Source organism: Pleurodeles waltl, chromosome 9 (genome assembly GCF_031143425.1).
Source record: "Pleurodeles waltl isolate 20211129_DDA chromosome 9, aPleWal1.hap1.20221129, whole genome shotgun sequence".
In the NCBI taxonomy this organism is placed as follows: Eukaryota; Metazoa; Chordata; class Amphibia; order Caudata; family Salamandridae; genus Pleurodeles; species Pleurodeles waltl.
The window spans coordinates 932,201,027-932,345,205 of NC_090448.1; positions in this window are offsets into that span (position 1 = coordinate 932,201,027).

Below are 144,179 nucleotides of genomic sequence, written 5' to 3' on the forward strand. Positions count from 1 at the left end.
GCTTGGCTTGCTTGACTTGTAGAGAAGTTTGGAATTCTAGTTGCATCCATTTCACTCCTGTGAAAAGAGGCTGGTAAGTGCCTCACAGAATGACGTGCCAATGTTGAATTTTCACCTGAGTGATATGGAGACACGTGATATTACCTTGGCTGATTTAGCTCACAGGACTGGCAATTTTCGAAAGGAAACTCAGGCTTTAGTGCAGAGAGTGGACACCCAACAAGGTGTAACAAACACCAATCCTAGCGTCCAAGGCCTAAAACAAAGAGGGAAAACCACAGAGGACACTTTTGTGCAGTTTGTTGCAGCTGGATCCAGTCAGAGTGCTGGAATTTACGTAATTCATGCCAATACACCAACCACCATTCCCCTTGCTTTACCCGAACGCTTTTCTGGGGACTCTACTAAATTTGCAAGATTCATTAATCAGTGTCAATTCCGTTTTATGTGCCAACCTGCTTGTTTGCCTAATGAGCAATCAAAGGTGACCTTTGTACTGTCATATTTAGGAGGCTGCGATTTGGTCTATACCTTTAGTAGAAAGAGATAATCCATTGTTATATAATTATGTCGCCTCTAAAGCAGAGCTAAAAAGGTTGTTTGACCGCCATACTTTTATTCAATCAGTGGATACCGAGTTACTTAACCTACCACACGGAAATAAGGATCCATTAACTTATATTGCCATGTTTTATAGATTAGTTGCAGCATCAGGCTGGGCTGAAAGCAAAAGGAGTTCCTTCTTTTATAAAGGACTTCAAGATGATATGAAAGATCTTTTGGCCAAACTGGTTGATCCGCCAGAGAACTATAATGAGTTAGGAGACTTAGGGCCTCATTACAACCTCTGCGGTCTTTCAAAAAGACCGCCGAGGCTGCGGGAGCCAGAATACCGCCATTGCCGGCGGTATTCCTGGCTCCCTATTATGACTTTTCCGCTGGGCCAGCGGACGGTAACAGTGTTACCGTCCGCTGGCCCAGCGGAAAAGTCACATCAACATTGCAGCCGGCTCGTAATAGAGCTGGCGGCAATGCTGATGTGCAGCGGGTGCAGTAGCACCCGTCGCGCATTTCACTGCCCGAAATTCGGGCAGTGAAATGCACGACGGGGGTATGCCTGGGGGCCCCTGCACTGCCCATGCCAAGTGCATGGGCAGTGCAGGGGCCCCCAGGGTCACCCCAAGTCCCCTTACCGCCAGCCTTTCCATGGCGGTGTTTACCGCCACAGACAGGCTGGCGGTCAGGGACCCATAATCCCCAGGGCAGCGGTGCTTGCACCGCTGCCCTGGTATGTTGGAGGGGCCGGCGGTATGGCCGTGGTTATTGCGCCACGGTCATAATAGCTGGCGGAACACCGCCAGCTTACCGCCGGCCGCCAGGGTCGTAATGACCCCCTTAGTAGTGAAACTAGATCATCATTTGGCAGAACATCACCAAGATAAAGGACGATCTGAGCTTAAGGGCCAGCATTAAGAAAAGTGGTGCTACATAACGTATAGCACCACTTTTCTTGAAGCCCCTTGCGCCCGCCTATCTCCCCCATGTGTGCATCATATTTTAAATACAGCGCACCGTGGCGCAGGGTAGGGGGCAATAGCGGCAGAATATCTGACGCTGTTGATAAAGTGTTCAGGGTTTAGCGCCAAAGTGTTGGTGCTAACCCTGAACAGTACATTGGGGTCCATTGTAAACAGTGGCATGCCCCCTTTTAACGCCTTTTAGATTTCTTTGTGCCATTTCGTCGACCTCCCTGAATGCCCCACTTGCATACATTATGCCTAGTACAGGTATAATGTGGCGGATACATTGCACCTCTTTGTAAATCTAGCACAGCGGTTTTGGCCCGTTAGGCCACATTAGTGTTAAAAAATGATGCTAATGTGGAGCAAGGAGGCTCTAGGGGCTCCTAAATATGCCCCTAAGTGTTAGAAGTTGAATCTCTATTGCTCTATTTGGCAGAGGTATGCACCCTGTTAAAGCAGTAACCACAATCCTAGTCAGAGTAAGTCACAACACAACCTAAATTATCATGTGCTCGCCCTTCTGTAGCTTGGCACAGAGTAGGCAGGCTTCACTTCGAAGCAGTGTATAAAGTATTTGTGCAATAAGTCATACAGTAACACAGTGAAAAAAACACAAAAAGGACATTACACCAGTTTAAGAAAATGCATTATATTTATCTGCACTAGTCAAGCTCCCACTTTTTAAAAGGTTCAAATGAGTCTGTATCTTTAAGAATCAGTGGTTATATCCTTTTAAAACAATGTATCTGAGATGCCTCCAAAATAACGAACAGAGGGGCCATAGAGGAGGGGATGCATCAAAAAGTAAAGTGATGCAGCAATCTTTCTGGTGCGGCAAAGGTGATGTGCCATTTCTTTACATGCTGCAAGGCGATGAGTTTCCAGTAGCACAGCCTTGGATCTTCACTGTGATGCAGGGATATTTTGACGCTCAGGGATGATGCATGAAAAACCTAGAACACGTTGAGCAGAGGCAACAGGTACTGCATTGATCCGGCAGGCAATGCAGTGATTTTCAGCTGCAAATTAGCCGCTGCGTTGATCCGGCACGCTTTGCACCAAATTTTGCAGGCGTTGCATCGATTTTACAATGTGATGGATTTTCTTCTCTTTGGTGAAGACTTTGATAGCCCTGATACCTCAGAACAGGAGGCAAGCTCAATCCAAGCCCTTGGAGAGCACTTGAGGAGGAAGGCAGAGTCCTTCCAGCAGAGTCAGGGGTCAACAGGCAGAAGGGCAACAAGCAGGCTAGCAGTCCTTCCAGCAAAGCAGTCCAGATGAGTCCTTTGGGCAGCCAGGAAGCCCTGCTGACAGACTCCAGTTGTAGGTCCAAAAGTGTCTGATTTGGTGGGGGACACAGTCCCAGTATATATACCTAAAAGTGCTTTTAAAGTGGAGGAAACTTCAAAGAGTGGTTTTGAAGTGCACAAGTTTCCCTTTAATCCCAGCACCATCTGCCAGGAGCCCTGTGTGTGTTTGAGCGGGGGTCGTTATCAGTCCTATGTATGAGGGGAGGCCACTGGCATTTCAAGTGTAAGAGAGAGTCCCTCTACCCTTGCTGCCCAGTGAAACCCATCTGTATGCAGATGAACACAGGTACAGCTGAGTGTCTTGTGTTTATGGATGCCTGGGAGTAATGCACAAGGGGAGCTGCCAACCAGCACAGACCAGAAGTGGATTGGAGACAGGCTGTAAGGCACAGATAGCAGTAAATACTAAGCAAAGCCTACTTTCTAAAAGAGGCATTTCTGAAATAGTAATGTAGAATCCAACTTCACCTGTAAGTAGGATTTCTCACTATCATTCCAATCTTATCAAATATGACGTGTCTATATTCCTCTCAGATCAGAAATTACCACTTAAAAGCATGTAAGGGAATTTCTAATGCTGGTCTATGAGAAGAGCAGGTTCACATTCATGAAATACGACGTTGGGAGTTTTTCACTACCAGGACATGTAAAACTTACAAGTATATGTCCTGCCTTTTACTTACATACAACCCTGCCATAAGGGATACCTACGGCCTACCTTAGTGGTGACTTATATGTACGAAAAGGTGAATTTAAGGCGTTTAAGTAGTTTCAAATGCCAAGTCGAAGTGGCAAGGAAACTGTACACACAGGGCTATCAATTGAAGACATGGTGAAGGGGCTACTTGTGTGGGTGGCACAATCAGTGCTGCAGGCCCACGAGTAGCATTCAATTTATAGGCCCCAGTGATGCTCCAAAGTACTGCATCATGTGTTCACGACACAGCTCTGCTGGTGGAAGCTCTTTCAGACCTCCTTGATGTGACTGGACAGCCACTGCGCAGAAAAAGTAGCAATAGCAAAATGCCACATGATATAGGCAAAGTTATGTTATCGAAAATCCCCCCCACAATAGTGGAGAATATTGAGTCGATGGCAGAAGGTATTAAATCAAATATAGAGGACAAGGTGTGAACGAAACCAGAACCAACAGCCTTAAAGAAATTTGCAATTCCAGTAGTACTGGACGCATTAAATATTCATCCTACGAGCTCACCAAAGTTGTCTCGGAAAGTTAGTACTTAAAAGGGACTGTATCTCTGCTGATGACCTCTCAAGTGCAGATGTGAGCGCCACATGTTTTTGAAACAATAAAGCCTTGAGTCTGCTCAACTTGTCAAAATTCACATTTGAAGTACCAATATGGGGCCAAATCTCAGCTACTTCCCTCTGTCGTGTAGGAGGAAAAAGAATGTTCCTGCAGCATGTAACAATCTTAGAGACCATAACCACGTAAACTTTTCCTGCTTGCATCCCACAGTTTTCACTATTAAGGAGGACATAGCTGCCATTCGATAGCACCTGGAATGCTAGTCTAATCAAGGGGAATGGAACTCCATTCATATAACAAGGCAGGTTCGCTGCCGAAGCGTTACACGCCCCACGGAAGGACAGCTGTTTACAAACCATCGAATGGCTGACAGAAGTCTTGCATTCACCACCGCTAAGAAAGACCTCTTTCATGCCACTGAGACATTTGTACGAGAAGGGTAGCTCTCACAACTCACGGATGTAACTATCTCCTATCCTTTCATATTTGCCCACTGGAATGTGTTTTAAGCAGGATGTGAACTGAAGTGTTGAAATAGGCAGATTAATGACCAGTAACCACTCAGCATATGGTATTTCAGTCACAGGAAAAGACAACTTTTCTAATTTCTCAATATTTAACATGACATAAGTCACTTCTTTCTTAGCCATTAGTTGTTGTTGTCGCATTAAATTAAATTTGGAAAATATGTCCCTTGCGCTAACGTGTTGCTAGGGAATGTGACCTGCCTTCAGTGTTTGTAGTATCCAACATAACTGCATAATGGACCTTAGCTGGTTTTGTTTGTGGTGTAAGGAGGACATGTCACTTAGTATTATGTCTATTGCAGAAGAAACAATATCATTTAAGGTGTATATCTGGTCGGACAGGGTATTAATCCTATTATCTACAACAGCTAATGCCTTCTGTAAATTTTCCTGATCAATTTGCCTTAACCGGGCAGCAGCTTCTTGTTGAGAAAGCTTCTCAATTTCATTATAGACTACATATAAGAAGCACTTTCTGCATTGTTTATTGCCCTAACAGGAAATCCTGTAAGTCAGTGTTGTTAGACAGGAGACCGAGGTGTTCTCTAACAGCATCTAGTGAGGAACTCTTCGACCACTGCTAGCATTGTTTCCCTACACTGTATGTTGTTACTATACCCGCATGTTCAGATAACACATGGCGAGGGTCTGGCCTACTTGTTCTAAAACCCAGTGGAGTTTATAAATTGTTTATGACACCCATTGGTATCTATTGGCCACAATAACCATCCACCAGGGTGTGAAAGTGAAACATTAAAATGTGCCAGTTTTGACCCATTTATCGAGCTGATCTTCAGTTGCATTTATATATTTTTGCCACTTGTAAAATTTTGCAAGGGCAGGGATACTGGGTGCATTCAATTCCTTAATCTTTGCTAAGCCTAAACAGCTTATCTGTTGTACAGTTTAATTTAAAAATATCAATTGAATAGGTATCAGCAATGCTCTGAATAAAGCTTCCTTTCCCCTTATTTGCCAACTTTTTGCTGCCCACACACTTTTTAAGTCAATCGACTTCAAGCAATATTCATAGCCTTCTATGGACTACCGGGAAACAAAAGAATCCGAATAAATGAATTTTGTATCTGTCAATAATACATGTACATGTTCCATCAATGGCAATTTGCAATAATATGACTCAGCATTTTTAACATTGTGCCCAGAAAGTATGGTGTACTTGCTCTGTGAATGAAATGGTATCCATAATAATTATAGCAAAATACGTCACCATAATTCTCTTTGATTTGGTAAACATCCTCACTTTCAAATACTGTAAAATACTGCAATTCAGTCATCATAGAATCAACTGTTTTCACATCCCAGTCATCAGAACAACTCTAGGTATTATTACATTGTTCATAGAAAGTTTAAACACATATGGTATTTGAATGACCTCCATCGGGCCGTATGTATAAAATGTGACTTTATCTCAAACAATCCCATCAGGAATTGGTATACCGGAAATGTTCACCAAAGACAAGTCTCTGCAGACCTTGTGAGAAGAAAAATTGAGTTTTAGGACCTCATCCACCAGTTCAACTGTTGATCTTTCAGGAAGGTAATGACCATGTATTAATAGAAAGAATGTAATGACAAAGCCAATCCAAAGGAGGAAAGCTAATATAATCAAGCAAAGCCACAGATAGTTCCATGGGAAAATAAAGTAATTTGTTTTAAGCCAGTTTATCAACTTACATGTTTTTGGCAGTTCAGATGTAGAAGACGCAAGTGTGTCCGAGAAGGTGTCATTCATGTCAGCAAAGTATCCAGAAGCAGTTCGTGCAAAAGCTGGATCCGTTTTTGAAGGAGGATAACTGGTAGGGGTCTCCCGCAGTGGTTCACAGTAAAAGATGCCTTCTGTCTGTGTAGAAGTTGTGTCAAATCTATCAGCAATGTCTGTGTTGTTTGTTGTAATAGATGTTAGTGGAAATAATGCAAGATCATTTTCCACCCTCCCCAAGCTCGGTGAGGTGTCAGCTTTGCTGCTCAAAACTTGTAGAGGGACATCTCGGCCAGTAGTGAGAGGGATTCGTGAACTACTGGCTGCTCCTCTTGATCTGCTGTGCAGGATCGGCCACATGGTGTAACTTGACATTGTCGATTGAGACAAAGGGGGTCATTCTGACCCTGGCGGCCGGTGGCCGCCAGGGCCACCGACCACGGGAGCACCGCCAACAAGCTGGCGGTGCTCCCGAGGGCATTCTGACCGCGGCGGTTCAGCCGCGGTCAGAAAGGGTAAACCGGCGGTCTCCCGCCGGTTTACCACTGCCCTTCAGAATCCTCCATGGCTGCGGAGCGCGCTCCGCAGCCATGGGGATTCTGACACCCCCTACCGCCATCCTGTTCCTGGCGGGTCTCCCGCCAGGAACAGGATGGCGGTAGGGGGTGCCGCGGGGCCCCTGGGGGCCCCTGCAGTGCCCATGCCCATGGCATGGGCACTGCAGGGGCCCCCGTAAGAGGGCCCCGCAAAGTATTTCAGTGTCTGCTAAGCAGACACTGAAATACGCGACGGGTGCAACTGCACCCGTCGCACCCCTGCAACTACGCCGGCTCAATTCTGAGCCGGCGTCCTCGTTGCAGGGGCATTTCCTCTGGGCCGGCGGGCGCTCTTTTGGAGAGCGCCCGCCGGCCCAGAGGAAATGTCTGAATGGCCGCCGCGGTCTTTTGACCGTGGTGCGGTCATTCAGTGGCGGTACCTTGGCGGACGGCCTCTGCCGTCCGCCAAGGTCAAAATGACCCCCAAAGTGTTTTTCGTTTGCGCCAGGCAACCCTTCAGGTGTGGCTTTCACGGCAGCCCATATGTCACCATCCGGTTTCATCCTAGAATGAGTTACTGCAGCAACAGAAGCCGTAGCTACTGCTGATTTGGCTGTTTCATCTGCCAGTGTAGTTCCAGCAACATGTATTCCAATGTTCTGGTGTCCAAGTGTATGTACAACATGGGCGTTTGATAGTGTTTCCTTAAGATCCGCTAATTTCCCCCACAGAAGTCTGTGTTTGATGGTGTTACCTTTAGAATCTCAGAACCCATTCTGGCACCAGAAATGCAGATATTCATTGAAGGACTGGACACAATAGTACGAATCACAAACAATCAGTGTTAGCTGTGTGGATCTGTATGTTCCAGTGCCATCACCAGAGCCTTTAGCTCTGGTAGTTGTGCAGTGCAATCCCCTAGGGATTGAGTAAAAGTATGTTGTGGATAAACATTTTACCCTCCACATAGCCGCTTACGACTGCGCAAGAAGTGGCGTATTGATGCTTTGGGCCTATTAAAGGTTGTGCTGAGCCATCAGTGTACATGGCTCTTTGATATTGATCAATTGGCAAAGTATTTGCAGGAATTGGGTATTCTAGTTCATATTGCAAAAATTCTTGAGTTTGTAACTTTGGGTCAAAAATGTAGTCAACATCAGTGGCTGTGAAAGACGTTGCCCATTGAATCCAACGTGGATGTAATGCTTTAGCGTTTGGAACTCTGGCTTTGGTAACAGCCTCAAGAGCTGGAATTGGAAATACGACAAATTATGCGTTTCCCCTGGGCCAGTGGCCTCTCTTTAATGACAGCCATCTGAAAAGCAGTGAGAATTTTCTCAGTGGGAGCAAAGCGTTGTTCTGCTGCCAAATACAAATGTAATTTGTATGGAATTGGGACTGTCTCACCCTCATTGAAAGTTACATAGGTGAAACCAAAGGCACCAGCAATTATTCTGAGGCGCAGATGTTTTTATTGTCCCTTGTGTGTAAGTGTTGTGCTCCAAGCATATCTTGTTGTAATGCTCTGAGAATGCATGTGTGTTCAACTGTCCAGAATTTACTGGAAAAGTCAGGACGTATTAAATCATAGAAAGGTTTTATACGTGATGCGTAATCTGGAATGTAAATTCTGCCAAAATTTAGGAAACCCAATAGTGATTGGAGTTTTTTAATGGTATTTGGAGGTTGTAACTGTGCGCTTTCTTCCAAGAATTGTGGTGCAAGGCTCTTTCCTTCACTTGATAGCTCATAAACAGGGTCTCTTGAAGATTCCGGTGAACTATTGTGACCTCTGCCACGCTGGCTAGCAGCGCTAGTGCCCATTTCTTGTTCTTCAATAAAGCCTTCTTCTTGAGTGGCATGAAAAATCACAAATGCTGCATCTTTCTTCTTTTTGAATTTGGATTTTTGTTGGGGAAGTTTCTCTTCTTTTTTAACAGAAACTTCTGTAGAGAGTTGTGATTCCTGTCTCAGTTTCATGTACTCAGTTCTTCGTTCTGACCGCCCACCTCTCTCACTGCATTTGTCCGGTGAGTCCTGAAAAGAACAAGATTGGCGTGTATCAGAATATTGATATCTGTCAGACCTTTTTATATTATCTCTATTTCTGAGATTATATCTATTCTGCGGGGTATCCGTATGTGGAGATTCTCCCTTTTCCTTTTTGGGTGTTTGATGTTTTTATAACAGCATTTCTTAGAACCCGCAGGAGCTTGCTTGGTCAGAATCTTTCTTAGATTTACCCTGAAGCTGTGGTTTTGTGGGTTTGGTCCCCAGACTATTTCAACCAATACTAGAGTAGGTCTCCACGATAATCTTTGGCAGGTCATGTTCTTGATCCTGTGGAGGAATGTCCCGGAGCTGCATGCACACAGCTAGTGCAACTGCTTCCCCTTCAAGGTTACTTGATATAATTGAAGATACTGTGGCAAAATTGCCCATAAATTGTATCCCCAAGTCCAGGGCCGGGGCAGCCCCGTATTCATCTTGAATTTGTTTTAATACTTCCGGTAGATTGGCAAATGTCGGTGTACCGTGTGCAGTAATTTAGAGCGTGTCAAATACCGTGCCCCAAGTTTTGCAGTTATCTACTGTGAGAACCATCCCAAATTTGTTTTAACACTTCCGGTAGATTGGCAAATGTCGGTGTACCGTGTGCAGTAGTTTAGAGCGTGGCAAATACCGTGCCCCAAGTTTTGCAGTTATCTACTGTGAGAACCATCCCAAATGGCAAGCACCTAGTTAATATTCTATGCTTAACCTGAGGTCGCATATGGGGAAATACTGCTTCCAGTGCATTTATTTTTTGAGCCAACCAAAACAGAATCTCTTCTCATTTGGCAGGGTCTTTACCCATAATCGAATGTACAGTCACAGGATTGATGCCTGGAGTTACTGCATGTGGTTATGCCTGGGCAGCACGTGCTGGGTTTGTATTTAATGTTTGCATTAAAAACTGTACTAATCGTCTGTATATTGCCGTAAACTCAGCATGTAACCAATGGACTTCAGCTACTGTCAAGGTTGCTGTAGCAGGGTGCGGCCAATAAAGGCCAGGTAGGGCCATCATTACTGAGAGGACCTAACCTAACGTGTAGAACTATATGGGGTAGGGCACCATCAAGCCAATTATTATGTTCTTGATAAGTTAGAGGTATTTCTAGATATGCATATGCTCTGTATTGTGCAGGTGTGTTTGCAGGTGTATAGTGATGAAATGTATTTGTGTTCCCATCAGCTGCTGGGAATGTGACCCAAGAATAGAAAATGTCTGTTCTATAGGCCGGATGAGCCTCAACCACATATGTAACTGGAACCCCTGACCACAGGTGCAGTCACCATCCTCAGAAGGATTGCCTCTGAGTAGCGTGTGACATGGTCCTCCAAGACCAGGATGAACCTGGTGCCTAGGGGTGTCTTGGAGTCCAATGGACCATTGGTGTAGATGCCCACCCTTTCAAGGGGGGTGCCAACGATGGGAAGTGGAATCAGGTGAGCTTTCCTACTGGCCTGGCAGGTGGGACAGGACCTGAAGAATGTATTTGAGACTGTCTTCATTCGGGGCTAATAGAAGTAGGCAGTAAGCCTGGCAAAAGGCTTGTCTTGCCCTAAATGTTCTTCCAGGGAGATGTCATGAGCTGGACCCAGTAGAAAGGCCTGGTGACACTGGGGGACCACAAGCGCACGTGCTGTCCCAGAACCCCGAGCCTTATGCTCACTATATAGGAGATTATTCTCCCACTGTATTAGGTGATCCCCAGAATCATGAGCTCCTGCATAAGCTGAGGCCTGAACCATCAAGAGTGGAGCACTCATTCCGCACTTTGTAGAATTCCTCACCCTCAGCTTGCCAGCCAGCAAGCTCATGTAGGTCACCTAGGGCGGCAATGTCCTCCCCAGTTGGCTCAGGGGCCTCCTCCTCAGGGACACTGTCAACCTCCACCATGGGAACTTCAGGGACCCGTTTTCCAAACCCCTTGCCCCTCTTCTTGGAAACTGGCTGAGCCATGATTCCAGGCTCCAGAAACCCTTGACTCCACTCCAGGGCAGCTATGGATCATGTGGTCATACAGACGCACTCAATCATCTCCAAGTGAGACCTGAACTCTGCCTCTCTCCAGGTCATTGCCTAACAGACAATCTACAGGCATAGCAGGGCTCACAGCTACTTTCAGAGTACCAGAGATCCCCTACTCAAAGGGAAACAGAGCCAATACTTGGACACAGAGACAATGCTTGGAAGTATTGGCAGGCAAGTGGGCTTTTCACACTAAGGTGGTCATTACAACATTGCCGGTAAAAGGCGCTTACCGCCGTGCAGAAGACCCCCAACACACCGCCGCGGCCGCGGAATTCCGCCACAGCTATTATGACCCACATCTCGGAATCCGACAAAATTCAGACACCCACACACGTCCGCCACACCAAAGGTCAGTGATAAACTGCCGAAAACAAAACCTCCACCGTCACGCCAACAGAAATATGCCCACACTATCACGACACACGAATCCACGCGACGGTCTTTCAACCGCGGTATTCCATTGGCGGTACACACCGCCGCGCTCAAAATACACACACACATACAAAACACCGCCACATTGGACAATTCGAAAGACACACACCTGATACATATACATACACCACTCCCACACACCCATTACAGTATAAAACACACACCCACATCACCCACAAACCACTACTACCAACATTTTTCCAAAAGAAGGCCAGAGAGAGACACCACCATCCACAAACTAGCAGCCACAGGCACTCAACACCATCACCCACACAACTTCCACGCACAAAACACCACACACCACTACAAATCACCACACTTATCACCACACACACCACCCCACACATCACCTACACCACCCCATGGCATGGCAAATACACCCCAGGTTCTCCGAGGAGGAGCTCAGGGTCATGGTGGAGGAAATCATCCAGGTAGAGCCACAGCTATTTGGAGCACAGGTGCAGCACACCTCCATAGCTAGGAAGATGGAGCTATGGCAAAGAAGTCGACAGGGTCAACGCAGTGGGACAGCACCCAAGAAATCGGGACGACATCAGGAAGAGGTGGAACGACCTACGGGGGAAGGTGCGTTCCGTGGTCTCCAGACACCACCTGGCGGTACAGCGGACTGGCGGTGGACCCCCACCTCCTCACCCACAACTCACAACATGGGAGGAGCAGGTCTTGGCGATTCTGCATCCGGAGGGCCTCGCAGGAGTCGGTGGAGGAATGGACTCTGATAAGTCAAACCTTTAACTATCATAACGCCCACCCTACCTGCATGCTTTCACAGACCCCCACACTCGTCCCCTCCCCTATCACTCCAACTCCTCACAAATGTACTAATAACACAAACCACACATCCCAACACCAAGCCCTGCATGACACAACAAAGCATGGACACCCATTACTAAAGCATGCCCACTGCACATACCCCTAATACCCCCCTCAACCATCATCACACAAGCCCACACACAGGAATGCTACCACTGGGGTACACGGTCACCCACCCATTGCACACCATGACACACACAGATGCAATAATCATGCTTTTACACCCCTGCAGGACCACTACCCAGCGTCACCAGACATGAGGGTCCAGACATCTCCACCCCACCCACAGAAGAGGCCCAGAGTGATGACAGCACCTCTGTCCAACTGGATCCAGATGACCAGCCCGGACCATCGTGGGCCTCGGGACAGTCGGTTCCCCTCACACAGGCACAGGCCACCACAGACCTTCCACCCTCTGGTAACACCAGCACAGCACCCACCAAGCGGGCCCATACTTCCGTCCCCAGGACACGTCAATCAGCTGTGTGTCCACCACTACAGGGAACCCAGGATAACCCACCACCCCAACAACAACAGGGACCTGGGGGCAGTGGCAGTGGGCACACGGTCCAGGGGACGGAGGCACAGGAACACAGGGGAACTGGGAGGGCTGCCGTGTGACAGGGGGCGGACAGGCCAAGGGAACCCACTCTCCATGAGGCCCTCTCCTCCATCATGGGAGCATACCACCACTCCCAGGAGACGATGGCAACGGTCCTGGCCAAGTTTCAGGAGACCCAGAGCATGCAGGAGGAACAGTATTTGGGGTTCAGGGAGGAACTCAGAACCGTCAGCTCCGCCCTGGGCACCATCGTAGTGGTGCTGAAGGAAATACTTAAAACAAGGAGGGACACAGTGGCACTCCAAGGGGCCCCTGACACTAGTATGGACGATGAACTGCCCACCACCTCCGCCGGCGCTAGTGGACAGGAGGCACCGCCACAGGACCACCACACCAGCACCCTACCCCCTGCAGACGGAGAACCACCCCGCAAGCGGTCCCTGAGATCCAGGAACAAGACAGATCATGATGCCAAGACCCCCGCCAAGAAATGAGACCACCCTGATTGTCAACCCACTGTCCCACTTTGTAACCCTGTCCATATTGGAACTGCCCCAGCTCCACTTCCTATGCCCATATGGGCAATGCACCTGTGAGACTAATAGACTGGACTCTGCCATGAACATTCCCCCACCATCACCCCTCAACATTTTACAAACCCCTCCAATATTGAGCACTTCAATAAACACCCTTGAAGCACAAAACAATCTGGAGTCAGTCTGTGATTTCGATAATGTGTATTAGCAATGACAGTGACAAATTGCTTTTTCAAATGTAATGGCAACATACCTATGTCACACATCTCAAGCCCATGAGGAATCTAAGCAGATGACACACGTTGGAAACCACACCTGTGAAACCGTAAGGGAAATGTACTACTCAGTGACCATATAGTGGTTGAAATCGACAGACAGGATAGAGGTAGAAGTGTTAAAGTACTTGTAGTAGGCAGGAATGTTTTCTCACCTGTGTGTCACTGGAAATATTTCTGGATAACTGAGTCCCTGTTGTCAATGTCTTCTTCCTCTGCTTCCTCCTCATCACTGTCCACAGGCTCCACAGCTGCCACAACACCGCCATCTGGACCATCCTCCTGCAGAAAGGTCACCTGTCATCGCAAGGCCAAGTTGTGAAGCATACAGCAGGCCACGATGATCTGGCACACCTTCTTTGGTGAGTAGAATAGGGAACCACCTGTCATATGGAGGCACCTGAATCTGGCCTTCAGGAGGCCGAAGGTGCGTTCGATCACCCTCCTAGTCCGCCCATGGGCCTCATTGTAGCGTTCCTCTGCCCTGGTCCTGGGATTCCTCACTGGGGTCAGTAGCCATGACAGGTTGGGGTAACCAGAGTCCCCTAATAGCCACACCCGGTGCCTCTGGAGTTGACCCATCACATATGGGATGCTGCTATTCCGCAGGATGTAGGCGTCATGCACAGAGCCAGGGAACATGGCATTTACCTGGGAGATGTACTGGTCTGCCAAACATACCATCTGTACATTCATGGAATGATAACTCTTCCGGTTCCTGTACACCAGTTCACTCCTGTGGGGGGGGGGACCAGAGCTACATGTGTCCCATCAATGGCACCTATGATATGTCCCATGGCATAGATGTCACCTTTCACTGTAGGCAAGTCCTCCACCTGAGGGAAAATGATATAGCTCCGCATGTGTTTCAGAAAGGCAGACAACACTCTGGACAACACGTTGGAAAACATAGGCTGGGACATCCATGATGCCATGGCCACTGTTGTTTGAAATGACCCACTTGCCAGGAAATGGAGTACTGATAGCACCTGCACTTGAGGGGGGATTCCTGTGGGATGGCGGATTGCTGACATCAGGTCAGGCTCCAACTGGGTACACAGTTCCTGGATTGTGGCATGGTCAAACCTGTAGGTGATGATCAAACTTCTTTCCTCCATTGTCGACAGGTCGGTACACCGGAGGATTCCGCCATCTCTTCACATGTCCCAGCGGACGGTGCCTAGGAAGGACAACAGCGACCACAGAGTCAAACTACTCAGAGGTATGTACCCACAGTCTACACAGAACACCATTCATACACAAAATGTGGCCTGTATTTGTGTTGTGATACAAGGCCTAGGTATGTGTAACGCAGTTGGTAATTAGGCCATGTGGGCCCCTGAAATGGCGGCTGCCTGACCTCTAAACTGGGACAATGGGATGTGAGGTAACTGCGCTGGCGTTGTACACCGTTGCGGTAGGCGGTCGAAGACCACGGCGCAATGCTGCATTGGTTAACATTGGACCCTATGGGTCCCAGGAGCCAATGACGATGTACGCCGGCGGTGATGGTACGCACCGCCGCGGACGTGACCGCCATTTTCGAACTGTTTAATCACTCGATACCTGATCTTCGACAGGAGAGGACCTACACTGCAAGTGCTGCTGTGACCTCGGTCTGGAAGAGACAATGGCTCATGCGTCTGGGGAAAGGGCCCCTCCCTTCACTGCAGAGGAGTTGGAGAAGCTCGTCGATGGGGTCCTCCCCCAGTACACGCTACTCTACGGTCCTCCAGACCAACAGGTAAGTACACAGGGAGCATGTTGTACGCCTGTGTGGAGAGGGCTGGTTGTAAGAATGAAGGGGGCACAGTTCTGCGTGCATGAAGGACTGTGAATGCATGTGCCACATGGCAAGGGCAGGGATGTGGGCCACTCACTTAGACGGTGCAGTTGGTAATGACTTCTCTTCTTCCCCTGTACATCTCATGTAGGTCAGCGCCCACCAGAAGAAGGATATTTGGCGTGCCATCGCCAAGGACGTCCGGACCCTGGGGGTCCACCACAGACGGAGCACCCACTACCGGAAAAGATGGGAGGACATTCGCCGCTGGAGCAAGAAGATGGCGGAGGCTCAGCTGGGGATGGCCTCCCAACGTGGGAGGGGTGCCCGTCGAAGCATGACCCCCCTGATGTTCCAGATCCTGGCGTGGCCTACCCTGAGTTGGATGGGCGCTTGAGGGCATCACAGCAGACACAAGGGGGTGAGTACAACATCATTCAGTGGACTTTGCGCGCAGTGAAGGTGTCTGGGTGGGGGAGGAGGGCTGTGGGTTTCCCTAGGCCAGGGCGAGTTCCGTAGGCTAGGCCCCTCCGTAATGCAGGCCATGTCGCACCCCACCCCACCTCTGTAGAGTGCCAAGTACAGGTATTAATGCCCCTGTGTCATCTATGTGTGCAGATGTCGTCCATAGCCATGTAGTCCATATCCCAGGAATTGCATCTGTAGAGCCCAACAGCGCGACGTAGTGCAGGGGGCTGCCTTGTCTGTATTGTCCGCCAACGGTAGCGGTAAGCCATGCACTCAACCTGTCTTTCTTCTGTCGCCCCCCCCCCTTTTTGTGGTCTCCCTGTTCTTGTGTGCATTAACATCATCAGGCGGAGGTACAGTGGCAACGGAGCACGAGGGAGCTGCATCCCACATGGCCATGGAGGGCCACACCACGGACTCAGAATACACCAGTGGGACGGAGGGCGAGGGGAGCACCACAGTGGTCACAGGATCTGCAACCAGCGACACAGACTCGTCCTCCGATGGGAGCTCCCTTGTGGTGGCGGCAAAATCTGTGCCCCCCACTTCTACAGGTACAGCCGCCACCCTACCAGCACCGCCCTCCCAGCAGCCCCTCAGCCTTCACCCTGTGCCCGCTCACCCAGGAGGGTGGGCATCACCTTCACCCCAGGCACCTCAGCCCCTGCCCCTGTCACCTCTGCTGCCCTCAGGTCCCTCACTGTTGGGCAGTCTACCATTTTGAATGCCATCCAGGGTGTAGAAAGGGAATTGCAACACACAAATGCATTCCTGGAGGGCATTCATTCTGGTCAGGCTGCCCTTCATTGAACCCTGCAAACTCTGACCTCAGCACTGATGGCAGCCATTGTCCCTGTCTCTAGCCTCCCCCTCCAACTTCCTCCACCCAGACCCAATCCCCTGTACCCCAGCCTATCCCAAGCACACCATCAAACCAGCCTGCACACACCTCACCACACAAGGGAAGCTCAGGAAAACATAAGCACCACACATCCCGCAGGCACTCAGGGAAGCATCACACACATACAGACACACCAACATCCACTGCCTCCACTGTGTCCCCCTCCTCCTTGTCTCCCTCCTCCTTCCCAGTCTCGTCTATACTCACACCTGCATGCACTGCCACTACAGCCACTACGTCCCGCACCAGCACACCCACCACCACGTCCCGCTCACGTGCAGTCACCACCCCCACTACCTTTCACACGTCCCCTGTGTCCTCTCCCAGTGTGTCTGTGACGCCCCCTCCCAAGATACACAAACGCAGGCACACACCCACCCAACAGCTATCCACCTCACGACAGCCTCCAGCCCAGGCACCTGCACCCAAATCCACAAAAGTTACACCTCCTACAACCACCACCTCTTCCTCCACTCCCAAACCCCCTCCAGCTACCCGTCCCAGTGTGTCCCAAAAACTTTTCCTGTCCAGCCTTAACCTATTTCTCCCCACCCCCCCTCCAACTCATAGGTCCCGTACTAGCACCTCAGCCAAAAAATCTCCGGGACCAGTGGTGCCTGTTGTTACAGGTATGTGGAGTGCACCGGCCACCAGGCCAGCCAGTGTGGCACGGAGCCACAGCACAGCCAGTCCCCCCCCTGTGAAGCACCAGAAGTTGGACAGTGCCCGGCGGGAGAGGGGGAAGACTCCAGCCAGCAAAGCCTCTCACAGGGGTCCTGGGGGGAGTGTCGACTCAGCTGTGACTCCTCCCAAGGTGGGGAAGGGGCAGAGGAAAGTCTGGGAGGAGCAGCACGGCGGAGAAGACCGCCATCATCCCCGCTGCCCAGGAGGCCACCGCCAGCCCCATCGTCACTGGCCAGGAGGCCACCACCATAGTCACTGCCCAGGAGGCCCCCGCCAGCCCAGTCGTCACTGCCCAGGAGGTCACCGCCAGCCCCATCGTCACTGGCCAGGAGGCCACCGCCATAGTCACTGCCCAGGAGGCCCCCGCCAGCCCCAGAGTCACTGGCCAGGAGGCCGTAGCCAGCCCCATCGTCACTGGCCGGGAGGCCACCGCCAGAGTCACTGCCCAGGAGGCCACCGCCAGAGTCACTGGCCAGGAGGCCACCGCCAGAGTCACTGCACAGGAGGCCACCGCCAGCCCCATCGTCACTGGCCAGAAAGCCACCGCCAGAGTCACTGACCAGGAGGCCATCGCCAGAGTCACTGACCAGGAGGCCACCGCCAGAGTCACTGTCCAGGAGGCCACCGCCAGCCACAGCCCAGCTGTCCAGGAGGGCCCCGCAAGCCACAGCCCAGCTGACCCATGAAGGACCGCCAGCCACAGCCCTGCTGGGCAATGAAGGACTGCCTTGCCAAGGACCGCTGAACAGGGCAAAGACCGCCATGGAATGCACCGCTGAACAGGTCTGACACTGGCAACTCAAGCACCGCTGAACAGGCCAAGGGCCTCTGAACAGGCCAAAGACCGCCATGGAATGCACCGCTAGCCCATTTGCGGCAGTGGCAGTGACGCAACTGGGACCGTCACGGGGTGTGTGCTGCACTCTGGGCACCAGTCCCCCTCCAGAACCAGTGGAGAACAGCATCCACTCCGTCTGTCCTTGGCAGGATGAAGCACTCTGGGCACCAGTCCTCCTCCAGAACCAGTGGAGAACAGCATCCACTCCGTCTGTCCTTGGCAGGATGAAGCACTCTGGGCACCAGTCCCCCTCCAGAACCAGTGGAGACTGTCATCCACTTGAGAGACTGTGGCTTTGCACTCCCCAGGATGGAACAGTGGGCAACCCACCCAGTGTAGAGACTTAAGAGACTGTGGCTTTGCACTCCCCAGGTTTGAACAGTGGGCAAACCACCCACTGTAGAGACTTGAGAGACTGTGGCTTTGCACTCCCCAGGATTGAACAGTGGGCAAACCACCCATTGTAGAGACTTGAGAGACTGTGGCTTTGCACTCCCCAGGATTGAACAGTGGGCAAACCACCCACTGTAGAGACTTGAGAGACTGTGGCTTTGCACTCCCCAGGATTGAACAGTGGGCAAACCACCCACTGTTATCGACTTGAGAGACTGTGGCTTTGCACTCCCCAGGATATGGCAGTGGGCAACCCACCCACTGTAGTGACTTGAGAGACTGTGGCTTTGCACTCCCCAGGATACATCAATGGACATGGAGCCCCCTCGTGGATCTGGCGTGGTGCACTCATCCGGCTGAGGTGCCCCCCTTCCCTTCCCCCTGAGGTGCCTGTAGTATTTCGATCTGATGCCCCTGCAGTTTTCTCTCCGTTTTGATCGTGTATTGAGTGTGGGCCTCGCCCATGCATTTTGAGCCCAGTGGTCCACGGACTATGAATGGTGCAATACCTGCACTCCTAATTGTGGTGTATATTTTGTTTACTGTGTATATATATATATATGCATATATTTGCTTCCTGTATTTTGATATATTACAATGGTTCAACTCATTTCCTTTTGTCTTTGCATTCTTCCGGGGGGGGGTTGGGGGTGTTACTGTAATGTATAGATATGCATTGGTGTGTGTGTTGTAGTGGGTGAGGGTCGGGGTGGGGGTTGGGATGTTGGTTGTGTGTGTCCCTGTGTTTTTGCCTCCCCTATTTCGTAGGTGCAGTACTCACGGTGGTCTTCACCGCCGGCGTTGATGCTCCTCGTAGATGAGCAGGAAGACTAGCGCTGGCAGGATATGGAGTTCCGGCTCCATGGTGCCCTCCTTCCTCGTGGAGTTTGTAGAGGTGAGCGTTTTGCCTTTGAAATGGCTGTTTCCGCCGTGTTTTTATCCGCGGTGAATCCGCCCCGGAAAAGGTGGCGGATTGGTAGGTTGTGATACTGTGGGCTGTATATTGTCTCCCTCCTGTCTGTTGGCGGTGACCACCGCGCTGTTTGTTTGTACTGCCATGGCAGTCGGAGTGTTAAAGTGGCTGTCTTTGTTGGTGGTTTCCGCCACAGCCGTAATTGCAAATTTTTTACCGCCGGCCTGTTGGCGGTCTTACCGCCGCTTTAACACCATCCGCCAGGGTTGTAATGACCCCCTATATCTTCATTCCCCAGGATTACGTCTGTCTCTTCCCCAAAACTATCTGTAACTAGCTACTGCCCAAGGGATACACTAGCTAGCCCAGGTATTTGCTCACCAGTGGGGGGCCGGGCTCTCTTCAGACATTTGGAGTCACCCTTAGAGTGCCCATACTTGGATCACTGTGCACATGGGGTACACACCTCCCTGTCTTGTGATCAAAGAATCCTTTCTTCTTAGTATCAGACTAGGACTGGTCAGCACTACTTTCTTGGGAGAACTTCTTATTTTTAAGTTTTCTCCACCGTCCTTCTTCTGTTGGGAACCCTGACCTCCTTTGTGGGTGTGTCCCCCAGATACCTTTTTGGACACTCTGGTGCTAGCCCAGAGGTCCGCCTCCTCAGCAAGCTTCCTGGGGTCAGTTAGCTTATTGTCAACTAGGGGCTAGTGCAACTCTGCAAAACAAATAATGAGCATGTGCTCTCTCAGGATTAAATTGTACAACCCAACATAATCACTGACTTTGCTGCCTCGCACCCAGCCATTCAGCACCTTACTGGAATAATCAATTAAATCTACCCAGGATTGGTTGGGTAACTTATTATTGTCCCTGAATTTTTGGTAATACTTCTCAGGGGTCAGTCTAAATTTGGCAGTCAAAATGGCTTTCATGTGCTTGTACTTGGTCTGGTCCCAAACCTCTAGTGTTAGAAGTGTGTCCCTCCGAAGTCTTGGCATGCTCTTCCACAGGCCTGCCCACAGTGCACTTCAGGAAACCCAAGTACCTCAGTGCAACTTCATAAGCAGAAAACCACTTATAAGTGTTATCTCCCACAACATAGCTGGGCACCAGGTCCTACACCAATTTAGGTAAATAGATAACATGCATCTGAATAATATAAGACCAATTTAGAGACCATGGGCACATATAGTGCACTTTACTAGGGACTTAAAGGTAAATTAAATATGCTGATTGGGTATGAGCCACTGCTACCATGTTTAGGGGAGAGAGCACAAGAACTTTATCACTGGTCAGCAGTGGTAGGGTCTGCAGAGTCCTAAAACCAGCAAAAATTAGATCAGAAAAGTGAAGGGAGGAAGGCAGGCAGATGGTTGTGGTAGGAACACCCTAAGGCTGTCAGGTCTAACAATAAGTCAATAGTATACAAGGAAAAAAGTTCAGATCCTGAAAAATCTGATGATTCTGAGCCCATGCAGATAGGGAGTCTGAGAGGGCTATTAAGTGATGAAGAATTACAAAGGTGTAGGACACAGAAACTCTGTTTGTACTGTGATAATAAAGGACATTTTTTACGAGATTGCTCTGTAAAACCTAAGAAAAAAAGGGGAACCGGGAAACTAGGTCATCCGAAACCTAGGGAGGCAAGCATTTCAGGTTTACCAAATGATTTAGCCTCCAAAACCCTAGCTCAAACATCTTGCACACAAGAATATAGTCACCATTTTGATGACAGCACAATTGTTTTGAGATGGAGGCTCTGTTTGTTTTCAATTGTTGACAGTCTCAGGGGATACTGGAAATTTTATGGATCAGTCTTTAGCTTTGTTGTATGGTATTCTATTGGAAAACAAGGATCAGATTGATGAGGTCAAATCGACTGATGGTAGCACCCAGAAATCGGGGCCTATTACAAATTCCACTATCACAATGTGGCTTAATATACAGGTGAACCACAAGGATACAATTAAGTTTTATCTGAATCAATTCTCAAATTTTCAGGCTAATTTGGGAATACCATGGCGGGAAACTCATAATCCAGACATAGATTGAAAAGGACGTATTATCAACTTTTATTCTACATTTTGCAAAGAGCATGGTTTAATCATGTCCCGTAGTCTAGACCATAATATCGGGTGAAGCGAGTTCCCAGATTCCTCCTTACTATCAAGATCTAGCAGAGGTCTTCAATAAAAAATAGAAACCACCCTTCTGCCATCATCACCCTTATGATTGCCAGATTGATTTAGTTCCTGGGTCTGCTTTCCTTGTAGTAGAATTTAAGCATTAACTGAGAAAGAAACATCCATCCTAGGGAATATCTTGGTGAAATACTTCGTATAGGGCTCAACAGGCCATCTCGTTTACCAGCCTCATCTCCCTTTTTCTACATATCAAAAAACAAAATCGGTAAATTGTGCCCCTGTATAGACTACAGATCTCTCAATGATGTAACTGTCTAGAACTGATATCCCTTATCTCTTGTATCCAGCTTACTAGATCAAGTAAAAGATGCTCAAATATTTACAAAACTAGATTTATAGGATGTCTATCATCTGGTGTGAGTGAGGGAGGGAGGTGAGTGGACTGCAGCATTCCACACTAAGTTTAGCTTGTATGAATATCTAGTAATGCCATTTGGACTATGTAATGCTGCTGCACCATTTCAATGTTTAATTAATGAAGATTTGCAAGAGTTCTTGGATGTGTTTATGGTGGTTTATCTTGTTGACATTGTGATATACTCCCCCTATATGATAGAACATAAGGAACCAGATAACAATCTATTTGTGAAATTAGAGAAATGTGAGTTTATGTTCCCAGGGTGTCATTTTTGGGCTATATATTGTCTTTCCGAGGGGTTAGTATTGACCCACAAAAGGTTACTGCCATCCTACAATAGAGGTCTCCTAATTCAGTGAAAAAAGTACAAAGTTATCTAGGAATCACCAACTTTTATTGGTGATTTTTAAATCACTTTTCTACCATAGTAGCCCCCATAACACAGTTACTGAAGAAAGGTGTGGTTTTTCATTAGACCACAGCAGCAGAACAAGCTTTTCAGCAGTTAAAATAAGCCTTTGTTACAGCTACAATTCAGCAACATCCTGATACTTCACAACCCTTTATAGTGGAGACAGATGCATCTAAGGTAGCTATAGGTGAGGTCTTGTCACAAAGGGCTTCAGCCCGTACCTTATTTTTCACATAAGCTTAGCCCAACTAAAGAAAACTATTCTGTGGGTGTCACTGTGATTACCAATCATAGAAACTTTACATTTCTAAAATCTGCTAAGGCCTTATCCATGAGACAGTTGCAATGGACCCAGTTATTTACTGGATATGATTATGTAATTCAATTCCAATTGGGTCGACAACATGGGAAGGCTGATGCATTATCCCGCCTTGGAAATGAGATGAGAGACCATGAAACAGAGTGTCCCTCTATAATACCCCCAGAGAATATCTTAGGGGCGATGATGTCTGAGGACTTCTTTTGGACTGAGGTAGCTGCAGCACACCAAACCAAAGAAGCAGAAGAGATCATACTTAGTCATGATAGCAAACAAATAAATTACATATATTACATACAAGATGGAATATTTGTTCCCATAACTGATTTCAGCAACAAGCACTACAATGGTGTCATACTCGTATAGTGAAAAGAGGACCTTAGAATTAGATCGATTACATTTTTGGTGGCCTACACCAGTATCAGACACAAAACAATCTGTACAAAGATGTACTGTGTGCACTCAAAACAAAGACATACACCGAGAATGCGCAGGTCTATTGCATCCACTACCTACTCCATCATGTCCATTGTTAGGTCTCTAGTTGGAAGAGGTATACACCCTTGTCCAAGTAAAAATCGCAGTTTGCGGCATGCAAAACGCGCATCGCGATGCTCATTCCCATTTTGCGAGTTGGTACCGACTCGCAAAATGGGAATGCGACTCGCAAATAGGAAGGGGTGACCCCTTCCTATTTGCGACTCGCACAGTGATGCTAAATTGCTTTGTGACCGCGAACGCGGTCGCAAAGCAATTCGCAGGTACCACCAGTGTCACACTGGTGGTAACCCATTCGCAAAAGGGAAGGGATCCCCATGGGACCCCTTCCCTTTGTGAATGTTGCCATAAATATTTTTTCAGAGCAGGCAGTGGTCCAATGGACCACTGTCTACTCTGAAAAAATGAAACCAAATGGTTTCGTTATTTTTTTGTATTGCAACTCGTTTTCCTTTGAGGAAAACGGGCTGCAACACAAAAAAAAAATCTGCTTTATTTAAAAAGCAATCACAGACATGGAGGTCTGCTGTCTCCAGCAGGCCACCATCCCTGTGAGTGCAGGGAATCGCAATGGGGTCACAAAATGCGACCCACCTCATTAATATTAATGAGGTGTGTCTTTGCGACCACATTGCGATTCGCAGACGGTGTCTGAGACACAGTTCTGCATCCAAATTTGCGATTCGGAAATTCAGAATTTGCTACATCTGGCCCATAATTCTAGTCAGGGTATATCACAACACAATCCAAATTATACTGTGTTCACCCTCTGTGCTCACCCTCTGTTAGCTTGGCACAGGGCAGGTAAGGTTGAACTTAGAAGGCAATGTGTAAAGTGTTTGTGCAATAACTCATATAGTAAGACAGTGAAAACACCACAGAAAGTACTCCATACTAGTTTAGGAAAATAGATAATATTTATCTGAATAAAATGAAACCACAACGACAAAAATCCAACATGCACAAGTCGAGATATCACTTTTTAAAGGTTTGAATGAGTCTTAACCCTTATAAATCAGTGGCTGTATCCTTTTAACACACAGTATCTGGGTTGCATCAAAAATAATGATACACAGGATCGAAGAGGAGGAGAGGCATTGAAAAATAAGGTGTTGTGTTGGATTTTCTCCCGCAGCACAGGCGATGCGTCAATTCTTTCTATGCTGCAAGGGGATGCGTCGTTTTCCAGGAGCGCAGTCTTGGTTCCTCACTGCGATGCAGGGATATAATGATGGCCAGGGACAACACACTTTAAATTGCATATAATGGCTGCAATGGCAGGCCAGAGACAGGGACAAAGGGCTGCTTAAGTGTGTGAATGCTGCAGGCCCACTAGTAGCATGTAATTGCCAGGCCCTGGATGTGTGCAGTACCTCTTTCCTAGAGGCTTACAACTAAATTAAATGTGCCAATTAGGTGGAAGCCAATGTTATCATGTTTTAGAAAGAGAGCAGAAGTACTTTACCACTGGTTAGTAGTAATAAAGTGTGCAGAGTACTATGGGCAACAAAAATAAAGTTAACAAAAACAGGAGACCTGAAGGCAAAATGGTGGGGGAAAACCACATCAAGGATGTCAGGTCCAAAGTGGCTTCACAGCAGCTGAAAGCAGAGAGAACTAAAGATTCTCATGGGAGTTCTCATGGCTAAAGTGGAAGAATCTGGAAACACGATCAGCATTAGCTTCGTCAGTACCAGGGTGATGCTGCACCATAAAGTCTATTCCTTGTAGGGAGATGGACCACTTCAACAGTTTGAGATTCTCACTGATCATCTACAATAGCCATTTAAGAGGAATGTGGTTTGATTGAGCCCAGAAGTAAGCCTCAAACGGGTATGGTCTCACTTTCTCAGGGCCCAGACCACTGTAAATGAGTCCCTCTCTATTGCACTCTATTTATGTTTGCTGGGAAGTAACATCCTGCTAATGAAGGCTCCTGGTTGATCTAGGCCCTCTTTGTTTAGCTGTAAGAGCACTGCCCTTATGCCAGCTCTGAAACATCTGTCTGTATTAAGAACTCCTGGGAAAAGTCAGGGGCCTTGTGCTGGGGAGCTTGTACATGGCATTCTTCAGTGTGTCAAAAGAATTCTGGCATGTCTCTGTCCATATCACCTATTTGGGCTGCTTCCTAGAAGTCAGCTCTGTCAAGGGAGCAACAATAATTTCAAGGGAGCAACAATAATGCCACACCCCTTGATAAATCTCCTGTAGTAACCTGGGAGGTCCAGGAAGGCCCTCACCTCTGTCATCTGGCTCTCAGGAGGTTACTAAGCCAGAATTATTTTAATTTGAACCTCTTGGGGCTGCAACATACTCTCTCCAACTTGGTGACCCAAGTAAACCAGATAACCCTGCCCTGACACTTACCTTAATAGTCAGGCCCACCTATCTGCTGATTGCAGAGCCTATATAACACTTCCTGAAGTGGCAAAGGAAGTCCTTCCAGCTGGATATGAAGACCGCAATGTTGCTAGGACCTGATGGACCAACCTCTGGGAGGAGGTAGGTGCATTCTTTAACCTGAAGGGGATCACGCAAAACTGGAAGCGGCCATATGGGGTAAAGAACACAGACGTATCTTTGCCCCTCTTGGTTTAAGGTATTTTGCCAGTACGCAGACGTCAGATCAAGGGGCATATTTATACTCCGTTTGCGCCGGAATTGCGTTGTTTTTTTTGACGCAATTTTGACGCAAAACTAACTCCATATTTATACTTGGGCGTTAGACGCGTCTAGCGCCAAAGTCCATGGAGTTAGCGTCATTTTTTAGCGTGGACACCTACTTTGCGTTAATTATATGCAAGGTAGGCGTTCCCATCTAAAAAATCGACTCCGAGGCATGTGCGTCGGATTTATACTCCCGGGCTAAAATCACGCCCGGGAGTGGGCGGGTCAAAAAAAATGACGTACGGCCGCTTTTGCGCCGTTTTTTAGCGCCTGCAAAAGGCAGGCGTTAAGGGACCTGTGGGCTCTGAAGGAGCCCAGAGGTGCCCCCCCATGCCCCCAGGGACACCCCCTGTCACCCTTGGCCACCCCAGGAGGACACCCAAGGCTGGAGGGACCCATCCCAGGGACATTAAGGTAAGTTCAGGTAAGTGTTTTTTTTATTTTTTATTGTGGCATAGGGGGGCCTGATTTGTGCCCCCCTACATGCCACTATGCCCAATGACCATGCCCAGGGGACATAAGTCCCCTGGTTATGGCCATTGGGCAAGGCGGCATGACTCCTGTCTTTGCTAAGACAGGAGTCATTTCTATGGGGGTTGGGAGTGAAAAAAAAATGGCGCAAATCGGGTTGAGGCGAAAAAATTGCCTCAACCTGACTTGCCCCATTTCTTCACGCCCAAGCTCCATTTTCCCCTACGCCGGCGCTGCCTGGTGTACGTCGTTTTTTTTAACGCACACCAGACGGCGCCGGCGGCTAACGTCATTCAATAAATACGGCGCCCGCATGGCGCTTCAGAATGGCGTTAGCCGGCGCTAATTTTTTTGACACAAAACTGCGTTAGCGCAGTTTTGCGTCAAAAAGTATAAATATGGGCCCAAATGTGCTGAGGCACTTGGCAGCCACCCACCAATCAATGAGCTCATCAACTCAGGGATGGGGTAAGCATCAGTCTTAGTGACTGAATTGAGCCTCCGGTAATCCACAGAGGATTATAGTTTGTGGGTGGCACATTGAGGGGCAGCCTTAGGGGCCAGCAGTACTGGGCTGGAACAAGGGCTGCTTAAGGGCTCAATTACCCGTAGTTCCACCATTTTGGAGACAACCTCCTTTATGCTGATTCTAGTAGATCTTATTCTCCAAAGGCATTCTGTCCCCAGTATCAACATCATGGGAACACCGTGTAGTAAGCCCTAGGGTTGGAAGAAGAGGGAGGCAAACTGCTCCAGCAGTTGCAGATAGTCCCTCTATTGCTCTAGGGCCAGGATAGGGAAGAGGCTGATACTCTCCAATGACCATTTCTGTTTGCTGGAAGAAGAAGGGAGGTTGAGGAGTAGTTCACTTTCCTCTTCCATGCCATCATCTGTTCGCAGGAGCATGGTAATCTCAGACTTCTCAAAGTGGGACTTGGGGCGATTGATATAAAGGACCCGCAAGGGGTCCCAGGAAGGCCTTAAAGTCCACCAGGTAGGTGACCGCACTGGGACTCCTTTGCCTCATAAGGCCCATACCATCAGTCGTGTAGGGCACAGTGCTCCACTAGCTCCATCACCTACACCTTTTAGTCAGGCTGAAACTCAACAAGAGTGGCCTTTTGGCCATGCCAGACCTTCATAACCTCCTGGCTGGCTTCCAGATTCTCTTTCACCAGAAGTGCTTCATCTATGTGCAAAGGGGCAGCATATAACTGACCACATCCTGAGAAGCTTTCTTGGAAGCTTGCTTCTACCTGTCCTTTATCAGGCTGAAACACCTTTTGACAGGGTGACCATGCAGAAGTTCAAAGAGGCTGAATGCAACACCCTTCTGCTGCATCTCCCTGTAAGCAAACACAGGCATGGTAAGAGTATGGTCCACTTCTGCCTCAAGGGCTCTAATAGGCCCATTATCATGACTTTCAAGGTCTTGTTGAATCTTTTCAAAATTCCATTGGTTTGCAGATGATAAGGTGTGGGGACTTCTATGTTACCCCACACTTGCCCCACCTGTACATCATGTACACAGACATGACATTGGTATTTTGTTATTCTGTTATGATGAGAGGCAGTGTGGAGGGTATACACTAAGGATATATGATATGTTGGATTTTTCTCTTTGCATCTAGAGAGGGTGGCTTAATAGGATGGGACAGGGTGGGATACTTTTACTATGCATACAATGAACTATCAGCAGAAACTGTTGTTGCACTTTGTTCCTAATTGTTATTGTTGATTGACTGTGACCAATAAAGACATTTAAAAAAAAAGACATGACGTTGATACCCCAGTCAGATACTGTTACCTTGGGGAACCCGACTCAAGTAAATATCCCCATCAGTGCCCTGGCCACTGCTTGTACAGTCACTGTACTCAAAGGTATGACTTCTAGGTCCTGGGTGGCATTGCCTACCAAGACCAGGACAAATCTGATATTTAAGGCTGTTTTATTGTCCAGAAGCCAAACAGTGTAAATATCCACCCTTTCAAAAGGGTGCTAGTGATTGGAATGAGAACCAGGGGAGCCTTGTGCTTTCTCCTGACTTCCCACTAGCCTGGCAGGTGGGACATGACCTGCAGAATAAATCTGAGATCACCTTCATCCAGGGTCAATAAAAGTGGGTGACAAGTCTGCCAAAGGTCGTCTCTTTCCTTAGGTGACCTGCCAGGGTAACATTGTGGGCCAGCTCCAACAGGAAGGTCCTGTAGCACTGGGGATCACCAACACATGGGTTGCCCAGGCTCAGAAAACTTAGGCTTGCAGTACAGGAGAACATTCTCTCAGTAAATCAGGTGATCACCAAAGCTTTCATCAACTGCCTGCCTGTGCCTTGGCCTGCCGCCAAAGGCCCTTACAGAGTGGGGCACTCCTTCTGCACTCTGCAGAACTCCTCCCTGGGGGTCCTCCTTCCTTCTGCCAACTGTCCAATTCAAGTAGTTTTTCCAGGGCGGCAATGTCTTCCCCAGTAAGTTCTGGGGCATTGCCCTCAGGCTCAGCCTCCTCCAGGACTGTGGGAGCAGGTTTCCTACACCCCTTGCACTTCCTCTTTTTGGCAGGTACCAGGTCAGTTCTTCCAGTCTCCAGCTCCTCATCACTTCCTTCTCAGGCAGCCATGGACTGTGTGATCAGGCACACCCACTCTCATGGTTGTCATTCTCTATAACTTGGTAGACAATATTATGGATTGCTTGATATGAGGACACCAGATGACACCTGATGATGGTCTTACTGGCTCCTGTGTCTCTCAGAGCTACCACTCACTGACCATTGATGGTGATCCGCTGCCTGTACTTTTTAGCACTGCTAGGCATGTGGGCCTCTGAAACCATCTCTTACCGTCACCCAAGGACTCTAAGGTAACATCTGTTCCTCCCCATACTAACTGGGGCGATCTCCTGCCCAAACATTATGCCAGCCAGCCCAAGTGTCTGCTCACAAGTGGGCCCTTGTGTGACACTTGGTATCCCCTTTGAAGTGCCTGGCTTTATGGCACTCATAGCACTTGAGGATCAACTTCCCCAAGGAAGTATGATCCGGGGATCCATTCATCTTTTGCTCAGGTGAAGATTGAGAATACTGTTCTGTGAGACTGTGTTAGGGACTTTTAGAGAAATCTTTGTTTTAATTTTATCCCTCCTTATTCTGGATGGGACCCTGTCCATCCTTTTGGTGACTCCCCTCACCAGATACTTTCTTGGGCACTCTGGTGCTGACCCAAAAATCTGCCTCCTTTGCAAGCTCCCTGAGGTCAGTAAACTTGCTGCGAACCAGGATATGGCGTAGCTCCACAAAACACATACTGAGGCTGTGCTCTTTCAAAACAAGATTGTCCAACCCAATAAACCATTCACTTTGCTGCCCCACAGATTTATACTTTTTGATGCAAAACTGCGCTAACGCAGTTTTGCGCCAAAATATTTAATTTGGGCTAATGCTATTTCTCATCACCACCCGTGTGTCAAATTTATACTTTGATGCATGGTGGCGCTAAGAACAGGTTAGAGTAATTTTTTTTACGCTAACCATTGAGCCATGTCATGAAGCAAAATGACGTTAACACAGGAAAAATGACTCTAATCCGGTTTGCGACACGGAAAATGTCACAAATATCACAGATATGTGCCATTTTTCACCGCAATAGCGTGAAAAAGCAACGCAAACGCAGCAAACAGTGCTAAGGAACCCCAAAATGGATCCCAGAAGCCAAGAGAGACCCCAGGAAGACCTCAATCTACCAGGAACCAGCCAGGAGGACACAGACAAGACCCAGGGAAGAGACAAGAAGAAGAGGAAGTTTCATTTCAGCTCAGAGGAGCATGAAATACTGGTCAGAGAGGTGACGGAGCACCAGCATCAACTCTTCATCACCTCTAAATTGCCAATTGGGAGGAGAGAGGCTATTTGGCAACAAATTGTGGACAAGATTAATAGTGTAGCAGGGGTCAGGAAAACTGTCACTGAGTGTAAGAAACACTGGCATGACTGCAAGTGCAGGACAAAGGAGAAAAAGGCAAGGAACAGGAAGGCAGCACCGCAGACCGGAGATGGGAGTCCAGCACCGCAGGAGGCCCTGGACGAGATGGAGGAGATGGTTGCAGCCGTCATCCCGGAGGAGATAGTCACAGGAATTGCAGGACAGCGCAGACTTCCAGGAAACAACACGTATGCAGGGCAATTTGCATGGGGGAAGAAATGCCTCAATGTCAAGTGCAAGAAGGGGGAGGTACATATCTACTACACAATGCATGTCAGCCATGGAAACCAGGCAGTGGAAAGGGCAAAATGACACGGCACGGGTGCATGGGGGATGCAGGGGCATCCATGGGCACAGCACAACACAACACCAACAACCTTTGCATGGGGGTTCACCGCCATGCCAAGGCTGCTGGTAATGCAAAAGCAGACCAAGAGGGTAGGGTAGAACATAAAATTGGGCTGCTGTCACAGGACAGCTGGTATTGTTAGAATGTAAACTAGAGGACAATGCCCAGTGTCAAGCCATTGTCTCAAATGGCATTTACCATTGACAACACTTGCCACAACTACCTGTGCTGTGTGTGCTGGTCGATTAGGAAATGGTAGTTAGGTCCCCATGGAACAAACACACTCAAAATGAGGGTTCAGTATGACTACGTGATCAATCTTCTTCAATTCCTATCCAAGTGCAACGCCTGTCAAATGCTCATGTCCATAGACCAATAAATATCAGGCACTGTCAATTACATTATGAAGTACACAGCAGTAATCTCATACCCATGCTGCCAATTCCAGGGTCTACCCCGTGGCTGTGTCACAATAGCTGCAACGCACCCATGCAACATCTCAATTGTCATAGTGCTAAGACAACAGCATTGAGGGGGAGGACATGTGTGTAGCTAATGAAACACACCCGCATAGTCATAAGAGGAAATGGAACTCTGTCAGGCCCATCAGTGCAATGCAATGTAGCACACATATGCAAACATCAACATGAGAAACTACCAATGCTGACACCTGCATCATGTCATGCCAATGCAATACATGGTATGGTGTTAGGTCTCATCACGGTCTAGGTGTGTGTGAAAAATGATAGACTGGGTCAGGGCCATATTGTTATGTGTAGTACATGTGGCATCAGAACACCAACAAGCATTGTAAGGCCTCACATGCTAATGGTAGCAGAGGGAGGGTTGATTAGGACAAGAAAGTGGTAAGCCACAATTTGGACAGAACCTACACCTAGAGGATGCCAAAACTGCCCACACTACATGTGACATGCAGGTGGGGCATAGGCCTGAGAGAATGCAAATATTAATGACAGGAACAATGAACGGGAACCCAGATTACAATGTTCGTCCAATGGGAAGTCAGTGACGTTACATTACAACTGCCACAACAAAGACACACTAATTGTACAATATCTCATTGCAGAGGAAGATGGCTCTCCTGTGGATCTTCTCGTCCTGGACTACCCTGATGAAAATGGATGACGAGCTGACAACCATCAGCCAGGAAACTCTCCAAGATGTCCTGGGAACCCTCCAGACACCACCTCCAGTCGCAAGGAGGAGCACACATGTAGCAGCCATCCCAGAGGATCCACCCGCCACTTAAATAGTACGACCTGCCAGCTCCAACACAGCTGAGGACTCTGATGACACTGGAACAACCTTTGAGAGGACAGTTGTGGGAGTTCAGTGGCAGCTGGCCAAAGATGCGAATGGGGATGCAAACTATGGCAGCCAGCCTTGAGGGGATGCGCATGTGGATGATGACATCCACAGAACAGTCAGCAGCCATGCAATTCCAACAATCACTACTGCAAGGACTCCAACAGTGCATGAGGGACCTCACCTATGCAGTGAGGGAGTTGCCACAACACCTGGCCTCCCAAACTTTTCGCTGCATGCATGACAACAATCAGGACTCCCTCAGGGCAGACACGGCTGCCTACCACAAGGATGTTGCTGCCACACTCAATAACCAGCAGCTCCTCCTTGCTGAAGTTATGCCCTTAATAGTTCCACAGTTGACAGCTACCGGTAATTCGGAGTCCACTTCTCCAAACACTGAAGTGTGTGTTGCCCCCTCAAACCCACCACATCAAGGGCTGAGGAGACAACACACACATCAGAGGATGAAAACGTGGAAAAGATCATCTTTACCCGTAGAATTACCCGGTAAGACCACCCCATGCCACATGGGCACTGTTTTTCCTTTTCTCCTGTGCGTGACAACATGCCAGTCTTGCTACAGTTGTTGACATGCACTCTTCCCCGACACACTGTTAACCTCACCACTATGGACTGCAATTGTTTCTCATTACCCAATTGCCAATTTGTGTTCCTCTGCACTGAATGACACTCCATCGCAGCATGTCCAATGACATGTCCCTCAACATTGCACTTGTGTTGCATCACAATATAATACCTCACACTAATGTACTCACAAACCTGGAAGATGTAAATATTTCATTACAGCACTTTAAAATAAACAGCACCTACACAACCACTTTGTCTCTGTGTAATGTGGGACATCTACTTTTCTGGAGATTTGTGATGCATGTAACATGTCATTGGTCACAGAATGTCAATATAAGAGCGTATAAATAATGTGGGCTGATATCTATGCACAAGGGTCTGGATTTAAAATTCATCTGTGCTGCTTGTGGCTCATTTCTGAAGTAAAAGCACCACTAACTCACAAAATATAATTGCAATTTGTAAGTTTGTGCTGCTGCTGCGTTAAAAAATGAGTCAAATGCTGTGTAAAAATTGTATATGACAGGGCCAAGGTATCTACAAGAGTAAACTCAATGCTGACCACATCCCCTACAAGACAATCATTGTGTGTGTCACATTTGACTCAAAACATAAATGCCACAGCATACAGCAGGAATGTCTGTGTAAGAGTGTTTGGCCAATAACGTCACCTGGGAGTACAATTTAAACCCATATGCATGGATTTTGTATACTTAACCTCATAAGAAATTGACGCCACTTCTGGGTTCACATGAACATCAGGCTGCATGCAGATATCCCACAGTGCCCAGGATTTCAACACAGGACCCAAACAATGACAGCTTAAAAATCACACCTACCTGTCTAATACATGGGAACCATAGTCACCTTCAGTGGTGGGTACAATGGATGGCAGATGCATAGAGAAGTAGCTTTGTTGTAGCTGCCAATGTGACAGCTCAGTTGGAAGTGGGAATAAACATGTCAAAAGTGGGATGTGCATGCAGGACGGAATACACAGGCCAACACAAATTTGCCACTGTACACTCATGCAAAGGCCCAGATCCCCAAGCATATGACACATGCCTTAAAGGAGTACCTAAAACGTTATTAACTATGTCTAAAATAAAACTTAAAACTATGTCACACACCTATACTAACCTAACCTATCCTAACTATACATTACCCACAACTGGCCTTAACTACCCTATTCTAAACGTACTTACCACATGTAACTAAACACTCTAAACATTAACCCCCACTCCCCTTTTATGACTAGACACATGTAGGACAACATATACTAACTTAAACAGATACGAACCAATACTAAACAAATATATATATTTTAAAAATATTTTTTTTAGTTTTTTTATGATAGAATACACAAAAGCTCCAACATCAACCCCCACCCACCCACCAACTAACATGTGATAATATAACCCTGCACCCCAACCTACCTATCCTATCTAAACTAATAGCCTACTCTAATCTATCACTAAACCCACTAATAAACAGGACAAGGAAAGAGGAGGGAGGGAATGGAATTAGGGGTGAGGCAATGCAGGACTCAGAGGTTTGTTCTCCTCAGAGTTTTCTGAATTGATTTGAGCCTCCAGCTATTCCGATCAACATCCCGCTGGAGACTGTCCATTTTTTTCAGGACCTTCCGCACGTCCCTCTGTAGCTGCCTGATTGGGGCCATACCCAAAGCAGCTGCTGTGGTGGTCTGTGTCCCTGATGTTATAGCAACTGCCAGTGCCATGGTGGGGGTTGTTGGAAATGATGGGTCAGCAGGTGGTGTGGCTGTGGCCCCTGAGGTGAAGGGTGCAGCAGGTGTGGCTGATATACTGGTGCCCATTGTCCCATTGCCTGCAGTCGTGGTGGTGGCGCCACCTGTTGTGGCCAATGCCAGGCCCCCTTGGCTAAAAGCACCACCATGCTCCAGTGGCTCTCTCCTGATGATAGCGTCTTGCCATCATTCGAAACCCAGACTCCACATCCAGGATATGCCTGCATCGCACTGCCCACCTCTGGAACTCTCTTATCCCTGCGGCATTCATGTTGGCAGCTGTAATAAAGAGACAGGCAAACATTAGTGTCATCATTGTGTGATGCATGCACAGATGATAATCTAACACTCTCACTCAAATAGCACATGCAGTCCAAATCACAGTGCAGATGATAGATTGTCCATGAGGAATTACATGGCAAAGCGGCCTACCCATCAAGGATTTAACAGCACAGCAAAGCACACAACAAGGTGTGTACCAAATTAAGTGATCTGTGCATTTATGTAGTGCAATGTGTCACAATGAAAATGCAGCAAGTACTCAACATGTGCCAGGCCGACTAATCCCTATCAGCTGGATCAACATCACAGCATACACGACCTGTGATTTGTATATGTAATTGGCAGGATGGTATGCAGTTGCTAATCATAAGGGATCAGTGTTGTTTGGGACGCATGCATGCTTGAATTTGATGTCTGTCATCTACACTGTAACCATCACACCTACCTACATATATTTTCTCCCCCTACCCCTGTGCCTCAGGGGGGATGGGCATGCAATACATCATCACAACCGTCAAGCACAATCACAAAGCCTTGTCCAGCTGTACATGGATTTAGTGAGTGGAACATATGTAAGGAGGCCTGACAACTAGGAGTGAGGTATCCATTGGTCAATCACATCTACATTCATGTTTTCATTTGTGGACAACCATCAGCATCAGATCTCACTGACCCATTTCCTAAATCGCCCACATTGATGCAAGCACACATCTGGCCTTGACCTGCATGCACGCCTATAACATACCACTTAAGTGCCACGTAAATGGAGTACAACATTTGGGGCTAGATGCTGGAGGACAGTCACCCATAATGTCCTACATGTACATTACAATACAGGGATACACAATTTTGTGTGGAAAACCGATGCATCACTGTCTTGTGGAAAGTAGGGTATGACTTGCTGTCAATATTCTGACACTGGACCACCTCCAAATCAAATGTGGGCCTACATGTGGGTTCTAATCATCTTGTTCAACTGCTGCTGCCTATTGTGCAGCACAAGACTCCCAAGATATGACTCTCTTCCAGTGAATGTCTAACCGTCGCATGGAACACTATATCAACCTCCAATCAAGTCATATATCAGATCACGTGCCAGCGCATAATATCTTGCAATGAGTCTAACACACAAGAGTCAATTAAACAACAGCTGCAATCAGAACACAGGACAGACATTTTCACACTTCCTGCATACGTCTGGGTCCTCAAATCGAGCCACTTCCCCGATAGTATAGGGGGACGGTCCACCTGTAAGACATGGAAAGGAGATATATGCTCAATGTCTGATCACTGTACAAATGTGGGAGCAACATATCACAGTGTGTGACGTTTTATATGAGTGAGCTGCAGATCAGGCATGTAGAAACTTGTATTTGGGTGACAATTGCAATGGCACTTCCCTGGTGCACTGGAATACAAGTGACTCAAGTCTTGTGGCTTGTGCATCAAGGGACAATGAGTAACTGTGTGATGGACATGTGGATACATTTTTAGTCAGTAATTTTCATGCTTTCAGTGGTCCATAACAGATGTGACACAGTTGTATGTAGGTAACAAATGCCCCATTGGCAGTATCCCCTTAGCCGTAAATGCCCCATATGACAACATGATGGCAGGGATCGTATGTGTGTAATGATAACAATGTAGCGCTAAACATGGATTGTCCACTTTGCTGTCCCAAAACTGCAAAATATGGTTTGCTGACAGTGTCTTAGCTGATCATCATTGACAGAATGCATGGGCACAGGTGTAGTCATTGCACCTGAATTGTGTCACTCGGTGCCATATGTATCTATATCAGGTATTGTGATTCACACATTGCGAGACTTAGCAACTAGCAATTAGCAAGTTGGATAATCAGAAGTAAAACACTCAAAATGACACTGTTTGCAATTAAAAAATGGGGTAGCAGATGACCTACTTCTTAAATAATGATGAGGTAGGTCTCATTTTGCAAACCCCTTGGGAATGGAGGCACTCACAGGGATGTTGGCCTGCTGAGCTCAGCAGACCACCATGTCTGTGACTGCTTTCATATTGGGATGTAAATATTTGTTGAAATGCAGCAATATTTAAGCAGGGGTTAACAGAAAGTATTTTAACAACCTTTTTCATTACAGAAAGAGATTTTTAGAATCAGTCAGTGGTCCGTGGCACAACTTCATGCTCAGATGTTTTTTTGGACCACGCATTCACAAAGAGGTAGGGATCCCATGGGGACCCCTCCCCTTTTGAAAATGGGTTAGCACCAAGTTGAAACGGATGGTAACTCTAATAGCTTAGTGCCGGCATTTGTGTCCAAGAATAAAACAATTAGCTGCCTGCGACTCAATGATATGATTGGAACACCTAATCCTAAATGCCACTAGAAAACCCTGTTTTGGTTTGTGCATTTGAATGAATATTTGTCCTGACGTAAACACAAAAATTTATTAAACTTAACCGTTGGTGAAAGTTCTAAATAGCTTGGTGCATATGGCCCTGAATAATAGTCGGACATAGCTCAACGAAACTCTGGACTGCATTGTTACCATGTATTAACATGTGTAATATATCTCATTACTGGTACACTAACAGTTTGTTCAACTTGCATTCTACATGGCCACAGACATTGCATGCAGCACGTCACAACATCTGCTACTGTCACTCAGGAGCATTCTACTGGACACATTTGTCAATGTGATACTCACTAACAGGGCCACAGATCACCACACCCAGGTGGTCCAGCAGGTCCTGTTCTCGGGCCACCAGGTCAGCCCAGCAATGCTTCAGCTGGTGCTCATTCCGGGAGGTGTTGAATACTCTTTTAAGGTGGAAGAGCACCTTCGCTCAACGCTGCCGTCTTGCCTCCGTGTGATACCCCTGTCTCACACAGCCCCCTGCCTCCAGCATCATTGGAAGGAAGTGCCACTCCAGCCACACAAATGCCCCAAGCTCCTCCTCACCCATGCACCCCAGCCTCACCTTCTCGACATGGTACAGTATAGTATTTTGACAATAAAATGAAAATAAAGGACAAGAAAGTAGAAAAAAGGAAACTTACAAACCCTAATGACAGACCCCAACTAATCTAACCACAAACAGATACCCAACAGTGCAAATACAATTCAAACAGGAATAAAGGACACAAAAACACTTACGCAGGTACAAAATACAATAAGGATACACCAAAAAGACAAAAGCTACACCACACAAGAGACAATATACACAATCCACAAGAGAGCAAGACAAACACACAGCCACACAGTCAAGAAAAATCACAGACTGCAAAGTGAAAGTGAAAGTACACCCACTGTACCATGTCTGTAAACAGGATTTCCTATTACATCACTTCCTGTCTCCATTGCGCCCCGTTTCCCATCTTGCATGTAATTTTTTTGATGTATATGTAGTTTGCGTGAATATTTTTGACGCATAAGCTACATGTGCATCAAAAAGCAGCGCATTACCGGGAAACTACTATTTTTATGGATATCCGCGTGGGGTGCGCTGGTGGAATTAACGCTGGGACCCATTGATGTTTAGTGTGCATTTGCGTGTATTTACGATGCATTTGCATCAACATTTCTGACTCAAACTGTGTTCGCGTGATCTTTCATTATTTAACATGCATGCAGCCTATATCTAGATGAAAATAGTATGGTACGGCCTGCAGTGTGTGTTCTAGTGTTTGGCCACATGTGGTAGACCATGCAACCACGCTTTTTTTTACTGATGCAGAAGCAGCAGAAAGTTAGGAAGTGTAAATGGAATTTGTAAGTTTGCGCAGATTTTGCATCAATAAATGATGGCAAGGCTGTGCTACAAAAATATAAATCATGGCCTGTATGTTTTGTGTGTGAATTGACTGTTACAACTATTTGTGTGCTTGTGATGGAACGGCATGCAATACATTTGGCGTGATGTTTATGTATGAATGGGTTACAAATGGGTATCAACATCAGATGGCAAGGTACAACAGTCATGATATGTGTCTGTAATAAGTGTCGATTCATTTGCTGTGTGTAGTTGTTTGACTTTCGGGACAATACATTTCCCACGACAAACAATACACATGGAAGATCGAGGATGGCTGATGAGGGCTATGTTGGATATGTTGCTCCTCACATGTGATTAATTGTTGCCTACCACTTCATGGTGACTTGTGTGTAAACTACCCATAAGTCTGACATTTGAACTTGTATGGTAGTTACAGTGTTTGCGACACAGAGCCTCAATTCCAATCATAAAATCGTCATGTACATGTCAGTTTGACAAATGTAACTTACCTATGTTCCTCCTGTGGCTGTGGTGGACCAGCAGCCCAGGCTGCATGTGTTCACATATTTTCAGCGGTGCACTGCACAACAGTGTCCAGTTTAAGTGTGTGGGCATGTGTACCCTGTGTCAGTATTGGGCTCCATGGTGTTACGGTTTCGTGCAGGTCTAGTCAGGAGTCTGCTGAGGCAACCCCTGAGTTCACAAAGTATCTTTCAAAGTAGATATGTCCTGAAGCCGAAGATAAGCTAAAGGCATACAAGAGGATAGGGCAGCTATGGTACAGCAGATAATACAGAAGAGTGAAGACAGAGAACCCTTAGTGTGGACAAATATGTAACGAATCAGTAATGGACAAACACGCAGGGCTCATCATTACGTTTGTACACAGGGTAGAGCTCAGAACTTCCCAAAGCAACAGGGAGAGTCAGTGCCGCTGTGCAGACTAATCTCACAGCTAGCCACCACACAAGCCCCATAGAAAGGTGGCAGAAGAAGTGAGTCTCTGTCTGGACCCTTGAGGCACAAACATGGATTGTCCTTACATACATGGAACTAGCCCTTGTTTGTCGTGCTGGAGGCATAGTAACAAAATCCAGGAATACAGCCATAGCACACTGTCATGGTTTGACACTAATGAATACATGCAAAACAAGACGAAGGATGGCGTCTGGATTAGCCTCATGGAATCCATGTGCCAGGTCAAATACAAAATTAAACAATTCTAAAGACTACATGCAACGCTAGACAAAGGATGAGGGCTGGATTTGCCTCCTGGAAACCAGGTGCCAACCCAAGTACAAAGGAAAACACTTCTACACAGTTGAGGACTGATAGTACACTTACCAGACACATTTCCACAAGTGGAAATGCAGGGTAAGCGAACCAAATGCTGGCACAGGGAACAGGCTCTGGTTGATGCAAAGACTGGAACAGGTCTGGCTAACAGGAAGCAGGCTCTATCAGGAACCAACATGAAAATGGCCGAAAAACAGGGAACAGAGTCTGACTGGAACAAGCAGGAACAACACTGTGGAAACAGAGAGCAGTTTCAGGGATAATCACGACTGTAACACAATCCAACAAGGGCTCTGGTACACAAATGAATTGTATGCATGATGAGGAGCTTCAGGGAATGGTAGCTTCTAAGCAGTTCCAGGCAGCAACAAGGCCAGGGCAGAGTCAAATGGCTGGCCTGAACGAGAGAGCTCACAGGTGTGTGCAGCCTCAGTCTCTCACAAGTCCTGGAGCAGAGAATCCAGTTTAAGGGGACAACCGGACCTTTCCCATGGAAAGCTATGGACAGAAGATTACAGGTCTTACCAACTAGCAGGCAGTGCATTATTGGACCTGAAGTCCATGCAGGCTAATGTAGTTGTACTGTGGCATGCCACATAGAAAAGGGTAGCAAACAGGCGTCAGAATGGGAGTCTGGGTGAGTGTTGATGGTGATTGCCAGGGTACAGATAATCCATTAACAGCGCCCCCAAGAGAAGGGAGGGCAGAGACTTAATACATCGCTGTTGCAGGACGTATTACCAGGGATTGAACTGCGTGGTGCATGTCTTGTGGCCATTGCTTGTCATACCTTGGACACTCGTGCTATCCATTTTCAGGATTGATGCACCTCTTGTCACACAAGCTCCTTGCAGAGACAGCAAATGTCAAATTTACTAATTTCAGGGGTCTGTTCATATATTCCTGTTACCAATGATATTTCACATCCACTGCATCATGTATGATGCACTTATTTATCTTATGATTGAAGATGTCATAGTTGTGTGTCATGTGCCACAGTAGACCATGTTGGCAACACGGATGTTTGTCATAACTGTGGTCCTATGATTTTGCCCTTCCTATGTGAAATAGAAAAGATGTTTTTTTTACAAACTGTGTGTGATGTTTGCTGTACAATCATACGCATCAAATGTGATGTGGCATCAGAAGTAGTCAGATTTGTCTTTGTGACATGCTCCCTGAGGTAAAACTCAGATTTCTAAAGTACATGTGATGCATAAGTAAGTACCCAGAATAGGATTGAGTGATAAAGTGAGGTGTTTAATTCCATATCGTAACAATGTTTTTATAGTGACTATTGTTGAAAAAGGTTTTGAACTATCTGCTGTCTGTGACGCATTGCTGCAGCTGAGTTTGGATGTTCCCCCTCATTTTCCCTGGCACCATCCACCTCCTCCTCCTTCTCAGGGAGTTCTTGTTCAGGTTCATATAGGGGGATGTTCCTCCTAACACAAATGTTGTGCAGGATGGCACAAGTCAATATGATCTTGCAGACCATTTCTGGGGAATATAGGAGGCTGCCTCCGGTGATGTCCAGGCACCTGAATCTGGACTTCAGGATGCCAAAGGTCCGTTCAACAATAGTGCATGTCCTCCGATGTGCCTCATTATAGGCACGCTCTGCTGCTGTGCTTGGGTTGGGGAATGGGATCATGATCGATGAGTGGATACTGTAACCCTGATCAGCTGAAAAAGAAAATAGGACTAAGTATTTTGTTGTTTCTTGCATCAGGAATGTCATGTAGCTTGGCAGTTGATATCTTGTTTCGTCTGTGACTCATATGTGTTTGTGGCATTGTGTGGGATCCTGGGCTTTTGTGAGGTTCTTTCTGCATTGGGTTGTTTGACTTGCAACTTGTGTTTGTGTCATTGACTTGATATGTATGGTCTAGTTTCCAAATTGCAGTTCAGTGTATATCTCCCATGCGTTGTATAGTGAGCTACATGTTTTAGTGTGAATTCACTGGAGGGGACATGATACTTCCACACACACAATAGATTCCAATGTGGTGGTAACAAGGTTGCACTACATGGCCTGGACATCCCATCCACTTGGACATATGTAATTGCAGTTGAAAACCAGAGGTGAGGCCCTTTGATTGGGCTTGGTGGCAATGCCCAACACATCTCCCGAAGTTGGCAGCACAAAGGTGTTCAGTATTGACAATACACAATTGTTCCATGTGTGACTTTTTCTATGTAGACCCTTGTGGTTCCCTCTGCCAGTGGCTCCTGTGCAATCGTGCACCTACACTTCCGAACTTGCTCCAGGTAAGCTGGCTAACTGGCTTGTGGAGGTGGATTTATCTGTGCAGGAAGGGGCATCTCCCTGTACATTTGTTATTTAGATGGAGAACTGGCTCTTTCAGTATGTGCAGCAGTGTGCAGTTTGCATTAGTGTCACATCAATATGTGTTCATAGCACAGTCCACTTCCTTATTGCTAGCTGGCAACGTCACCCAGGAGTGATGTGTGATGTTGGTACTGCCTCAGTATTTCCATGTCACCTACATGTGAGTCAACATCATCATGCTATGTGTCTCATGGTGTTTGACCTGCAGTAACACACATTGCACATCCCTTCCACAGTACATATTGCTTGGGAGGGTGTGGGATTGACTATATGGCCTTATGTAATATTAAATGGTTCATCTTCCAAGTTGTACTTCCAGTGCAAGCCATGTCATTGTCACTGTGTGGTTTGAAACTGGTCCCTTGTAGCTCTAGAGTGGCATCTATTGTTATTGGCAGCCATCATTTGTCCATAGGTGTGTATCCCATTGTGTCAGGGTTTCAAACATAACTACCTGTGTCAAACCTCAGTGTCTTCCTGGCCACGTGTCAATGTAGTAGTGTATGTATTGTGTGTCCTTCAGGGTTGCTGGGCCGTGTGTATATTACTAGGTTTATGGGCTTACCAACAAGAAGACCATTGCCATATCGTTGATCCTGGAAGTGCTGATTGATGGTGCTGTGGCGAAAGATGAAGGAATCATGTACACTCCCAGGATACTTTGCCAAAATGTTGGTGAACAATCCCTTGTGATCAACAACGGCCTGCACATTTATGGAGTGTGTGTTCTTTCTGTTTCTGTATAGATGCTCGGTTGCAGCAGGTGGTAAAATCTGGACATGGGTGCAGTCAATAGCACCAAGCACATGCGGGAAGCCATGTATTTGGTAAAATCCCTGTTTGGTCTCCTGCTGCTTCTATTGTGTGTTGGGGAAGCTGATGTGGCGAGGTGTGAGGGAGATGATGGCATCAAGGATCTTGGGAAGGAAGGCGGAGAATGAGGACTGTGATACCCCAGCAACCAGGGCACCCGTAGTTTGGAATGGGCCACTTGCCAACATGTGCAGGACAGCTAGCAGCTTCGTCTCTGGTGGAATATTGTGTGGTGTCTGCAGGCTGGCTGTTATCTGTGGCTCAATTTGGCGCAGCAGCTGCTGGATGGCTTGCCAGTGGAGTCTGTACCTCCGGATAATATCCTGTTTCCTGAAGCCCTGGAGGGTTGTCCTGTTCCTGAAGAGCCTCTCCTGCCTTCTGCGTTGCCATTGGGGTCCACGTTGGTGTGGTGGTAGCAGCTGCTGTTGGTCCTGTGCTCTGCGTCGTCTGGCATGCTGCATGAGTAGCACCTCCATGTCGTCCTTCTTGAGCAAAGATGTTGCTTGTGTGTGTTTTCCTTAAGTAGTGGTGTGTTTGCCCCATTTTAACGCCTGTCCTGACCCAGGTGTTCAAGTTTAATGCAAATCAGGCTTTGTGTCATTTTTAGGGTCCGCTTCCCAGCCGTGCATCATTTTTGCTTGGATGGATAAATATGCTGCACGGGTGTTTGAGTAATTGTTTAGACAGGAACGCTTACCCTGCATCTCTTTGACGCAAGGCGGTTTCACGCAGATATTTTGACGCTAGGCGGTTCCAGCATCAAAATATAAATATGATGTTAGGTTTGTGCCGGGTTTGCGTGAAAAATAGGACACTAATCCAGAGCAAACAGGGTATAAATATGGGCCCCAGTACCTTACTGGATAATCAAGGAAATCCACCAAGACTGGGTTTGTAGTTTCTGACTGTCATAAACCTAATGCAGTACTTCTAAGGGGTGAGCCCAAACTTGGCGAGAAGGATGGTTTTCACAGGGCATACTTTATCTGGGGCCAGATGTATGACCATTTTGTTTGGCAACTCGCAATTTGCATTTTAGTGCAAATCACAAATTGTGTGTCACAAATCAAAGTGTACAACAGTGTCAACCACACTGTTTGCGATTTGCAAATAGGTCGCAAGGGACCTGCCTCATTAATATTCATGAGGAAGGTTTCAATTTGCAACCCATTTGGGAATGGCTGCACTCACAGGAATGATGGCCTGCTGAGGTCAGCAGACTACCATGCCTATAACTGCTTTTTAATTAAAGCATTTTTTTTTTAATGCAGTGCATTTTCCTTGAACAATTGGACATTCATAGAGTGAAAGCTTTTATGATTTCTGAACACCTGTTCATTTACTCTTGGGGGTATGAGGGCTATGTGGGTACCATCAGTGGCACCTATCACATGGGGGATATTTGCAAAATCATAGAATCCAGATTTGATGGAGGTAAGATCAGCCCTTTGGGGAAACTAGACATAACTTTGCAGATGTTGAACAAAGGAATTGAGAAAATTAGACAGGGTGTTGCTGAACATTGACTGAGATACTCCGGCTGCCATGCGCACTGTAACTTGGAATGCGCCTGTGGCCAGAAAATGTAGCACAGATAGTACCTGCACAGTTGTAGGTATGGCATGGGGTGGAGTTCCATCCCTCTCAGGAGTCAAGTGGCAAGGGCAGATCAAAATGGTGGTATTTTTCTGCAGCGGTGTGCACCGTCACCGCCGGAGGTGATCATGATTAGCCCTGCTTCCCCATAGACACCAATAATATCCAATCAACAGGTGCATGGCAGTGATCACAGGCGTTCTGCAATGACGACTAACGCCAGCGGAGTGAAGTCACTTCCTAAACTACACTACCTGTAGGGCAGGAGGCTGCCATTTTGCATGCACACGCCTTCGTAGTCTGTCTGGGGTCCTAATCCATCGCTCCATTCCCTCTACGATTTTTCGAGTACTTGTATGATCAGTGATCATCCTCATAGAATCAAAGTGGGAAGTGTGCAGACACTGTGATGCAATGACACATACACATCTCACCAGACATTACCCTGACAGGATTACCATGTTCTCTGAATCTGTGTGAGGGACAATAGTGCTGCATGTTCAAGGTGAATGGTGGAACAATGTCATTGAAGTGTTTGTCGCAACTCAATGTGTCTCTCTTCCACCCCAATAGGTAGAGACCCATGTGGCGAGGGAAGGCCCCATCTGTTCACAGACCCCTTGTTAATCTGGCCACCATGGAGGAACTTCACATCATCATCACTTACCACCTGAATCAATCCACAATCCTGGAACTCTGTACAGCATTGGAGCCTGTTCTGATGCCAGGAATCCCCATGCCATACCTACAACTGTGCAGGTACTATATGTGCTACATTTTCTGGCCACAGGCGCATTCCAAGTTACAGTGCGCATGGCAGCCGGAGTATCTCAGTCAATGTTCAGCAACACCCTGTCTAATTTTCTCAATTCCTTTGTGCAACATCTGCAAAGTTATGTCTAGTTTCCCCAAAGGGCTGATCTTACCTCCATCAAATCTGGATTCTATGATTTTGCAAATATCCCCCATGTGATAGGTGCTACCAAAATGATGGTGAGTGGATGGGCCGCTGGCTGTTTCTCCTATGCTTCTTTATTTGGCGGTCTGCACAGCCGGCCTGTTGGCGGTGGTAGGTACCGCCACCGCCGGCGGTGCAGTCTTTCCCGCCTGGTTCATAATGACCGCCTAAATCTCCTATATCTATTGTGAGCAGGATGTCCCTCCTCAACTGTTTGGGACAAGAAAATGCTAACAGTGGCATTTTCAGAATTGTGACTTAAAATCCAACTTCACCACTAAAGAGGGTTTTAAATTACAATTCTTTAGAGACTAAATTCAACAAACCTACCTGCTCCAATTGAAAGATATCACTTATTGAATGTAATAAGGTAACCCAATGTTATCCTATGAGAGAGGCAGTCTAGTAGCGAGAAACAAATGTAAGAGTTTTTCACTACCAGGACATGGAAAAGTCAAAAGTACATGTCTAACTTTTTAAATACACTATACTCTGCCCTATGGGCTTTTTAGGGCATACCCTGTGGGTGACTTATATGCATTATAAAGGAAGGCTTAAAGTGAGACTTACGTGGTTGACACAAAGAGTGCATGTCTAACTTTTTAAATACACTATACTCTGCCCTATGGGCTTTTTAGGGCATACCCTTTGGATGACTTATATGCATTTTAAAGGAAGGCTTAGAGTGTGACTTACGTGGTTGACACAAAGAGTGCTGCGGGCCTACTCATTTAATTTACTGGTGCTAGATACATGTTGTAGCACCACTTTACTAGGGACTTACAAATAAATTAAATGTACCAATTGAGTGGAAGCCAGAGTTGCTATATTTTAGAGAGAGAGCATAAGCACTTTAGCACTGGTAAAGTGCAGTGGTTAGTAGCGATAAAGTGTGCAGAGTGCTAAGGCCAGCAAAAACGAAGTCTGCAAAAACAGGAGGATTGAAGCAAAAGGTTGGGGGAAAACCACACCAAGGATGCGAGGTCCAACAACTGCCCACTGGCAAAAAGACTTTCAGTGGCTGTGCTATATGTGCTTCACAATTAGGAGGTGAAGAATTCGAGCGCTCTGCAGGGTGCCCTTTAAGAACCGTGATATAAAGTGAGGAAGCCATGGTACAACCCTGAAAGAAATTGATGCTGGTGTACTGAAATGCAGTAACATAATGTGTTTTGGATTACAGTTTTAGCTATGCATTGTTTGATGGTAAATCAGAGAAAACTATTTAGTATGAGCTGCTTTGAGCTTAACACTGTGATGTTTCCACCGGGTATGTAGCCTCAAATATTCTGTTTTTGTCGAGTTGCAAGGTGCCACAGTCCACAGTACGCGCTATATTAATTTGTTATGCTGTCCGATTAATACATGCTGATTGCGAATGTGGTGTGCACATCATAACGCTCATCTACAAACTTGTCAGCCTTGACTTTCTACACTAAAATTAACATCCAATCCAAGACTGTACTCGTGACTATTTTACAGGTTTATAGTGTGAGTTATATATACTGCACATGTCCACGTTTACAAATGTCAGCCACAACCTTACACCAACCAAGTAGTTGACTTACAAATTTAACTGCAATTAAATTACAATTTTTCTTAAGCTTCTGGACTGAGAGCAATAAAGGTCAGATCTGGCAAGACTATACTCATCAGAAGGCGTATAATTTGCAAGATAACTTATAGCACATTTGACCATTGAATCCCCAAAAACATTCCGAACATGTACTCTTTGGCAACAGGATGGTCTGCCAAAACAATATGGATCTCAAGCATGCATAGCCATCTTTCCAATTTCTTCTATATTTCTTTCTCATTCTCTTTTTAAACTCCTCTCTCTCTCTCTCTCTCTCTCTCTCTCTCTCTCTCTCTCTCTCTCTCTCTCTCTCTCTCTCTCTCTGTCGTTCTCTCATCCCTGGGTGTCTCATCTCTCTTTCTCTAACTCTCCTCTCTCTCTCCCCCTCACCTACAGTCACTCTCTCTGTCTCGCTTTTTGTTTCTTTTTATCACACACAGAAATCCAGTGGGTCTGAATTAGGGTGATATTATCAATCTTCTGTTATCTAATGTAAAGCGCAAGCACATTCAGCAGAATCTCCAGTTTCTGAATAAGGCACACAATAAAGGGCTCATTACAAGCACTGCAGTTGTGCCATCTATCAGAAGCTAAAGGGGTTTAGGAACCTAAAGGGTTATTTGAACTAACCTGTAATTCAGAATTTAGGACAGAAGGATCCTCTCATTTTCTACTTATTCGATCTCATATCAGAGCCATAAATAGAAGCATACCGTAGGAAAAGGGGCAGTGTGTATAAATTAGCTTTCATTTTCAATTTGAAGGACGCTGGTTTTAAGTTATTAAGGTCATTTGCCTCAGCTTTGAAGCATACATATATCAACTACAATATATTACCCAAAAGCGGAAAAAATATAAGATACACTTTCTTTCTCAGTAATCTGGAAACCCAGGATCCACTTAACAGTTACTGCATTGGCAAAAAATTCTAAGTTTCAGTGGTCTATAACGGGACAGATATACATATTAAAGTCCAGATTTAAAAGGGCCTATCTCTAAATATCGCCACATTAGCGACATTTTTTTACGCTGATGTGATATTATGGCAAAAACACTACACCATATTTACAAAGTGGTGCAATGCATGCAATGCGCCATTTTGTAATCCCCTGCACCACACTATGCCTGCACCAGGCATAATGTATGCAAGGGGGGTTTTCCCCCGTTACGGGGGGCGAAAAAATGGCACAATGAAATATAAAAGATTTATTTGTGCCATTTTAGCAGCATTTTTAACGCCTGCACACCGCTGTTTTCAATGGGCCTCAATGCGTCAACATTTTTGGCACTCATCCTGCAAAGCGCCAAACTAGTGTAAAAAATGTTGACACCAGTTCTCTAACTACCTCCATGGTGCATCGTATATTAAATGCGGCGCACAAAAGGTGGCGGTAGGGGGATGCTAAGGGGCGTAAGAAAAGTGGTGCTGCTTTGGATGCAGTGTCACTTTTCTTAAATCAGGCCCTAAGTGTTATCAGATAGAGGGATGACCCCTGAGGAGCTCCACACACAAGCAGTTGCCTCACAGTAACAGAGTCTGAAAAAATAATTTGGACATCTATTACAAAGTAATAAAAGCTGCTACCCGTACAAAAAGCCTAACATTTATGAAAAATTCTTCATCTGAAGACACAAATTAGAACTAGAAATTAAATAGGACCATAGATGCACAGCTACCCGAGATGGTGATTATTAGAACTAGAACTTGAATAGGACCAGAGATGCACAGCTCTCCGAGACTGTGATATTTATTTACATGCTTGTTGCAAATAGCCATTAAAGCCATCTCAGATAATATCAACCTACAAAAGTATTCCATCCACTAGATCATCTACCACTACATGTCAAAGTGACTATATAGTTATAATAATCCCTGTACAAAGGTATGTCTCCGATTTCTTTATAATCAGCGACTTCTGACACACCCAAGTCACCGATTTTTTAAAAAAGACGTCAGAACGCTACTATCATACCTTATTACAGTGGAGTCCTGATGACACAATGCCTGCTGCCAAAGCCAGCAGTTGAAGTGAAAAGCAGGTCTGGTCATGGAAATAATTGAAGCAGCTGTTTAAAACAACAAAAACAGAGCATTGCTTTGCTTTCTTCTGCTCTATTTTTGAAGCTGACAGTAACAAGCAGACAAAACATGTTTATTTTTCCACTTCTTAGACAGAGAAAAGTTAGAAACATTCTGCATGCTTCAACACATTTTGAGCTACTGCAGCTTTTATTTATTTTTTAAAAACTGTTTATAAGATCTATTTGCAACAAATATCTAACAGATTTTTTATGTATTTAGTTTAGCACTAGAGGTTTTATTTGTATTCTTCATGTTTGCAAACATGCTTGCTCTTTAACCTGAAAGAGCTGCAAACCAAGGTTTTATGTGGTTTATGGGAAAGATGAACGTGCAACCATGTATTACATACAATAAAATACCCCCTGGTGCACATGATAAGGATATTTCAAGTCACCTCAGAGTTCAAAAAGCTTATAAAGGAAATTGGCCTTTGGCCTCATTCCTCTATATGGTTATAGAACTCCTTGCAGTGACTTGCAATATCCTTATAATGTATAGCAAGGGGTACTTTATCCTTTACATTATTCTAACCTACCCTTTATGCATCTGACTTACTTTTCAATGCAGTGTTTGAGTGATGCAGGAGATACCATCTTTTGTTTTTAATGTTATTTCATTGAGCAATAAAATCAGATGCTATACAATGAATCAGCAGTTTGATTAACAGTCTAGGAATAAAGATTATAGATTTGAATGTTAAAAAACACTGTATGCCACAGACATGAGCATGGTACAAAAACATTAAGTATATCCAGACTACAAAGATTATAAAAAAGTAATTGTACCACATTCAGTGTAGATTAGAGCTTTAAATATGTATTCAGCGGGACATTGTCAATATTGTTTCAGTTCACTGGCAAGGACTCCAGCTTGTCCTGTAAATATCTGCAAAGTGAAACCCCTGTATCTTGATGTTTGGCCAATCTAACGTTGGTCTAAACCATCGAGTGTCCCTGGTAAAATGAAGTAGCTCATCCAGGGAAATAAACACTAAGAATGAAAAAAAAATATTAGAGCTACTGTTAAATAACATGCCAAGGGTATATATAGAAAACCACAAAAAAGTCCATGTAATATATATTAAAACGTATGTCAAGCACTCATTATCTCACAACCCCCAACTGAAAATGTGCAAAATAACATTCAGTTAATTAAACAATATACCATTAAATCAATCTTATATTTCATCAATATGTTTATTATACTTTATAACAAATAACATGAATAAATCAAATACAATAATATACAAACAATTACTGAAGACAGTACAATACAATACAAACCAATATAGAACCCCACAAGAAACTATGAACAACCAAGACACTTATACTACATTCATACTAAAATATAACCAAACTCAACCATATAACCCTATAAACCTATACAAAAAAATGAATTCTAATATGAAATTAATGCTTGAGTCAAATATATATATACACATAGAAATATGTTACAATAAATTCAATAATCTTTTGTGATAAAGAACACAATATAATAAAAAAATATTAATAGAGTCATACAACAGGATTTCAGAACCCATAGCCCACGCGCGTTTCGGTATCCCTCTCATTAGGAGGCCACCTTCATCAGGGCGGTTCCAATCCAATAGTTCAAGTAGGAGGAAAAAACACCACAGAAGGGACTGGTGTACTGAACTACATCCCAATTCTTTTGGGTACAACCATATATATAGAGGATATCTCATCTATAAAAGAAACACAACAATAAAAAATACAAAACGTAAATAAATATAAATAAAACGTCCTTAGAACTCGAGAGACTGCTCATCCTGGGGTCCTTAATATACCTCAATGATCTAATGATAAATCTAACATTGGTGTAATCGTCGCACCATGCTGCATCTAGAAACCGTGCCTTGGTCATTGGTGTTTGCCGTTTAAACCGAGCCCTGGCAAGCAATCATTTAGCTAATAATACCAGACTAGTGGTCAGAAGCGCAAGTATTTGGGAACACATGATTCATATTCCAAAAGAACCACTAGCAGGGTGGCCTGAAAAAAGTACTTTAGAATCTTTGAGTTTATCTCTAGGGCACTGTGCCAACATCTGTGCCGGTGGACAACACCAGGCTAAGTGTATGAAGTCAGCATATGTGACTTTACATTTGCAGAATTTATGATCTGACTGATATCTACTGTATGTAGGAAAGCTGGAGTGTAATGCAGTCTATACGGAAATTTGAAATGTAGCAATTTATGTCTGTAATTGATAGATATTGTGACTCTTTGGGAGCAGCAGCAAGTTCATCTTTCTTCAGTCCATCTGACTCCTACATCCCTCTCCCATTGCCATATATTTGGTAATGTTACTTCTATCCATGTTTCACTTGACCTAGCATATAGTCTACCAAGCCATCCTCTACCCTCTGGTAATGACTTAGTTTGGCAACATTTGTAGTTACAGTGGCTATGCTGGGTAACCAGGATTAATTGATTTGATGGGCTTTTGAAGCTTAAAATATATAAAGACTTCAAGTGGGCTGGCAGATTTGTCCCCGTAAATTGATCTAATGTCACAAACTTCTCACCCTGATACATATGCACCACATGTCATCCTATACCCATGTAGTACCTCTGTCACTGTGCTCTTAGTAGTTAGTGGACATGCAGGATTGTATATATGTGGGGCTTTAGGTGAGTATAGCCATATAACCTCTGCAAATTATACAATGCTCCATTGGCTGATGCATCTGAATCTATTGAACCTTTACGGTATGGTCTATGTGTAGCCAGTACTGTACATAAGGAACCCTCTTCTACTAATTAGATTCAGCAACAGCATCAGGGATAAATAGTTTTGAAACTTACTGATATATTGCATAGTCAGGTAGGGATGTTAAGTAATATTGCTCCATATCAAGTAAAATAATCCACCTTTCTCACAGATTAAAGTCATAAATTGTGAGATCCCATTTTAACTAGCATATTAAAGTCTGCTTTTAATCACATGAATATATAAAACAAAAGTAAGTATAATAATGTGGGTAATACCACAATCTGTATCACAGTGATTGTGTCAGCTATAGATACGGGTAGGCATATGCAGAAATAGGTCTTGGGCGGATCCTAGGGATGACTGCACTGCCAAAGATTTATATGCTCTCCCAACTGCAAACATCCCTGTGAAGTTATCCACTCAAAACACCTTTGTAAGCTGTTTCTACACAATTATCTCAGGCTTGCCCAGCCAAGTAATGGAGCCAAGCCAATTAATGAGGGCTATTACATTTAGAAAGAGCCCCTCAATTCTTATTCTTGCCACATATAATTTCATAACTTTTACAGATGAAGAATGTTTAAATGGAAGTGGTACCTCTTTCCTCATTGTCTTGGTGGACTGTTAATCTATCTTTCCTTCATGTAGAATGAGCAAGTTAATTTAGTAAAACTTTTTCCATCTATTGGAGTGCAGGCTGGTCTGCAGCTTGAGCAACAAAGCACATTGTCATCCCACTGCCTCAGGCGCATGCCACTCTGATGCATGGTCTCCACACTACCCCCATTTTGTAATTTATTTATTTTTGCACAGTGTTTCGCTTTCCAACGTTTAGCTTTCTTGGCTTATTGTTTCGCTTGCCCATTGCAACACAGTAAAAAAATTTGTTCTTGGTTAAGAGGGGTGGAAGCCTCATTGAGACAACAACCTCAGTCCTTCTCAGGGTGAACCACAGAAGTCACTGAATTAGTCTATGCTTAACCCTTTGGGAGCTCAGCACAAAGCAGTCAGGCTTAACTTAGAGTCAACGTGTGAAGTATTTATGCAACACACAAACACTAAGAAAGTAAAAATGCTACACAAGAAACACAAGAAAAATTACAATCCAATGTAGAAATATATAGTACATGTTAATAAATAACATGATACCAGAATGACACAAATCTCATCAATATAACCAGAGATAATCAATTTTGAATTTTTAAATGAAAATAGTGCCTAAAAGTATAAATGCCACGGTCATCTGGTTGCATTAGAGCAGGGGAAAGTCACAAGTTCAAGGCAGCAGCAATGGAGTGCAAGTCATGTACAGGGATCAGGTTAAAGCTGAAAATGTGCCTTCTCAAGTCCAGCGCAAAGAGTTCTGTTTGCATTGGAGGAAGCTGAGGGGAGGTGGCTGAGCGTCACTGATGGTCATTGCTGTAGAGCGAAGAGCTGGTCAGGCACTGGCGACGTTCATTGCTGTAGAGTTAAAAGCCAGTTTACATCGCAGAGGGTCATTGCTTAGACTGCGCATTAGCAGTCCTAGCAGGCTGTCGTTGCTGTAATATGAAGTACTGGTCTTGTGACAATCATCTGCACAAAGAGTAGATTCAACTGGAGTTTCGCATTGGCAGGTGTCACTAGAGCTAGATTCTTGGTGCAAACGGCTTGTTTGCAGTCGCGAGGAGCCGAAACTTCAGAATTTTCACCTTACTTCAGAAGTACTGTACTTTTATGCCAACCAAGGGACAAGACCTGGGCCCATCCTCTTGGTGATCAGGACTCACTCCAACAGAGACCAGCAGCAGGACTCAGCCAGTTCCAGTTGCAACAGGTCAGCTGGACAGGTGCTGGGAGGCCTCTGAAGCACGTTGCGCCCCTGTGGCTCACACAGGAAGTCAGGCAGGTGACCTTGGAGTCACTCTGGTTAGCCTGGGATGAAGGCAAGGAGGTCCAATCTTCCTTCTCAGACTGCAAGGCAGCAGGGCAGTTCTCTGGCAGTATGGCAGCCCTTGGTCTATAACTTCCACAGGTCCAGAAGTGTACTGAGGAGTGGCTCTGAAGGTCCAATATTTTTACCTCATGCCAGCCTTTGTGTGGGTGGAAAGCTTGTCCTAACCCCATCTGGTTCTGGAAAGTTCTTCCTCTTCCTCTGTTCAGGCTCCAAGCTGTCGGAGTGACAAAAGGCAGGGGAGGCCTGGTGTCACGGGTCCCTTGTGAATGCAGGAGGCAAAGCCCATTGATGTGAAAACTGGGCTGGGCACAGACCCTCTCCAGCCATCTTCCCAGGATTGACCATCCTGTCCACACTTAAGCACCCTTAGTGTTACTATCTAAAATCAATCTACAAGCCCAACAGAAAAGCCATTCATAGTTATGTGACCCAGAACACTGGCAGAAGACACAGATGATGGGGACAAGAAAACACCAAGTTTCTAAAAGTTAAACTTCCAGAATTGCAACATAAAATCTGACTTTACCATTAAAGAGGGTTTAAATTACTATGAATGTGAGTGCAAACAGCATATCTCTATCTGCTCCCAATCCAAAGTTAGCTCTTATTAAATGTAATAAAGGTACCCAGTGTTAGTCAATGGGAGAGATAGGCCTTCCAGCGGTGACAAAACAACTTTGTGAATCTTTCACTGAATGAACATGCACAACGTAACATACACAAGGTCGTACTTGTTCTACTTTTTAAATACAATGCACCCCGACCTATGAGTCTTTAAGGCCTACCCTAGGGGTGACTTATGAGTATTAAAAAGGCCATTTGAGACCTAACAAAAGGGTTATTTTGCCTAGTCGAAATGTCAGTTTAAAACTGCACTCACAGGCAGCAGCAGCAGGCCTTGCCAAACAAACACTAGCTACATTGTGTAATCTGTTGAAATGATCCAGGTGTAAGGTAGGTCTCTCTGCAGGCACGTAATCTAGTAATGGCACTGTAGACACTGTAGGCAAGCAGGCACGTCTCCTCTGCCACACAGGTTGATGGGTTCAGTACAGGTCCAGCAAGGAATCTCTAATGGGATAACTCACCTGTTTCTTTGCCATTAGAATCTGTCATAGGTAGCTGAGTAATACCTACCACCTGACTGATCACATATCCAAAATATCAGTCTCCTTATACAGCCTTCTCTCTAATTTCAATGAATCAGGTTGTTTGGTCATAAAACCAAAATACTTGCACTGTTAGGTGGAGTCATTGGTCAGGGCCCTGCAGAAGAAGGCAGCATCTAGACTATGGACCAGAAGAGCCTTGTACCATTCACCAGTGGTTCTGCATCAATGCCATCCTACCAGTTGCCTAGGCAGTCACATCTCAGCCCAGAATTCTCATGCATAAAATGACTTTTACACCCTACTGGGCAATGGGTCTCCCCCCCCCACCCAATAGATAAAGGAGCCCCCCGTACACTAACAGCCTGCAAAGAAGCAGTCTTCACCCCAAGCTCTGATGAGGACTGATGGCTGCCTAAGCAACATGCCTGCATCGTCACTGCCAGTTTTGGGAGGTCAGATACTGACAAGCCACATCTCAGCTGGTGAGCCTGACTATGGTTTGTAGCAGCCAGGGACTGTCCTCCCTTCTTCCAATGACAACCACAGACTTCGTGGTCACTTCCAATCAGTCTGGGTCATATTTAAACTCATGGCAACTATTAATGATAGGTAGCAAGCTACCGGATACTTTGACGCCCTTATTTTGTGACCAAACTGAAATGATTCTGACAACACTACCATGCAATATTTGTGCCATACAATATCAGGCATGTTGTTTGAAGTTGGGTCTCTCATTGGCAGAGGTATGCATACTGTCCATGTAGGGACCACAATCCTAGTCAGGTTAAGTCACAGCACAATCTAAATTCTCCTGTGCTCACCCTCTGGAGGCTTGGCACAGAGTAGGTAGGCTTAACTTAGAAGGCAATGTGCAAAGTATTTCTACAAATAACTCATACAGTAACACAGTGAAAACACCACAAAAAGTACTCCACACCGGTTTAGAAAAATAGATGATATTTATCTGAATAAAACAAGTCCATAGAGACAATATTTCAATATACATGCGTCACAATATCACTTTTTAGAGGTGTAAGGAAGTCATAATCTATAAGAATCAATGGATGTATCTCTTTAGCACAATGTACCCGGGATGTGTCAAAGACGAAGTTGGCCACAGGGGAGCTGAGGCACCGGAAAAGCAATGTGTACGTCAAATCTTTCCTCGTAGGTGAGACGATGCATTGGTTCCTTACTGGCAGGAAAGGTGATGAGTTGACTCTTTCCTTACAGGAAAGGTGATGAGTCAATTTCCAGGCACGCAGCCTTGGTTCCTTACTGCGGTGCGGGGTGGATGATAAAGTGGCGCTCAGGGCCGATGCATGGAAAGTCTAGACGCGCTATTATGATGGAGCGGTTGTGAAACAGGCATTGTGTCGATTTTGCAGGTGCTGCATCGAGTTTTGAGCCGCAAGACAGACGCTGCGCCAACTCTGCAAGTGTGGCATCCATTTTTCAGCTGCAAGACTGGTGTTTTGTTGATTTTTGTGGCACGGCGCGTTGAGGCATGGATTTCCTCTTTTAGGTAATGTCTTTGATGTCCCTGAGACTTCTTAACAGGAGGCAAACTGACAAGCCCTTAGAGATCCATTTTGGTGGGAAGGCAAAGTCCTTCCAGGAGGAAAAGGGAGCAGCAGACAGCAGGGCAACAAGCAGGAGAGCAGTCCTTCCAGAAAAACATTCCAGTTGAGTCCTTTGGGCAGCACTGCAATCCTTCTGACAAAGTCCAGTTGTAGGTCCAGAAGTGTCTGATTTTAGGGGGTCACAGACCCAGTATATATACCAAATGTGCCTTTGAAGTAGAGGAAACTTCAAAGAGTGGTTTTAAAGTGCACCAGTTCCCCTTTCAACCCAGTCTTGTTTGACAGATCTGTGGGGGATTATCAATCTTTTGTGTGAGATCAACCCACTACCCTTTGAAGTGTAAGTGAGAGCCTCTCCACCATTCCTGCCCAGGAAGACCCATCTGTATGCAGATGAATGCAGATGCAGCTGAGTGCCCTGTGTTTATGACTTTCTGGGGGGAATACACAAGGAGAGCTGTCAACCAGCACAGACCTGGCGTGGATTGGAGACAGGCTGTAAGAAACTGAGAGCAGTAAGTGCAGAGAAATGCCTACTTTAAAAGTATTACAAATAAACAGGGTAACCCAATATTCCCAACAGAACTGGGTAATCTAAACTGTAACGCACACAATGTTCATGGAGAAATCCTTGCATACAAATATTTCTGCAATATTAAATAATGTTAATGTTGTAATTAACTATAGATCAAATTCCATAAATGAATAAATCTTCAAACAGTGTGTAATTCATTTCTGGAAAAATGAAGATTTTTATATATTCACTAATAATATATTCATCAATATAGCAAAGCAACAAAGAGAATGTTTAGTGTTTTTATACAAATGCACTGGTGACCCCTCGAGTCCACAATCCCTTTACATCCAAGGGACAGAAGGAGAGCACCAACTCTCCTGACTCTTCAACCACAAAAGGTTTGAGTCCTATATGAAGTCTTTCAAACAATCAGAAATCATTGATAATGGACTCCTACAGCTCATGAGAAGAATTGCATCATGAAGATTATAAGTCGACGTTTCGGTCTCCCAAGGCTCAAACCGTCCATGAAACCATCCTCAGGATAATGAGTCAAAGTGGATTAAATCACAATAATTGTTGCTCTACAACATAATAAATAACCCACATTAATAAAACTCTAAAGAAACACTAAAAGGCAACAGAAAACCAAGCTACTCTGTATATGGAAGTGAATCTCCGACTTACAATGCACCCCAAAAAACAGCCTACATAAACCTCAGTGTGAAACGTGCATTTGTCAAATCGTCATAACATGTAACACCAAATTTACACCAAAAAGTCTATATATATATATATATATATATATATATATACACACATACATAAAAATAAAATAAAATCACCCACCAGTGCTCCTCAAACAGTTACAAAAGTTAAATACCCCCAAGCAAAGGCAACCAACTAATACCCAAAACCAATTTAAAAAATAAAGCAACACAGCATATTAATACTTGCTTCAACATCAACTTCCTAGAACATCACTGCTTAATCCTTTTTCTTCCTGCACATCCAACTAAACAAAAAATATACCAAGTCCATCTAACATGTGATCTACAGTAGCAGGACTCCCACAGGACCATGTTTACCGCTAGTCATTTACCCCAGTATAAAGAAAAGACAATGTTTTCTACAGGAAGACAAAATAAACGCCAATCCATTAACCAGATTTCCACAAATACACTAAACTTCAAGTCGCTATAGAACATAACTCCATTAGACACAAATAGACTTACTTCACCACAGATACGTAAACTCCCATGAGCTCGAATCAATCATAAAGCTCAGGCGCGCAAACAAACAGTCCCTTTTAAATAATAGCCTCTTAAAAATCACATGACCTATCCACACAACTGCGTGGGCCATCTTGGAACAGAATATCTTTCATCAAATCTATTGAATTCTGGATCAGTCCTAACATTCCATGAAAAATAGGCAACAATATGATGCATTCAAACATCAAAGTGAATCCAGATCCTATTAAACACAGGTTTACAGTCATAACTACCCAACGCTTGGAAGGCCTCACCCCTTACAAATCAGATGCTACAAAATTGTGGTGGCCATCTTGGAACTGAGTATCTTTCATCAGATCTAATCAGGATAGACCACTAATAAATTCCTAATCGGTCCAAAGCATGCCATACAATAGATGGCCAACAAAGTGATACACAACTCAAACCTGCATTAAGCCAAATGACTCTCAAACATCAAAGTAAATGTGGCATTTCTAAAATACTAATGTTAAATCCAACTTCACCAAATAAACAGGATTTCTCACTACCATTCCAGCCATACCAAACATGACAATCCCACTCCTTTCGGATCAGAAATTGTTACTTAAAAGTTTATAAGGACATTTCCAATGCTGGCCTACGAGAGGAACAGGCTTCACAATAGTGAAAAACGACATTGGGAGTTTTTCACTACCAGGACATGTAAAACTTACAAGTACATGTCCTGCCTTTTACTTACACAGCACCCCGCCCTATGGGCTACTTTGGGCCTACCTTAGGGATGAGTTATATGTTATAGAAGGGGGTTTTAAGGCTTGGCAAGACGTTTTTAATGCCAAGTCAGAATGGCAGTGAAACTGCACACAGAGGCCTTGCAATAGCAGCGCAAAAAACATGGTTAAGGGACTACTTATGTGGGTGGCATAATCAGTGCTGCAGGCCCATTATTGCAAAAAGAACAAGTGATGGACGGAATGCTGAATAATGTCAAACATTCACCCCCAGGACAGATATCTGATAGTTGCCTAACTCCATCTTTTTTTGCTAACCATGCAATTCCTGTTTGTACCCAGCCATATAAAGATCAGCCTTGACCCTGTCCCCCATGGGAACAGTCCAGCCCAACCTGCCAGGCCAGGTCCTTCCTGGACTGGAAACAAGCTTCCTGGGATCAGTTTTGGGGCATCACCCCTCCTCAGCCAGGCTAGATTGACTCCAGTAGCATGGGGAGCACGGGACACACGTCTGGGCATAGCTGTCCCTCTTAGGGCAACAAGTGATGGACACAGTGGCGGTTTCTGTACGAGGGCGTCGGGGTTCCGCCCTCGTAACCGTAACAAAAAAAAGAAAAGTGAAAGAAACTCCCCTAACTCCCTCCCTAAAACAAATGCACACACCTCTTTCTTGCTTGGGGCTGGGGCCTGGCTCGGGGCTACTGTGTCACGTGACATGAGACTGGCAGCATCAGACCAGGCCCTCCCCTGACTGAGTCTATGTTTGCCGGGCTGACAAGCTCACAGCCGGAGGCCTGTGAGGTCATCAGCTCGGCAAAGACATAGCTCAGAGGACCAGTCTCCACCCCCTAATGACGTGTGAATAAAGTTAGCCCCGGGCGCTTCAGGTTGAAGCCCTGTAGCGCTAGTGGCTTCACGTCAGTCAGGATAGTGGAGGATGGTCACCCCACCCTTTCCCAATTCGTCACAGAGGGTGGGTCTAGCCCTGTGACAAGTTGGGAAATGGTGGGCGGGGCTGCAGGCAGCAAGCTCAAAATCGTGTCTGCGTAGTTTGCTAACAGCGCACAAACACAAGGTGTTTGCTTCCCACGCTGCGGATGGTAGTCGGTCTCGGTCAGACAGTAGACTCCACTGAAATCTAATGTAGAAGGTAATACCAGCTTACTCATTTTTCTGTCCCGATAAAAAACGTTGCTTTAGAGCAAAACCAGTTTGAATTATTCATTGTTATGCGAGTAGTAAAAATGGAACAAAATGTACATTTTTCATTTTTGCAAAAACTCGTGTGAATTGTTTTACGTGAAATCTAAGATGTCGTGCCCGGCATTTCCAGATGGACATCAGTGCAATTCTTGGTGTATCGGGGACAAAATGACAGGCAGGAATAATTCCCACCTATTGACAGCCGAATACACATTTAAGTATGTGCCCTCTGATGTGTACATTTATTCTCAGTCAATAAAAAAAATACTAAAACTGGTGCATAATTCGAAAAGTTACTATTATCGCAAGCTTTGGTCAGGAGGAGGTTCTATGCAGCCTGACAGTAATAAGAGACATTTTCTGTCTCAATAATGCAAAATATTCTTCATTTGGCAGGACAGTGTTTATGCTTGATTTATTTCGAAAATACACAGGAAAAAAGCATTTGGGGAAGGAAACCTGCTTTGATTTAAGACTTTTCCTGCAGCTACAAACCTTGCTGAATCAGATCAATTGTAGTTTGTGTAAAAAAACACGACCTTTTAAGATTTGTACCGTGATCTTCTAGAAGTGCCCACCGCAGAGATCTGGCGGGGGCTCTGGGAAGAAACTGCTGCCAGGTCCAGAAGCAGGTCAACAGTGCCTGCCCGTCAGCCGAGTGCTGCTTATTGATTGCTTAGTAAAATCAAAAATATATTTCAAAACTTCCTGGGTTTTTATACGTAATTGTAAAATAAAATAGAGGCGCACGCAACAAACTGAAAAGAGGCCACGTCACACTACAACAGAGGATTACTGATTCGGTCACCCGGTGTTGACGTAGAAACTGACCTCAGGGGAAGGTCTTGCGCTTTCACTGTCCACCCCCAGGTTAGGATCCTTGACAGACATTCACTGACCCTGCACGTAGCACACACCACAAATGGACAAAACACCTTGCACAAGAATTAAAGGTGCAAGTTTAACCAAGGGCGGACGCTTCCCAGGTTATCGACCTCAGACGGATTAAATGCAAAGTCGGCCACTGCAGCATTTTAACTTGTCCGTGCGCTTCCATGCAGGAGTCCAGGCGCAGGTCTGTGCCCCAATATAAAGCACTTCCTTTCTGTTGATAGACATTGTTAAAGCCGTGTATACACAGATATTACTAGACAGCAAGGGATACCTTCATAGGTGTGAAGAAAGACCGGTGCACCTGCGGACAGGTATGTTGACTAAATGATTGGTTTCATGTGAAGGGTGCAGAATGACTCAATGATTAAACGTCGTAATGGGGCAGATTGACCTACACTGAGAGAAAATGTGAAAACAAGATGAGATCCTGAGAAATAGATTATTAGATAGACTGAAAGAAGATGGCTACTGCGTCCGAATGATGTGGGATCGAGAGACAGACAGACAGGAAAACATACGGATAGATAGATAGATAGATAGATAGATAGATAGATAGATAGATAGATAGATAGATAGATAGATAGATAGATAGATAGATAGATAGATAGAGAATTGCAATAAAAGACAGATAGATAGATAGATAGATAACTTGACAGATAGCTAAATAGATAGATAGATATATTTGCAATAATAGATAGACAGATAGATAAATAGATAGTTTGATTACGTAATCAAAGTTTGATTACGTGTGTACTGCCCATCCCCCTCGACGCCAAGCCCTGCCCCACTACTCACAAACCTCACCAGCCGCCACTGGATGGACAGACTGTTGAACAATGTCAAACAGTCACCCCCAGTACAGAGATCTGGGCCTAAATCCATTGTTTTTCTGCAACCCATGCAAAAAAACAATGGGCCGGCGGGCGACCGCCAAAAGAGCGCCCGCCGGCCCAGCGGGAAAGGCCCTGCAACAAGGAAGCCGGCTCCGAACGGAGCCGGCGGAGTTGCAGGGGTGCGACGGGTGCAGTTGCACCCGTCGCAATTTTCACTGTCTGCTAAGCAGACAGTGAAAATCTTTATGGGGCCCTGTTAGGGGGCCCCTGCACTGCCCATGCCAGTGGCATGGGCAGTGCAGGGGCCCCCAGGGGCCCCACGACACCCGTTCCCGCCTTCCTGTTCCTGGCGGTAAAATCCGCCAGAAACAGGATGGTGGGAAGGGGGTCGGAAGCAGCGACGCCATGGAGATTCAGCCCATGCAGGCGAAATCCGTCGGGAAACCGCCGGATCCCCTTTTCTGACCGCGGCTTTACCGCCGTGGTCAGAATGGGCTGGGAAGCACCGCCAGCCTGTTGCCGGTGCTTCCATGGTCCCCGGCCCTGGCGGTCTTGGACCGCCAGGGTCGGAATGACCCCCTAGGTCTCCTAAAAATCTGAAATATGTATTTTCTTCTTTTCCGTCATACCCAGGCCCAGACTAGAAACCAAAAAAAAGCCCTGTCAAAATTGTTAAGGCCTGCCACGCACTGCAGGAGGCCGCAATTATAGTGGAGCCACAAGTTTAAGTCGATTATGCCAACCTTTACCTGGAGTCGTACAACCAATAGAGAGCAGGTGTGATGAGTAGCCGAGTGCGAACATGTAACTGGGATTCGTGCGGTAAAAATAATTTGCATGGTCTTATTTCCTGAGACCATAAAATTCACCCATTTTCACATTCAAAATATTACCAGTTTCAGGCACAAGGGAGTTGAAGTGCTTTTTATACAATCGTCCGATAATTTGGATAAATTAACATTTAACTCTCAGAGATCCAACATCACATTTCCTTCACTAGAGAACTCATGTTAGCTGGACTGTCAACAGTCAATAGTGGTCTTATCACTGGTGCTGCTGAATCTGTAGAATGGGTGGACCAGTTATATGCTGCTCTGCATTGGGGACTCGTTGCTTGCCCCCACACCCCCTGTATAGAACAATCCATTTTTTTTTGCTACCAGAGTTTCAAGTGCCATCATTGCCTTGCCCTGCACTCAAGTAGTCGAGTGGGTAAAAAAGACCCATGGATGTTCTTCAGCACCAGCCATGGTCGTGAAGGTTTACTTTGCTTATTCCTCCCTGATGTGGCATACCGTGTTGACGATGGTAAAGGCATTCTGTCGTGGTGGAGCAAAATCTATTGTAAGGGCACCTTTTATGGTCACGATACTTCGAACACAGTTATGCTTGAGAATATCCTGCATGGGTTGTATGTGTGTGCAGATTGTTGGCGGCTCAGAACCCTCCTTTGTACTGGCGTGTTCTAAGGTAAGCACTAAACATTCACTGTTGGAGCTCATTCCATATCCCCAACTTATTATAATGTAAATGCATTGGTAAGCCCGATGACGTAATATCAGTATGTACATATAAATGAACAGTGAAGCTTACATAAATCGGTATCCCAAGAACACCTATCAAGCAACTGCAGAAATGTAATTCCTGTGTACGCTAGTACAAAGTGAAACAAACAAAAATACAAGAGACTGTGTGTGTATCTACAATGGTTATGCAAAATCTATTTCTGTACTTAAAAATACTGATTTATTTTACGCCAAAATGTACCCATCTGTGTTGCATCAATAATCTTCTGTACTTTATATGTCAATAATCTATTCTATTCCCTTGATCATGTTAATCTTGCTAATGACAAATTAGCATTCTCCATGTACACTTCCTAGATTTACAAATTAACACCCCTGCTTTCAAGGGACTGAAAATCATCCACGCTTGCTAATGCCTCCATGGATCGCCTGACACATAGCAGATTTTTATATTCCCTTTTAAAGCATTCGTCTCACAAGAAATTATTTATAAATCTGGCTATCACTCGCAGTTATCCTCTTACTGCTTGAGGGGCAAAAAGAATGAGATCAAATTGGGAGGATTATTAACATTTTAAGAACTTTATTTGCTTCCAATAACCCTTTAGAGACCAAAAAGCAGAAAAGACAAACTAGAAACCTATTTCATAGTACATTCTAAAAGAAAGATTGAAATGCAAGGATGTAAAAGTGAACTATACCACAACAATTCCTGTCATGTAAATGTACCTTTATTACATTCTCCTTAAGTTTTAGATTATTACTTATTCTCACTTATCTTCAATATAGAGAGCACTTCTAATGCTTGGGTAGAGTTGAATTGCAGTAAAATCCATCTTCAATTGGTGAGGGGAAAAGGGCCAAAGCAGCCTGTTTCACCCGCAAGCGTAGCCTTGTCATGTGGGTGGTTACTGATCCAAAAGGAAATGACTGTCAGCCAATAAGGAATTAAAATGTCTTCAACCCATGGACCTTCCTCCATTGACCTTTAGGAATGATCTGATAGTTCCTCTAGAAGCACCTTCTACAGAAATACTATGGTATACAAAATGTGTGTAATTCGCTTTCGTGTAATTACACAAAATTTCCAGAAAATTATGTGAACTTACGTGTAATAATGTGAAAAGCAAATCTGACATTTATAGCCAAATGTTAGCTCAAAATGTGCCCTCACGTCCATTTTGAATGCAAGGACACATTTATTGCTAAAAATAGCGTCTAAAACACAAGTACTGTGAACCACATCTGCTCACATTCTGTTTGTTTGCATTGTATGTCTGCTTCTGTGCTATAATTTTGCATTGGCCACAGCGGAAATGATGTGGCGTAATGGAGTAATGTCACAAATATTGTTTAACAAGCATAATGCAAAATTCACAAAATTACATGAATTACGCTGGTGTAATTGAAATTTCACCAAGGTCTAAAAATACTTTAATAAGAATGTGTTTATTTTGGATGGTTTTGTCCTTGATACATCTAATTCATAATGCTGACTCAACATTGACGTGGGGAGAAATTTGACAGGGCCAGATGTGTAGAGGGGTAGAGCCATACAAATAGAGCACCACCCTCCCACCTCAGCCATGCCATTACCTCAGGTTATTCCTACTGGCAGATGCAGCCTACAAATGTAGGTGGACTTTCTGGGATGAGAATTAGCAGGCCAGGTATGTGATCTGAGACATAGGCCCTCATTACATCATCAGCAGTAAAACCCGCCTACCGCCGTGGTGAGGGCCGCCAAAAGACTGTCGCCGCAGCTACCAGCTGTCCACCATAATATGACTACAGCTGGATTTCCACCACAAGAATGGCGGAAATCAGGCTGTGGCCATACTGACAGATGGCGGTAAGGTGGCACTGCTACCACCAGCAGCGCCACGCCATTGGACCGCCGGCAGCCGCATTATGACAAATAATACGGCCTGGCGGTGTTCTGCTGGCAGGTGCTGCAGACGATAGCAGCACCCTGTCCTGTCTCCTGCTGGAAGACCCCCTTGATCCAGGTAAGTCGGGTCTCCGACAGGGGAGGGGGGTGGGGGATGTTGTGTGTGCCTGTGGAGGTGTGTGAATGTATGTGTGTGCATGAATGCTGGTGTGTGTGGATTGTTGAATGTGTGTGTGCATGTACAGAAGTGCGAGTGCGTGTATGTTGTTACATGTGAATGCATTTCTGCGTGTATGTTTGGAAGTGTGTGAGGATGTGTGTGTGTGATTGGATGAATGCATGCCTGTATGTATATGTGAATGAGTGTGTGTATGCATGTGTGTGGAGGGGGTGTGGATGTAGGCGGGGTGGGGGGCTTGGAGAGGTAGGAGCGTGGGGGATAGCTGGAGAGGTAGGGGGGTGGAGGGACCCCTATCAGTGACAGCGAAGGAATTCCCTGTCACTGGTATGACCTACCGCCATGGTTTTCATGGCGTTACGAACACCATGAAAACTATGGCGGTAGGCAGATGTCACAATGGTGGCCGCCGTGGCGGTCGGAGTGGTACATTGGCGGTTTGGCTTCAGCCAACCCGCCAATGTCATAATATGGCGGTAAGCACCGCCAGCCTGTGGTCGGTGCCACCGGCACATTATCTCCTACCGCCAGGGTCGTAATGAACTCCATAGTCTATAGTGCAGAAAATGGATTTGAAGTTAGGTCTCTTTTCAAAGCCAAAGATTTACATCCATATATTTTCTTATCATTAGAAAATGTGTCTTCATGACAAAATTACATAGTTAAGAACACATACAGTACAGCCTCAGACATCATTAACTTCCCTATGAGTTAAAATTGAATCATCCCCTTAAAATGCATATTTGTAATCCATTTACCTTAGTGTCAATATATATTTTCAATACATTGGTCCCGATTCACAAACATTTGGCTGTGACATAGTATTCTTGGCTTACTCTTGAAATTCAGCAGTAAGCTAGGATCAAGTTGGGAGTGGTCCTGGCTTACTCCTGGAATCCAATAGTAAGCTAGGACTACTACAAAATATGTCAAATCTGTGCACATCAAAATCTTTGTGATTGAGGCAAACTGTGCTCCAGATTTTGGGCTCAACCAATTAAAAAAGAGCATAAGACCAGCCACCAACATGCCCAATCTATGATTATTTTGTTGTGTCATAAGATGAATTATCCACCAACCAATGGTTTGCACTCTAAAATCAAAGTGTACAGAAAATCTAATTGTAACAAAGTCATAAAAACATTAAACATCTATAAAGTAGCAAAGGAAAAGGTCTTGGAGACTAAAACTGATGTGTTTTAAAATAAGTAGCAGCAGAAATAGTACTGTTTAACACTATTGCATTGAAAATTAAAGTGTGCACTAAAAGGTGGCCACAGGTTCCTGACTGAAGAGGAGGGGCACAAAAACAGCACAGAAAGAGAGAAGCTGCAGGCAGAGACAGTGGGTCAAGATGTTTGGGTAGAAACTAGGCAAAGTGTACAGACAGGGCAGAGAATCAGCAGATAAGTGAGCAATGCAAAGAAGTGCCACAGGGCATTCACTCCATGAAAGGGATGGAACAGGTATGGGCAGGATATGGGGCATAGTCCGAAGAGAAGTGCAGAGGTTGGTGTATAGAGGGTATGCAAAGGATTTCCTTCATAAAAATGGTAAAGTGTGAAGGTGAGGGTCTTTGGGGATTACCAATATAAAGGGTGTGAAGTGCAGATCTGAGGGTTATGAAGGCTGAAATGTGTAAAAGACTAGGAAGATTTAACATATTTCGTTTTTTTACACTTTTTATTGACTTTTTTCCACCAAGAATAACAAAAATAACAAGGTAATACCTGTTTTACTGTTTGGAGGACAGAATACAGGTAATCATGGTTGCAGAGAGTCGTACCCCCACCATCCTGACAGACTACTACCCACCAGATTTAGATATGGCCTCTAGCACAGTGGTCATGTCTATTAATTAAAGGGAACCACCATCATGGCAAATTTAGTGTTTATCATTCACTAAGCTTTTAACTGTTTTTTTTTATTTTCAGAGGCAACCTCCCAAACCAAAAATTTGTATTTGAAAAACATAAAAGCAAATGACCCACACACCCTCTATGTTTTCTCCTAGGTGTGGGTGTCATTGTAGTTTTTTTATCTAATCCTCTATGCAAGGTTGTTCCTAGAACTGAGAAACAGGAAAAAAGACATAACATCATCCACCCTAAGTAGGGCAGGTGGTGTGATGTCCTTCATCTGACGGCCCATACTTTGTTATCCCATCAAAGGAAGTATTTGATCAATACAGCCAAAGGGTGCTCCATCATCACAAAACTTGAGGTTTGTCCTCCTCTAAATAGGGTGGGTGAACCAAGAGTTTTGTGGACAGGATACACAAAGTCAAGTATGTGATGGGGTACTCTGTCCAGAACTTTAAATCTGGACCTTAATTACCTCACTTTTTTGTGCATGACTTCCTGGTTGGGAGTCTTTTCCCCATACAATTATCCAAACTATTGAAACCTTGTAAATACTATTAGATTTATGTCATACTCTTCAAATTATGTTTGGGAAGACCTTTGCTGACAGCTTCTAAACGTATTCTTTTAAAAAAGGAAACTACCTCTCAAACATAGCACAACCTACAATATTTTATAAGTAGAGAAAAGGCTGCAGAGCATATAATCCCTGTTATAAAAGCAGTAGGAATTGAATATGATCAGGGGTATGCTATATCTGACCATTTTTGTTCCAGTCAGCTGTAGTGGTATGCTATACTCTCAGGCAACACAACAGTACAATGAAGAGGTCAAAAACACTGAAATATGATAAAGCAAGGCACTCATGGATGACAGAATGGAGGTTTTATATACACATGAGGGCATTCTGATATAAATATTGAGTAAAAAATGTCAAGGTTCACTAAAGCTTGTGTCAACAATATTACGGGAACAGAATATAGAAGATAAGAATATCTTTATTTTAGATATTTAATATAGTTTTTAAATATACTCATACATAGTACTTTATAGATCAATCAAATTTCATTTAGTTTGATAAACATTACTTATTTTATTATTGTAATTTTTGGTGTTATAATAATATGTCTGTTTAATTTGTTTTAGTATCTTTTATACGTTTTTATATGATTTAATTTACATTTTTTTATTCAGAGAAGAACAAATGACAAAGAGCAAGTCATCCTAAAGAAAAAACATCCTGTCAGCATCCCCGCCATTGGGCCCATGTATTTCATATTAGCAATACAGCACAACTAAACGTTACACCTGTAGCCACTTCTATTCTGCATAGTGCCAATTCAAATTCATACCATAATCACAGATGATACAATTCTTCCATGATTAGAGAAACATATACACATTAATAATCTAGTGTGACAACAATCCACTTACAGGACATCAGAATTATTATCTCCACCTGTAGTTGATTTTTAAACAAGGCCCTTATCTCTCTGATGCCAGCCAGTCCCGAAGTCCAAGTCTATGTTCTATCCAGTTTGACATTTGCAACCAGGTCCAGGTCCCCTGTTTACTAGGTCCCTTTCCTTTGCAATTGTAGAGAGTTTTTTTCCAGATTGTACATACTTAATATGCAAGTAAACCATTGTTGTATTGTTGAGTGCTCCACATTCTGCCACATCAATGCTCTGAGCAGGCTTGCTACCGCCATGAATAAAAAGATAAAGTATGTCTTCCCCACATCACCTGACAGTCGATGACTGGGGCCAAATAACATCAGTGATGGAGTGATATCAACCTTCTGTTCAAGTGCTTCCTGCAGAAAATCTTGAAACTTTTTTTTAGGCCTGTAGTTTACGACATTCACAAAACATGTGGGCCATGTCTGTGCGAGCCTCCCTGCAGAGGGGACATTTATCATCTGCTCTTTTGTCCTAGCTGAGCAACTTAGTAGGCCTGTAATAGAGTTTGAATATAGTTTTATAATGTTGGCTTCTCAAGCTTGCAGTATGCAGAACCTTCATAACAACTTTCATTGAAGCATAGTGTAGAAGGCTAGCCCTTTATGTAGTGTGCAAAACTAGACACTCTGAGCAGGGGGTCCGGGCAACCACATGTTGGTTTCCAGAGGTAAAAATTAGACCACATAATGCTCCAATTTTTAAGGTATCTGGTCAAGCAGTTAAGCTAATGCAGGAGATGTGCTAAGCAGTTGTTGTACTCACAAATCCAATAGTGCACCACACACACTCAATGAATAACTTGAGACCAGAATGAATAAAAATACTTCAGACTTTTATATAAATTTTAAGACCAAGATCTTTAAAGTATGTTAAGTACTTTTTGAGATATGACTTTTCAAAATGTTAATAAAATTAGTCTTTCTGTGCATAATTACGCACCCTAGGAATCAAAAGGAAGTCACTTTTAAAAATGCATTTAAAATCGTACAGTTGGGTTACCAGTCTCTTCTTTTGCAGTATGGTTGAAGCAGTCGGTGGGCATACTGTGCCAGCTGGAGAGCCTCGGGCGGCTCCTGGTTCCGGCGGGAGTAGAGCTGGAAAATCTCTTGGCACAGGCACATGGCAACTTGGAGGGGGCACCTGGAAAAGGAGCTGGTTTGCAGATTTAAAGATGGTGCCTTGGGGTTCCTTTGGGCAGCCGAGGGTGCAAGGGAATAGGGACCCAGGGCACACAGCAGATTCCGCGAAGCAGTGCTCAGGGTGGCCGGATGCATGCACGTTTGAGATCTTGGATGCTGTGTGCAATTAAACCCTTTGGAGCAGGAGGTAAGTCTTCTTCCAGGGGCCTTGCAGGATGACGAGGGTGCTCTGGTGGGAGGTCCAGGGTGTCACTGAAGTCCCTTGACTGGGGCTTCCCCCTGGTCCAGTTGCAGCTCTGAGTGAGCTGTTTTTGGTGGTGTCCGACGTGCACTGACCAGTACCTGAGGTATTGGCACAAATCGGCCATGGGAGGGCACTGTGCCACCAACTTGGCACACTTGTAGGTCTTGTCCGGCCTGTCATTGGTGTGTTGCCGGGTCCAGCTGCGAGATATCATCCAGTCGGTGACGTGACCCTCACTGGTTTGCTGGTTCCTTGTAGGTTTCTTTGGTTTCTTGAGTGGTGCCTCTACTCAGGAGGGAAATCTTGGTCTATTTGCAAAGGCTGGAGATCCTCAGGGTCTTTTGAGGTTGGTCCAGTGGTCAGCTCCTCAGCAGCAGCGATTGTCGGGATTCTGATGCACCAAGCAGGGGTTTTGGAGCCTCTTCTGGTGCAGCAGATCCTCTGTTCTTGTCCTGTTGGGTTCTTTGGTCCTGTCTTCTTTTCTTCCTGATGAATCTAGTTTCTTGGTCTAGGGGAGCCCACTATATACTGAATTTAGTGGGCATTTTCGGGGGAACCTGGTAGAGTCCAATGGGACACTTACCCTTGGGTGGCTACACCCACTACAGTGACCACTTCCTGTGGGAAAGGTCACTACCCTAAACCTCATTGGCTATTTTCCTGCCATCCAACATGGAGGAAAATTAAATAGAGGGTCCATTTCGTTGCACGCCCCTTGGGGTGGTGCATGTTCAGTGAGACCCCTCGTCCTACCCTTTGTGTGGTTTCCCGCCTTTGCTCCCACCAAAATTTGGGGTTGACAAAGGAGGAAGCCGTCTGCTGCTAGCAGCAGGCCTGTGGGTTCAAGTTTCAAGAGCGGTAGCCCTTTGAAGCGCACTGCCAGGAGAGTGCACATTCCTGAGGGAGGGGGTGTTAGCTCCTCCACCCAGGAAGGGCATTGTTTTACAAACCAGAGAGCCAGGGCACTCCCCAATGTTTGTATATTGGCTGTCTGGAAGTGGCATGCAGGATGGAACCAGTCAGCAACTTTGCCAGTTAGTTTAGGTTTTGCAGGAGGCACCCTGGGTACATTTAGGGTCAAATTCAATTCTGGTACCAATTTGGATTTAACATTCTGAGTTGTTTGATACCAAGCATCCCAGGGTGCAGAATGGTGACATGTAGCTGGGGAACTCGTGTTTGACCAATGTCCAGTACATGTACTTAAAATGGATGCTCTGTTCACTCACTATGTCCCAGGTTTGGCAAGGACACAGTGGGGGCATGTTTCTCATAAACCTATGGCCTCACATATAGTAAGGTGCACCCTGCCTTAGGGCTGGAAGGCCTGCTAGAGGGGTGATTTACTCATAACATGTGCAGTGTATGGTGGACAGGGCACACAGGGAGTGTACCATGTCAAGTTTGTCTTTTTAGGTTTGACCCAGTACACTCAGCCTGCAATGGCAGTGCTGGGTGCATCTGCATGGAGGGCCCTAGAGGGTGGCACGATCAGTGCTGCTGCCTTCAGGGGCCTACTCTTAATATGCCATGCCCTTGGTACTGGGGTATCCATTTACTAGGTACTTAGGGCCAGATGTACGAAAGGATTTTACCCATTCTGTGTCTACGGGAAAAATCTTCGTACATATGGCCCTTACAGCGATATTTAAGAGTGTATCCAATTGTGCCAAGCATTACAACAGATTTAGAGAAAGAGCTCTGGTCTAGGGAACCTGGTTAGCAAGGGCCCTGGGCACTACAACTTCTAGGACACATCAACATTAGGCAAAAAGTGGGGGGCTAACCATGCAAAAAGAGGCCTTCTCCCACACCTAGATATCTACACTCTGTGTGCCCAGTCTTTCCCCCACCTATCCTCCTGAATTGCTATGTCGTCCCCTGTCAGATCAATCAACATTTTATAAATCTGTCCAATCCTGTCTTCCCGCTGCATGAATAATTCCAGGACGGGGATTTCTCCAACAGATAATTGCTCACTCCAAAGATTTACTATAAAATCCATGTTCTGTAGCTATTTAAAAAAGGTTCTCCCTTCCAAGCCGAAGTCCTGCTGTAGGTCACTAAATGCAAAGATTTGTTCAATAGCTCCCCCAACGTGGCCACCCCAGATTGCTCCCATAACTGACAAACCTGATCATGGTAAACTGATGAAAAAATAGGAGATCGCCGAAGCGGACTGTAGCTATTATACCTAGTATCTCCTATTTTACTTCTTATCTGTTACCGGATCCTAAAGCTGCCCGACCGTTTTGAGCCTCACCTTCTTTCAATAACTGTGTTCAGTACGCCTTTGGTAGCACCCCTTTGTATCCTCCCCCCCGGAGAAAGCTCATCAATAGTTGAAAGTTCTGACCTCAAATGGCTGGTGTCCCCTTTAGCCCTAATGAGGATCCCATGTGTTGCAGGAGTGCTGCCCAATAATACAACTTACAGTTGGGGACTGCCCAGCCCTCTCTTTATTTAGGAAGAGCTAGATATCTAACCGCTCACCATATACTCTCTGATTTATTTTTAATGTAATTACAAATTGTTAATTTCGCTGTGAGCTGTTGGGTTTGTAGGGGATGAGCACTGTGATAAGGAGTCATTTTCTAAAATGTAAATAATTTTATTAATTGAAAAAAATACTTTCATATGATTTATTTTTTTAAATGATAATTATGTAAATTGGTAATTGATTAATTGTTTTAATTATGAGTTGAAGTTAATTAATTGCTAGTTGTTTAATAGTGTATTTCATTATTAATTTATGATGATTAATTTTATGTTTATTAATTGGTTTGATACTATTTTTGGTTTTTACTAATTCATTTAGCAGTAATTTTGTTTCATTTTTCTAATATTATTTATTTGTTTATTAATTTTAATCGTTTGCCTGTGTTCATTTTAAGGGGAGTATAGAGCAAAGGCTTTTAATTTAAAATGATTGTAATATTTTTTAACAAATGTATTTTGCTAAACATAACATTTTTATTGTTTAAACGTAATCTTGTTTGTTTTATATTTAATAAATACATTATTCTCTTAAATATGTTTTTAAATGCTTTAAGAAAATAGGAGTGGGAGTCTAACACTTTCCCTACTTTTGCAAACGTTGGACTGGGAATAGTTAATCTGGCTCAGTTAAAGTCAAGCACTTTCTCTACTTTTGCTTACTTTGCCGTGGGAATAGTTAACTGAATACTCCTAAATCCAACACTTTCTTGTGTGTGAGTAAGTTTTACCTCATCAAGTCTAATTTCCTATTTGATGTTTAATGTTGTTTTAATATACTTTAGGGCATAGGCTAAGGCTGCAATAAGGAGGCCTTTCTCTCTCGCAGTATTTACAAAGTGGTGCAATGCTTGCATTGCACCACTTTGTTAACCCTTGTGGCACATTATGCCTGCGCCAGACATAATGTATGCAAGGGGGATGTTCCGAAGTAGAGAGGACTGAAAAAATGGCACAATGAAATTTACAACATTTCACCGCACCATTTTTTCAGTTATTGACAGACTTTAAAATGACACACCCATTTTAATCAATGAACCTCCCTATACTTTGCTGCACTAGCGTCAACATTTTTAACATTAGCGCAGCAAAGCACCACACTAGCGTCAAAACTTTTAACACTGTTTTCCTAACGACAGCCATTGTGCACCATATTGTAAATATGGCATGATCATAGTGTCATTATGTGGGCCAGAGATGACGCAAAAAAAGTGTCGCATCGAGACTGATGCGCCGCTTTCTTGCAAATATGCGACTTTATATTTTAAAATCAAAAAGTGTTTTAATATAAATGCATTTTCATTACTTTTTCATTTATATATATTTTTGTTAATTTATTTTATATTATTATTTTTTGTACATTTTTTATTTTTTAATAGCTAGTGCTTTTAGTATAATTTGTATCAATAATTTTCCCAATTATGTTTACGTAATATTTTTAATATGTTTTGTGGAATTATTGTAAAATATATATTCTTTACTTATGGTTGTGCATTATATCTTTTTTTATATATTTTTCCACTCTAGGTATTTTTAACCATAATAGTATTTTTAAAGTTAATATATATTTTAAAATTAATATAATCTATAATAGTTAAAATTTGATATTTATCTATTTTTGACATATTGTAGTCTTTTAAAAATGTTAGGCCATAGTTTTGACTCAACATCAAAGTATATAATATCAGTACTTGTGTTCTTGACATGTTTGTGGCGATATTTTTGTCACTGATATCTTTGTAAACTATATTTTGCCAGACAACCACACCAGAGGGTTTTTCAATTATTTTATATGAGTATGGCTTGAAGACATTCAAAGTTTTCTTCCTCAGATTATCAATTTCCATTCGACCACAAATCTGAATCATTTTCCTAATCTACATTGAAATAACTGTGTTATAGTAGATATCATTGCAGAGTGTAGTTACTTTATTTTAAAAAGCAAGAGGCAGATTTAACATCCCCTCGCGCCACTGGAGTGTCACTTTTAGTGATGATCCGGTGGGCTAACCACGGCTCCATATCGGCAAAGGAGGTGTAACACCACTTTTTGTGGCATTCCGCCTCCTTGTAAATATGGGCCCCTCCAATGCAGTTTTCTGCGTCAGAAGGGCATGCAATGGGTGTTGCAGTGGGCGTTCCACTGCAACACCCATTGCTTTTGATGCTGCTTCAGATTTACAAGTTGGCGTAAACCTAAGGCAGGAGCAAAAGCTAATGCCACCTCAGGGCTGGTGTTAGCATGGCAAAAAGAGGAGGAATGCTGTTATCCTCCTCGTTTTTTGCTTTTCTATGTGTGCTGCATGCGGCAGCACACATAGAAGAAGCAAAATGCCATGGATGTTTGTGTTCCTTCCTGCATATATATAATCTTTCTAAAATGACGCTTTGGTACTTCTATGTGTGCTGCATTTTGTTTGTGCGCTCAACGCAGACACCCTTGCACTATGGTGTAAATATGGCACATCCCTGTATTTCAAAAGTGGTGCAAACATTTCAAAAGTGACTCAGGGTCTGTCTCAAATCAATTGCCATTTCGTCTCACTTGTTCTTCCATTGACCCTGAAAACTGTTATTCTCATTGGCTAAGATGAGAGTTGCATTTTATTGACCATTTTAAAACAGCTCTTAGCAAACTGAATTGCTTGTGACTCCCAAGTAAGATGTCCTAAAAATATTAAGGAAAACTGACTTTAAAATACGCTGGACATATTTTGATGCTGAATTACAGGTATTTATTTTGTACCTGGAGAAGGAGAGTAATGAACAAGTCTTAAGCTCGCTTTAGATGGCTGACACTGCAGCTTCCCATCATTTTCACACATTTGTGATTACTGCTGGTGACTATTTTATATCTGCTTTAAATTACAAATTGTATTCTTACCACTTACACATGATGCTGTATCCTCTAGCATACAAGACACTTTTCCCCGGCGCTGGGTCCATGTGAGTAATTATCTGGCAACACGTGTGGCATGAGACTGTATTGTGATCGCCTTGTCCTAAAAGTTTTTGCTTTGGTTGTTTTCTCTATTTTTAGGCACTAATAACGCCTCAGACAGTTTGATCAGGTGCCTTTCTGTGCATCCTCTATGTACTTTTGTAATTCTCAGGCAATTGACTACTTTCTTTACCAATACTGAGTGTCTTGTTATTTTCTCCCTGTGGGTGTCACACTTTTTGCACTGTGTGTTTTTTCACAGAGATTGCTGTGTTCACCAGATTGTAGGCAGTACCCAAAGTCGCCAAAGCTTGATCTCATGACTGACTCATCTGGGGCATTAAAATGTCTGTCTTTCTTTCTATATGGAAAGCTATGGTGGAAAGAAAGGGATTTTCATTGTTCTGATTACCTCCCCAGCTGAGGCACAGAGTTTGAAACGTAGACTACCTGGTTAATGTTTGTGGAACACATGAAGAAAAACATGTCACAACTATGACTCACTTGCTCTCATGTTTACAGGTGTTATATTTCCCATTGACACTATTGCTGCACAATAGTATGTACTATTTTCACTATGTCGCCTATAGGAGCACTATCCTCACAAGTATAAATGATTTGTAATAAACTTTATTTTTCCTTTTTTGCACCCGATGTATGTCTTACACATTAATTGTTTGGACTCTGGTATAGATGGAACCTTCACATATGATATCTTTACCCACACTGCAACTTTTACTGCTCTTCTAAATTAGTTCTAAACAGTTATTTATTATTTGCTTTACATAATTATGAATTACATGAATAAGCAGACATTGCACCTAATAATCTTCGCAGACATGATATGCGGTGACACGCAACTGCTCACACACATTAACCTAAATAAAAAATGTCCCTATGCATTATGTGAATGCATGTATGAATCAGCATCCCTTGCTCTTACAGTGCTGCAAACACCACGACCAACCAAAACATGAAGCGAAAACAGTGATTCACAGTGAATGACAAAATAATACAGACATTCTACTTTTATGACGTTTACGACTACAATTAGCGTGCATTCAACTGCCCACTTAGGCAATAGGATAAAAAAGAAAAAGTTGTTCTACAGAGGAGAATTAATCCTATTAGTGGGATGCAAATACTGCAAGCAGAGTTAAGTTTGACCTAGACTCGCTTCACTGGTGCAAAGTAACAATGTCTTGAGATAAAGCTGTTTAAGACAAAAGCCAGTACCTGGCATTTTCACTGAGATTAGGTATTTCATGGAATTTTAGAATAATTTCAGCGCCACCGACTGGGATGCTGGAGAGTACATTAAGGGATTTTTCCCTACCCAGGGAAATAAGACTTTTCGTGGAGCAGAAATATCTCGCTCCACAAGCCGGCATTAAAAAATTAATTTGAAATGGAAAAGTTCTGAGAACGTACAGTAGAATAAATAAACCCTCCGCGGGGCAGGGCTAAGCCTCTGGCCATTTCTGTTGCATGACTATTCAATTTATTCAAACTGTTCCATATACAAGTACTTGCCATAGCAACCAGTGCAACATCTGTGTAGTGATGAATTCAGTATGCTCATGCGACAAACAGATCACCTTGATAAACAAGCATGTTGACAAATATGTAAAGAAGTCCGAGGTTCAGAACACTTTGCATTTGCCACGGGTAAATACATTTATGGAGCCCCAAAACTAATTTCACGTGACAGTTAGATATGGAGAGCTGGACTCCGAACAGATGGGGCATAGCAAACAGTGCACCCTTTTGATAGAAGGCGGCCGTGCTTGCGCCAAAATTAAAATGCTTGACCCGGCGGTAGCCTCATCGGAAACTGAAAAATATCTCCTATTTTGATGAGAGATTGGACAGCACAAATTTGCATGCAGTGGCCTTCAGGTTCCGGTTGAAATGTTTCTCCTTTTACCTGAAGTATTGCAAGGTTATCGCGAAATCATTTATACAGATGGAAAGTATGTTCTTTCCATTTGGTTGGAGGTTTTCATCCCCCATCAAATTCAATAAAGTTTGCATTTTCTATTTCGTCAGGTAACGCAATTTTCTAGTGTTTGCGGACAGAGCCATGTTCAGAGTTTCAAAAAATAAAATTCTCTTTATACCATAAAATAAATAATTCTTGCAGCAACTGGAGATGCCAGATTCTCCCTATTACCCATGAATATGTCTCTGTTATTCTATAGATAAACCACAAAAGGAGATGACGATTAAGTCATATGCTATAAACATTCATTCTTTGGCCTCTCATAGACGTCTTGAAGAAGGGCTTTGATAAAAACAAAGTCTAGCCATTTCTGCGCCTTCTGCTATACAAATCCTTATGCGGTGTTTGTGGGAAATGTTTTTGAGCACTCTTGTACATAAACTCGGGTGGCTCAGTTGTCAGTAACTGGCATGATGGCTCTGTGAGTTAACACCCACTTCTGAAATCTGTTGTGATCTGAAAGTCACCAGCTCGACAAACGGCAATCCAGTTCAGGCATCTATTGTTATGATGTCAATAAACTCAGTCCCGTTGAGCAGAATACACATAGCCCATGGTATATATAGGGCACAGTAATGGCAGAATCGCAGTACAAAGCGCTACAAAGAAAACAAATAATCACAGCTGCCTTGCGGTGTCCTGTGATATGATTTGACTCACTCAAACACCGCAGACCACCAGTTTTGATTAAAATAGCAACAATGAAGCTGCGAAAGGTCATTTTGCTCTTTTTCTCTTTCTTTATTCCTACTAGAAGCCTTTTGAGGGAAGCAGTAGCACAGTAATGGGGAGAACATGTTGTCAACATCTGACAATTTGAGGCAATCTGAATACCTCTTCTTAATGTCGTTTAGTCCTTTCACACAGTAATGCTGCTACTGTCTGTACCTTACAATCAGAGTAGTTGACATTTCACACTAGAGAACTGTAAGGTAGACTGAGAGTTGCACACTTCACATCGGAGTAGTTCACCACTCAAGAGTTTGTTGGGAGATGTTTCCCCCCTAGATCACCTAGTAGAAAATAATTAGTGCCAGGTTTTTTTACCACTTGTGTTTTTTGCCGAAACGTTCCTCAGCATTTAATAGGTGTCTCGTGCTTTACTTGAAGAATCACTTTTTGGGAGCACAATCAATAGAACATCATGGGTGCTGTTAAACTATTCATAACCAACCTTGCAAACTGGCGCTAATAAGACACCACATTTACATTCATTACAGGGCTCACAGACACTCGTGACCGTGTCATAGCACTAGAAAGAGTGTTCGGAGCAAACATGAAATACAGTGCATAGAAACGTAAATACCTTTATATTCTGTTCTAATATTTTGGAAATTTTAACCAATTGGTGAAAGGTATTGTATTGTTCTTCGTCGCGATTCCTTCTAGTGTTTGTTGGCATTCTTTTGTCAGCCTCAAGAGGCCACATTAAGCAGGGCCATGGAGCCCCAGGATCTGATGCAAGTGGTTTATAGTTGTTTCCCATCCTTTAATGGAGGTAAGACAAACTTTAGATTGATGGTTCTCCAAGGGGACTCCACAGCTCAGGAATTACAGGGTGGATCATCCACAAACAGCTGGTCGCTGTAATGATTTTCCGGTCCAGTGAACCTCATATGCCTTAGGTGGCCTACTAAAATACCTGACACAAAAATGGCTACACTAGAATAGGTATCTCTGGTTCAAATGGGCTAATTTCAAAGACAGTTTTTTTTGCATTTGGTTCCTGGTGTCATCTACTGATCATGAAACGTGTTCTGTTGGGGACATCTGGTCTCCAGACTTGATATTGTTGTTCCTTGACGTTTCTGCACAGCTCAGGACACTGCTGCATTTCACTTCGTTAGCAGCATTGAGATGTGTTTGTTTGGACTGACCATCTCTCCAGCCCTTGGTAGTCTCCCTGCCTGGACCTTTCTACAGCAGCACCGACAATTCTCAAGACAGATCACTTACCCTGTCTGAACTCCCCGAACACCCAAGGCATTCAACTGCATAAAGGGTGCGCATGTGTCTAGCAGAAGCCTGTAGTACCCATTTCTAGTGCACTACAGCCAGAATCAGTCAATAGATGGCCAAAGGGATCTATTCCCTCATGGTTCCCAGCACAGTTTCCTGTACTAGCCCCATGAAGAAGTTGGAGAGGTAGGGTTGTTAGCTCTCTGGAGGCAGAGTCCAACACAATTCCTAGTATACAAGTGCAGATTGGCCTCATTACTCTGGACAGGGGTTTCCCTGATAAGGGAATGAAAGGCAAAGTGGAAAGTTCTACAAGTGGAAGTCCCTAACCAATCCAGATATGCCACATCACCCCTCCAAGTACTCATCAATTGACATCCTATTTCATGCCATTCAAAAGTTATGATTTAGGTATACTTATCCAAAGTATAAAAATAGTTTAAACACTCCAAGTTTTAACACTTAATTCAAAAGGAAAAAAATGTGTTTTGCTTCTCAATTAAATTGAGAATTGAATTTGAATCCATAACAATTTTCTAAGGTCCCCCGGTCATAGTTCTACTTGTGCGCAGATGCCAGACTTAGACTTGTTTGTTCAGCCTCCACCTGTGAGCATGAACATGTATATACAAACTCATATGTAACCTGTGTAGATCCTCTTAACCTAGCTGCACTGACACATACCTTATTTTAAAAGGGCCACTCCAACAGTTACTGTTCCAAACCGTTTTAAAAAGAAGCTTACAGTGTGTGAGTCTCTAAAAGGGGGGCTCACTCACACCAGAGGTCCAAAAAACAGATATCCAAAAGCAAAATAAACTGGGGATTATCACTTGTTAAAATGTGTTTCTCCACACACTGTAACTTAAATCATTATGACATGTTGATGTCATGTGAAAAATTCTACAATAGTTTTTAGGTGGAGCCTCAACAGCTCTTGTGCTGTCTCTTGATCAGTTGTATACAGTTTGTGGGCTAACAGCCAATTAGTTGGCTTATTATTGGACACTCTTGGTTACTATGCTTGTCCCTTAAAAAGCCTTGCCTGCAAATGGTTAATGTTCCTTCTTCATCCCTACTTATATCCTTTGTTTCCTCCCACTGGGCACCACCTAACTTCGCTACCATTTTAATTTTGTCTTGATCCATTCGTTTTCAGGGACTTTTTAAAAATCTTTCTGGTTGCACTTGTTGTTGGCTACTATTCCTTGTTTTTGAGATCGCATTGTTTTTTGTTTTAATGCAACATAGACCCCTGCTGTGCCCTTCTCTGATACACACCTGCAGAGGTACTTAGGCCCATATTTATACTTTTTTAGCGCCGCGTTTGCGCCGCTTTTTTGATGCAAAAACGGTGCAAACTTACAAAATACACTTGTATTTTGCAAGTTTGCGCCGCTTTTGTGTCAAAAAATGACGCAAATGCGGCGCTAAAAAAGTATAAATATGGGCCTTAATATCCCCGTGGGGCTCCCCTCCACCCTGTGTCGATTCCCTCGTCCCCTGACCCTGTTTTTCCCATTTTCATAATAAATGCTTGTTCTTGGCTGCACCTTTATATTGAAGCTGTGCTGATCGGGGATGATTCTTTGGTGAGTGCTTGCTGCGCCCTCCTCCCCCGCATGCCTGCAGGTATACTTAATCTTTCCATGACAAACCCAGAATGTGAGGGCAACAGTTAGCCACTGCCCCATCCAGTAGGGATTAACTTGTGTTGTGTTTGTTCTAAATGTGCTCAGCTGACGGCATTTTCATTTTCTCCCCACACACGGTATTTACATTTTGCATTGCGTTTGGCATGTCTCAGAGTATGAGTTCAGCTGACTGCATGTTTCCCCCCCCCACACATGGTACATACATTTTTGTGATTGTTGCTGTCCCCTTCTCCTCCCTCAGGCCCTCATGACCCATGCCACACAGCTGCCAGTTTAACGTTAAAGTAAGACCTTCAGCCGCTTTAGAATTATTTCAACATATTTTTAATCATATTTTTTTCGGAATGTTTTTATTCTGTATATTTAATCATAGCGAGTTGAAAGTCTTCTTGTGCTTCTCTTGGTACTAGTTTTGTGATTTGCAAGGGCTATGAGGGTCCAACGAAAGTAAAACCCAAGGGGCTTTTGTCTCTATTTTGCACAAACCAATATTTCTGCAGCAATGTGTTTGGTCTCGCCTGATGTTACCTTTGGCTGTCTAGGATGTAACTTAGCCAAGTTTCTACTTACAGTTTATGGTGAATATTTACATGAACGCGTCTATTGTTGGGAGTGTTTACTGAACTCCGGGCGATCTACAGACACGCAGGGCTCTGGTTCCTGACATACTCAGAACGTTGTCTTAATTAAGTACTTCACTCCTTTAAAACTTTATGATGCAAAGGTTTGAAATGTGTAAAAGCACATTTACGTCAATGTGCTAAATTACACAATGATTCTACACTCACAAGTAGATGTGTGACGTTCTGTAGCTAAAGCCTGTTCCTATCAATTCATTCTAATTTGGAACTGGCGTCCATCGTTTATGTCTACATACAGGTGTCTCTTTCCGAACACTCACAAGTGGACCTGGTGAATGGGTTTGGCTGACTTTGAACAGGGATTTCAGTCTACAGCAAAGGGCACGGTTTGGCTCTTGTGGCGGCTTGATTTTATTCCGAGGGGGAGAGAGGATTTGCAACCCTGTTTTCTGTTATTCGTCAGCTGTTCCTTGCTGTTCATTGGAATCTCCTCTGGATCTTGTCTCCTACAATCCATGGGGTGCATCACAGCTGTGGCTGACCTGGTAATGCCCGAGACTGCTTCAATGTTTGTTCAAACGTGTGTATTTGTGAATACATTTGGTTGTGTATTTCTGTCAAACTCACACTACGCCTACCCCCACACGTGGACTGCAGCTGCTACTTGCAATCACTTGTTCCTTATTTTCTAGTGTAGCACTCCATCAGAGTGCATACTTTGCAGACCGTTTCCTTCTATCCCATCGGCTCTCTCACTCAGCTCGTATTTTTTCTTAGTATAGCGATGCAAAATTGCCCCAAGGGCATTGTAGCACTTACCAAATTATGTTACACCAGGTCAGTTTAATTTATTTATACATTTAAAAAATACAGCTTTGTTCTATCTCAGGTGAAATGTGACAACCACAACTAATTATTAAAGTCGCCCTATTGCAATTTTTCTCCAATTTCATTTGCCAAACCCACATTTCCTGTAAGTCATCTGCTCAACACACCCATCCGCCCACCCCCATGCCACATTCACATTTTTTTTTTATATAGTGCATAATCAGTTCCGTGACATTGGAGCAATTTGCATAAGTACCGGATTACATTATACAAGGTCACTTTCATACAGGGTCTGAGGCGAAATGTAATAAGGAAATGTAATCTTTTAAAGATATCCATGGTTGTATGTATTTGATTGGACCTGTTGGTTTATCGGAGGTGCCTGGTGAGAAAAGATTTTCTAGATGAGCTGTTTTCGCATCATGCAAAGCAGACCACTCTGCTCCAAAGTGCTTGGGAAACAAGAGTGAAAGATTGCTCTTCCTGGTAACTTAGCATGAGTAGTCATTCTAGGAAACAACATTCAAAGATATGTCACTGACGTACCATATATTTCCATTACACAACTTCACACTGCATAATTCCATGCCACACAATTCCACAACAAACAATCCAACACATCTCTCCCCTGCACTTCCAGCTCTCCCCACACACTCACTGCCCCTCTCATCTCTCCATCACACTGTCACCACCCCCTCTCATCTCGCAATCCAACTGGTCCCTTTCATCCCTCCCTATCTCCTTTCTATACTGCCTGCTCACACATACTAAGTACAGTTTCTTTCCTGTTCCTTTTCAAGGTTTCGTTCTTCAAACCCACGCTCGTCTCTTCTTCTTTGGGTGTCTTCTTCATACACAGGTCCTCCCTCTTCATGCGTCTGTGGCCGGCTCTCCCCTTCTTTTTCTCTTTCTCACACACTCTTTCTGCTCCTCTGTCTCAAATACATTCACCACTTCCTACACAAACTACCTATCCCTCTCTATCTTCCTTTCTGTCTATTCTGTGCAGCTCTCACCCTTATATAGTCACCATTCCACATAATTCCAATACACAAATATACACTACACCACACAATACTACAATTAACAATTCCTATACAATCCACATAATTCCACTCCACCCCACATATATCCACTACACTCCAAACCAAAACACATAGGTAAAAGACATTGTCATTTACAATGCCAACAGCTCTAACTCTCACAAATACGGGACCTATTGCATTGCAAATGGTTGTTTAGTAAGTTGTCTCTTGCAATCACAGCCTGTGCTGGAATATGTCTCCAGCCGTGATACTGACAGCAGTGCCCCAGACTTCTTACTCTACCAAGACCTTTTCAGATTTCATGCTTCATGGATCTCTAATTAATAGGAGCCTTCTTTATATTATATCTTGGAGGTAAGCATACTCCATTATTGAAAGGTTGCCCAGATGAAGAAACCTTAATTATTTTAACTAATGGTAGAAGGTGACACACTATTGGAAAGATAAGCTATACAAATACTGACAATATACTAGATATCTACACGTCACCAATGTCTACCCATCACACACTGTAGTATAGTGAACACACTATGGTGGTGCACCACTTATCAAAGTTGTAAAAATACAGAAATGTCCAGTCTTTTGTATGTAGTAAGGATGTGATGAGTCTTTTCTTTATTTTCTTCCACTTGTTCTCAACAACAGAAAGAATTTGTGGTAACAACAGCCAACAGCCAATGCGTTTCGTCCTTCCACATAGGACTATTTCAGGGCTAATTCAGCGCTGCGTGGACACCCGTGAGATTCGGCCACCGTATGGATATTATTGATTCTGAAGCCCTTACAAGATATGTCACGACAGATTTCAAGGTTATGAGGACTTAGATAAATAAGCAACCGGTCAGAAAACGAATTAGCCCTGAGGAAGTCCTATGTGGAAGGACGAAACGCGTTGGCTGTTGTTACCACAAATTCTTTGTGTTGTTGAGAACAAGTGGAAGAAAATAAAGAAAAGACTCATCACATCCTTACCACATACAAAAGACTGGACATTTCTGTATTTTTACAACTTTGATAAGTGGTGCACCACCATAGTGTGTTCTGTATGTTTTTTCTCCTTTTCCCGAAAAAGGCTTACACCTTAGCAGAAGGTGTTGTGGTGGAAGTGCACACTGGTAACAATTTAATATACACTTTTTGCCTACTTGGGAATACACAAGGATAGGTGCGTCCTGTGTGTCCTGTATGAGCCTGCTGCGCTTGCTTGTTTGGAGACACTGTAGTATAGTGTCTATGTAAGTGCAATTTCTATTATGAATATTTTTAACAGCAATGTATGCACATGCCTCTATTTGGAGAAAGGTGGGTAGGTTTTCAGCAATGCCTATTTTACTTTTCGGTATTTTCTTCCATTTGGCTTTTAGTAAGTTGACGGTACACGAAAAGAGAAATAGCCTTAGTGTTCTTATCTGCCCAGTCAGACGCCTACTGTCCCTACTGTGAGCTTGTGACTATACTTGAATTAAGATGCACACACCTTACAGCAGACAAAATCTTTTGGTACAGTATATCTCACCATTTCAGGGATATTACCCTCTCCGGGTCTGAAGATTAAGCAAGGGATGCAAAGTAATGCAACAACAAAGGTTGCTGAAAGAAATGCTTTAACAACGGGACATTCCTATGTAAGGAAGATGCTCGGATAGCACCATGCAGAAAAGAGGTAGAACCAGCAAGTAGTAGCTTCATCTGTTTCAGAAATTGGCATGGGGTTCCGCACCGCAGGCCCTCTCGCCCACCAGCCCGTACTGGCCAATCTTAACACAACAGCTCTGCTCAGCAGCTGTTACCTTATGAAGTGGAGAAAAACAACTTATCTTCATACATATATATGGTGCGTCTCACTCTATCGGAAAATGTCTCTGCGCTAAGTATTCAGAATAAACCAGCACAAACTGGAAACAAAAAATGTTTGCTGCCCACGTATGTTTATTTGCGGCATCCACAAATGGACCAAATTCTGTTTAAATTTCAGCCTGAAAATCAATAGAGTGCACATAAAATGAATCAGTACGCACGACTCCACCCTAATGCGAAACTAATGTGCTTCGAAGCCTTTGAACGTCCCACAAGATAAAGGGTATAAACTGAACCCCTACCTGTAAGTCCTAAGTTTACTCGAAACCACTTAGCTCTTCTGTGTCTATAAACAGGGCATGGATCTCTGAAGTAACTGATCTCTTCTGCGTCTAATTGGAGCCATTATATTCCTGCTATACACCTATGTTACCTCCCTCAAATTTTCGGTGACGTGTTTGTAGCTCACGTATTTTTTTCTGCACTCATCTTTCATTATTTTTCTCTAGATTTCAAAATGTATGAATTTTATCATCCGTGCCATATATTTAACTTTATTTTTTCTGGATCATTTGAGTTTCCGTTTCCTCTCTCTCTGCCCGACCTGTGCACTGATTCCGTGCGATGTTTTTTTCATAGCTCCTAACCAAACGTCCATGTTGTCCTTTGGCTCAGATATGGCCCTCATCACCCCCTCAGTGATGGATTGTGGGAGAAGGTATCGTGAGGGGGCCGAGTCGCTCTGTCGCTGCACCTGACGAAGAATTGCGCACATTTCACGGAAGGCAGTGCACAAGAAAACATTTGGGCACCTGCACTTCTCTTACCTCAGATCCGTTAACTGAGTGAAGGTGGTATCTGCTTCAGTGAGTTCTGCTAGTGACATACCTGAAAATGAGACGCCGGTTCTAAATCATTTACATCAAACAGTGTGATTTTCGGGTTTCAGGCTCCTAAAAGGAGCTCTTTACTGTAGTGGTATTTACCAGATAAAATGTTCACAGCAAAAGATGTATCTCTTGATATTTAAATGATAGATAATATTATCAGCTAATTCAATTTTTCTTATCATATTGACCTCACCCAGAAGAATTAAGCCATCTAATATCAAACATATCATAATCGGAGATTGCATATGCACACAAGACCAAGCGGGTGACCAAGTGGTGCTTGAGATTTGCGTCATTTGCTTTCATATCATTACGCACAATTTTAGGAAATTTACATAAACTGACTCTGAATTACATTTAACGCAAATCCATCATTTAGCGATTTGTTTTTTTGTGCAAAATGCGTCCTCACCATAAATTCTGACACAAGTATGCATTTTGTGACAAAAATAGCATAAAAAACGCAATTTTCACCAAAAACAACCGTTTGCAAACTGGTTGTTCTTTTGTTTTTCAAGTTCTTGCACTGTAATTTTGCCACAACCACACAGTAATTATGTTAATTAATGTTAATTATTGCGTAATTTGGGGGAATTTGCATAACAAGCATAATGCAAAATTATATGAAATACGTCAGATTAATTTACATTTCAAATAGGCCTACTCTGTAGTTTGCTAGCTTGAGAGCTGGCGGGTAGCATGCTTGTGCTTAAGGAAGGCCACTGACCAATGTGTCCTGTGCACAATAGAGCCAGAGGCACCAGAAAGTTTGATTACATGAATAAACTGTCCAAGCGCCACCAAGGCATTTCCTGGTGGAATTCACATGACACCCAACTGACAGCATTGTCCAACCGACTGCCTTCACGAAGAAATAAAAATCGGATTTACTTAGGGAATTCGTCACACCCTAAATCAACCTTCCTAGGAACGAAAGCCCACTGATTATGAGGGATCAGAACCTTACATTGAACAATTCAGGGAAAAATTGTCTTGTGCCTTAAGCGATCTGACCACACCCAAATACCTCAATCATGGATCTCTGAGACAAGAGAGACTCTAGCATTCTCTAGGAAAGGTGTTCCTATCAGAGGGACAACAGATGGCTGGTTCGGCGTGGCAGTCTGAAAGGCAATATATAACAAGCACTCAAATGAAACATCTATTTATATAATTTGCTTCAATAAGTTATTTTGGATTCTTATGAACCTAATATTATATTTCACTCATGTCTTCTTGTGTCAACTTGTGCCAAGTGTACAGTTGCGTACTGTCAAAAAGGGCACTGTTCTGAGCTTCACAAAAAGCAGGTCTTCAGACTAGTTATGATCCTGAAACAAGAGGGTGTCTACAATTCTCCTGACTGAACTTCCTTTTCCATGTACCAAACTTAGACTATCAAGAGACGCGTGAACCTGCTTTGCATGACACCTTCTGCAAGCGCACAGTTTTAATTATTCAATCAGTTCATCACAGAGGATCCACTCCATTTTCAAAAGCAAACACACGTCCGTTGGCTGCCTTTTTTGTTTCAGCAGTAGACCAACCAAGCAAATAAAAATGCATGGAACGTAAAGGCAATGGCTGGTTATACAAATACATTTCAAACTTTTTAAAGTTGTATGTTGTTTATTCTGTTCTTGATGGCAAATACATTTTGTTAGTCCAACTTGTCGAAAAAAGAGTTTGCATTTCAGTCCACAGTTAGGGCAAGATGCACTAAACCATTTTACAGACACAAACTCTGCAGTTAGCAAAATCACTGGTGTTAGAAATTGGGTTGTTGGTAGACTGGGGTATGGGCCCTGGTCAACCAGCAACCACAATGCGAGTCAGGCTAAGGTACAAGCAAACCCTAAACTGACCTTTGCTCACCCTCTAATAGCTCTGCACAGAGCAGTCAGGCTGAACTTAGAGGCAGTGTCTAAAGTATTTGTGCAATACTTCAAACAGTAAAACAGTGAAAGCAGCATGAAAAGAGATTCCACACCAAGTAAAAAAAATAGATCAAAATGTAATAAATAAAACAAGACTAATCAACAAAATCCAATCAGAAGAACCAGAGTTGTTGGATTTCAAAGTTTAAAGAAAAAATAACACCAAGAAGCACAAAGTGCTATTGGGTATATCTGGTCATGCCGGACCAGGACAAAATCACAAGTTCAGGCAACAGCAATGGGGCATTGGGTGGCTATAGGACCCAATTAGGCCTGCTGAACAAAGTACCTTAAATCCTGGTTGCGGAGCATTGCATGGATCCCCGTCGAAGATTTGTTGCACAGCCAAGGCGATGCGTCAGTTCTGAGATCCAGCGAGGCTGCCATGCGAGGTCCTGTTGCAATGACATCAAGTATCCTGTCAACAAGGCTTGCAATGTGATGGCCGGTGTCAAGAATGCTATGCATGCTATGCGCCTTTGAGGTGATGCATGGTCTAGACGAGTGATGAAGCTGCAATGCGGAGTGTTGGGATCGTTCTTGAGGATGCCGTCAACGGGAGATGCGAGCAGCTTGTGCTGGGACAGGCATCACACAGTGACTGTTCTGAAGGTGGTGCACCACCCCCAAGATCGAGGATATGAGTCTTTTGCGACAGGTCCAATCCACACAGTAGCGATGATGAGTTGGTTTTACTCAGGGATGTACCACTCAGCCAAGGATGTGCAGTGGTCCTGCTCAGGGATGCATCTCTCAGCAGAAAGGATGCATCAGTTCCACTGGTAAGCACCTTAAGCCCACCTCTCTGGGTCCAGGACTGGGGTCGCGCGACTTGGCAGGGTAGACTCATAGATGGCAGAATCAAGGTGCAGAAGCAGGGTGGTCGGAAGTTTTTTATGTCCCTGATACTTCAGATCAAGAGGCCAGCCAACTAGCACTTGGAGTCACTCTGGGTTCTGGGTTCAAGTGATGGCGGTCCAGACTTCCTCACCCAGGCAGAGGGCAGCAGGCAGCAGGTCAGCACAGCACAGCAAAGCAGGAGCCCAGCAGAGTGCCAACCAGCAGAGTGCCAGTCCTTCAGTAGTATAGCATTCCTTATTCCTGGCAGAATATCCACACATCCAGAAGTGTACTGAAGTGGTAGTGTTTGAGGTACAGTTCTTCTACCCAGTGGTGCCTTTGAAGTGTGGGAGACTTCAAAGACATGCCTTATAAGTGCACAGATGTCCTGCCCTCTCTACCCTGGCTGCAGACTAGCTACAGGGAGTACGCTGCCCTTTGTGTGAGGACAGGACACAGCCTATTCAGGTGTAAGAGAGGCTGGGTCCAGCTCCTCCCTCCCATCCTGCGCAGGATGGCCCAACAAGTCACACATACGATCCCATTGTGTGTGGCTGTTTAGGGAGAATACACAAAGTCCAGCTGCTAACTACACCAAGTCATGTGAACAGACACAGGCTTCAAGCACTAAATCGTTAAATGGCTAAGGCAAGAAAATGTCAACTTTCTAAGTGGCATTTTCAGACTTACAATTTAATACCCAACTTCACTGAAAGTTAGGATTTTAAATTGTGATTCCTGAGACACCAAACTTGAAGAAATACTTTTTCCCCTTTGGAAATTATGCTTAAAAATTGTAATAAGGCGACTGCAATGTTATCCTAAGGGACAGAAAGGCTCAAGACTTTTTCAATACCAGGGCATGTAAAACTTAAAAGTACATGTCATGTTTCTTTTAAATACGTTGCACCCTGGCCTTTGGTCTGTCCGGGGCTTACCCTAAGGGTGACTTTTGTGTATGTAAAAAGGAGGATTTAGGCCTGGCAAAGGGTTATTTTGCCAGGTTTGAAATGGCAGTTCAAAACTGCTCTCACAGGCTCTGCAATAGGAGGCCTGAGACATAGATAAAGGGCTACTTAAGTGGGTGGCACAATCAATGCTGGAAGCCCACAAGTAGCATTTAATTTACAGGCCCTGGGTACATGTAGTACCACTCTACTAGGGACCTATAAGTACATAAATATGCTAATTGGGTATAAGCCAATACTACTATGTTTCGCTCTGTGCAGTCGAGGGTTGGCTGAGGTGCGTGACCTGTGGCCACGCCCTGTGGCTAACTCCTTTCAAGCAGCCAGCTCCTTGCAGGGGAGAGGGTCATTTGGCCCCCACCCTAAGCTACAATTGGCCCCAGGGACCCCATCCCCTGAGGCATAGATTAACTAACTTAACAACATGAAAGATGGCACATAGCTCCCTCTCGAGTTCAAATGATCCCAGGGAGGCCATCACCCGAGCTAAAAAAAAATAATAGGAGAGGGGGCATGTGGCCCTCCACCCGAACCTTAATAGTCCCCAAGTCCCATTCCCAGGGCCAAACATATTTATACTAGGGAAGGGGTGCACATGCCCCATCCCCAACCCCAAATGGGCCCTGGCGACCCATCCCCAGTGCCATAAATTAACACACATGTAAGTGGCACATGGCTCCCTCCGCAAGCTTCAAGAGTCCCCGTGGACCATTTCCCACTCCACAAACATTAAGAGGCCCCAGGGGCCACACCCCTGAAGCCAAGCACTAATAATAAGTAAGGGACGTGTGGGGTTTCCCTTCCTGACCCCTATTAGGCCCCTGGTACTCCATCCCCCTGGGCCAAATTCCATTGTTATGGGAAAAGGGGCTCGTGGCCCCTCTACGAGCCTCCTTGGAACCACAAGGTCAAACATATTAAATTTTGTTAATTCAACTCAAGACAGGGCAATAATCCCAGAGTCTTGTAACAGCTGTCTGCAACACTTTTCTTCATGCCACTGGCAGCCAATCTGAGAACTCACTCCTGAGGGAGTAAGTGAGCCAAAGAGAATTGTCTCTATTTTTAAAAAATTGGCTTTGATGGATTGTTACAGGAGTCCTTCGAACCGAACCATCTAGATTTACAAACATTTTTGGAGCTTAATATGTCAGAAAGTACTGAACAGATTTCCATCAAATCACAAAAAAATATGCTTTCTGGACCAATATCTAGCCTCCTGCTAACTTTGGTGTGATTCAGTTTTTGCAGTAGTACTTAAAAAAAATAGACTATGGAAAATGCATGGGGATTTTGCATTTTTATACCCCTCTTTCTTCTCAGCCCCTGTTTGACAGATGACCCTAAACATTCCATTTACAGACAAGACAAAAAAGTGCCTTTTTAAAAAAACGTTTATGAAGATTTTTTGTTTAAAACTTTCATGAAGATTCGTCAAATGGTGCCAAAGTTACAAGCGTTTGGTATAACAGATCCCTGTCCATCATAACAGAGAATTGTCTGTCGTCTGAATTTCAGTCCTCCGTGGGATGCCACCCATTCCATCGCTGATGGGCCCCACTCCATGAACATTAGTATGATGGACATTATCACCGTATTTAGAGATGGCCTGGGTGAATTTTTAATTGTGCCACAGTAATAGGAGTAAATTTGATAATGTTGCATTACTCTTTTGGTGCGAAATGACAGAAAATTATACAATTAGGCCTGTTTGCATAAATATCAGTAATTTGGCACAAAAATCCTAACACAAGACCATAGGAACTACAAATTTAGTGAGCATAAGCAGCAGTTTGTTGCTGCTGTTTGTGTTCTGGGGCACTTAGCGCTATTTTATTAGAAGAAAATACATCCTCTCATCTATTTTGGATGTGAGAGTGCATTTTGTGCAAAGTCAATAGCGCTAAATATTGGGTTACTCTCCTCGAGTAATACCACATAATCTCACTTAAAGTTGCAGTAATTTTGCTATATTGCACTACAGCAAAATGTGTAAGCTTATAGGTAGTAAGAAGGTACCCTAACAATAGAGTATAGGGCTTCCAAAGGCAGATGAGTCCCTCAATGTTGACAGGTGCATCTGTCAACACAGACCTGCTCAAAACATACTCACAAACAACACTTGCAGCTCAGTACAAAATACACTCCTCTAATCATACAAACCATATATCACTCCCAATACAAACCACCACCAGCAGACATACAGTATGTCTTCAATGTTTTCCATTGTCTGGAAGAAGACAAACCAGGTTCCCTGAAAGTGAGTTTACTGTGATGGTGGATGAGATAAATAGGATTTTTTGGAACACTGGTCGAGACAACAACCGTGAGCCAAAGAAGGTAAATGTGGGCCAGAGCTTTGGATAAGGTGAGCTCTATCTTCAACACTAGACACTATTAGAAGACATCCGCAAATTGTGAACAACCTGCGAGGGAGAGTCAATTTTCTCCTTTACAGGACATACCAAGAGACCATGACAACTGGCGGTGGGTCTACCAGGCTCTCAGTCTTATACCCTGGGAACATGTTGTTCATACTAAGCACAGAAGGCAACATGGCAATCCCAGTCAGAGGCAAGATTGTAAGTGCAAACACTAGCTCTGTCACAATAGCTATTCCACCCTCACTGCACTCTGCCAACCCTAATGTCTAACACAAACCTATACACTAATCACATCCTATACACACAAGTAAGCTGCCAGTTGTCTCTCACAACCCACTACATTCTCTATGTCTTTGTAATCTAAAATATACTCACTCTGGCACAACAGTGTCCTTAACCAACTCAGATAGGAAACACATCAAACAGGCATGGTTTCATATTTGGACAACAAATCACCCCCTCACCCCCATGTGTATCCTCATCTATCAAGCTACTCATAAAAATGAAAGCTGTACAAACTCTAGCAAGACTCACATGACACATAATATCTCTCTGATCTGATGCAATATAAAAGAAATAATATGTAGTAGTAGATGTTGCATTAGATGAATCCATATCACCAGGACAAAAATGTTTAATACTGTTTTTTATCACATATCGCTCCACTCTGGGAGTATATTTGTTTCTTTATTTCTGAGTGTGCCCACAAACACATCTCTAATGACACCTAAAGACCAAGGAATGGAAAGGCAGAGACATAGGTGGTCATTACAACCCTGGCGGTCGGTGTTAAAGCGGCGGTAAAACCGCCAACAGACCGGCGGTAAAAAAAATGGAATTACGACCGTCGCGGAAACCGCCAACATAGACAGCTACTTTAACACTCCGACCGCCACAGCGGTACAAACAAACACTGCGGCGGTAACCGCCAACAGCCAGGCGGAAGACAATGTACCGCCCACAGAATTACAAGCCACCAATCCGCCACCTTTTCTGGGGCCGATTCACCGCGAACAAGAACACAGCGGAAACAGGACTTCGAAGGGAAAACGCTCACCTCTACACACCCACGAGGAACCAGGACGCCATGGAACCGGAACTTCAGATACTCCCAGCCTTTATCTTCCTGCTCCTCTACCAGGAGCACGAACGCCGGCGGCGAAGACCACGGTGAGTACTGCACCTACGACACAGGGGAGGGGGGAAGGAAAAAACAGTGACACTCATGCGCAACACGCAACACCCCCACCCCCACCCTCACCCACGACAACACACACACCAATACATATTGATACATCACAGTTACACCCTCCACCCCCCCTGGAAGAATGCAAGGACAAAAGGTAATGAGTCGAATGATTGTAATATATTAAAATACAGTAATCAAAAATATTGACATATATACACATTTACACTATGAACAATTATATACACCAAGAACACAAGTCCAAGGGATTCCACTCTCATAGTCCGTGGACCACTGGGCCCAAAAGGCATGGGAGAGGCCCACACTCAATACCCGAACAAGAAGGAGAGAACACTGCAGGGGCATCAGATAGAAATAAAACAGGCACCTCAGGGGGAAGGGAAGGAGGCACCTCAGCCGGATGAGTGCACGACACCAGCTCCACGAGGGGGCTCCATGCCCATTGATGTATCCTGGGGAGTGCAAAGCCACAGTCTCTCAAGTTTCTCCTGTGGGTGGGTTGCCCACTGTTCAATCCTGGGGAGTGCAAAGCCACAGTCTCTCAAGTCTCTCCAGTGGGTGGGATGCCCACTGTTCAATCCTGGGGAGTGCAAAGCCACAGTCTCTCAAGTCGATAACAGTGGGTGGGTTGCCCACTGTTCAATCCTAGGGAGTGCAAAGCCACAGTCCCTCAAGTGGATGACAATCTCCACGTGTTCTGGAGGGGGCTTGGTGCCCAGAGTGCTTCATCCTGCCAAGGACTGAGCTAGTGGATGCTTTTCTCCACTGGTTCTGGAGGGGGCTTGGTGCCCAGAGTGCTTCATCCTGCCAAGGACAGAGGTAGGGGATGTAACTCTCCACTGGTTCTGGAGGGGGCTTGGTGCCCAGAGAGCTTCATCCTGCCCGTGGCGGCCTCAGTAGCGTAGGAATCATTGGCGCTCACTGTCCTGCGGTGGTGCTGGCGGTCTTGTCCTGGGCAGCGGGGCTGCTGCTGGCGGTCCTGTCTTGGGCAGCGGGGCTGCTGGCGGTCTTGTCCACCGTGCTGATCTTCCCAGACTTGCCGGTTTTAATGTGCCCCTTCCCCAGCTTGGATGGTGTTGCAGCTGTCTCCACACTCCCAACTGTACCCCTTGGAGCGTCTTTGGTGGCTGATTTCTTTCCTCTCTCCTGCCGGGCACTGGGCAACTTTTTATGCTTGACAGGTGGGGGACTGTCCGTACTCTGGCTCCTTGCCACACTGGCTGCCCTGCTGCCTGGTGCACTCCATAATCCGGTGACTACTGACACCACTGGTCCCGCCGATGTTGTGGCTGAGGTGCTGGGTTGGGACCTGGAGAGTCGGGCCCTAGGAGACTGAAGGGGTGGGGGAGGTGAGGGTAAGAGGTCAAGGTTGGCCAGGAAAAGTTTCTTCGGAACACTGGGACGGGTAGCTGGAGGGGGTTTGGGAGTGGAGGAAGAGGTAGTAGTTGTAGGAGGTGTACGTTTGCTGACTTTGGCTGAAGGTCAATGGGCTGGAGGCTGTCGTGAGATGGATGGCTGTTGGGTGGGTGTGTGGCTGCGTTTGTGTACCGTGGGAGGTGGCCTCACAGACACACTGGGAGAGGACACAGGGGACGTGTGAATGGTAGTGGGGGTGGTGACTGCACGTGAGCGGGGTGTGGTGGTGGGTGTGCTGGTGATGGACGTAGTGGCTGAGGATGTAGTGCATGCAGGTGTGAGTGGAGATGAGACAGGGAGGGCGGAGGGAGACGAGGAGGAGGGGGACACAGTGGAGGCAGTGGATGTTGGTGTGTCTGCATGGGTCTGATGCTTGCTTGAGTGCCTGTGGGATGTGTGGTGCTTATGTTTGTCTGAGCTTCCCTTGTGTGTTGAGGTGCGTGCATGCTGGTTTGATGGTGTGCTTGGAGTAGGCTGAAGTACAGGGGTGTGGGTTTGGGTGGAGGAAGTTGGAGGGGGACAATGACTTCAATCAGTGCTGAGGCCAGAGTCTGAAATGCTCGCTGAAGGGCTGCCTGACCAGAGTGAATGCCCTCCAGGTATGCATTGGTTTGTTGCAACTGCCTCTCTACACCCTGGATGGCATTCAAAATGGTAGACTGCCCAACAGTGAGGGACCTGAGGAGGTCAATGGCCTCCTCACTGAGGGCAGCAGGGGTGACTGGGGCAGGGCCTGAGGTGCCTGGGGCGAAGGTGATGCCCAACCTCCTGGGTGAGCGGGCACGGGGCAAAAGCTGAGGGGCTGTTGGGAGGGCGGTGCTGGTAGGGGGGTGGCGGCTGTACCTGTAGATGCGGGGGCACAGATAGGCCCGCCACCGCAAGGGAGCTCCCATCAGAGGAGGAGTCCGTATCGCTGGTGTCAGCTCCTGTCCCCGCCGTGGAACTCCCCTCGCCCTCCATCCCACTGGTGAATTCAGCCTCCGTAGTTTCGCCCGCCAGGGCCATGTGGGATGCAGCTCCCTCCTGCTCCAGTGCCACTGCTCCTCTGCCTGATGATGCTAATGCACACAAGAACAGGGAAACCATAAAAAGGGGGGGGGAAGACAGAAGAAAGACATGTTGAGTGCATGCAATACCGCTACCAGTGGCGGACACGACGGACACAGAAGCCCCCTACACTAGGCCGCGCACTTGCAGTCCACTATTCAATCCCAGGGACATGAGTTACAAGGCTATGGCCGATTTCTACACACATGGATGTCACAGGAGCCTGACTAGCTGTAGTTGGCACTGTACACAGGTGGGGTGGTGTGCCACATTGCCTGCTTTAAGTAGGGTCCTTGCCTACTTAACTCGCCCTGGCCTAGGGGAACCCACAGCCCACAGCCCACCTCCCCCACCAAGACACCTACAATGGGCGCTGAATCAGCAGAATGAGAGTGTACTCACCCCCTTGTTGCCTCATGCGCCCCTCCAACTCCGGTACGCCACTGCCAAGATCCTGAACATCAGGGGGTCATGGTGCGACGGGCACCCCTCCCACGTTGGGAGGCCATCCCCAGCTGGGCCTCCACCGTCTTCTTGCTCCAGCGGCAAATGTCCTCCCATCTTTTCCGGCAGTGGGTGCTCCGCTGTGGTAGACCCCCAGGGTCCGGACTTCCTTGGCGATGGCACGCCAAATGTCCATCTTTTGGTGGGCGCTGACCTACAGGAATAGTACAGGGGAAAAGGAGAAGATATTACCGCCCACACCATCACAGTCATTGGCCCGCATCCCTACCTTTGCCATGACGCACATGCACTCACCGTCTTTTCATGCACGCCTCATTCTAACCCCCGACATCTTTCATCAGTCCCACTCCACACAGGCATTGCCCATACAGCATGCTCACTGTGTACTTACCTGTTTGTCTGGAGGACCGTAGAGTAGCGTGTACTGGGGGAGGACCCCATCCACGAGTTTCTCCAACTCCTCTGTGCTGAAGGCAGGGGCACTTTCCCCAGACACACGAGCCATTGTCTCTTCCAGACTGAGGTCACAGCAGCACTTGCAGTGTAGGTCCTCTCCTGTCGAAGATCAGGTATCAAGTGATTGAACAGAGAGAAAATGGCGGTCACGTCCGCGGCGGTCTGTACTGTCACCGCTGGCGTACATCGTCATTGGCTCCTGGGACTCATAGGGTCCAATGTTAACCAATGCAGGATTGCGCCGCGGTCTTCGACCGCCTACCACAACGGTGTACAACGCCAGCGCAGTTTCTCATATCCCCTTGTCCCACTTTACAGGTCAGGCAGCCACCATTTCATGGGCCCACATGGCATTATTTTTGACTGCGTCACACATATGTAGGCCTTGCCTAAACACTCATACAGGCTAATTTCGATTTGCTAATATTTTCAGAGTAAGCTGTGTTTACGTACCTCAGAGTTGGTTGACTCTCTGCTCACTGTCCTCCTCCATAGGCACCGTCCGCTGGGGCATGTGAGGAGATGGCGGCATCCTCCGATGTACAGACCGCTGGTGGACCTGTCGACAATGGAGGAGCGACATGTGATCATCACCTACAGGCTTGATCATGCCACAATCCAGGAACTGTGTGCCCAGTTGGAGCCAGACCTGATGTCAGCTATCCGCCATCCCACAGGAATCCCCCCTCAAGTGCAGGTGCTGTCAGTACTCCATTTCCTAGCAAGTGGGTCTTTTCAAACTACAGTGGCCATAGCATCAGGGATGTCCCAGCCTATGTTTTCCAGCGTGTTGTCCAGAGTGTTGTCTGCCCTGCTGAAACACATGCGGAGCTACATCGTTTTCCCTCAGGTGGAGGATTTGCCTACAGTGAAAGGTGATTTCTATGCCCTGGGACATATCCTCAACATCATAGGTGCCATTGATGGGACACATGTGGCCTTGGTACCCCCCGCAGGAGTGAACAGGTGTACAGAAAACGGAAGAGTTACCATTACATGAATGTGCAGATGGTGTGTTTGGCAGACCAGTACATCTCTCATGTTAATGCCAAACTCCCTGGCTCAGTGAATGACGCTTACATCCTGCGGAATAGCAGCATCCCTTAATTGATGGGTCAACTCCAGAGGCACCGGGTGTGGCTATTAGGTGAGCACATGGACCCAATACAGTGGAAATAGTTGTCTGGGTATGTGGATGTCCCTATGAGTTCATGTGTGTCTAACAGTTGTCCCTTGCCATTTGCAGGTGACTCTGGTTACCTCAACCTGTCATGGCTACTGACCCCAGTGAGGAATCCCAGGACAAGTGCAGAGGAACGCTATAATGAGGCCCATGGGTGGACTAGGAGGATTATAGAGCGGACCTTCGGCCTCCTGAAGGCCAAGTTCCAGTGCCTCCATATGACAGGTGGTTCCCTATTCTACTCACCAAAGAAGGTATGCCAGATCATCGTGGCACACTGTATGCTTCACAACTTGGCTTTGCGACGACAGGTGCCTTTTCTGCAGGAGGATGGTCCGGATAGAGGTCTTGTGGCAGCTGTGGACCCTGTGGACAGTGAAGACGAGGAAGCAGAAGAAGAGGACATTGACAACAGGAACACGGTGATCCTGAAATACTTCCAGTGAGACACAGGTAAGAAGACAACACTGCCTGCTACATCTGATTTAAATGTACTACCTCTCTACTGTCATTTTCACCCAATGTATGGTCACTGAGTTGTCACTTTCCCTTACGATTTCACAGATGTGGGTCCCACTGTGTGACATCTGCTTTGTTTACTCATGGACTATAGCTGTGTGACATAGATATGTTGACATTACATTTGAATGAACATTTTGCCACTGTAATTGCTAATACACTATTTCGAAATCACAGACAGACTCTTGATTGTTTTGTGCTTTAAGGGTGTTTATTTAAGTGCTCAATATTGGAGGGGGTTGTAAAATGGTGAGGGGTGATGGTGGAGGAATGTCCATGGCAGAGTCCAGTCTATTAGTCTCACAGGTGCATTGTCCAATGCGGCATAGGAAGTGGAGCTGGGGCAGTTTAAGAATGCACCGGGTGACAAGGTGGGACAAAAGGATGACAATTAGGGTGGTCTCATTTCTTGGCGGGGGTCTTGGCATCGTTCTCTGTCTTTGTCCTGGATCTCAGGGACCGTTTGCGGGGTGGTTCTCCATCTGCAGGGGGTGGGGTGCTGGTGTGGTGGTCCTGTGACGGTGCCTCCTGTCCACTAGTGCCAGCGGAGGTGGTGGGCAGTTCATCGTCCAGGCTAGTGTCAGGGGCCCCTTGTTGTGCCACAGTGTCCCTCCTGGTGTTAACGAGTTCCTTCAGCACCCCTACAATGGTGCCCAGGGTGGAATTGATGGATTTCAGTTCCTCCCTGAAGCCCAAATACTGTTCCTCCTGCAGCCGCTGGGTCTCCTGAAACTTGGCCAGTACCGTTGCCATTGTCTCCTGGGAATGGTGGTATGCTCCCATGATGTTGGAGAGGGCCTCATGGAGTGTGGGTTCCCTGGGCCTGTTCTCCCCCTGTCGCACAGCAACCCTCCCAGTTCCCCTGTGTTCCTGTGCCTCTGTCCCCTGAACCGTGTGCCCACTGCCACTGCCCCCAGGTCCCTGGTGTTGTTGGGGTGGTGGGTTTGCCTGGGTTCCCTGTAGTGGTGGACACACTGCTGCTTGACGTGTCCTGGGGACAGAGGTATGGGCCCGCTGGGTGGGTACTGTGCTGGTGTTTCCAGAGGGGGGAAGGTCTGTAGTGGCTTGTGCCAGTGTGAGGGGAACCAACTGTCCCGAGGTCTCAGATGGGCCGGGCTGGTCATCTAGATCCAGTTGGACAGAGCAGCTGTCATCACTGTGGGCCTCTTCTGTGGGTGGAGTGGACATATCTGGACCCTCCTGTCCGGTGATGTTGGGTAGGTGTCCTGCAGGGGTGTGAAAGCATGATTATTGCATCTGTGTGTGCCATGGTGTGCAATGGGTGGATGACCGTGTACCCCAGTGCTTGTATTCCTGTGTAGGACCTTGTGTGATAATGGTGTATGGGTATGTGCAGTGGCCATGCTTTGGTGATGGGTGTCCATGCTTTGGTGTTGCATGCAGGGCTTGGGTTTGGGAAGTGTGGTTTGTGATAGTGGGACATGTGTGAGGAGTTGGAGTGATAGGGGTGAGGGCGAGAGTGGGGGTATGGGATGGCATGCAGGTAGGGTGGGGGATGAAGTAGTAAAGATTTGTCTTACCAGAGTCCATTCCTCCAGCTACTCCTGCGAGGCCATCAGGATGCAGTATAGCCAAGACCTGCTCCTCCCATGTTGTTAGTTGTGGGGGAGGAGGTGGGGGTCCGCCGCCAGTCCTCTGTACCGCGATGTGGTGTCTTGAGACCACGGAACGCACCTTCCACCGTAGGTCGTTCCACTGCTTCCTGATGTCATCCCTAGTTCTTGGGTGCTGTCCCACTGCGTTGACCCTGTCCACGATTCTTCGCCATAGCTCCATCTTCCTAGCTATGGAGGTGTGCTGCACCTGTGATCCGAATAGCTGTGGCTCTACCCAGATGATTTCCTCCACCATGACCCTGAGCTCCTCCTCAGAGAACCTGGGGTGTCTTTGCAGTGCCATGGGGTGGTGTGGGTGATGTGTGGGGTGGTGTGTTTTGTGATGTGTGGGGTGATATTTAGAGGTGTGTTGTGTGAGGTGTGTGGATGTTATGTGGGTGATGGTGTTGAGTCCCTGTGGAAGCGAGTTTGTAGATGGTGGTGTCTCTCTCTGGCCCTCTGTCACAATTGTGGTCGTAGGGGATTGTGGGTGATGTGGGTGTGTGTTTTTTTATTGTATTGGGTGTGTGGGAGTGGTGTGTGTATGTGTATCAGGTGTGTGTATTTCGAATTGTCCAATGTGGTAGTGTTTTGTAAGTGTGTGTGTATTTTGAGCGCGGCGGTGTGTACCCCCAATGGATTACCGCAGTTGAAAGACCGCCGCGTGGATTCGTGGGTCGTGATAGTGTGGGCGTATTACTGTTGGCGTGACGGTGGAGGTTTTATTATCGCCAGTTTATCACTGACCTTTGGTGTGGCGGACTTGTGTGGGTGTCTAGATTTTGGCAGATTCCGGGCTTTGGGTCATAATGACCGTGGCGGAATTCCGCGGCCGCAGCGGTGTGTTGGTGGTCTTCTGCATGGCGGTAAGCAGCTTTTACCGCCAATTTTGTAATGACCCCCATAGTCAAGGCGGCCCATTTTTGAGACAAATTATCATCACAGGTTACATTGATTAGGTTGGTCCTTGAAAAGTGCAGGAACTTTATATTTTTATTTAAAAAAAGAAAACATATCCATATGCTCATCTACATTATAGTGGAACTACAGTGATGTGTATATATAGATATATATATATATATATGTATATATATATATATATATATATGTGTCATTCAAAGGCACTTCAAAGTGGCCTCTGCTGACCAAAGTGCTTCAGCTCTCTCAATCAACTGTGGAATAACATACCTCTGTTAATGATGGATTGTTAGTGGATGGGTCACCATTGTCATCAGATGTCCAGATATTGTTTGTTAGTCTGTAGGAAAAATACTGCATAGGTAGTATGTAAGAAATGAGGGGTAGTGTTGTACTTCCTCTGTGTATTTTAATCACATCCGCATAGTGCCTAGCAGAAATATTTGTTGTATTTCTATTGTAAATATTAGTAATATAGATCTGTTAATTGTTTTACAAGTCAAAACAAATCATTATAAATCTAAATACATACTATACCTCCAATGCTGAAATCATATTATGTTGTATGCACTCACTAACCCTCATAAAAAGCCTAGTACTGTTCAACATTACAGATGATGACATGCAAGTGTTTGAGGGACCGTACTCACACTATGTTGCAAAGGCATAGTAAGATTGACCCTGGGACAGGACATCCAACCCTAGTTTTCAAGGCTCACATAGTAGGCCAGCCCTGGCCTGTGAAACCCCAAATAACCTAATTTCAGTCCAGTCCCATTGCTGGACACAATCCAGTCCAGTCCCACTGCTCTCACAATCCCGCTGTGGTCCCACTTCACCAACAACTATGGCCCCTGTGACAACCACAGCCATAACATCTGCTGTGCATCCATGACACACTAGCACTCAGGCCACCCAGTCAAAGTCACAGGACAGTTTGGAAGGGGCTGGACCAGGAAGAGAGGCCCAGGGAGTAGAGATCTGATGGTTCAGCTGTGAGGCAAGAAGATCAGCTGGGCCAGCTTATTCACCTTCTAATGACTCACATTGATCTCATGAAGAGCCACATTGAGATCCAGAGGGCCCAGAATTATCTCCTGGAGCATCACCTAGGGGTCCACACTTTAAAATTTGGGGTAGTGCAGGATGGTTTCAGAGCATTGTCCGTAGCACTGTCTAATTAAACTGTTGCTTCCCATTGGTCAAGCAGCATCTGCGCCATTGCCATCCCAAAAATATTTACAGCTGGCAGCTGCATGGAAAGCAGGACACTGCTGTACACAGAGCCTACGATCACTACCCCGTTGCCACTTAGGTCACTTCAATGGTCCTTAGGAGGGGATCCTTCATTTGGCCGGGTTGAGGACAATACCCAAGAATTCACCCCAATAGACCCAAAGAGTAGTGTCCTAATGTGAGCACATTAGCTATTCATCATAAGACCACACATTTTCATTCCACCCATGAAGCGTCTGAAAAAGGGGTAGACCCCTAGGGTTTTGTGGCATAAATTAACAAATTTGGGCACATCAAAATTGTATTTTTGCTGCATTTTTACAGTGTTTTGCTGTACTGTCCAGTGCAGCCATGAGTTGTAATGGATGGTGATCGAATGTTTCAACAAGGCACTTACATTCACTAGGAAAAGTGATATTATTGACCATTGTAAGGTTGAAGTTACAACTGTTATGATTGAACTGCAATTGAAGAGAAAGATTACAGTCAAACTGAACACCAAAGCGCTGTACTTGCTCATGAGAATAGAGGTATTATTCAGTTCTGACAGAAAACAGAAATGGATACTTTTTTGCAAGAGAGATAATAGAATAGTTCCTCTCTTTTCCACCTCACCATTGCGATTAACCCTAACTCCACCACTTTGGTGCCCTTTGTCTTGGCATGCCCTTCTTGAACTCTGACGCTCCTCCCCTCCCCAGTACACATTTACCTAACCCCAGGTTCTCCTTACCATTGCATTGGCCATGCTGGCATCAAGAACTTCGTAGTCCAGCTGTATTGTACAGTAGCTTTTCCTTCACCAGGTTCCAGAGCACTTTTTTGCTTGTTGAGTAGATACTCTGTTTGTTGTGCAGGGTCATAGAAGACTGCTGATTGTCGAGTCATCCATGAGTAGTATGTATTGATGCTGACCGCTCTCTCTCATCTCAGAGGTGCTTCTCTTCTTAAGGAGCCCCTCCTCTCTTTAGGTTACTGCTCTATCTTTCTACGGGGAGCTCCTTTCTGTCCTGGGGTACCCTTATTCACATTTCCCACTGTCCTCTCATGTGCTACTTCCAACCCTTTCTGAAGTAGCTCACTATTTTTCTCCTCACAGTGCTGTCCACACTTTTGCTTGCAAGAGACCGCTCTTGACTTGTGTTGTTTTGCTATTATCTCCCCTTGGCATACTGGTACCGTACCCTCTTCTTGGTATACTTCCCATCTCCTCTCTCCTTGGTGTGCCACCCTCTCTTTGTCTCAGGGTGCAGTCCTGTCCCTCCCCCTCTTAGTGTGCTGCTCTCTCTTGCTCTGCCTCTGTTGCCCTCTCTACCTGTGTGCATCCCTCATTAAGGGTGCTGCTCTCTTGTTTTCTAAAGGGATTTCCTGTCACTCCCATGATGTGACTCTTTCTTAGAGTGTTGCCTTCTATCTTGTGGAAGTAGACCTTCCTGGTAGCTACCCCCATCTCTTCCCCAGGGTGCCAATATCTCATTTAAAAGTGCTATTCCGACACTTTAAATTTGCTACTCTCTCTCCCCTGCTGATGTTTTCTCCTCTGGCGTCCCACTACCCCACCTCCACATACACTCTCTTAGCTTGCTGACCTCACTGCAAGTGCTGCCCAATGGCTCTCAGGTGTGAGTGCTCCTTATGGAAGCGTTCCTTATTGAGAAACCACTCTCTGAGTGCAACTCTCTCCCTTTTTCTCTTTCCCAGCAATGTCATTCTGTGTATGGTTCCCACATCTAGTGCTGATCTGGCAGTGTGCTGCTGCCTTCTCACTCTGCTGCTGTCTCTAAGGCTCTACCCTTTTCCTCTGAAACCCCTTTCAGATAATGTTTGTCCTTCTCTCTCTTGCTGCTGCCCTCCCTTGGGGTGTTACTATTGTTTTGGCTCCTGCCCTGTTTCAGAGTGCTGTCCTCTTTCTCTCTACTGCCTCTCAGATGCTCTGGCCTATGCATGATTCCCTCTCAGGGTACTTTTATGCCTTCTCACTTTCGATACCCATCTCTGGAATGCAATGCTTTCTAAGGGGGCTGCTCCCTTTCAGTGACAGTCCTCTGGATTAATTGCTGTCACTCATGCTGCTGACTAGGGGTAGGTGGAACTCTCGGAGTTACATAAAAACACTGCAAGATTACACAGAGTTCCACCAATGGGTGGAAATTATGCAGCTTGCATTGCTAGTGTTACAATTTAATGCCGGTAGGGCAAACAGCATTGAAAAATCAGCACAAATTGAACCATACATTGTGCTGTAGCACACGGCCATTCCAGTTGATTTTGCTGCTACTGAGTGAAAAACCTACTCGAGCAGCAGCAAATCTACTCGAGAGGCAGTCCTCTGCCCGCAATCGCCTTCATTCGAAAATTAAATCTAGAGGATACCAAATCTTGCTCACACTCACCAACTTGCGTTTCTGGAGCCTATAGGAGAAAAATGTTGTGTTTGGTTGAATTTGGGCAGACCTCCATGTTACACAGCGTGACCAAAATTCTGCCAATTGTGCGGGTGAAACAAAACATTCCACCCACCCCTAGTGCTGACACACCCTCTATCTAAAACCCATTTCATGGTTCTGTTCAGGATTCCCCCTTCATAGTGCTGCTTCCCTTTCTCTTGTATTATTTCTCATGGTGCTCTCCTTTTCCTGTGAAACTCCAAAGGGTCTTTGTTATGTCTTCTACCTTAAAGTGTATAATTGTAGCTAGATAAGGATGGAAAGTACAGGTAGGAGAGAATGTGAGAGAATTGGAATGTTGAGAGTGGAGAACGGAGCGTGGGCTGAGAGTAAGCAGAGGTGTCGACCTAACTGAAGATGACTTCAAATAAAAGAAGAACTATTAGTCTGGTGTGAATATCTAACAAGAATTGGCGACAAGTGGAAGAAACGAACCAAGTGAGGCTTGTTAAAAATACAGAAAAATTGAATGGCAGCCAATAAAGTGAGTACGCGACATGCTGGGCCAACACTTTTAAAGAGAAACTGTCAGGAGCGGTACTATTACAAAACCTTGTGTGTATTTGAAAGGACCACCGTCTAAAGTTTTCAGAGACACAAGGGGGGTCATTCTGACCCCCGCCGGCGGCGGTAGCCGCCGGCCTGGCTGAGACCGGCAGAAGACCGTCCCGCGGTCAGAAGACCGCGGCGGTCATTCTGGGTTTCCCACTGGGCTGGCGGGCGACCGCCAAAAGGCCGCCCGCCAGCCCAGTGGGAAACACCCTTCCACGAGGAAGCCGGCTCCGAATGGAGCCGGCGGAGTGGAAGGTGTGCGACGGGTGCAGTGGCACCCGTCCCCGAAAAGCAGACACTGAAATTCAAAGTGGGGCCCTCTTACGGGGGCCCCTGCAGTGCCCATGCCATTGGCATGGGCACTGCAGGGGCCCCCAGGGGCCCCACGACACCCCTCACCGCCATCCTGTTCCTGGCGGTCGGAACCACCAGGAACAGGATGGCGGTGAGGGGGTCGGAATCCCCCATGGCGGCGCAGCAAGCTGCGCCGCCTTGGGGGATTCCCAGGGCAGCGGAAAACCGGCGGGACACGGCCGGTTTTCCAGTTCTGACCGCGGCCAAACCGCCGCGGTCAGAATGCCCTGCGGGGCACCGCCAGCCTGTTGGCGGTGCTCCCGCCGACCCCGGCCCCGGCGGTCGGAATGACCCCCAAGGTGTTTATTTAAGATTTGGAAGTCACTGCATTTTGAGAGATTTTGAAGTCAGAGGCAGCTGTTTGAGGGATCGCGCGCAAGCAGTGACTCAGCACGGAAGATCATTATTCAAACTTCGGTGCGAGAGTCTATCGAGCATATGGCAGAAGCGGAGACTCTCTAAGACCAATTAAATAAGTCAGCAGCAGGTGTTTGAGAGATCGCGCGCTGGCAACGACTAAGCACAGAAGGTTATTATTCAAACCTCAGTGAGAGAGTCTAATCGCGCATTGGGCACGAGAGGAGATTCTCCAAGATTGATTAAACAAGCTTGTGAGCGGTTGCGCGTAACTAATCGTGCATACAGCACCGCACCACTACTTACAGAGCAGGAGCAGATATTAATTAGCTGATGTCAATGCGAGCGATACATCGGATGTACATAATAGTCTAAGGATATTTACGTACCACTGAAGACGTTTTCCTTTGGCTTCAATTACTTCAACATTCCTTGCATACATGTGCCTGTGAGGCTGTGCTTTATGGGTACTTTGTTCCTGTAACTACTTTCTGCATAGCCTCTATTGTGTTAACCTGCTCTGACATTTGGTAGTACCTGTCGGCCATTTTGAAGTGATCACGCACCGCAAGCTAAAAGACAAGGTTATACAGGAAGAACATTTTATTAGAATGTGGCGGCACAGACATTTTCCCTCACTCATCCACAACCATTTCTGAGCTCTGCAGGGGAACCCCTGATGAAATGGTATGAATGGAAGGAGTACTTCATGAACTACTTGGAAACTATTGAAGATGAAGAATTAACACCAGTCAAAAAAAAAAAAAAGTTATATTGCCTAGAACCTCATGGTCTTAAGATGTATAATTCTATGGAAAAGAAGGTTAGACAAGATGATGACTCAAATGTGTTCTTACATGCATTGGAGGACTTAGACAAGTATTACTCCAGATCAGTGTGTATTGTCATTGATAGTTTTTATTTTTTTTAATAGGAAACAGGGGAAAATTGAATTGATTGAAGAATATGATGAACTGATACGAGATCAGATTAAAATGCATGTAAACCATGACCATATTCAAGAAAGGTTATGGATTCATGGAGAGTCACAATTAGAGGAAGTCATTTCTTTAGTAAAGAAGGCTGAAATATCAAATAAGTGTGCCTGAGCTGTTACTTTTGAGAGAAAGGAGTCACAGAATGACATCATTAGTAAAGTAAGATATAAGAAAGAAAAAGATATACATAAACATGACAACCTTCAAATAGATAATGGCACAATAGATAAAAGATGTTATGGGTGTGGGAGTAAGGAACATCTAGCATAAAGTAAAAAGTGCCCTGCACGTAACCAACTTTGTGGAGTTTGTGGAATTAAGGGAAATTTCGCTAAAGTTTGTAGGAAATGTAGAAAGGTGTCCATGATCAACAATGAATCTAACTCGGATTCAGGATCTGAGACAAGCAATTGCCCAAAAGAACAGGAATGCGTTCTAGGAATTAATAGCTCTATTAGCCCTCTTGACAGTGAAAGAGGTGAGGAAATTAAACTGGAGTAAGATTTCTGAATCAAACACCTGAATGTGCAGTCCAGAAACAAACCAGTTTGCAACATTTGTTTGGGAGGAGTGCACATACTTATAGTGGCTGATTCTGGTTCTCCATTCACAATAATTAATAGGATGTTGTGGGAGGAAAAATTTATAAGTGTCATTGGATCCTCCTTGTGTCCTTCAGAGAATACTCCAGGGAGTTTCACAGGAGAATCTATACCCATGATTGGTTACATGAAAGTTGTTTTTGAGTTCAAAGAACATTAGGTAAATTGAATATTGCTGAAGAAGAACCAGCAGTTCTGGGATGGTTGGATCAGAGAGCGCTTAATATTATCTTAGATCCTTACAGTGTAGAACAAGTAAAAGTAGTGTGTGGCAATGAAGAAAGTGATGCCAAATTAAAATCCAAGCTTCTGGAAGTGTTTTCTGGAGAAACTGGCACTCTTAAGGAGTAATCCCATAAAATCATATTAAAGAAAAATGCTGTACCTAAAGTACATAAATCTCTAAACATGCCTTGGGTAATAAGGGAAGAAGTTGACAAGGAACTAGAGAGTCTTTTAAAAAAAGGTATAATTGAGGAAGTGGAAGCAACGGAGTGGATTTATCCATTGGTGGCAGTTCATAAAGCCAATGGAAAAATCCAATTGTGTATTGATTTGAGAGAATTGAACAGCAACATCATAGTGGAGAAGATTCCTTTACCCAAGATAAATGAAATGCTTGCTATGACTAAGGGTATGGAATGGTTTACATCTATAGATTTGTCGTCCGCTTTTCACCAAATTAAGCTGCATGAAGATAGTTAAAACTTGACTGTATTTATGATTCCTAAGAGGTTTTATCATTATGTTCGTATGCCTTTTGGGCTTGCCTCTGCTGCAGCAGTCTTCCAGAAGTTGATGCATAAGCTTTTCAATAACATGGAGGGAGTGATTTTCTTTCAGGATGACATTTTGATTATGGGGAAGAATAAGGAGCAACATGACGCCAGAGTAGATAAAGTTTTAGGTATTTTGAGAGACACAGGGTTGACAGCAGAATTTTCATAATGCAAATTTGGTGTGCAAAAGTTAAACTGTTTAGGGCACGAAACTATGGCAGAAGTTATTAAACTAAAACAAAAATTGATGACTGCTATAAAAGATGTACTAGCACCTAGTAATAAAGATGAGTTGAGATCATTCCTTGGGCTGGCGGAATTTTATGCTAAATTCGTCAGGAACGTTTCAGGAAAGACATTCAATATGAGGCAATTATTGAAGCAAAAATGTAAATTTGTTTGGTAAAATATTCTTCAGAGGGATTTTGAAGGGATAAAGGAGAAAATTTACCTGGGAAGGAGTTTATCTGGTTTTGATCCCAAACTCATCTCTATGCCAACTACTGATGCAAGCAACAAGGGTATTGGTGCAGTTCTGAGTCAAAAAGGTATCAAGGGTGAAGAAGTTACCATAGCTTTTCCCTCTAGGGCATTATCACCTACAGAAGAAAAATATTTGGTCAGAGAAAAAGAAACTCTAGCAGTAGTGTTGGGATTAGAACACTTTGGGAACTTTTTGTGGGGCTTCAATGTTGAAGTAAGGTGTGATCATAAACCCTTGTTAAAAGTGCTATCAACTGAGGGTCTTTTGAAAGCTACTGCAAGGATAGCTAAGATGTCCAGAAGACTTTTGGACTTCAGATATAAGCTAGTATATTTACCAGGTGTTAGAAACAAAATGGTAGACTGCTTGAGTAGGTTGCCGTTACCTCTTGAAGAAAAATTTGAAGTAATAGAGGAGGTAAATGTAGCATGGACAGGGAGTATGGATTGGTATGCCATTAGGAGCAAGGATTTGATTGAGGCTAATTTAAATGATCAATTGGTGTCTACTTTAGGGAAGTATATTCAAAATGGATGGCCAGAGAAAAAGAAGGTTGAAGCAGAGTTAAGGAATTTATTTGAATTACGTAATGAATTGTCTGCAATTCAAAACAACGTTGTGAGAGGAGACAGGATTTTACCACCAAAAAATTTGAGAGAGACTATTATCAAAATATGTCATGAAGGACATTTAGGTATTGTTAAGACTAAAAAGAAAATTAAGGAGAATTACTGGTGGCCAGGTATGGATGTCGAAATTGAGAGAGTCATTAGAGTTTGTGATTTGTGTTTGAATGCAGATAAATCACTTGTTCCTTTGAAGCCAATGTTACATCCAGTTCCATGTCCAAAGATGGTGTGGGAAGTTATCGGTGTAGATATTATGGGCCCAATTGTTGAGGAAAATGAAGAATGGTAGATAATAGTGGCTATAGATTACTTTTCAAAATGGCCAGAAGTTAAATTTGTCAATAAGGCTAATTCAGGGACTATTTTGTTATTCTTGGATGAACTATTTCGAAGGGAGGGTTTGCCTAAAAAAGTTATTACAGACAATGGTGTAAAATTCAAAAGTGAAGAAATAGAGTGTTCTTTAAGAGGAATGGCATAGAGCATAAGTTAGTTTCTGTTTATCACCCGAGTGGGAATGGAGAAGTAGAGAGATTTAATCGTGTTTTTAAAGATTCATTACAATTATCTAAGTATCAAAATGTAGATTGGAAATCCAGTATCAAAAAATGTTTTGGATGTATAGGACTACCCCGACTGTGACTGGGTACAACCCATTTACCATCATGAGGGGAAGAATACCATTTATGAAGGACAATGAGGGGTGGTTAAATAATTCTAAATTAAAGGACTGGTTTCCCTCTGAAGTAATAAAGAATGTTCAAAAAGCACAAGATGAGTATAAGGAGTGTGTGGACAATAAGAAGGGGGCTAAAGAGATTGGTTTGAAGAAGGGTTAAACATTATGGCCTTCATTACAACCCTGGCGGTAAATGCCGCTTACCGCCGTGCAGAAGAACGCCAACATACCGCTGTGGCCACGGAATTCCGCTACAGCTATTACGACCCACAGCTCGGAATCTGCCATAATACAGACACCCACACAAGTCCGCTACACCAAAGGTCAGTGATAAACTGGCGATAACAAAACCTCCACCGTCACGCCAACAGAAATACGCCCACACTATCACGACCCACGAATCCACGCGGCGGTCTTTCAACCGCAGTATTCCATTGGCGGTACACACCGTCACGCTCAAAATACACACTCATTTACAAAACACAACCACATTGGACAATTCGAAATACACACACCTGACACACATACACACACCACACCCACACACCCAATCCAATATAAAACACACACCCACATCACCCACAAGCCCTTAATACCAGAATTCTGAAACCACGCCAGAGAGAGACACCACCATAAACAACACCAGCATCCACAGACACACAACACCATCACTTACACAACATCCACGCACCTCAAACAACACACAACAACACATCTCCTCACACATCAAAACACACACCACCTCAGACATCACCCACACCACATCATGGCACCTCAAAGACACCCCAGGTTCTCTGAGGAGGAGATCAGGGTCGTGGTGGAGAAAATCGTCCGGGTAGAGCCACAGCTATTCGGATCACAGATGCAGCACACCTCCATTGCAAGGAAGATGGAGCTATGGCGCAGAATTGTCGACAGGGTGGATAGCACCCCAGAACATCAGGAAGAGGTGGAACGACCTACGGGGGAAGGTGCGTTCCGTGGTCTCCAGACACCAGATTGCTGTACAGAGGACTGGCGGTGGCCCCCCACATCCTCCCCCACAACTAACAACATGGGAGGAGCAGGTCTTGGCAATACTGCATCCTAAGGGCCTCGCAGGAGAAGCAGGAGGAATGAACTCTGGTAGGGCAAAGCTTTACTACTATTTCCCCCACCCTACCTGCATGCCATCACATACTCCAACCCTCACCCTCACCCCTATCAGTCCAACACCTCACATTTGCCCCACTATCACAACCCACCCATCCCATCACCAAGCCCCGCATGCAATACCAAAGCATGGACACCCATCACCAAAGCATGTCCACTACAGATACCCACACAGACCCCAAACCAAAAATCACACAAGGACCAAGACAAGAATGAAAGCACTGGAGTACAGGGTCACTCACCCATTGCACACGATGGCACACACAGATGCAATAATCATGCCTTTACACCCCTGCAGGACCTCAATCCAACGTCACCGGACAGGAGGTACCAGACATATCCAGTCCCCCCACAGTGATGACAGCAGCTCTGCACAACTGGATGAAGATGACCAGCCTGGCCCATCAGGGACCTCGGGACAGTCGGTTCCCCTGACACTGTCACAAGCCACCACAGACCCTCCCCCCTCAGAAAACACCAGCACAGCACCCACCCAGTGGGCCCATCCCTCTGTTCCCAGGACACGTCAATCAGCAGTATGTCCACCACTACAGGGAACCCAGGCAAACCCACCAACCAAAGAAAATCAGGGACCTGGGGGCAGTGGCAGTGGGCACACGGTTCAGGGGACAGAGGCTCAGGAAAACAGGGAAAACTGGGAGGACTGCTGTGCGACAGGGGGAGGATAGGCCCAGGAACCCATTCTCCACGAGGCCCTCTCCAACATCATGGGAGCTTATCATCATTCCTATGAGACGATGGCAACGGTACTGGGCAAGTTTCAGGTGACCCTGCGGCAGCAGGAGTAACACTATCTGGGGATCAGGGAGGACCTGAAGTCCATAAACAGCACCCTGGTCACCATTGCAGGGGTGCTGCAAGACCTTGTCAACACCAGGAGGGACACTGTGGCACAACAAGGGGCCCCTGACACTAGCCTGGATGATGAACAGCCATCCACCTCCGCCGGCGCTAGTGGACAGGAGGCACCGCCACAGGAACACGACACCAGCAACCCACCCCCTGCAGATGGAGAACCACCCCGCAAACGATCCCTGAGATCCAGGAACAAGACAGAGAACATTGCCAAGACCCCCACCAGGAAATGAGACCCCCCTGAATGTCACCCTTCTGTCCCACTTTGTCACCCTGTCCATCCTTAAACTGCCATTGCTCCACTTCCTATGCCCCTTTGGACAATGCACCTGTGAAACAAATAGACTGGACTCTACCATAGACATTCCTCCACCATCACCCCTGCCCACTTTACAACCCCCTCCACTTATTTGCACAGAAATAAACACACTTTAATCACAAAACAGACTGACTGTGCTTTCACAAATGTGTAATTGCAATAACCATGGAATATAGCAATGTCAATTTAATTGTTCACATACCGATGTAACACAGCTGTAGGGCTGGAGGAAATATAGCAGAGGGCACAAAGTGGGACCCTCATCTGTGAAATGGAAAGGCAAAGTGACAAGTCAGGGTCCATACACTGAGTGAAAATGACAGACTTATGCTAGCTCCAACAATGAGATGTGGGAGGCAGTGACATCTTCTTACCTGTGTCTCACTGGAAGTATTGCATGATTATGTTGTTTCTGTTGTCGATATCCTCTTCTTCTGCCTCCTCTTCTTCACTGTGCACAGGCTCCACAGCTGCCACAAGACCACCATCTGGCCCATCCTCCTGTAGAAAAGGTAACTGCCGTCGCAAAGCCAGGTTGTGCAGCGTACAGCAGGCCACGATGATCTGGCACACCTTCTTTGGTGAGTAGTAGAGAGAACCACCTGTCATATGGAGGCACCGGAACCTGGCCTTCAGAAGGCTGAAGGTGTGTTCAATCACCCTCCTAGTTCGCCCATGTTCCTCATTGTAGCGTTCCTCTGCCCTTGTCCTGGGAATTCTCACTGGGGTTAGTAGCCATGACAGGTTGGGGTAACCAGAGTCACCTGCAAATGTCAAGGGACAACTGTTAGACACACACTAACCCGTAGGGACAACCCCATACTCAGACAACTATTCACACTGTATAGGGTCCTTGACCTCACCTATTAGCCACACATGGTGCCTCTGGAGTTGCCCCATCACATAAGGGATGCTGCTATTCCTCTAAATATAAGTGTCATGCACTGAGCCAGGAAATTTGGCATTCACATTGGAGATGTACTGGTCGGCCAAACACACCATCTGCACCTTCTGTCCACGTCGACGCCAACCTGTATGAAGAGAACACCGCCACCTGCACCGCCACAGACCCCGCAGCCAGCACCACCGCCACAGACCCCGCAGCCAGCACCGCTGCTACAGACCCCACCGCCAGCACTGCCACCACAGACCCCGGAGCCAGCACCGCCGCCACAGACCCCGCCGCCAGCACCGCCAGCACCGCCACCACAGACCCCGCAGCCAGTACCGCTGCCACAGACCCCGCCGCCAGCACCGCCGCCACAAACCCCGCAGCCAGCACCGCTGCCACAGACCCCGCAGCCAGCACCGTTGCAACTGACACCGCCGCAAGCACTGCCCGACTGACATCGCCGCAAGCACCACCAGCAGCCCCGCGACATCCTCAGACAGTGGCACCACCGCAGACATGGCTACCATCCCCAGTGGTCAGTCGTCCGAGGCTGGTGGTGAGTTTCAGGACCCTGGGCAGCTTCCATGAAGCATCACTGTCATCACAGTTGTCACCTGCATATGGAATGCAAAGCCACAGCAGTGTGGGGTATGTCTCTGCCTCCATGGCGTATCATGCTACCTGTACCTCGGCAATCTCGTGGCACACACACCCAGGCGAGTTATTTTTCCGGCCGCACTGCACGTGGAGCACTCCTGGCACTAGGCCCCCTCCAGAACCAGTGGAGTATCACATCCACTACCTCTGACCTTGGCAGGATCAAGCACTCTGGGCACCAAGCCCCCTCCAGAACCAGTGGAGTTTCTCATCCACTACCTCAGTCCTTGGCAGGATGAAGCACTCTGGGCACAAACCCCCTCCAGAGCCAGTGGAGAAAGGCATCCACTACCTCAGTCCTTGGCAGGATAAAGAACTCTGGGCACCAAGCCCCCTCCAGAACCAGTGGAGAAAGGCATCCACTACCTCAGTCCTTGGCAGGATCAAGCACTCTGGGCACAAAGCCCCCTCCAGAACCAGTGGAGTATCTCATCCACTACCTCAGTCCTTGGCAGGATGAAAGAGAGTGTTAAAGTGGCTGTCTATGCTGGCGGTTTCCGCCACGGTCGTAATCCCATTTATTTTCCCGCCGGCCTGTTGGCGATATTACCACCGCTTTAACACCGACCGCCAGGGTTGTAATGAGGGCCTGTGTGTTAAATTACCAGGTAAGGTTAAGAAAGGTCAAAGCAAATATTCTGAACCAAGAGTGGTAGTTGAAGTTTGTGATAATTCGGCCAAATTGAGTGATGGTCGGGTTTGGCACATGAATCATTTTGTATAATGTAAAGAGGGTACAGCAATTTCCAGTGAGGATTAAAAAAAAATATATTGTTGGTTAGACACGCAACAAAGGGTTGACGGTAGCATGACAACTAGGGACGAATCTAGGAATGGAGTTGAAAAGGAAATTACAACGCATGAGGATGCTAATGCTATAGAGAAAAGTACAGGATATGATATGAAGAGCGAATCATATGAGAGTAAACAAGGAATAATTATAAAACCACCTTTATACTTGCAAGATTATATAACAAGGTAGACTGTTCTTAGAGTTAAGTTTTTTTCCTTCCTTAATTAGAAGAAGAAAGAAAAAGAAAAACAATTTTGTGAATTTTGTTAATTTTGTTCTTGTTATTTGTGTTGCTGTTCGTTATATAAGAGAGGAGATGTGTTATGTCTTCTACTTTAAAGTGTATAATTGTAGTTAGATGAGGATGGAACATAATAAGGTAGGAGAGAATGTGAGAGAATTGGAATGTTGGGAATGGAGAACGGAGTGTGGACTGAGAGCAAGCAGAGGTGGTGGCCTTACTGAAGATGACTTCAAATAAAAGAAGAATTTGATAACTATTAGTCTGGCGTGAAGTTCTAACAGTCTTCTTCTGGCTTTTCCTTCTGGGTGCTATACTGGGTCTTGTGAAACCCCTCACACAGAGTTGCTGTCTCTCAGGGTTCTGCTCCAATCCTTGTGACAGCCCTCAGTGCACTGCTGTCGTTCCAGGTGTTAAATCTCTTAGGGTTGTGCTGCTCTGTATCCTGTTCTCTCTTACTGCAATGCCTCTCTCACTGCGGTGTTCAGTCTTCCACCAGTGTGCTACTCTCTCTCTGGAAAGGGCTTCTTCTCTGAGGCCTCTAGAAGTCAGTCCAAATGCCGCTAGAGGTCACTCCAATCCATATGCCCCCCAAGTGGATCTGTTTCAACTTTTCTCACCAGATACTGCTCATCTCTCAGCTCATTGTCCACTTTTATCCATTTGTTGTCATGTGCTCCACCGCGTCTTCAGGGTATTTCTTCATTCCATAATACCCTTTCCCATGGGTGCAGACTCTTTCCCTCCAATGAGAGTTGTCCTATCTTCCCCTAGATACATGTGATATTAATTGTTCACTGTTTTAATGGCCTGGGGAAATGCTCTGATTCAGAGCACCTCAAAACCTCTCTAGCTTGCCCCTGTCACTTTAGAGCCAGTCATTTACCAATGGGCTCCAGCTTGTCCCATGCTACACCCTTAAAGTTGAACTCTGGGCCTTTCTGCCACAGTCCTTATATGATATTGCAGCAGTGCCACAAGGCCTCATCTGTGCTGCAGCCCCAGTCCTCCAGAAAACTGGCCCATAGGCCTCTCTGTCCCTGTCCTGTCACGCTACTCCAGACAATTTAGCACTGCTCCCCGGCCCACCTGTACCTGACCCACACACACAGAAATGGACGCAGGGGACTAAACAACTTGTACACCGAGGCACGTATGACATGCTATATTTAGGGACTAATAGGTAGTCAGCATTATTTTTAAAAGGAAGAAGGGCATGAGACTTTTCTTTTTTCTTTTGCTTGGTCATGCAACTGTTACCTTTTCTTTTTTACATTTTCGTGCATACATTTGCAGCATTGCACTCCATATCAGTTTTCAAATGACCAAACCGAGAAAAAGCGAAAAGTTGTAGGTCCTGTGAAAAAAACTCTTGGCTCATCTTTATTTCTCATCCAACCTACATGTAAATTTATTTTCAAAGGTTCACAAATATTGTTTTTTACATTATAAAACAATGAAATAATAAGTAAAAATAAGCTGTGTTGCAGACTTCTCATAAAATGATTGAAATTGAACATTATGTTATGAAAAAATATATGCTATAACAACTTCCTTCTCTTAAAGTTTTAGTCATTTGACATTTGTGTAGCATACACACACAACCCACCTTTCATGATAAGATTGTACTATTGAATATCAACACTAACAATATAATTCTACAAGAATTTCGAGCACAGACTATTGAGGGACAAAATAGCGAAAGGTAATAATGTAGAGTTAGGCATAGAAAATCTAGACTTGCTTACCTGTCAATCTTTTATATTCTGTCCTCAATAATGTGTGCCATTCAATATTCTGGTTTCAATATTAAGCAACATAACACAAAGCATTAATTATGGGCAGCTCAGTATTTACAACTACTTCTATAGTGATTTGTTAAATTTGCAGTTTAACATCAAATGTTACATTCCCAAAATCCCAGAATGCTATGTCAGCAATATGCACAAACGCATGTCTACATGTAAAGCAAGCAGAGAAGACACAACGTTAGGAAGTACAGACTTTTACCATGTAAGCTATATAATGATTCTATTCTGGAGATATGGAGTCAGTGTGAAATACTGTCTGTAAGAACCAATGGACAGACAGCATTATTATTTTAAGAAGGCAAATGTGTGTGAGACTTTTAAAACTTTCTCTTGGCCATGCGACTCTTGACGTTTTTTATTTTTGCAGTGAGTACATTAAATTGTATGGGGTTTGCTCTCCATATCAGTTTTGTAGACAAAAAGTGGAGAGAATGATCACAAAAATCTGTAGAGTTTGCCTAAGCCACTGTTGGTTCATTTTTAATTTGCCATTCAACCTACAAGTTAAGGTATTCTCAGAGATTCTTAAATGTTTAAATATGTTTTACATTACAAAACAATGAAATAATGAATAAAAACAAAATGTGGTGTAAACCTCTCATAAAATGATGTAAATGGAACAATGGTGTGTTATGAAAACTTACATTTCTTAAAATGTTACATGTTTAACAGTCATTTAAAATACAATCACAATGCACATTTCATCATAAGATGTGTCTATTGAATAGCAACACCAAAAATATCAGGGAGCAAGAATATCAAGGACAACATAATGTGGGACAAAATATCAAAAGGTAATTGCATACCGGGAAGTATAGATTTACTATTCATAGCTACACAGCTCATGCTTTCTTCATGCACTGGTTATTTCCTTGCATGCTACATGACTTATAACAAGTGAAATGATAGCATTCATAACAACACTCAATCATCTCAAATGACATCATTTCAAAGAACTCGGCATGGTAAAGTGGCGAGTATTATTTAATGTATTGTGGCAAGTAAGGTGCCTAGACCTTGAGAGGAGTGTGACTTACATTAAATGAAGATGGCAAACAAATTATAAATGTAAGTTATAACTATATCAGTTTAAGCTCCAATGTTTATACAGTTTAAGTTGGGTTTGTATATAAATAATAAATACATTTTTCCTAAAGTAGCTTATCCTTTACCTTTTTTTTTCTATTGAATTTCAAAGTTTTTTATTTTTTATTAAACATTTGTTTCAAATCATAGTATCAAATGTCCTTCAGTTGAGCTGTTATGTGGAGTGTCATAGAGTATAGTAGAGGACGCATCATACAGACTAGAGTTATAGAGTTTAGTGATGAAGAGTTGAATGGAGTGCAGTGGAATAGAGTGAAGTGGCGTTGCATACAGTGGAGTAAAGTGTTAGACATTTTGTTGGCCTTAGGCCTCTGTCTATTGTGCCATTGCTAACTAGTGCTAAAGTGTGTGTGCTCACTCCTAAAAACATGGTACCATTAGCATATTTCATTTACTTCTAAGTCACTTGTAAAGTAGTACTACATGTACCCAGGGCCTGTAAATTAAATGCTATGAGTGGGCTTGTGGTACTTATTGTGCCACCTATTTATGTAGCCCTTTAAACTTGTCTCAGGCCTGTCATTGCTGCCTGTGTGTTCAGTTTTAAACTGACATTTCAACTTAGCAAAATAGACAATTTACCAGGCCCAAACCTTCCTTTTCAATACATATGCGTCACCACTACGGTAGGGTCTAAACAGCCCACACAGCAGGGTGCATTGTATTTAAATGTAGGACATGTACTTTTATGTTTTGCATGTCCTTATAGTGAAAAACTCTTAAATTCATTTTTCACTCTTACAAGGCCTGCCTCTCCCATAGGATAGTATTGGTGTTGCCTCATTACATTTAATAAGCTATAACTTTTAAATGGAAGCGAGTAAACAGTTCATGTTTGGTAGCTTGGGAATTGTATTGAAAAATACTCTTTTATGGCAAAGTCAGAGTTTTTGACTACAATTACCTCGGATGCACGATGCATCCTGGATACAGGACCTCGCAACACACCATAGCAAGGCTTTAGAGTACTCTTGTTCAGGGGACCTAACTGGGTCCCTGTAGACCACGCTCCATGTAAGTCAGCCTGAACTTGTGAGTTTATCCCAATCCAATACATACAGATATCCACGGTTGGTGTTTTGTGCTTCTTGCTGCTATGTTCACCCAGATCTTTAAACCTACATATTTGAGCTTCTCCTGATTGAAATATTGTAATTTTGGTTTTGCTTTATTTACTAAAAAATACTCTATTTTGCTAATCTGGTGTGTGATCTGTTTTATAGAGGGTTTTCACTTTCTTACTGTTTGTTGTGTTGTACAAAGACTTTACACATTGGGTCTGAGTTAAGTGTGACTGCTCTGTGCCAAGTTACCCGAAGGCTGAGAATAGGTTAATTTAGGGATTGCTTGTGACTTTACCTCAAAAAATATTGTGGTTTCTGATTAAGTAGCTTTTCACCTCCCTCAACCAGTAACCCAATTTCTTACAGGCGGGTTGTAGAGTGAAGCGGTTTGTTGTGCAGTTAGGGCCATTGAAATTATGCAACTGTGCAGCCTCTGCAATTTTTGCATAATTCTAGATTTGCCACATAATCCTTTATCTGCCATATAATCTGCAAATGTAAACAAGAACATTGTCAAACGGTTCAAAGTTACTAAAATGCAGCAACACGTGTTGCTTAGCAGTGGGATGCCCTCTTAAAAGCTGGGCTGGTCACCTTTCTGTTCCTTATTGCTACATTTTGAGTGGAAAATGGGTACTAATGAGGTGCAATCAATACCCTGACAGTGTTACCAAGTATAAAAAGGATGAAGTAATGAAGTAATGCTATTGCAAAATGTGCAACATTAGGACAATTCATTTGTCTTTTCTTGTTGCATAACTTACTCAACCCTGCCACATAATTTCCCCCTCTCCTGCCGCATAATTCCAGTGGCCGTGCATTTAGTGGAGTAGCATGTCATAGAGATGAGAAGTGTGTGCTAGAGTGTCATACGTTGTAGTAAAGTGGAGTAGAGTGTTATAGAGTGGCACAGAGTGTAGTAGTCTCTTGTAGAGTGAAGTTGTATAGAGTACAGTATGCTGTTGTACAGTGGAGTGGCATAGAGTGGATTGTCAGACAGTGGCATCTATTGAGATAAAGTATTGTGCAATGGAGTAGACTGGAGTGGATTTGAGTGGAGTAACGTATGTGGTAAAGGATTACAGAGGATTTGCAAATTGTACAGTTGGTGTGGTGTTGCGTTGAGGTGAGTAAAGTGTCATAAATTAGAGCAGTGGCTCGTACAGTAGAGTGGAGTGCTGTTTCATAGGGTGTCCGAAAATGTTGTATAGTGGAGTAGAGTGTTGAACAGTGGAGTGCATGGATATGGAGTGGAGTACAGAGGTGTACAGTTGAGCGTACAGGGAGTGTAGTAGAGTGGTAAGGTAAGTATTTTATTGTTTAGTTAATTAAAACTTACAATATTAGCAAGTTAAAACATCAAACAACAAATACCATCATTCCATTTGAAAGATATTATCTTCCATCATTTTAAATTCAAGTTTAATGCACGCTTAAATCCTCAATCCTAATATCTGAATATATATGGTGTAAGGAGTTAAGACAAGACATGTCTCGTGAAAATATTTCTGAAAATGTTATAAAATATTATACATTTGAATCTCACACAATTGTGTTGCAAAGATGAAATCGCTATCAGGCAAGTTGCGATATAGCCTAATTCATATGCACCCACAATAAAGTGCCTACTGCTTAGCTTATTTCCGGCTCTTGAAACTATCAAATATATCAAAGAAAACTATCAGTTTTGTCTGGTGCTTTGTGCATTCTAGAATTTGTAATGAATGCAAAGTATGGTTCATATAAGAAATAACGCAGATATGCTTTCACGGTATCCTAAATTTCAATTCTGTATTCTCACAACCACTACAGTGAAAAAGTGAAACTGTAATTTGTCATATCCTTAATATCAAGTTTATGTACTAAAACCTCTGCTCTCATATATGTAACCTTAATACATTTAATATAAGAAGGAAGTGCTTTGATGCTCAACCTTAATTCTCCTCTAAAATAAACTACAGTAAATGAGTACTCATGAAGCATCTCCAACGAACTGCAAATGCCACAGATAAAATATCTGTTATAACTCAAACTTTGCTAGCTTTGACTCTGCAATGCACATGAACTTTAAAAATTTCCTACAGAACATCACGTCTTCCCCTTGAAGACATTCTATAACTGCTTGCTGGCACGTCCGTACAATGTTCCTAATAAAGTACTGTCTCAACAGCCTTTTCTGTTCTGATATTAGTGCTGGACAGGCACAGGCAATGTGGCAGATATCTTCCTTTGGGTAATTACATAGCCAACATGAAGTCTCACCAGTTGTTCTTCTCCAGACAGGGAAATTAAGACATGTTCGAAAATCACCTAGTCCAGGACACACCAACTTCATCTTGGTCTTTAGACCAAACAGACCCCCTAAATATGTTTGAAATTTAAGGGCACTATATGAACCTAATACCATCCATGCACGAGATTTTTTGGACAGTGCATCATTGTCTGGCCCAGATGAGAGCTTTTTTTCAGAAGAATTTATGGCTTTATTAAATGCGGTTTGTGAAAGGGTTAAATCCCAACAGCTCCTCAGCCTTATAGGTGGCTATGGCTAAGTTAAAATAATCATATGCCATGTTGTTTCTGGGGTCACATGACTTTCCACACAATGGGACATAGGGTAGGTATTGGGTCATTTTGTAATTTATGTCAAAATTCCAAGAAAGAACCAAGGTTGCTTATGCTCTGCCTTCTAAGGCCAAACAGTAAAGAAATTTGGGCAGGAGAAACCACATGAGAAAGAATAAGTAGATGTCAATATCCTCTATGATGGCATTCTCAATAACTTTGCCCACACACAGGGAGCATGTTTAGCAGGCAATACTCACAAAAGTAGCTTGAAGGACAGGGCTTTTAAGGAACTCAGTTGTAGAAAGAAGTCTGCAATGAGGGTGTTGTTTCTTATTTCTATTGCTCTGCACTGATTCATGAATGCACCTTTGGAATAAAAAATCACTCTCAAATACTTGTACTCCTTCACTGTTTCCAGAGCTGTCCCATCTATACAGAATATGGGCGAAGAACATCATCTTCTTCTTGTCACTAACATAGCTTTTGTTTTATTAAGATTAACTCTTAACCCATTTTTTGCTGCATACTGGGCAGTTAAATTGATTAAGTGCTTGAAGCCAACCTTAGTGTGGCTGATCAAGACAACAGCATCTGCATGCAACATATGTGAAATGTTAAAGCCAGCCACCATGGATGAATGAGAGTTGACATTATTTAAGGCTGTTGTCCTCTCCGCAAGAAACATATTAAATAAATACGAAGCCAGTATGCAGCCCTGCTTCATACAATTTCTTGTTGGGATTTTTTTTAGAAACTGTTGTACCCTTTCCCAGCCTTACCCCTGTCCAAGTATTTGTGTACAATAATTGAATAGCCTTTAAGAGTAGAGGAGAAATTCCCCAGCTTTGTAATTTGGACCACAGAATGTCCCACTGTACCACATCAAAAGCTGAATAAAAGTCCACATAACATAGATGTAAATTGAAAGAACAGCACCTTGCTTGAAAGATTAATAAGGTCAACATCTGGGTGTTGGTGGATGTGCCAATACCCTTAATGAACCCAGTATGATTCATCGATACCAGTGAACTTTTGTGGGCCCACCATACATTTCCTGTGGATATGCTGTCCAGGAGGCTGAAATACGGGCATAAAGCATGATTCACTAACTGCCAGAGCTCTCTGGCATCATTACGTCTAATGGCTGAAAAAATTTGCACCTATAAAAATCAACTTCAGATTTGGCTGACTCCCACAAGACTTTATTTATATAGTAGTTTCAACTTTGGGAGGATCCCAATCCCTGTAATCAAATTTGGACAATTTCTAAGTAGCCGTAAAGCATTGTTCAACTTTCTTTTAGGTGCTTTATGTTGGGCCGAGCCCCCTTCTAGGCTCAGTACTTACAAAGGCTAAGGGATCTGAAGCCCATTGGGCAAAATCTTGGCTCTTCAAAAGTAGCTTGACGAATTGGACCCTCTGGGCCAATGAGTCTGGAGATCTTTTGCATACCATTTCCCATTGCCTTTCCACTGTCTCAATGTAATCTATTGTCCACAGCCATCTTCTGTAATTGATTGTGGACACAACGCTGATGTCTGATTGAATTGGCCCATGCAGAAAGACATTCAGTTTTAACTCTATCTTCTGTGGTTGATGATTACTTTCCAGCTGACTTCCCAGGGCATAGTAGGCTACCATGTGAAATAAAAGAAGAGACACTAGGGTGTAGTCAATGGTAGCATTGGAGTGTGCTGAGTAATGAGGAGGTTGCACCAGAATATCTGTTCCGCTCAATCATTCAAAACTCTCAGTCCCAGATGTTCCACTTAATTTATAAATAGACGTCCACTAGCATCCTCCCTCTGTGTACATGGTTGAAATGAGGGAATATGCCAGATCTGATCAAAATATTTCACTATTTGATCCCTGGTTTTAGCCTGCAGCAGATTCAAAATAAAATCCTGGGTCATTAGTATAAAATGCACCAGATTTGTTGTAGAGTGGACTATCAAAAAGCCAGTAAAATATCAATAGTTTCTTTCTTTTTTTGCCTGCAAAGGATGTATGTAAACATTTATAATGAGCAGGGAAGATGTAGTTGTTGGAGAATAACCCATGAGTTTTACTACTTGTAGATTAGGGTGGTCAATGCTAATCTCCCCTATTCTGACATTCACTTCAACTGCTACATAAATAGCGAGAACAACAGCTGGGTGGCTCAAAATGTGTGAGTTCTAACTGCCGGTTTGCTGAAGCTCAAAAATGCTGGAAGATCTATAACTTATTGACCCCAGATTTCTTGAAAAATCCCCACATGAAAGGTTTTAATATAAGATAAAAAGGCCTCATCCTCAATTTTACCCACTAGTCCCTCTATGTTCTAGGTGCAAATCGACAGACTCTCCTTTGGGGGGCAATCGGCTAAGTGATTACCCTGTCAATCATACCGGTTCCATTGTGTAGCAGGTAGTAGGGCAACAAAGAGCCAAGACCAGTCCATAGTGACATGTTGCAGTTATTTATTGGGCAATACAGCCATGCCACGGCCATTTGTGTTGACATCTAGACCACTTGTTGATGTGACGTATGACTCCAGGCCCCTCTAAGTATCAACTGTGTCTGAACCTGTACATTGGCACCAAGGGGGTTATTACAACTTTGGAGGAGGTGTTAATCCGTCCCAAAAGTGACGGTAAAGTGACGGATATACCACCAGCCGTATTACGAGTTCCATAGGATATAATGGACTCATAATACGGCTGGTGGTATATCCGTCACTTTACCGTCACTTTTGGGACGGATTAACACCTCCTCCAAAGTTGTAATAACCCCCCAAGTCTCTTGGTCTGTTGTTGTAAAGCCCATTTTCCTGCGAAACCTGAATGGATGTGACATTTTCCAACACTAGAGGGAAAGAGAAATTGAGGATAAGCTTCATCTACATCTCAAGAGATTTCATTTCCCCATATTGCAAATACCTGCTTCTCTGCCCACATCAGTTCCACAATCCGATCTGTTGCCCAGGCAATCACAGTTGATTATTCTCCGGCAGTATTTTAAGCACTTACAAAAGTGACTGAATGGATGTCTGATGATATAAGATGTCTTACGAAGCATTGTGCCTCTATTGATTTTATCAAAATTCCCCCTCGATTCGTATTCAGGCATAAAAATGAACTTACAAAGTTTATTAGGTGGGCAGACAGTATTCAGAGTTGATCGCATAGAAGAAGGTAAATTATGCACCAAAAATGGTTGTTGGGTAATGTTACCCTAGGGTGTAGGTCTTACATCCCTGTTTGTCATTAAAGAAGTTGTGCATATAGGCTGCTGGGTTTGTACCTGAACTTCTCTTCAGCTACCTCACTGGTGACTTTTATTCCCTGTTACAACCATCTTAAGAGATTGTTGTGCGCGGTGGATGACTTGTGGATCTTCCATTTTGACCATAGTTGTAGTATGATGATTTTTGAGCAAGTTCCTCCTCCTGTGCTCAAATCACTTGCTGCTGAATCGGACAGTTGCTGATTGACAACATGGTAGTACACAGCTCATCCAGCACAGGTGATTTGGGAATTGTTAAGTTAAATACAGATAGTTGCCATAATGGTTTGGTGATATTTGAGATGAGAGAGGTTTCATTAATTATGTTATCAACAGTGGCCCTCATTATGACCCTGGCGGTCCATGGACCCCCAGGGCCTCTGTGGCGGTCTCACCACCACAGGATCAACAGTGCAGACCGCCATATTACGACCGCGGTGGTAGCCACTGCCAAACCGCCAATCCCATTCCCACGTTTTACTGTGGCCCGCTGGGCTGGAGGTTTTTCACTGCCACAAAATGCTGGCGGAAAGATATCCAGACGACAGGAACTTGCGTTCCTGTTGCCAGGATACCATCCCAAACACCTCTGCACAGATGCACGCATATACCCACACAACGCACAAACACACACAGACACTCTCCACTCACACACGCACTCCCAACATTCACCCCCATAGAAACGCATACATACCCATACACATCACATAAGCACGCACGCATATACTGTCCATCCCCCACCCCCTCCCTTCAACTACATAAATTCATATGCAACCCCCCTCACTGATCTTCACAAAACCACACACCCCACCAAAATCGTACCTCACCGCACACACACACACAACATATACACATACAAACATACACGCAACTGCACGCACTCACTCACACACACCCTTCGCCAAACACATTCCCCCATTGTCAGCGATACCGGATCCTCGGAGTTTGTGCCTGTTCCCAATACGTCCACCTCTTGGCAGCTCCAAACTCTACTAGCTATCATAGCACAGAGTTAAAGAATGGCCAAGTGGGGGATGGGGTTTTAGGTTGGGAACAGCGGGGAAGGAGACCTGTGGAAGCAAGAATTAAGAACACAATAGCAAGGTTATTCACATTAATCTCTAAGAACTTTGTTTTCATTATCTATACTCTAATAACATGACGGATCAAGAACTTTTCAATAACGTGACCTTTTTAACTATGGATACCTGGAAATAAAAGAAGGATTACGCAGACTTTCATATGAGCGTTTTCAAAATAACATCTTTTTATAATCATATACTCTGAACATTGAACTCTCTCAAGTTAGTCCTTAGAATAGCAATTACGTCATAACAAGAATTAATGAGTACATTCGTTCCCAAAGAATTAACTGCTATTGGATTCATGAATCATACTGTAGAAGAGGTAAACTGACTAAACTTGTTTTGTCTAGAAAGATCACACTCTGTTTCCTCTGAGTTTCAAGATTCAATTGCCCAGAAATTATTGCACACCTTATTGCCAGACTGCCCATCAAGACTTAAATACCTGAAATAATTGCGCGCTCTGCCGATCTGAACTGCAAGGGTTAATTGCCAAGAATGAATCGCGCACACTATTGCGGATTCAACCATCAAGATCAAATGCCTCGAAATGATCGTGCCCTCTGCCGATCCTAACTGCAAGGGTTAATTGCCAAGAATGAATTGCGCACACTGTTGCCAATTCAACCATCAAGATTCAAATGCCTCGAAATGATTGCGCACTCTGCCGATCCGAACTGCAAGGGTTAATTGCCAAGAATGAATCATGAACACTGTAAATCACAAGGCCAAAACTCAAATGCTTCTAGAAACGGAGTCGGACCTACCCCGACCTCCGCCTTACCGCACTGCTTGAAGATCATAAAAATAATGAAGACTGGGCCAGGTAAATGCCTAAATAGGCCTCCGGAACAGGAGTTCAGGGAAGTGCTGCTTCTCTGCACCGGGACCTCTGAATAGTGAGCACATGGAGCTGGGCTGGGTCCTTTAAATAGACCCAAGCCCCGCCCACATGCCACACCCAGCCAGGCTGCGGGAAAGGCATCTAAAAAGGCTCAGAATAGGGACCACACCCTAACCACACCCTGTGTTCTTGAGGCAAAGCCTTGAAAATGAACAATACATTGCAAACAGCATTAATGACATTTCAAGATAAATACCTGCAATGCAAAAGGTTAATATACAATATCAACACATAATGCATGAATTATTACATTGCATTAGGTTTGTCATTTTGAATTATGCTGCCCGTAGAGCGCGCACTGTCCTGATGTTGACAGTACTCCCCTCTCCCAAACACGCTCTAGGGCCTGGCTTGTCTGGGTTTAGGCGGTGAAAACACTGCACTAGTCATGGAGCATCAATGTCAGATGCTGAGACCCATGAGTCTCTCTCTGGACCGTACCCTTTCCAAGATATTAGATACTAGAGAGTACGACCTCGTAATTTTGAATCCAGAACCTGTTTTACTTTGTATTCCAATTCTCCTTGTACTAGTACTGGAGTTGGTCGAGAGCGAGTTTCCTGGAATGCTCTTTTCAGGAGAGAAGTATGAAACACTGAATGAATACGTAGTGATTTTGGTAACTGTAGTTTGTAGGTTACTGGATTGATCTGTTGAAGAACTGTGTAAGGACCTATATATTTAAGATTAAACATATGTCTTTTCTTGAAATCAATGTGGCGTGTGGAAAGCCACACTCTATCTCCTGGCTTATATTGTGGTCCCTCACAATGTTTTTTGTCATAATGTTTTTTATACATATGTTTTGATTTTTTTAGATGTTGCTGGATTTGTTTCTGGGTTTTATTGGAATTGTCGTATTGTTTCTGACACCGCTGGTGTAAGTGAACTTTCTTGTGCAATTGGGATTGGCAAAGTATCTGGGTGATAACCAAATAGACCAAAACAGTGCGTTGCTCCAGTGGAAGTATGATACGAGTTATTGTAGGCCAGTTCAGCTAACCAAAGCATACCCAAGAATGGAGTGCTTTTTCAGCTTAAGCATGCAAATATTGTTTCAATGTTTGATTTAGTCTCTCAGTTTGGCCATCCATTTGAGGATGATGACTGGTAGATAATGTAGATGTAACTTGCAGCGTTTTGCACCACGTTTTCCAGAAGTTAGAGGCAAATTGTGATCCTCGACTGGAGAGAATTACTTTTGGTAATCCATGATAACGGACCACTTGTTTAAAAGTATTGTTGCCAATTCACTGGAGGTAGGCAATTTCCTGCAAGCAATGAAATGTGCATATTTTGTGAGACTATCTACCACTACCAGGATTACTGAGTGATGTTGAACAACTGGCAGTCCTGTAATAAAGTCTATGGATATGTGTTCCCATGGTCGGAGTGGAGCTGAGAGAGGATGTGACAGTCCTTTTGGTTTGGAATGACTTGTCTTGGTATGCGCACAAACTTCACAGTTAGTTACCATTTGCTTGAAGTCTTTTATCAAAGTAGGCCACCAAAAATATTGTTGGATTAGTTCAAGTGTCTTAAGAATACCTGGATGTCCTGCCGTAGGTATAACGTGCAACCAATGAAACACTAATTTGCAAAACTTGGTAGTTGGAACAAATAAACATGCATCATGAAAAGGTAGGCCTTGTTTGATTGGTCTTTTGGGGTCTGCTTGAGCCCATTTCTGCCATTTTTCAATGGTGAAAGAATTACAAATATTTTCAAAAAAGTCTTCAGTTTTAATGATATAAAAGATTTTGTCTGGAGCAATGATAGCTCGTGGGGGCTGGATTGTGGGCAACTTGGTAGAGTCTTGTCTGGACAAGGCATCCGCTTTGCGATTGTCTTTGCCGGGATGGAAGGTTACCACAAAATCAAACTCGGCAAAAAACAGCATCCATCATAATTGTCGAGGAGTCAAAAGTCTAGCTGAAGTCATGAACTGGAGATAACGATGATCTGTGTATACTGTAATAGTGTACTTGGCGCCTAGCAAATAGTGTCTCCATTCTTTGAAGGCATCACGGATTGCTAGAAGTTCCTTCTCAGCAATGACATAATTTTGTTCCGCTTCGTTCAGTTTTCGAGACATGTAAGCTACAGGGTGTAGCTGACCGTTATCTTTGTTGCGTTGCGATAACACTGCACTAATTGCCAAATCTGAAGCATCTGCTTCTACTATGAATGGACGTTCAGTATCTAGGTAAGTCAAGACTGGGGCGGTGGAGAAGGCTTCTTTTAAAGTTGAAAAGCCTTGTCAGCTTCTGGAAACCATACAAATGGTTCTTTCTTTCATAGTAACTTGGTGATTGGTGCCACTGTCTGTGAGAAATGGTCTATGAACCTGCGATAGAAGTTTGCAAAACCAAGGAAGCACTGAACATCTCAAACCATTTTTGGGATTGGCCAATCAGATACTGCTTGCACTTTTCTTTCTGCCATGACCATACCTTAAGGGGTAATGATGACCCCTAAAAATTCAACGGTGGTAACATGAAATTCACATTTCCTCAATTTGCAATATAAATGATGTTTTCGAAGGGCTGTGAGAATCTTCTGGACATGGTGTACATGTTCGACTTCCTTATCAGAATAGATTAGAATATCATCAATATAAACTATTGCAAATAGATCTAGAGATTCTCTAAGGACATCATTTAGAAAGAATCGGAACGCTGCTGGAACATTACAAAGTCCAAAGGGCATGACTGTGTATTTAAATAGACCATATCGAGTTTTAAAGGCAGTTTTCCACTCGTCACCTTCTCTCATCCTGACTAGGTGATAAGCTCCTCTGAGGTCTAACTTGCTGTAGATTTTGGCTTTTTTAACTTGGTCCAACAGGACAGGAATCAAGGGTAATGGGTATTTGTTCTTTACTGTGATTTTATTTAATCCTCTATAGTCTATACAAGACCTAAGATCCCCTTTTGCCTTGGGGACAAAAAAAAGAGGAGATGCTGCAGGAGACTTGGAAGGGCGGATAAATCCATTAGCTAGAAATTGATCTAAATAGTTTCTTAGATATTGATTTTCATGTTCAGACAGGTCATAAACACGACAACTAGGGAGTGTAGCACCAAGAGTCAGATCAATTTGACAGTCATATGGTCTGTGAGTTTCCTGCTTCTTTTTCGTCAAAAACATCAAGGAAGGATGAATACTGCAAAGGCAGCGTTACATCTTTTTCAGCGGCTGTGGCTATGTGGGATTTGTGAGAATCTGTGACACTTGATGTCTGGAGACATTTTTCTTTACACAGAAGTGAAGAAAACGTGATTTTCCTTTCTTGCCAATTTATTAAAGGATTATGGTAGCTTAACCATGGCATTCCTAGGATAATTCCATACTGAGGAGCATGGATTATTTTTTCTACATGTTTGGTGTCTTTAATTCCCCCTTTACAGATCACAGACAAGGGGAAGGTCTGCAGAGTCACCGCACCTCCAGCTAGGAGTGTTCCATCTACAGCTTGTATTATTTCTGGTGTTTTCTTCTTCTTACATCGGATCCCCCATGTTTGAATCAATTGTGCATCGATAAAATTACCAGTAGCCCCGGAATCTACTAAGGCTTTCTTTAGGTAAGTCTTTTGTTTTACCAATACTTCTAGATCTAACTTTAAATGTCTTGACTCGAGTAAAACGTTTCTACCTTCTTGTGAAGGGTCCACGCTTACACCCAAGAACAACCCTTCCTTACACCTTGGGTGTTCTAGTTTTCCTACTTTATCTGTGCATTTGCTACAACCTTCTTGGTAGAAGTTTGTTTACTTTCTGGTTTTGCTGGACATTCTTTGGCGAAATGGCCCTTTCTTTTCGACCACAGTACAGACATTGTCCGTTCTTTCTACGTAGATCTTTCTCTTCTTTCGTTAAAGGCCGCCTGATGGTTCCTATTTCCTTTCACTCATGATTGTTGTCTCCATGAACTTGTGATTCTCTATGCTCATGAGCACGCCAGGAATTTTTCTCAGTCTATTGGCGTGTTCCCTGTAGTTCTGCAAGACGATGGTCTAATCTCAAAACAAGATTTATCAGATCTTAACAATCCGTGGGTTGAGGATCAATCTGTGCAACAATGTCTTTTAACTCATCTTTGAGTCCTTGCTAGAACAGGGCTGATCTCTTTTCCTCAGGTCAGGCCGTTTCTGCTACCAGCCAATTAAAGTTAGCCAAGTAAGAGACAAGATCCTTATTTCCTTGTCGCAATTTTAACAGTTCTCGGTCTGCGGACAGAGTAACTGCTCTTCGATCAAAAACACTTTCAAATTCTCGGACAAAGTCTCTCCAGTTATAAAGCAAGGGACTATCTCGACGCACGAGAGGGATTGCCCAGGTGGCGGCGTCTCCAGTCAAATAGGAAATCAAGAAGGCCACCCTCGATTGGGGATCAGGGAAGGTGTTGTCACGACTTACGTGCTGCTTGCGCCAGGAAACCGCAGATCTAGTGGCGTGGGCCTTGAAGGTTCGGCTTTGGCCCAGAAAGGGGCGACTCTTTCTAGTAGCCACGGTGCTGTCGGCAATGGAACCGCCAAGAACAGACCGTGCCCTTTAGAAATAGTGCCAGAGGGAAAAAACCCCAAAAGGGGAAAAAACCTCCAAACAGTGGATTCCTGAAACAAGAACAAAAACAGGAATCAAAAAGATACAAAAACGCTGGTAGAAACAAATTGACAAGATCCAGAACCGAAGGCTAGAATCAGGAGCGAAGACACCATCAGAGCAGATAGTTTTGCAGCGCAAGGAAAGAGAAAAAACAGAGCCCTTATATACCAAGAAACAGGAAGTGACCAACAGGAAGTAAAAGACACCATCTTAGATAGGTAAGAAGTACATAGGATAGAATAGAACAGGAACCATAGTTAATAGGGAACAAGGCATGCTGGGAAGAAAAAGGTAACATGGGAAGGGGGAAAGACATAAAGAAAGGACAGAAAATGCCTCAGGAAGGAAAGAAGAAAAAGAAGAAGAAAAAGAAACAGGTAAGGAGAGGTCAAGGGAAAACGGGGACGCATCAAAAGGCAGAGCGAGGCCCCAAGTAGAATCTGGGGCCTCGCGCTGTGCAGAGAAGGCTCGGGGCGCGCCGCGTCCTGAGAACGCGCTGTGCGGCGCGAGCCGAATGCTCGGCTCGCGCTGCGTGGCGCGGCGCAACAGTAGGTCCCCCCCGAAGGTCCAGGTTTGAAGGGAAACAAACAATGAAAACGAGAAATCAGAAGAGGGGCGTGAACAGAAGATGCATCTTCCCAAGAGCATTCACTAAGAGGATAACCCTTCCAGTGAATCAAATACTGAAGACGTCGGTGAAAAAGGCGAGAGTCACAAATCTCCTGAACCTCATATTCAGGGGCATCATTCACCAACACAGGAGGATGACAAGGAAACTGACGAGAGAAAGGATCAGGGACAAAAGGTTTGAGTTGGGATACATGGAAGACCGGATGAATCTTCCAAGTATGAGGCAAGCGAAGACGAACAGTGACAGGATTGATCAACTGAAGAATACGGAAAGGCCCATAATAGCGAGGCGTGAACTTATTCAGAGAAAGGCGAGAGGGCAAGAATTTGGAAGAAAGCCAGACTTTATCTTGAGGGTGATAATCTGGAGTGGGTCCACGTTTCTTATCAGCGATCTTCTTCATATATCTCTTGGTGTTCAATAAATTAGATCTAATGAGTTTATGGAGTTGCAGGAGACGTTTGGAAAAAGAAGTAATCGCAGGCAGAGGAGAGGTAGATTGAGGAGAAGTAGGAAAAGAGGTAGGATGATAGCCATGGGAACAGAAAAAAGGAGTGACCTTAGAGGCACTATGGACAGTATTGTTGTAGGAATATTCAGCAATAGAAAGATAAGTGTTCCAATTGCTCTGGGTGGAATTACAAAAGCAGCGAAGGTATTGTTCTAATCCTTGGTTTAAACGCTCGGTTTGCCCATTGGTCTGAGGATGGAAACCGGATGATAGTGCTATATTGATGTTAAGTGTCTTGCAAAAATGTTTCCAAAACCGAGAAATATACTGAGGCCCCCTGCCAGACACAATGGTATGTGGAAGTCCATGGAGACGGAAAATATGGTCGATAAATATCTGGCTCAATTCTTGGGATGTAGGCAACTTCTTTAGGGCAGTGAAGTGAGCCATTTTAGTGAAAGAATCAACAGTGACCATGATAACCTGGTTTCCAGCTGATGGTGGAAGCGAACACATGAAGTCAGTGGAAATAGTATGCCATGGAGTTGGTGGAACTGGCAAAGGCTGTAGTAATCCTGCAGGTCTACTACGGGGAATCTTGACTTGAGCACATATGGGACAAGCCTGAACGTATCTTTCGACATCTGATTTCCAGGTAGGCCACCAGAAAGATCGTGAAAGAAGTTCTTGTGTGGCCTTGATACCTCTATGACCTGCAATCGGTGAATCATGGCACATCTGTAATGCCTTGTCTCGAACTTTGTTAGTAGGGAGGAATAACAGATCTTGATGATAATAGTATCCTTCCTTCTTGCGTAAAAAGGTTCTTAATTTCTCTATTTCGCTATTAGACAGGCTGGAGTACTCCAGTTGTACCTCCTCCAGAAAAGATTGAGCAACTCCAATGATCTTACTAGGCTCCAGTAGAAACTGAGACGGGGAAGGAGTACAATCTGGATAACGGCGAGACAGAGCATCAGCCAGAATGTTTTGAGATCCAGGAATATAGGTGATGTAAAAGTCATACTGACTGAAGAAAAAGGCCCAACGGGCCTGGCGACTATTTTGGCATACAAAATTACGTAGACATTGCAGTTTACGATGATCTGTTCTCACCTCGAAAGGCTCCTTGGAACCCATCAGAAACTGTCTCCATTCGATGCAGGCTGTCTTCAGGGCTAACAACTCTCTTTCTAGCACTGAGTAATGTTGTTCTGCTGAAGAGAGAATATGGGACAAATAGAAAACAGGATGTTCAAGACCATCATCCTCTTGTAGTTGGAGTAAGACAGCTCCAATAGCTCTTTCGGAGGCATCGGTAACTACAATAAACTGTTTGTTGGTATCTGGGTGTCTTAAGATGGGAGCTTGAGTGAATGCCTTTTTTAAATCTTGAAAAGCTGTTTCAGCCGCCTTAGTCCAGACAAACCCTTGTTTAAGATTTTCCTTCTTTAAAGTATGGGTTATATGGCTGGTCTGTTTAGCAAAGTCTTGAATGAACTGCCGGTAAAAATTTGCTAATCCTAGGAAACATTGGGTTTCTTTAATAGAAGAAGGAGAAGGCCAATCAAGAATTGCTTGTACCTTTTCTTGGTCCATAGCTATGCCGGTGGGACTTAAATGATAACCCAGATACTTGACTTCCGTCTTATCGAACTCACATTTTTCGGGCTTACAGGATAGATGATGTGCTCGGAGTCTTTGAAGGACTTGTTTCACATGAGAAGAATGGAGTGCGGGATGTCTGGAGAAAATAAGGATGTCGTCTAAGTAAATTACGACTGTCTGGTTCAAGAGATCGGAAAATATGGAGTCCATAAATCTTTGAAATATTGCAGGGGCGTTCGTAAGACCAAAGGGCATGACTTTATACTCAAAATGACCAAACAGTGTCCTGAATGCTGTTTTCCATTCGTCTCCTTCTTTTATACGTAAAAGGTGGTAAGCTCCCCGAAGATCCAACTTGGTAAAACGTTGAGCCCCTCTGACTGCTTCTAGAATATCCTTGATGAGGGGCAAAGGATAACGATCCTTGATAGTTATTTTGTTTAGGCCTCGAAAATCTAGACAAGGACGAAGTTCTTTGGTCTTCTTTGGTACAAAAAAGAGAGGAGCCCCTGCCGGAGAAGACGATGGAACAATGAGACCACTCTGTACATTTTCCTCCAGATACTCCTTAAGAACTTCCTTTTCAGGTTCTGTGAGTGAATACATCCTCCCAAAGGGAACGACTGTTCCAGGTTCCAAAGGAATAGCACAATCGTACTCTCGATGTGGAGGTAATACAGGTCTGGATGGTTTTAAAAACACGTCTTGGAACTCTAAATAATGTTCAGGAACTCCTTGGATAGTATTGATGGAATACTCCGTAGTACTCTTAATAGGTGTTAGTCTGTTTGGTGACCAATACTTATCGGAAGCAAGGCAGTTTTCTAGACAAAACTGTGAGGATAAAGATATTGTCCGGGTTACCCAGTTCACATATGGATTATGTCTTGTAAACCACGGAATTCCGAGAATAATGGTATGGGAGACGAAATGAGATCAAAGGAGAGGTGTTCTTGATGATTACCAAACTGTAAATTTAACATCAAGGTCGTAGTGTCGACTGGACCTGAGGATATCAAGGATCCATCCACGGTGTGCACTTGTTCAGGAATGTCTTTGGGTTGTGTGGGAATCTGTTGCTTAGTGGCCCAAGTCTTATCCATGTATATACCAATAGCACCACAATCCAACAATGCCAGAGTTCTTTCTTGGCGGCCATCAGGTAGTTGTAATATGACAGATAACACGAACAAGTATGTAGTATTGTCATTAAATGAACTGATGGAAGGTATAGCCGATGATCCCGTCCCCTCCCTTCTTACAGAGGACGGGAAGTGGCGTTTCCCGAGGGTCTAGGTGGACGTACAGGACAGGTACGAAGCATGTGACCAGCAGAACCACAGTATAGGCATAATCCTTTCTTCCGTCTGTCTTCCTTCTCACTAGCGGAGAGCGGCCCTCGAGTAGTATCCACTTGCATGGGTTCCCCTTCTGTGTCTCTAACAGGGGGACGAGATTCCCCAGGACGAGGTAGATACATCCGTGAAGAGCTTGGCTGAGAAGATCCTCTACTCCTTCTCTTCTCCATTCGTCGTTCTTGAAGACGATACTCGATGGAAAGTGCTTGATCCATCAAGCCACGAAGATCTTCAACTCTAGTGGAATGTACTAATTCATCCTTTATTTCTTCCTTAAGCCCTCTGCGGAACAAAGTTACCAGGGTACGCTCCACCCAAGTGGTCTCTGCCGCTAACTGATGGAAACGTGTAATATATTGAAGGACATCTTGGGAACCCTGCTGGATATCACATAATGCTTCCTCTGCTGAGGCTTCTAATCCTGGACGACTAAACATTTGCTTGAAGCGGGTCACGAAGGCAGAATAGTCCGACAATACCGGATCGTTGGACGACACCATCGGGGTTGCCCAGGCCAAGGCAGGACCGGATAATGCACTAATAAGATATCCCACCTTTGTCCTGTCGTGAGAGAATTGGGTAGGTCTGAAGGCGAAGTACACCGTTAGTGCATCCAGGAATTCACGCAGTTTAGTTGGTTCACCAGAGAAGCGAGGAGTAGAGGCGGAGATAGTCGGAACATCGCCACTGCGGAGGGCCAAAGCCTGTCGCAACACCGCATTCTCGTTGCGCAATTGTTGCAATTCCTGAGCTTGTTGTTGAATGGTAGTCAAAAGAGATGGATCAGGATCTGCAGCCGCCGCCACTGTATCATCCATAGTGTCAGAGGACGTCGGAATGGTTGGGTGCTGCAATCTGTCACGACTTACGTGCTGCTTGCGCCAGGAAACCGCAGATCTAGTGGCGTGGGCCTTGAAGGTTCGGCTTTGGCCCAGAAAGGGCCGAATGCTCGGCTCGCGCCGCGTACTTGAGTCAAAAAGGATTGTACCTTCCGAGGATCACCTGAAAACCTTTCAGGGGGAGCCAAAGGAATGGGTAAGGGAACTGTGAGTGAAATGTTAGTTGGAGGATTCTCTCCTGAACCTTGAGTAGGAGGATTAACCCAACCCTCACCCAGAGGACTTTGCTCTTTCTTTCCCACTCTGTCTTGTAACTGATCCACCCTTCCTGCTAGATTGGCTGCTATGTCTTTAGATTCAACTACATCCAATTTTAGCTGCGTAATTAACTTAAGTAACTCGTCCAATGTGGCCATATTTAAAACTTAGCGCAAACCAGGAGGATTCAAATTCGTGGGTTCTATTCTGTCAGCGAGACCAGATCCTCAGTGTTTGCACCTGTTCCCAATACGTCACCTCTTGGCAACTCCAAACTCTACCAGCTATCATAGCACAGAGTTAAAGAATGGCAAAGTGGGAGATGGGGTTTTAGGTTGGGAACAGCGGGTAACGAGACCTGTGGAAGCAAGAGTTAAGAACACAATAGCAAGGTTATTCACATTAATCTTCATGAGCTTTGTTTTAATTATCTATACTCTAATAACATGAGAGATCAAGAACTTTTCAATAACGTTACCTTTTTAACTCTGGATACCTGGAAATAAAAGTAGGATTACGCAGACTTTCATATGAGCGTTTTCAAAATAATATCTTTTTATAATCATATACTCTGAACATTGAACTCTCTCAAGTTAGTCCTTAGAATAGCAATTACGTCATAACAAGAGTCAATGAGTACATTCGTTCCCAAAGAATTAACTGCTATTGGATTCATGAATCATACTGTAGAAGAGGTAAACTGACTAAACTTGTTTTGTCTAGAAAGATCACACTCTGTTTGGTCTGAGTTTCAAGATTCAATTGCCCAGAAATTATTGCACACCTTATTGCCAGACTTCGCATCAAGACTCAAATACCTGAAATGATTGCGCGCTCTGCCAATCTGAACTGCAAGGGTTAATTGCCAAGAATGAATCACCACAATATTGCCAATTCAACCATCAAGAGTCAAATGCCTCGAAATGATCGTGCCCTCTGCCAATCCGAACTGCAAGGGTTAATTCCAAAGAATGAATCGCGCACACTATTGCCGATTCAACCATCAAGATTTAAATGCCTCGAAATGATTGCGCACTCTGCCGATCCGAACTACAATGGTTAATTGCTAAGAATGAATTGCGCACACTGTTGCTGATTCAACCATCAAGATTCAAATGCCTCGAAATGATTGCGCACTCTGCTGATCCGAACTGCAAGGGTTAATTGCCAAGAATGAATCGCGCACACTGCAAATCACAAGGCCAAAACTCAAAAGCTTCTAGAAACGGAGGCGGGGGCCTACCCCAACATCGGCCTTACCGCCCTGCTTGAAGATCTGCAAAATAATGAGGACAGGGCCAGGTAATTGCCTAAGTAGGCCTCCGGAACAGGAGTTCAGGCAAATGCTGCTGCTCTGCACCGGGACCTCTAAAAAGTAAGCACATGGAGCTGGGCTGGGTCCTTTAATAAGACCCAAGCCCCGCCCACATGCCACACCCAGCCAGGCTGCAGGAAAGGCGACTAAAAGGTCTCAGAATAGGGACCATACTCTAACCACATCCTGTATTCTTGCAGCAAAGCCTTGAAAATGAACAATACATTACAAACAGCATTTATGAAATTTCAAGATAAATACCTGCAATGCAAAAGTTTAATATACAATATTAACACATAATGCATGAATTATTACATTGCATAAGGTTTGTCATTTTGCATTATGATGCCCATAGAGCGCGCACTGTCCTGGTGTTGACAGTACTCCCCCCTCACAAACACGCTCTAGGGCCTGGCTTGTCTGGGTTTAGGCAGTGAAAACGCTGCACTTGTCGTGGAGCATGAATGTCAGATGCTGAGACCCATGAGTTGTTCTCTGAACTGTACCGTTTTCAAGATTTTAGATACCAGAGAGTACGACCTCTAAATTTTGAATCCAGAACCTGTTTTACCTCGTATTCCAATTCTCCTTGTACTAGTACTGGAGTTGGTCAATAGCGAGTTTCCTGGAATACTCTTTTCCGGAGAGAAGTATGAAACACTGGATGAATAGGTAGTGATTTTGGTAACTGTAGTTTGTAGGTTACTGGATTGATCTGTTGAAGAACTGTGTAAGGACCTATATATTTGGGATCAAACATATGCCTTTTCTTGAAATCAAAGTGGCGTGTGGAAAGCCACACTCTATCTCCTGGCTTATATTGTGGTCCCTCACAATGTTTTTTGTCATAATGTTTTTTATACTTTTGTTTTGCTTCGTTTAGATGTTGCTAGATTTGTTTCTGGGTTTGATGGAGTTGTCATATTGTTTCTGACACCGCTGGTGTAAGTGAACTTTCTTGTGGAATTGTGATTGGCAAAGTATCTGGGTGATAACCAAATAGACCAAAAAAGGGTGTTGCTCCAGTGGAAGTATGATACCAGTTATTGTAGGCCAGTTCAGCTAACCAAAGCATTGATACCCAAGAATGGAGTGCTTTTTCAGCGTAAGCACGCAAATGTTGTTTCAGTGTTTGATTTAGTCTATCAGTTTGGCCATCCGTTTGAGAATGATGACTGGTAGATAATGTAGATGTAACTTGCAGCGTTTTGCACCACGTTTTCCAGAAGTTAGAGGCAAATTGGGATCCTCGATCGGAGAGAATTACTTTTGGTAATCCATGATAACGGACTACTCATTTAAAAGTATTGTTGCCAATTCACTGGAGGTAGGCAAATTCCTGCAAGCAATGGAATGTGCTTATCTTGTGAGACTATCTACCACTACAAGGATTACTGAGTGATGTTGAACAACTGGCAGTCCTGTAATAAAGTCTATTGATATGTGTTCCCAAGGTCAAAGTGGAGTTGGGAGAGGATGTAACAGTCCTTTTGGTTGTGAATGACTTGTCTTGGTACGAGCACAAACTTCACAGTTAGCTACCATTTGCTTGATGTCTTTTGTCAAAGTAGGCCACTAAAAATATCGTTGGATTAGTTCAAGTGTCTTAGGAATACCTGGATGACCTGCTGTAGGTATAACGGGCAACCAATGAAACACTAATTTGCGCAACTTGGTAGTTGGAACAAATAAACATGCATCAAGAAAAGGTAGGCCTTGTTTGATTGATCTTTTGGGATCTGCTTGAGCCCATTTCTGCCATTTTTCGATGGTGAAAGAATTACGAATATTTTTTTTAAAGTCTTCAGTTTTAATGATACAAAGGATTTTGTCTGGAGCAATGATAGCTCGTGGGGGCTGGATTGTGGGTAACATGGTAGAGTCTTGTCTGGACAAGGCATCCGCTTTGCGATTGTCTTTGCCGGGACAGAAGGCTACCACAAAATCAAACTCAGCAAAAAACAGCATCTATCATAATTGTCGAAGAGTCAAACGTCTAGCTGAACTCATGAACTGGAGATTACGATGATCTGTGTATACTGTAATAGTGTACTTGGCGCCTAGCAAATAGTGTCTCCCTTCTTTGAAGGCATCACGGATTGCTAGAAGTTCTTTCTCAGAAATGACATAATTTTGTTCCGCTTCATTCAGTTTTCGAGACATGTAAGCTACAGGGTGGAGCTGAACGGTATCTTATTTGCGTTGCGATAACACCGCACCAATTGCCACATCGGAAGCATCTGCTTCTACTATGAATGGATGATCAGTATCTGGGTGAGTCAAGACTGGGGCGGTGGAGAAGGCTTCTTTTAAGGTTAAAAAAGCATTGTCAGCTTCTGGAGACCATACAAATGGTTCCTTCTTTTTAGTAACTCGGTGATTGGTGCCACTGTCTGTGAGAAATGGTCTATGAACCTGCGATAGACGTTTGCAAAACCAAGGAAGCACTGAACATCTCGAACAGTTTTTGGGATTGGCCAATCAGATACTGCTTGCACTTTTCTTTCTGGCATGACCATGCCTTGAGGGGTAAGGATGACCCCTAAAAATTCAACGGTGGTAACATGAAATTCACATTTCCTCAATTTGCAATATAAATGATGTTTTCGAAGGGCTGTGAGAATCTTCTGGACATGGTGTACATGTTCGACTTCGTTATCAGAATAGATTAGAATATCATCCATATAAACAATTGCAAATAGATCTAGATATTCTCTAAGGACATAATTCAGAAAGAATTGGAATGCTGCTGGAGCATTACAAAGTCCAAAGTGCATGATTGTGCATTCAAATAGACCATATCAAGTTTTAAAGGCAGATTTTGGCTTTTTTTAACTTGGTCCAACAAGATAGGAATCAAGGGTAATTTGTGTTTGTTCTGTACTGTGATTTTATTTAATCCTCTGTAGTCTATACAAGCCCTAAGATCCCCATTAGGCTTGGGGACAAAAAAAGAAGAGATGCTGCAGGAGACTTGGAAGGGCGGATAAATTCATTAGCTAGAAATTGATCTAAATAGTTTCTTAGATATTGATTTTCGTGTTCAGACAGGGCATAAACACGACAACTAGGGAGTATAGCACCAGGAGTCAGATCAATTTTACAGTCATACGGTCTGTGAGGTGGCAAGGTTCCTGCTTCTTTTTCGTGAAAAACATCAAGAAAGGATGAATACTGCAAAGGCAGCGTTATATCTTTTTCAGCGGCTGTGGCTATGTGGGATTTGTGAGAATCTGTGACACTTGATGTCCGGAGACATTTTTACACAGAAGTGAAGAAAACGTGATTTTCCTTTCTTGCCAATTTATTAAAGGATTATGGTAGCTTAACTAAGGCATTCCTAGGATAATTCCATACTGAGGAACATGGATTACATCAAAGATTATTTTTTCTGCATGTTTGGTGTCTTGATTTCCCCCTTTACAGATCACAGACAAGGGGAAGGTCTGCAGAGTCACCGCACCTCCAGCTAGGAGTGTTCCATCTATGGCTTGTATTAGTTCTGGTGTTTTCTTCTTCTTACATGGGATCCCCCATGTTTGAATCAATTGTGCATCAATAAAATTACCAGTAGCCCCGGAATCTACTAAGGCTTTCTTTAGATAAGTCTTTTGTTTTACCAGTACTTCTAGATCTAACTTTAAATGTCTTGACTCGGGGAAAACTTTATTACCATCTTGTGAAGGGTCCACGGTTACACCCAAGAGCAACCCTTCCTTTCACCTTGGGTGTTCTAGTTTTCCTGCTTGATCTGTGCATTTGCTACAACCTTCTTGGTAGGAGTTTGTTTGCTTTTCGGTTTTGCTGGACATTCTTTGGTAAAATGGCCCTTTCGACCACCGTACAGACATTGTCCATTCTTTCTACGTTGATCTTTCTCTTCTTTCGTTAAGGGCCGCCTGATGGTTCCTATTTCCATTGGCTCATGATTGCTGTCTCCATGAACTTGTGATTCTCTATGCTCATGAACACACCAGGAATTTTTCTCAGTCTTTTTGCGTGTTCCCTGTCATTCTGCAAGACGATGGTCCAATCTCAAAACAAGATTTATCAGATCTTAACAATCCGTGGGTTGAGTATCAGTCTGTGCAACAATGTCTTTTTACTAATCTTTGAGTCCTTGATAGAACAGGGCTGATCTCTTTTCCTCAGGTCAGGCCGTTTCTGCTACCAGCCGATTAAAGTTAGCCAAGTAAGAGACAAGATCCTTATTTCCTTGTTGCAATTTTAACAGTTCTTGGTCTGTGGACAGAGTAACTGCTCTTCGATCAAAAACACTATCAAATTCTCAGACAAAGTCTCTCCAGTTATAAAGCAAGGGACTATCTCGACGCACGAGAGGGATTGCCCAGGTGGCCGTGTCTCCAGTCAAATAGGAAATCAAGAAGGTCATCCTGGATTGGGGCTCATGGAAGGTGTTTGGTCGACAGGTGAAATGCAATTCTACTTGAGTCAAAAAGGATTGTACCTTCTAAGGATCACCTGAAAACCTTTCTGGGGAGCCAAAGGAATGGGTGTGGAAACTGTGAGCGAAATGTTAGTTGGAGAATTCCCTCCTGAACCTTGAGGAGGAGGATTAAGCCACACCCAGAGGACTTTGCTCCTTCTTTCCCACTCTGTCTTGTAACTGATCGACCCTTTCTGCTAGATTGGCTGCTATGTCTTTAGATTCAACTACATCCAATTGGAGCCCCGTAATTACCTTAAGTAACTCATCCAATGTGGCCATATTGAAAACCTAGCGCAAACCAGGAGGATTCAAATTCGTGGGCTCACTATTCAGCGAGACCGGATCCTCGGGGTTTGCGCCTGTTCCCAATACGTCCACCTCTTGGCAGCTCCAAACTCTACTAGCTATCATAGGACAGAGTTAAAGAATGGTCAAGTGGGGGATGGGGTTTTAGGTTGGGAACAGCGCGGAAGGAGACCTGTGGAAGGAAGAGTTAAGAACACAATAGCAAGGTTATTCACATTAATCTTCATGAGCTTTGTTTTAATTATCTATACTCTAATAACATGAGAGATCAAGAACTTTTCAATAACGTGACCTTTTTAACTCTGGATACCTGGAAATAAAATCAGGATTACGCAGACTTTCATATGAGCATTTTCAAAATAATATCTTTTGTTATTAATCATATACTCTGAACATTGAACTCTCTCAAGTTAGTCCTTAGAATAGCAATTACGTCATAACAAGAATCAATGAGTACATTCGTTCCCAAAGACTTAACTGCTATTGGAATCAGAAGAGGTAAACTGACTAAACTTGTTTTGTCTAGAGAGATCACACTCTGTTTGGTATGAGTTTCAAGATTCAATTGCCCAGAAATGATTGTGCACCTTATTGCCAGACTGCGCATCAAGACTCAAATACCTGAAATAATCGCGCGCTGTGCCGATCTGAACTGCAAGGGTGAATTGTCAAGAATGAATCGCGCACACTATTGCTGATTCAACCATCAATATTCAAATGCCTCGAAATGATCGTTCCCTCTGCTGATCCGCACTGCAAGGGTTAATTGCCAAGAATGAATTGTGTACACTGTTACCGATTCAACCATCAAGATTCAAATGCCTTGAAATAATCGCGCACTCTGCCAATCCGAACTGCAAGGGTTAATTGCCAAGAATGAATCGCGCACACTATTGCCAATTCAACCATCAAGATTCAAATGCCTCTAAATGATTGCGCACTCTGCCGATCCGAAGTGCAAGGGTTAATTGCCAAGAATGAATTGCGCACACTGTTGCTGATTCAACCATCAAGATTC